This window comes from Ursus arctos, unplaced genomic scaffold (assembly GCF_023065955.2).
Source record: "Ursus arctos isolate Adak ecotype North America unplaced genomic scaffold, UrsArc2.0 scaffold_23, whole genome shotgun sequence".
Classification (NCBI taxonomy): domain Eukaryota; kingdom Metazoa; phylum Chordata; class Mammalia; order Carnivora; family Ursidae; genus Ursus; species Ursus arctos.
This window is the reverse complement of record NW_026622908.1, coordinates 8969446-9078209: the sequence shown is the minus strand read 5'-3', so window position 1 is coordinate 9078209 and position 108764 is coordinate 8969446. Positions and strand designations below refer to the sequence as shown.

General features: G+C 42.3%; 2 protein-coding genes and 1 pseudogene across 3 annotated transcripts; 1 reads left to right on the top strand and 2 right to left on the bottom strand.

The window, feature by feature from the left end:
* The first annotated feature begins 16142 nt into the window (after window positions 1-16142).
* CSRP3 (cysteine and glycine rich protein 3) lies at window positions 16143-37756 on the top strand. The gene is made up of 6 exons (XM_026511872.4): window positions 16143-16526; window positions 27683-27822; window positions 32545-32713; window positions 34450-34582; window positions 35749-35842; window positions 37435-37756. Exons 2-6 carry the CDS (start codon window positions 27711-27713, stop codon window positions 37509-37511), a joined length of 585 nt encoding a protein of 194 aa, XP_026367657.2. The 5' UTR covers window positions 16143-16526; window positions 27683-27710; the 3' UTR covers window positions 37512-37756.
* A 6341-nt stretch (window positions 37757-44097) lies between these two features.
* On the bottom strand, window positions 44098-91717 carry ZDHHC13 (zinc finger DHHC-type palmitoyltransferase 13). 2 transcript variants are annotated; one of them, XM_057317405.1, is made up of 17 exons: window positions 91597-91717; window positions 78105-78250; window positions 75368-75490; window positions 73658-73735; window positions 72154-72298; window positions 70476-70540; window positions 68924-69086; window positions 68558-68683; window positions 65223-65356; window positions 61994-62093; window positions 56792-56917; window positions 55876-55938; window positions 55087-55180; window positions 53363-53446; window positions 49596-49753; window positions 47112-47209; window positions 44098-44682 (listed from the first exon to the last, which is right to left on the bottom strand). In XM_057317405.1, exons 1-17 carry the CDS (start codon window positions 91621-91623, stop codon window positions 44544-44546), a joined length of 1869 nt encoding a protein of 622 aa, XP_057173388.1. In that variant the 5' UTR covers window positions 91624-91717; the 3' UTR covers window positions 44098-44543. The 2 variants fall into 2 exon arrangements, with proteins under 2 accessions (XP_057173388.1, XP_057173389.1); XM_057317406.1 differs by having other exon boundaries at window positions 44193-44682; window positions 78105-78245; window positions 91597-91689.
* On the bottom strand, window positions 44691-47101 carry LOC113265115 (60S ribosomal protein L21-like; annotated as a pseudogene).
* Window positions 91718-108764: the final 17047 nt, after the last annotated feature.

The following is a 108764-nucleotide window of genomic DNA, read 5'->3' as shown; positions in this document are numbered from 1 at the left end:
TCTAACTACTTAAGGAATGCTCTATCTTTCTCCTGGGGGGCGAAGGCCATGAGCTTCATCTCGGGTGTCCCCCTTGCCAATCCATTGTCTTTCTCACTGTCCACACAAATCCAAACTGGTTGCTACTGAGAATCTGGGACCATGAGGGAATGTCAGGAATGTTGAATATAAATTATCTATATTCATTATCAAAATCCAGCACTTAGACAATAAGGGCATTTCTGCAGGAAGATATTCTTAAGAAATAGGACATGTCCTAGATGCACTAGGGGAAGGAGTGGGACTCAAGAGTTCAGAGGAATCATTTTTATTGAGTATCTACTATTATACCTACTTCAGAACAATACCATCATGTGGTTACTACTGGTCCCCTTTTACAAATGAGGAAGCTAATTGCAGAAAGCAGGAAGAACGCGTTCCAGTCACAGCCTAAGGGTGCAGAGCCAGTATGGACATGCCAATCTGCCTGGCAACAGCACTGCATTGATTCCAGAATACCACACTCCTGAATGCCACCATACTACAGCTGTCACGCATTTCCAGACTGTGGTAAGACGGCTGGTTCCAGAATATTCACTGGCCAATGAGAACAAAGCTTCAAGAGCATTACTCCTGAGGTGTCTCTATTTTTCAGGCTTCCACCTGTAAGGATTTATACTGTCCTGAGTTATGTAAGCCAGAAGAGCATTTCCCAAAACCCCTTCATGTTCTGGTTGTGCTTTTGAGTTGGCCAACAGAGGAATGCATGGTTTCTCCAACTTGCCCTTTCAAACCTTTACTTCCCAGCTCCTCCTACAATTGCGCACGGTCTAGTTCTGATAAGACACCCCTTACATCATAACTCATCATGGTTCTGCTTCCCCGATTAAACCCTGCCTACGCAGGTGGCACTTTGGGGGAGGAAACGGGATGGGGGATATTCCAGAGGTGGCCAGGGGCTGTCTGTTTCCCAGTGCCCAGAGAACAGGCTAGCCCGGCAAGTTGGCACTTTACAAGCTGTGGATCATTTTGGTTGCCCATAATTTCACAGCCACAGATCTAGGAGCTGAACCATTTTAAGGTCATAGTGCCCTTTACAAATGCATTGCATGGAACTCAGCCACTGCTCAGTACAGCTGACTGACTCAGCTCAGTGATGATGCCAGGACACTCTGCATCCAAGGACTCACCTGACTCAGCTCAGTCAGACAGAAAATGCATGGCTGGGGAGCCAAAGGCTGGCTTCTAGTCCCAGCTCTGAGCCCCCGAACAAGACACTTCACTTCTCAGGTCTGGTTTCTTCTTTCATAGATGGGAGCCCAAGGAAACAACTTCTGAGGTCCTTTAGAAATAAATTTGCATGAAAAGCAAATTTAAACTCACCAGTGATTCCTAGCACATAAGAAGAAACTGCACTCGACCGAAAGAATTTTGTCAAATATATGGGAAAGGATTAATCCTAGGGAGGAAAAGAGTCTCTAATCTAAACCACTAATCCTCAGACTTGAGTATATCCTGTATTCTTCCTGGCTAAAATCAAATAAAGCAGACTTTGAATTTATTGCTGCTATTATTCCAAGAAGTTGTAATTTCCACAAATTTCCACAAAAGACTAATCTTACAGGTTGGGAGTCCATTTGGTCTGTTGTTTTAATATCTGGATTTTGCCTATATATATATATATATATATATATCTGCTCTGTGACATTATTTGAGATGTCCTGTGTCATCTATAGTTTCAGTTAAGAACTTGAGGGAAGTGAACAGATGGGCAACTCACTTAACAAGCAGTTTCATGAATGGAATATTCTGAATATAGAGCTTGGGCGTGTCCGGGCTGGAAAGAAACTTGGAGATCATCTCATCCAGAAGTTCCCAAACTTCCAGCGTGGACCCCCACTTCAGGCCCCTAAACAGGTGCCAAGTTGGCTATATCAGAAACCCAGAAGCATCTTCTACAGATTCTTGGGTTTCCTATCCTCAGAGATGAGTCTGGGGTAGGGCCCTGGCATCATTGGGTTTTTTAAGTTTCCCAGTTAATTCAAATTGGTTGCTAGGGTTGAGAATAACAATCTGGAAGAATCTTCAGCCGATATTTAAATTGTCATTACAGAACTTCTGGTACGAATCAAGACAGAGTAAACCCATGACAAGCTATTTCTCCCATTGATTATAAATAAAACCTCTGGACAGAATACAAAAGCAACTAGCTGAGGACTCTGAAAAGTAAACAGTAGAAAATAGATTGAGAGAGGAAGTCAAAACTTGAAGAACAACTCATATGGTAATGAACTTACTCGATTTTTCTTTCCTTCTTTATTTCTTGGCTTTAGTCAGAGGGTGGGCTGAGGCCTGGAACTGAGCCACAGTATGACAGCAAAAAATCTGAGAGGTGCCCCTTTTTCTAGCCACAGGATCAGGAAAAGGGGTCCCTTAATCTAAAGATGGGGAGAATCCCTTTAATTTTTCAATTTTTATTCTTCTTTTCCCCCTCCCAGTCCTAGTCCTAAAGTGGCGTTGTCATGGCAACGGCCTCACTAGCATGGGTACCTAAAACCCTGTGACACCCATCCCTCAGTGCACAGGGATTGGAAAAAGGAGTCTCAAGGGTCCAGAGAGTATGGGATTCTGATGACTTTCTTCTCTTTTTTCTCTTCAGGTTGTCCTGAGGCACCTCAGGTGCTCCAAATTGTGTCCAAGGGCATGAGCTCAAATTCTGAGAGAAATGCTGGCTTTCTAGCCGTAGGACTAGGAAAAAGGACCCCTGGGAGCCAGAGAGTGTCAGGGAAATTCCCAGGATGAGAAACGTAGAGAAGGAAATCCCTTAATTTTGTAGATGAACAACCATTAGTCTCAGATTCACCCCTAAATTATGCGTGCACAAAACAGACTTAAACAAGAATAGGGAAGGCTTTGAGAACCAAATGATGATAGAAATCATTGCTCAAGTAACAGATTAACACCTGAATGAGGGATATGTTGGGCAGACACACCCAGCACAGCAGAAGCGTTGAAAACTGAACAACTGACATTGGAACCACCACTCTCAGAAGGCAAGACACAACTTGAGCTATGCGCCAAACCAGGTACGCTGCCTGCTAAAAAAATAATTAATGTAAAAATTAATGCTCTCCAGAGGATTTTAATAGAACTCAGAGTCTCATGACATAATGTTCAAAATTCCAGGATACAATCCAAAATTACTTGACTTACAAAGAAACAAAAACAAAGAAAAGTGAAAAATCTGCTCAGTTTTCAAAAGAAAAGATAATCGACGTATGCCAAAACCAAGACGATCTCGGAGTTAGAATTATAAAGATTTTAAAGTGACTCTTATAACCATGCTCCATGAGGTAAAGGTAGACACTCTTGAAATGAACAGAAATATAGATGTTCTGACCAGAAGAATAGAAACTATAAGTAAGAACAAAGCAGAAACTTTAGATCTTAAAAATACAGTTTCTGAAATAAAAAGGAATTCATTGGATGGGCTCAACAGCACACACACACACACACACACACACACACACACACACACAAATGAACATTCTCCAGAGAGTTTAGTAAGACCAAGAATCAATAGAGAGTCCAGAAATAGACCCATGCAAATACAGTTAATTGTTGTTGTGGTTGTTGTTGTTTTGACAAAGTGCAAAGGGACTTCGATGGAAAAGGAACAGTCATTTCAGCAAATAGTGCTAATGCAGTTGGACATCCATAGCCACACAAAAGTAAACACCAACATACCCCTCACACCTTATAAAAAATAAACTCAACATGGGTAGTATGCCTGAATGTAAAAGTAAACCGATCAAGCATTTAAAAGAAAACATAGGAGAAAATCTTTGTTACTTTGAGTGAGGCAAAAAGTTATTGGATACAACCCTGAAAGCATGATTCATGAAAAACGAATATTTTTTTTACTTTTATTTATTTATATTTTTAAGTAATCTCTACACTCAACGTGGGGCTCAAACTCACAAACCCAAGATCAGGAGTCACATGTTCTACCAACTGAGCGAGTCAGGCACCCCGAAAGACAAAATTCTAAAATAGGACTCCATCAAAATGAAAAATGTGTACCCATAAAGAGGCTTTAAAAATATTTTTTAAATGAAAAGACCAGTCACAGGCTGGCAAAAATATTTGCAGATTACACATCTAAGAAAGCACTGGTATGCTGGGTATATAAAAAGTTATCAAAAATCAACAATAAAAAAAATCCAGTTCTTTTTTTATTTTTATTTATTTTTTTAAGTAATCTCTACACCCAACATGATGTTTGAACTCATGGCCCTGAGATCAAGAGTCACATGTTCCACTGACTGAGCCAGTGGGCACCCCAGAAAGATCTGATTTTTTTTAAGTGAGCAAAAGATTTGAAAAGTCGGTTTACTATAGAAAATATATGGATGGCACACAAAAAGATTCTCAACATCATTGTTCATTGAAGAAATGCAAATTTAAACCACATTAAAATACCACTATTAGAATGGCTCAAATTTTCAAAGCAAAAAATTGATCATGTCAAATGCTGGTGAGGGTGCAGAGCAACTGGAACTCTCATTCACTGCTGATGGGAATGCAAAATGGTCCACATGCTTTGGAAAACAAATTGATAGTTTCTTATAAAATGAGACATGGACTTACCTTATGATCCACAAGTTCCACTCTGAAGTATTTACTTCAAAAAATGAAGAGTTATGTTCACATAAAAACCTTTATATTAATGGTTGTAGCATATTTATTCCTATTCGCTCAAAACTAGAAACAACCCAAATATTCTTGGCATTTATCCTTCGTGGTGTTCTCCGAGCTTCCTAGATCGGTGGTTTGGTGTCTGACTTTAATTTGGGGGGAATTCTGTCATTATTCTTTCAAATATTTCTTCTGTTCCTTTCTCTCTTCTCCAGGTATTCTCATCATGCATACATTACAGCTTTTGTAGTTGTCCCACAGTTCTTGGGTATTCTGTTCCACTTTTTTCAGTCGTTTTTCTCTTTGCTTTTTAGTTTTGGAGATTTCTATTGATATATCCTCATGCTCACTGAATCCTTCCTCAGTGTGTCCAGCCTACTAATGAACCTACCAAAGGTATTCTTTATTTCTTTACAGTATATTTGATTTCTAGCATTTCGTTGAGTGTGTGTGTGTGTGTGTGTGTGTGTGTGTGTGTATATTACTCAGCCATCAAAGAAAACGAAATCTTGCCATTTGCAATGATGTGGATGGAACTAGTCGGTATTATGCTAAGCAAAATAAGTCAAATGGAGAAAGACAATTATTGTATGATTTCACTCATATGTGGAATTTAGGAGACAAAACAAAGGAGCATAGGGGAAGGGAGGAAAAAATAAAACAAGACAAAATCAGAGAAACAAACCACAAGAGACTCTTAATCACAGGAAACACACTGAGGGTTACTGGAGGGAAGGGGAATAGGGGATGGAGTACCTGGGTGATGGATATTAAGGAGGGCACATGACGTAATGAGCATTGGGTATTACAGAAGACTGATGAATCACCAAACTCTACTCTGGAACTAATAATACTCTATATGTTAATTATCTGAATTTAAATTTTTAAAAATGAAAAAAAAAAGCATTTCCATCTCTCTGCTTGTACTATCTATCTGTTCTTGCATATTGTTTACTTTTTCCATGAAAGCTCTTAGCATATTTACCATAGTTATTTTAAATTCCTGGACAGATAATTCCAACACCCTTGCCATATTTGACTCTTCAAACTCACTTTTTTGCCTATTGAAATGTCTTCTATTTTTTTCTTGAAAGCTGGACATGATATACTGGGTAAAGGAAACCCAGTACTGGTTTACATGGATGTTTCTCTTCCAGTAAATTGTGATTCTCTCTATCCACCTGACTGGGTCTCCAGTTCTGGGCGCAGCAGTTTGTTCTGTGATCTCAATTCTCTAATGGATCTAAGAAAAGTTGTGGATTTTCAGTTTGTTCTTTTTACTTGCTGTTAGAATGAAGTGATGACTTCCAAACTGCTTACATGCTGTGCTAGAAACCAGAAGTCCCTTAAATATTCTTCTATTATGTATGGACACTATGGTAGATCTCTACAATGGAATATTATTCAGCAATAAAAAAGAACAAACCATGGATGAGTCAACCATCAAATGGTTGGATGGATGGATGATTCATCCATCAAATCATGGATGAATCTCAAGTACACTCTGCAAAGTGAAAGAAACTTGACTCAAAAAGCTAGAAACTGTGTAATTCCATTTATATGACATACTCAAATAGGGCAAAACTATAGAGATAGAGAATAGATAGGTGGTTGCCACTGGTTAAGGATGGAGGTGGACCTGACTAGAAAGGGGAAGCACAAAAGAATGGGGTGGGGGGATGGTGGAATTCTTCTGTATCTTCATTGTGGTAGTGGTTATGTGAGTCTGCGCATTTTTCAGAATTCACAAAACTATACAATAAAAAGTATACAAATTTCGAATAATTTTTTTTAATTGCCATTACAACACTCCATCTGAGTTGCTTCCTAACTCTTGTTAAAGATTTCCTGTGATGGGAATTTACTCTTTTCAGAGACCACTGATGCTATTATTACAGAGCCTCCCTATCACTGTGCTGTGAAAGGGTCACAGGTGGCCAAGTTATTAAATATCTCAGTTCTCAGGCATACAGGAGTCCTTGGACTACTCTTATCCATGGCGGGCTGTAAAATTCTTCCATTTTCTATTATTGCCATAAAGTGAAAAAGGATGCACTATGTTACCAGATAACTCAGATTTTCTTTTACATTAAAACAATATGAGCCTATCTGCACGGTATACCCTTATTTGTCCTAATTGTGCCCTTTCTTGGGCAAAATTTCTTCCTTCCTTATAAATCAGCTATGTGAAGATTTACAATCCATTTTCATATTCCCACCATCACCAACTCTCCTCTGAGTAAATGTGTCTGGTTCTTTGAGATGTTCCTCACATGGCATGTTTTCAAGATTCTTTTTGTCCCCTGAAACATGATCTTTATGTTCAATATTTCTTCTCAGTCTCCAGAATAAAAAATGATATTTAATGTTCAGCTATCTCAGGATCTACAAAGAAAACATTCCTACTGAGAATGGTCCCATGATTTCTGCCTTCACACATCCAACAGGGAATGTATAATGCACTCTTTCTTTGAAGACTGAAAATATTACAGGGTCTCGTGCTCACCAAGTGCTGTGGTCTCACTGAACTGCCTCTATACCCTCTGAGAGTTCTTGGAGCTCTTCCAAATCCTAGTGTTTGGGGACAACCCAACAGAAGGAATTCATAGACTTAAAATATCACCAAACAAGTCAACAATAACTACAACACAACCACCCACACCATGTCTCAGCATCTATAAAAGGATCCACACCTATAAAAAGATCCACAGTTGTCACACCATATACTTGGCCCCCTCCAGCAATATGTCATTCTGTGACTAGAGATCCTTATTGCCCTGACCACATTCTCTCAGCTACTCATGAGGCCAAGTCCTCCCATCTTCCAGGAAATAGGAGATGTTTCTTAGGTTCCAGCAAATCTGAGGAAATTGTTTCTCACTTATAAGGCCTCTCACCCTCTACTTTCAGGGGACAGACATTGCTGTAACAGTATGTCTCATCAGTAAGAAATAAATTTTATCTCCTGTGGGTTTACAGAACATTAGTTGAAATCTTTTGGTCAATGACCTCAGATGTGACAAAAACTGGTTTAAGAAATTGGGTTGAAGTCAGTCAACCCCAAGACATCCCCTCAATGGATATTTGAAACACATATTGCAAGTTATATCTCCAATTTGACCAGATGATGCCTTTAAATTCTATTTCTATTAATTCCTAAGTCAAGGAAATACAAGTAAAACAAAGCCTATTTCTATAGGCTAGGAAGAAATTTCTGGTTAAGTGGTATTTCCGCTAAAACAGTTTAAAAGTAGAATTTTGTTTAAGTGTGTCTATGAAAAATGAGAATAACAGCTCTGTGAAAGATGCTGACAAGAGAATGAGAAGACAAACCACAGACTGCGAGAAAATATTTGCAAAAGACATCTGATAAAGGACTGTTATCCAAAATATACAAAGAACTCATAAAACAATAGGAAAATGAATAATTCAATTTGTATTGTTAGATGCTAAAAAGAAATGAGCTCTCAAGCTATGAAAAGAAATGGAGGAAACTTGACTGCATCTTACTAAGTGAAAGAAGCTAATCATGAAAGGCTACATACTGTATGATTCTAACTATATGACGTTCCAGAAAGGCAAAACTATGAAGACAATAAAGGGGCGCCTGGGTGGCTTAGTCAGTTAAGCGTCTGACTTTGGTCAGTGCATCTCGGGGTCCTGGGATCAAGTCCTGCATTGGGCTCTCCCTGCTCAGAGTGGGAAGTCTGCTTGTCCCTCTGTCCCTCCCCCTGCTCATGTTCTCTCTCTCTCTCTCTCTCTCAAATAAATAAAATCTTTAAAACAAACCTATGAAGACAATAGAAAGATCAGTGGTTTCCTGAGGTTAGGGGACAAGGGGGAGATGAATAGACAGAGCACAGAGAATTTTTAGGGCATTGAACCTATTCTGTATGATTCTTTCATGGTGGATACAGGTCATTACATATTTGTCAAAGCTCAGAGAATGTAAAACACCAACAGTGAACCCTAATGTAAACTACGGAATCTTCGTGATAACGATGTGTCAGTGTAGGTTCCACTGTAACAAAGGTACCCCTCTGGTGCAGGATACTGATATTGGGGGAGGCTGTGCATGTGTAGGGGCAGGGGGTATATGGGAACTCTCTGTACCTTTTGCTCAATTTTGCTGTAAACCTAAAATTGATTTTTAAAAAATAAAGCTTATTTTAAAAAAATGGGTAGAACAGCATTTCAGGATATTGGGGGACTTTCAGGTTATACAAAAGGAAATTGTCACAGCATCTAGCAAGAGCCAGTGACACAACTGCACTCCCCATCCTGAAGATTTCCCAATCTCTTTATACCTGTGACCTGTTAAGGAACGCCTTCCCTAAAAACCTGAGTTCTAAACTCAACATCCAAGTATCTTCTCCTTCCTCTGCAAACCAGCTTCATGCATGACTTGACCACTTTATTCTCGCCTGCATCTTTCTGAACCCAAGATTAGGTCAGCTCATCTTTCTGAGGTCTTTTAGCCTGATGCATGGTCTTTCAACTTTAAAGGGACGGAACCCTGATGGTTTAGCAGTAAGGAGTTTTTCATTTGTTGTTTTTGCTTTTATTTTTTATTTTTTAAAACAATTGTTTATTTATTTGAGAGAATGTGTGTGAGTGCAGGGAGGGGCAGAGGAAGATCTTCAAGCAGACACCCTGATACGCGTGGAGCCAGACCTGGGGCTCGATCCCAGAACCCTGAGATCATGACCTGAGCTTAAATCCAGAGGTGGATTCTTGATGGACTGAGCCACCCAGGTGCCCCTATTTTGGATTATTTCTAATATCTAAATTTTATGTAATGGGGCCAGAGTCAGGTAAAAGTGTTTTTATGACAACATAGAATATCTCCTCTTATTGCTAAGGAACCCTCACACTCAAAGGGAAATAAAGACTTGGTTTTCTTTTTTTTTTTTTTTTTTTTTTTTTTTTAGAAATTTTTGTTTTGAAGATTTTATTTATTTATTTGACAGAGACAGCCAGCGAGAGAGGGAACACAAGCAGGGGGAGTGGGAGAGGAAGAAGCAGGCTCCCAGTGGAGGAGCCTGATGTGGGGCTCGATCCCACAACACCGGGATCACGCCCTGAGCCGAAGGCAGATGCTCAACCGCTGTGCCACCCAGGCGCCCCAAGACTTGGTTTTCTTAACTAGAAAATAAGAATCATCAAATTTTAGAATTAGAAGATAGCTTGAAAGTCATTTTGTTCAGCATAAACATTTCACAAATAAAGAAGTCAGAAAGGGGACTGACCTGTGAAAGGGCACACAGCAGTTAACAGCAGAGTTGAGACTAGCAAGAAGCCCACGTCTATCCATTCCAGCCCGTTGCTGTTTCTACTTTAGGCACAGCACAAACGTTTTGGGGAAAGTCAATAAAAAGCTTCCAACTATTCTAAAAATGCCTCCAATCCTTATTTTTAAATTTTAGATGGAGTGGACATAAGTGGAAATAAGTGATTTCTTCTTGCTGAATTTGTGCTTTCTCTTTTGCTGCTTATTCCAGATCTGATAGAAATTTAGCCCTTGTGAGATCTCTCAAAACCATTATATAAATAAATTCAACCCCATATTTTCAAACACCTACTGGGTGCCAACACCGAGGACACAAAAATAAATAAGACACTCTCTGCTCCCTTAAGGAGTCCACCAGCTCATAAGCCAAAAGGACACATGAACAACCGGCCGGAGTTCCTTGTAATGAGAAGCGTGAAGTGTTTGCGGGGCCAGCACAGAGAGTGGAAAGGGGTGGGTGTGGAGGCCTGCACTGAAGAGACAGCATTTGACCTGCTTCTGAAAGAATAAGGAAGATACCCCCCCAGAGGGGGCAGGTTAAGGAGTCGGAGGACATTCCAGGCAGAGGATAGAACATGAGCAAAGCAGAGAGGCATGAAAGTGCTGGCTATTTTTGGAGAACAGTGATTAGATTGGAGAGGCTGGAAGATAGGATAAAGGAAAGTGAGGTGGTGGGAGAAAAAGGTGGAAAGTTACTTGGGGCAAGACGAAGAAACTTGAATGCCATGTCAAAATTGTTTAACATGATCTCATCGTAACGGGACGCTAACGGCAGTCTTCAGGTTCGAGGTGCCATCACCATTGTGCTAGCAGTGTGAGAGATGGAAAAGAGGAGGAGAAATCTATGTGGTTGGAGCCTCCTGAAAAAGTCTAGGCAGGAACATCTGAACCTGGGCAAGAAGAGGAGCAGAGATTTAAAAAGGGGGGGGGGCTGGATTCAAAAGCATTGTTTAAATATCTGTTGTTGACCCAGGTGAACAGTCATAGACTCTACTCAGCCCATGGAAATATCTCCTAAGAAGACAATCCCATTGATCCTCTTCTGAACCTCTGTGAGTTGATTCGCGTTTGTCAATTTGCTGGCCCTGCGATTCCCACTTCGGGAGCTTGTACTGTTTCTGGCTTTGTACTCCCTGAATAACACACATAGGAACAGCGCCGACTGAACCCGAGGGACCACTGGTGTAAAGGCCTGCCAATCTCTCAGTGCGGGATGAAGCTGAGTCAGTACTTGGGCTATGGAGGTGCTCAGACCTGCGGTGATTCTCAGACCTACGGTGTCCTCTCTTCCAACTACACAGAGCCACCCGCATCAGTTAAAATTTCCCTCAGAGCATCGGCTCTAGAGTAGAGAACCTGGTTCAGGTCCTGACTTTGCCATATACTATCTGTGTGACCTAACCCCTCAGGCTGGGGTCTTCATCTGGAAAGTGGGATAATAATACCTCTATCCTCCCACTGTTTGCGAGAGAGACAGAAACAGAGAGAGAGAAAGGGACAGAGAGAGAGGGAGGAAAGAGATCACCCCCAAGAGAATCAAACACATGGTAGTGCTTTTAAGCTGACAAGTATTACGTAGGGAACAGTTACCACTATAATCAGCAAGTGATAAATGGCTATAAAAACAAGAAGACCAATAAAAAAAGTCTGGATGCTGCAAGTAAATCAAGTATTTGTTTCACTAAATCTCACTTCATTTCAGTGAGGTTGGTAATATTTGTTTTTTTTTCCTCTCTCGAGGAAAAAAAGAACCATTTTGACATGCTCAAGTGTTGCTTTGCCCATTTCTTTGCCTTTCGTGGATGGGACACATGGCCAGGAGCAGCCTTTGAATGATAGTTTAAAATTAGTTCTTTGAAATAGGAGCCAACGACAAATGTCAGACCAGTGGTGCATAGAAATAGTGAAAAGCCCTAGTTGCTCCAAGAATGTGGCTGACATTGAATACATTATGGTCCAATTATGTTTCTTTTCAAAGTAGTTTGGGTGAAGCAGATGAAAGCGGAGATTCCCAGGCCCATAATTTCTTCCACAACGCATTCTCTCTTTGTGTGGCATGGTTCAGAGCAGGGGCTCCCGAAGGGGAAGGCGGGCCAGGGGACGTGCAAAATAATACTGGAGTATGAGAAAAAGAATGAGAACTTTCATTACATTTATTATTATCTCTTTTAGTGTGTAGTTGGGAATATGTTTCATAGGTACATATTATTACAGGAATATACATAATAATTTATAAATAAGTATATGCATATGCATACATACACATATTTATTTATTTGTAAGTGTATGTGTGCACGTGGGTGTGTGATCTGTATTTCCCCATGACTTACCAGCTTTTAGTTATTCTAGAGGAAAGAAGAGTAGGAAGCAGTAGATTCTAGTCCCGACATTGCCATTGACTCATTGGTGACTCAACTGTGCAGCGTTGGGGCAGTCACTTAGCTTTCATGAGCCGCATCTCCCTCCGTCCTCACTCAGACGATGGGCATAACAACACCTCCTTTACAAAGTTCTTGAGAGGATTAAATAGGATAATGTTCATTCTGATTGGGGGTATAAAGGTAGTGTTTTAATATTGCCCCCATTGTCTCACCTCACTCTCTTGCCTGGTCTTCTTCATGTCCTATGCTTTGCAATGGCTTACTCATTTATGGTTATTCCGGGGGAACAATGGGGCGGGAACAGTGGGTCCTAGTCCTAATATTACCATACATTTACTGAGGAGTTAACATTCAGCTAGTATTGACTGAGCGCCCTGCTATGTGTCTAACACATACTTAATATTATCTATTCTTCACAGAATCCAAAAGAAATGTGCTTCATTTTTCCGATGAAGAAACTCTAGAGCACTGCTATCCAATAGAACTTCCTTTTTTTTTTTTAAAGATTTTATTAACTTATTTGACAGAGAGAGAGAGCCAGTGAAAGAGGGAACACAAGCAGGGGGAGTGGGAGAGGAAGAAGCAGGCTCATAGCAGAGGAGCCTGATGTGGGGCTCGATCCCATAATGCCGGGATCACGCCCTGAGCCGAAGGCAGATGCTTAACGACTGCGCCACCCAGGCGCCCCTCCAATAGAGCTTCTATAATGATGGAAACATGCTATATCTATGCTGTCGATGTGTAGGCACTAGCCACATATGGGTATTGAACACTTGGAATATGGATACTGTGACTGAGGAATTCAACTGCTAATTTCATTTTAAGTAATTTCAATTTAGGGGTACCTGGATGGCTCAGTCGGTTAAGTGTCTGCCTTCAGCCCAGGTCATGATCCCAGGGTCCTGGGATCAAGCCCCACGTCCGGCTCCCTGCTCGGCAAGAGTCTGCTTCTCCCTCTCAACTTTCCCCTCCACCCCCCACTCATGCTCTCTCTCTCTCAAATGAATAATTTGTTTAAAAATCTTAAAAAAAAAAAGTAATTTCAATTTAAATAGCCACATGTGACTACGGGCTACTATATCATATAGTACAACTCTAGAGATGGCTGAACCTGCATTCAGGCAAAATTAAGATTGTTATGGGATGAATTGTGTCTCTAAATTCCTATGCTGAAGTCCCAACCTCCAGTACCTCAGAATGTGACTATATCTGAAGGTAGAGCCTTTAAAAATAAAACGAGATTATATGAGTGGGCCCTAGTCAAATATGATTGGTGTTCTTATAAGAAGAGGAGATTGGGACAGAGACACACACAGGGTGAGACCATGGGTGCATGTGGAGAAGATGACCATCTACAACCCAAAGGGAGAGATCACAGAAGAATGCAACCTTGCTGATACCTTCATCTTGGACTTCAGGCCTCCAGAACTGTGAAAAAATAAATTTCTGCTGTTTAAGCCACCAAGTGTACGGTATTTGTTAAAGCAGTTCTAGCAATCTAATACAAAGGGCTTTTCAATTATGTGAGAATTTACTTCATTTACAACAGATTTCCTCAATGAATTCATCAAGAATGCATTCTATCACGCACATACTCACAGAATTAAAATGGAAGATACAAAAAATATACAAGAAACAGTAGTTGAATGAAGAAAGCAGTAATATTTATAATTAGGTTTAAACAACTACTGAGGCATAATGAACAAAACTAATTACAACCTGGAAGTAAAATCCCAAATGATTTACACATGGGATGTGGTGAGCAGGTATGTAAGCACAAGGCCAATGTGAAAGGAGAGGGTGAGGTGGTGATAGTGAAAGTGTGCTGAGGTTCTTATAAGTTTCTCACCTCATGGGAAAAAACAGAATACAGCCAGAAAAAAAGAAACATTATAAAAATAAAACATAAAATAAGATCAAGGGGATAAGTTCTTATATACCCAAAATCACAATAAATGTGAATGGGCTAAAATCTCCTTTTAAAAGATGACTCAAATTAGGTAAAACTAAAAATATTATCAGTTATTAACTCTGGGAAAAAAAGTAGGATTGTGGGAGGGCACTTTTACATTTTACCTTAAATATATCTTTCTTATTTAGTGTTTCACAATAAACATGCATTCCTGGATTATTTATGTAATTAAAAAATATTTTCTTTAATGGTTAGAAGCATTAGACTCAACCCCAGATTTTCTGGCTCTAGAAATAATTTGACTACATATACCGCATTTCCCTTCTTTGGACCTTAATATCTGTATCTATAAAATGAAAGTGGTGGGTCACACTTGTGACTTTTAAATTTTGCCCAAAGAAGTATTTAATTTGTATTTATTTATTTATTTTAGATTTTATTTTTAAGTAATCTCTACACCCAAGTGGGGCTTGAACTCACAACCCCAAGATCAAGAGTCTCATGCTCTACTGACTGAGCCAACCAGGCACCCCCCGAAGGAGTCTTTTATTTTATTTTATTAAATTTTTTAAAGATGTATTTATTCACTTGAGAGAAACAGAGCGAGCAGGGGAAGGGGCAGAAGGAGAGGCAAACAAGCAGACTCCCCGGCTAAAGGGGGAGCCCGTCATGGGGTTCAATCCCAGGATCCCAAGATTATGACCTGAGCTGAAATCAAGAGTCAGTTGCCCAACTGACTGAGCCACCCAGGCACCCCACCAAAGAAGTATTTTAGAAGCCCCCTTGGGGAATTCAGGACAAGGTTATGTCAGTGAGACTCTAAGACCACCTACTTATTTCAAGCAATGAAGTTCTTCTTTTATCTGCTTTATATACTGATGTTCCATTTAAGATTATCAATAGAAAAAAGTATTATTATTATTCTAAAAAAAACCCCTGCAAATGTTTGTAAGCTGCTATCTTAGAAGACTTCTAAAGTCCCTTCTAACTTTAACATTCTAGAGTACTTGGTCTTTCTCCATTTCTATGATGAATACTTTTACACATAAATGCAGATCAATGACATCTCATATGAGGTGGTGCTGTGTCCATATTTACGAAATTACCCCAACCTTCTTTACCGTGAAATATTCAATCACGCAACCAACTGCTTTGTGAGCATGTAACTGAAGGGCTAATATGGCGGACTCGAAGGGCTGGATTTCATACACCTCTTGGTTGGATACTACCTACACCTACCTCAACATCCAGGTCAATGCTAGTGTAAAGTGCCTCTGCCTGAGAGATGGATGACCTGAATTTCAATCTGGAAACTGCCAACTGCCTGGAACCCAGCCTGAGTTAGGTGCCTCAGTTTCCTTAGTGACAACATGAAGAATTAGTCTATTAAATCCTGAATTCCTTGTCACCTATCAAATTCTATAATTCATATGTGTCCTTGATGCTTGATCAAAGCTAAAAAGATGAAAAGAAGAAGCCAAAAAGATGTACATATCAGGCAAAGAGAAATTAGGCCTCCAAAGAAAACATGGTTTCATAGAGGCTTTTCAAGATTTGTCATAAATGCGACACACTGCCACGTTAAATTCTTAGGTAGAAAAAGATGATGAACATGGTAATTCAAAACTTTTGAGAGAAAACTCTTCTTTGTAGGATGGCAGGCTGTGGAGTGCCGGGACCCTGATGATTCACTGACCTTTTTCCTTCCAAGCTTCTTTGAAGAGATTATCTGAGTATCATTTCAGACACCCATCACTCTTATTTTTAGCTCTGAGTTCTCTTCACGAGTGTCTGTGACCTGTGTCTCGGAGTTCCAGAGGGCTCCCAGATATGGCTCATGATTCATTTGCAGGTACCTTGCATTGATTTCCAGGAAGGTCAGGGGAGTAGGAGCCTGGAAAAATGATTTTCCATATACAATCCTTCTTTGCTCTTGTTCCTCTTCCGACCATTTGATCAGAAATTCACACTCCACAAATTGATCCCTTAGTGCCACAGGCAATTGGCAATTACAACAGAACCCAAGCCATATTGTTCTCTAAGGGCCTCACAGCTGGCGTGGCGGGGGGGACAAAACTCAGGGCTTTGGTCACAGGCTATTTTCAGCCTCTGATAGCAGTTGTGTTACTCATGTCTCATTCACCCTCTCCCCTCGGCCTCCCTCCCACCCTTCCTTCCACTGGCCAATGCTGGGGACGGCCTCCATGTATTTAAAGAGGACAAGAGCCCCTGTACCCAGTTGAGCCGACAGAGACCACACAGGCAGGTACGTGGAGCAAAGCAGACATCTGGGCTGGGGGTGGGCTAGCTTGGTGGCTGGTTGGGACTCAGAAGGGTCCCTAGAGTAAGGGTGTGCTTCGCGTCCCAGGTGCCAGTGTCCCCGCTGGTTGTGTGTGAGGAGGCTCCCGCTGGTGTGGACCTAGCAGTTGTTTAAAAAAAACTCCTAAAAGGGGGATTAGCATTTGGGGGTTCAAGGGAAACTCACAGAGAAATGAGTAAGGGATAATGTTTGGCCTAAGACTATTTCCATGTTGAAATGTCTCCTAGTGTCTTAGTCAAAAGACACGATACCAGTCCTAGAACTACCACATAATGACTGGATGTGGAACTCAGGAAAACTTTTTGCCCTCAGGTCTCCTCTCTGAGGCTCAGTATGGAAGTGGTGATATTTTTCTAAACACTTACAAAGTGTTTGTTATAGATACAATACAGCTGAAGCCAGCTTTCCAATGCTCAAAATACAAGGCATTGTGCTATTCAAAAGGTGTGGGCAAATGACAGATTTCTATAGTTCCCCATACCCTGCCTTGCACATGGGAAATGCTCAATGAAATTTGCTGGTTTAAAATAGATTTTATATTCCAAGGATGTTCAGCAACAGGCTTGCTTCTAATAATTTAAAATTAATCAAAACCCCCCAAAAAGGACCCCCAAAAGACAGTGCTACACTGAAAAATCCATCAAAAGCTCTATTTAATGGGAGGAGAACTCCTTGCGGAGGGTGAGGGGCGATTCCCAGTGTTCCCTCCCGGTCTCAGTTAAGCATTTGAATGACAGGCATGAGTGTGACGGAGAATGAGAAGTGGTTTTAAGCAACGGTCTGAGTGGAGATGCTGCCCAAATTGCTGTTCCCATCCCTGCGCTGGGCCAGTGACATCCCCAAGAAGGAGGAGTTGGGTGACAGGTCTGAGGAGCTTTGCCTTTCTGCAGTACGATTCAATGCAATTGAATGAGCCTGTGTTGACCAGCTTCTGTGTTGGGGCTGGGCTGGGCTGGGGGGAGAGGCAGCACTGAGTCAGGGAAGGGTGGGGAAATAGGGAGAGCCTGTGTCCTCGGTTTACTTTTGGGGCCAAAATCTCAATGCTGGGTACCTCCAACTCATCACAAAGTAAATAAAACTGCTGTATGACCCAGAAAACATAAGGGATTCCTCTGGCCTGGCTTTGGTTCTGTTCTGAATGAGTTGGTCATTAAAATGAGCCTGAGTATTGGCAGGGAGGGCAGTTTACCTCCAGGGCCCGGTGCTCCCTCTGGCCAGGCAGACAGGTGCTCAGCAGCCCAGGCACACAAGCCATCCATTAGAGATGGGGAGAGAGGCCAGGGGGCAGGGGAAGGAGACAGACAAATAGACAGAGAGACAGAGACAGAGAGAAAGAGAAGGAAAGAGGGAGCGTGATCACTCAGCAGGCAAATAGCCATAATCCTCCTGAAAGAGCTGGAGACAGAGTCTTGGAAGAACACAGACTCAGAAATCCTAGGAATCTGAAGAAGGTAATAGAAGAAAACAGCATCTGTCATTGAGATGGTTCAAACCCTAGCTCTGGACATCACTCAACTTCTCTGAGTTTCCATTTTCTGGACAATCGAATTCAGCTAAGGCCACGTACGCCAAAGGGATTTGTTAAGCATCCAAGGAGATAAAGCACAGGAAGCACTTTGTAAAGCTGCATAAAACCGTACAAATATGCGGGGCCTTTGAGAAAAGGCCCGGGCCGAGCCCGGTGGGCTGCAGGAGGATTTCCTGCTAAGCACAAGTGTAATGAAGAAAGTCCAGAGGTCAGAGTGGATAACAAGGTGCCTGGGGGTTAGAAGATGATTAATTTGCTTGACAAGAGGAGGGGCACAGACAGGGAATATAATACACAGGCAACACAACTCCCGCGGCAGGCAGACTTCCAGGTGTAAGCATGCTGCTCAGATATCTGCACATACCGCGCCGGGCTTGGGCTTCGCGGCCAGAGGGAAGTGTGATGGCTCCAAATGTGAAAAGCTGCAGTTATTCGTTGCAGTGAAGCAAAGCAGGAGGGGAGGCAGTGATGGTCATGAAGGCCACGGGGCACGGGAGCCTTTCTGAGCCTCAGTGTGGACCTCATCGTGGGAAAGGATTGAGCGCAATTTGTGGCTTGTTTACTGCCCTGTGCTGGCGTGGGACAATCTTCGCTTATTTGACTGTCCCATGAGAGGGCATTCTTCAGAGGAAGAAACGAAAGCTCAAGGAAGCAGTGTAATTACTCAGGGTCACGTGGCGAGAAAGTGGCGGAGCCAGGATCTAAACCAGGGCGCAGCGTGCTCTTGAAAAACACATGGTAAGGGCCAACACAGAACAAAGTGAGTTTCTGAAAGTAAAATTCGGCCACACTTCGGAGATAATTTCAGGAAAGGTGCAATGTAACCCGCGTGTCACAGCTGTGGTTTGGCGGGCAGGTATGTCTACCTGGAGTTTTAAGGGACGAGAGCCAACACTCGGGCTTATTTCTGTGCTGGGAATAAGCAACTTCGGCTTCCCAGGCTTTCTGGAAGGGCCTCTGGATAGGGGACTTCGTTCATCTGTTCAGAAGCGCAGGACGAGGCCACTGACCTTGAGTATGCCATGGGGGGAGCTGAAGGGCATGCTCTCCCTGGGCCATGAGGACTCTGCTCAGGCTGGCTGCTTCCCCTTCCACGTCCCCGTCGCCAGCGAGGTCAGCTGGTGTTAGGCACCAGGGCTGCCAAAGCGAGGAAGCAGCTGTCCTGGGGCACAGGCTTAGGACTTTGCGTGACATGCCATCTCTGGCACCAGGCACCCCGATCCCCACCCCGAGGGAGCTCTCTTCCTGACCTGGCTGCATCTGCGCCTCGGTACTACGCGCTCCAAAGGCTGAGACACGGAGCTGGTTCACAGTCTGAGCCACGAGGGCCACGGACAAGAAGCCCGGAAAGATTTGCTTGTTTTGAGAAAATGGATTTAAAAAGCTGAAGATAAAATAATAACAGTAAGAATGGTAATAAGGAAAGCAACAAAATTATTAGACACCTGTGATGTATTACACATTTGTATATTTAGTGCCTTGGCTATTATGATGATCTTATCTAACCTGGAAACAACCTTTGAAGACAAGCCTTCTCATCTGTCTTTCCACGCATGAGGACAGGACACACTGGGCTCAGAGATTTCAAGCGTTTAGCCCAAAGCCCAGCAGAGAGCATTTTTTGAGCCCTGGCCTGGTTCTTTCCAAAGCCCGTGCTGTTGCACTACACTGCGTCATCTCTTCCACCTGGATTAAGGGAGTAGCGAGGAGACAGTGTTTGAGAGGGGGTTGTCACTGGGCAGCATGTCTGCAAGGTGAGGCTCTAGTCACTGTTCAGGTCCCTGCATCTGTCTCAGGGCTTGAAGGATTCTTGAAGGGGCTTCACAACATTGCAGTCACATGGGCAACCATTCCCAGCTGAGCTAAAGTCAACAGTGAAAGGGAACCCTCCAGCCTCAAAAGAGCTCTCTCCGTATACTTACTGAATTAAATTCAGGTTCCCTGATACTCCAACCCATGAGTACTCTCTGTCCCATGCAGAGACAATGGGGTCGATCAGATCCCAGTTCCCATCGACTGGGAGTTTGGTTAATGGAGGTGCTGACCCTATCCTCTCTCCAGCGTGTTGTAAGCAGAGACATGGGATATAGAACGAGCTTCACCTGGGTCTGGATTACAGCTCTGCCACTTACTGTGTGATCTCAGACAAGTCACTCAAGTTCTCTGAGTCTCAGTTTTCTCATCTGCAAAATGGAGATGACAAAATTTGCTCTGTGGGGCTGTTGTATTAAAGACAGTACATACAAAGCAACTAACACAGGGTAAACAGTAAATAGTAGCTAATATTAATATAAGAACACAGCCTTCCAATCGGAGACCTAATTCAATCTAGCCATGTGACCCTGGGCAACATAATTTCCCTAAGACTCCATTTTCCCAAAAGTTACAAAAGGCAACTTTTGTCATAGTGTCTACCTTGAAGGTCTGTGAAGACGGAATGAGATAAACCACAGTGCCTGGCCCAGGGGACTCCACACACTTCAGCTTCAATAACAACATTATTAAGATTGGTAATGACTACCGCTTCCACTCCAGATATATGCTCCTATGATATAAAATCTTGGTCTCAGCCAGTGTAGACAATTTAACTCGCTATGCAGAATCAGGCATCTAAAAGGATGACCACTTGAACCAACATTGAGCTGAAAATGGCATTGTCACTAAAAGTCTCTGCTGCTCAAAGTCATGGCCTAAGGGTCCCCCCCCCCACATTCTTTCATGGACCCCTACGAAGAAGAAACTGAGTCAGTCAGCGCCCATTTTAACTCCCCCAAGGGATCACCCTTCAGCGCCATAGCTGATAAGCAACAGGCAGAGAAACAGTGAGTGTTGGAGTAGGAAGACGGCACCGACACGCACAGCACGGTTATTCTTTTAAAAGTTCAGATTGATCCGTGACAGTTCAGAGTTATTGCAGATCTAACTAGTTCGCACATTCTAGAATACCCAACGGTTTACAAATTTAACTTTGTAATTTGATGTACTTGAACTGTTTCAATCCTCCCAGCAATAGTGGAACAGATGAGACTCTCATGCCCATTCTAGAGAAAGGTTCCTGACGTTCAGAGAGCTTCGCCGGTTTCCCCAGATCACACAGCTTTGAGGAGGCGAGACGGAACTAGAATGCTGGCCTCCTGCGTCTGATCCAGCGCCTTTCCCAGAACCCACTATGGCACATGCCCCGTATAACTGTTCCCACAGTATAATTCGCGAAGAAATTGACACAGGTAGTCTCTCACTGGGATCTGGGTATCCAAAAGTCTGGAGCCCACCCTCTTCCTAGCTGACGTAGTGAAGCCTGCAGTCTTATCTTATCTTCAGGAACCCCAGATTGTCCCTCATTTCTATCCTGACCCTCGACTTCATCAGTGACAACGCAGCCATCTCCAGGACTCGCCCCGGGGAGTAATGCCAGGTGATGTGATGGAGACTGTGACCCAGGTGGCGGATGGGGCTGAGTGACGGGCAGGCCTATATTTGGCATCCTACCTTCAATGACCCTTGCCTGTGCCAGGCAACGCTGATAAACAAATGACCCATCCCTTGGTATCTTGCCAGTATAAACTCACATTCTGCGCCTGGCTAGAGGAGTGTTGAGACACAGGAATTCCAGAGCAATGCCGGAGGTGGAAAAGGTTATGTACGTGAGCCAGGACTTAAATGTGCTTTCAAATCACGGTAATTTAATTAGCAGATTGGTGCTATTTGAATAACCTGAGTAAAGGGGGTAACGATGCCTTGCCTGTGACTAGCTTCTCAATACTGCTTTCAATTCCATCATATTTCACCCGAGTTCAAGGTCTCCAGGTCAAGATCAGAAACCATGTCTTCCAATTCAGGATGTTTTACAACACCCTCTGCCTTTTGGCCCTTGAGCATTGGAAGAAGAAATCAGAGACATCTTCTGTGATTAGCCTCCATAGCTACATTTCCAACTTTAAAAATGGAACTCTCAGCACCTGTTTAATAAAATGCTTACAGATTTCTATTCTGGGTTTCAAGTCCTAATATATGAATGTCAGATATTTTATGATCACTTAAAAAATAACTTGTGCTAGGGTCCATTACCTTGTGAAGAAGGTATTATCTGTAATCTTTTTTTTTTTTTAAGATTTTATTTATTCGACAGAGATAGAGACAGCCAGTGAGAGAGGGAACACAAGCAGGGGGAGTGGGAGAGGAGAAGGCAGGCTCCCAGCAGAGGAGTCTGATGTGGGGCTCGATCCCATAACACCGGGATCACGCCCTGAGCCGAAGGCAGACGCTTAACCGCTGTGCCACCCAGGCGCCCCACCACCTATCTGTAATCTTATCCTCACTTTGAAAAGTATCATTTGTAGGCAATTGCTGAATGCACACGCACACATCCTCCCAAGGGCCATCTCTGGCTACCATTAACTTGCAGAACATGCCAATGAGATCCCCACCAAAGATCTGAGATAAGAAATTTGACCTAGGCTTGTTTTCACTGAGATTTTCCATCTCATTAATTTCACAAGTGTCACTGTCCTATTCCAGATACATATTACATTTCTCTTCTATGTTATGTTACAATCCAGGATCAAAATGAACTTGAACAAAATTATGTTATGCTACTCTTTTCCAAAGAACGTATCATCTTTAATCAGAGAAGGGTGACTCTTAGCAAAAGAAATTAGCTAAGAAAATACTCCCAAACATTTACTTCTTTTGCCTTACTGGTTTGTAAATCGGGGGGGGGGGGGGTGGTGGTCGTCAATCTTGAAAATCTATTCCAACCGTAGAGACCTAAAATTTTCAATGGAGCCAAAAATAAACAATTTGGGCTCTTTTAGGAGATATTAAGATATGCCTTTCTGTGTGCTTTTTTCTCTTCCTGAAACGTCCTTCCTCCTTTTCTCTATCTGGTAAACTCCTATTCACCATGCAAAACCTCATTTGGGTATGCCATCTGTAACCCTCCAGCAACCACTGCTTTCTTCCCCAGTCTAAACGTGGGTAACCATACTCTCCTTTGAGTTTGCACGGTACTCTCATAAGGTTCTTCTTTGGTGTGGAGTATTCTGGTTCCTGCCTCTTCTTCTAGAATGTGGACTTCTCATTCTAGGTGACACAAATTACTTATTTTTATAAGTTTCCTTCCCCTTGATCCATCACCAAGTACCTAGTACAGTGCTTGACACATGATAGGTAGGTAATAAATACATAGTAAATAAATGCATGTAGACTGGATCCTGAGCCTTTCATTTCGAAATCCGTTATTCTTTCTTCCAGACTAAACAACCTGAACTATAGAAATAGATGCACTAAATGTTTCCTTTAAAAAAAAAGTTAAAAGTGTATTTTCTAAAATTTTACTGAATAAAAAGCAGAGCCTGCTTCTATGAGAGGAAGGATAAGATGTTCCTGGCTAATCTCACACTGTTTTTATTAGTGGGAAAGCTCTTTACAGGGACACTGAGGTAGAGATGTTCCCTTCGGTTCTGGTATCAGGTTCAGTGGTCTGTTTGCTATTTACCTTCTGTTTCTTAGCAAAACCTGACTTTGTTATGAGGCTGGAAGGCACAAGCCGGACCAGTTGACCCAGGAGGGCTTAGTGTTAATCGCCAACTATTATAAGAAGGTGACTGGCTTCCCAGAAGGGAAAGAGAAGCTCAGAAGCAGCCACTTGGAAGGGACTGATAGTGCTCAGTGTCAGTGACGAGATGACATACCAGGCTTCTTAGAAACCAAAGGATCTCAGAGAAAATTCGGCCCCCTGGAGCTGGCACGATTTCAGAAATTTCACACAGTATCAATGGCTGATTTTAGTTCTGCTCTGGGAAAACTGACAACTGGATTCATACTTACGCAGAGGCGCAAAAAGAAAGGGAAAGTTGTTTTTTGATGCCCCTACTTGTCTGGTATCTCTCACACAAATGCTATCGTGAGGAGACAATGAGGGCCTGGGGCTGTGACTATTAGCCGCTCCTTGCAGCAGAATGTCCTGGAAGGGCGTGGGAGGACACACAGCATCATCTCCTGGCTCCTATGATCACACCTGGCACTGTGGGCTCTGCCAAGTACCTTCCTGCACATGGAGTCATTTGCTCCTCTATACACACAAGAGAAGGAATGACTCTCTTCACAGTACAGGTGGGAAGACAGACAGAAGAGAAGCCATGCAAGTCCATCTCACTGCCCACGGCCAGAGGCAGTAGTGCTGAGAGCAGGAGGCAGGTTTCCAGACTACTGAGTACTGTAGTGCCATTACAGCTTATTGCCTGGATCTAAGGGATGGGAGGAATACATCCGACCAGGAGATTTTATCTACAGATGTTTTATCAGCAAGATTAACTAAGGCTTTGCTACCTAAAGGGTGGTCCCCTATGAGTAGCATCAGCACTGCCTGGAGACCGTTAGAAATGCAGAATTTCCTGCCTCGCCCACTTCTACCAAACGGCATCTGCAGAAGAGCCGGATCTGATGTGATCTGAGAAGCACTGAGCTAGGTAAGAAGAGATGCCATTTTCATAGATTGTCCCCACTTCTTTTTTTTTTAAATAATAAATGTTTACTATGTTAGTCACCGTACAGTACATCCCAAGTTTTTGATGTAAAGTTCCATGACTCATTACCTGCATATAACACCCAGCACACCATGCAATACGTGCCCTCCTTAATACCCATCACCAGCCTATCCCAATCCCCCACCCCCCTCCCCTCTAAAGCCCTCAGTTTGTTTCCCAGAGTTCATAGTCTCTCATGGTTCATTCCCCCTTCGGTTTACCCCCCCTTTCTTCTTCCCTTTCTTCTCCTACTGATCTTCCTACTTCTTATGTTCCATAAATGACTGAAACCATATGATAATTGTCTTTCTCTGCTTGACTTATTTCGCTTAGCATTATCTCCTCCAGTCCCGTCCATGTTGCTGCAAATGTTGAGAAATCGTTCTTTCTGATGGCTGAGTAATATTCCATTGTATATATGGACCACATCTTCTTAATACAGTCATCTGTTGAAGGGCATCTCGGCTCCTTCCAGAGTTTAGCTATTGTGGACAATGCCGCTATGAACATTGGGGTGCCCTTCTCTTCACTACATCTGTATCTTTGGGATAAATACCCAATAGTGCAATTGCTGGATCATAGTGTAGCTCAATTTTTAACTTTTTAAGGGACCTCCACACTGTTTTCCAAAGTGGCTGTACCAACTTGCATTCCCACCAACAATGTAAGAGGGATCCCCTTTCTCCACATCCTCTCCAACATTTGTTGTTTCCTGCCTTGTCAATTTTTGCCATTCTAACTGGCATAAGGTGGTATCTCAAGGTGGTTTTGATTTGAATTTCCCTGATGGCTAATGATTTTGAACATTTTTTCATGTGTCTGTTAGCCATTTGTATGTCATCTTTGGAAAAGTGTCTGTTCATATCTTCTGCCCATTTTTTGATTTGATTATTTGTTTCCCATGTATTGAGTTTGAGAAGTTCTTTGTAGATCTTGGATACCAGTCTTTTATCTGTAGTGTCATTTATAAATATCTTCTCCCATTCCATGGGCTGCCTCTTAGTTTTTTTGACTGTTTCCTTGGCTGTGCAGAAGGTTTTTATCTTGATGAAGTCCCACAAGTTCATTTTTTCTTTTGTTTCTCTTGCCTTTGGAGATGTGTCATGAAAAAAGTTGCTGTGGCTGATGTCAAAGAGGTTGCTGCCTATGTTCTCCTCTAGGATTTTGATGGATTCCTGTCTCACATCGAGGTCTTTCATCCATTTGGGGTTTATCTTTGTGTATGGTGTGAGAGAGTGGTCAAGTTTCATTCTTTTGCATGTAGCTGTCCAATTTTCCCAGCACCATTTATTGAAGAGACTGTCTTTTTTCCACTGGATGTTTTTTCCTGCTTTATCAAAGATTAGTTGCCCAAAGAGCTGAGGGTCCATTTCTGGGTTCTCTATTCTGTTCCATTGGTCTATGTGTCTGTTTTTGTGCCAGTACCATGCTGTCTTTGTGATCACAGCTTAGTAGTACAGCTCGAAATCCGGCAGTGTGATGCCCCCAGCTTTGTTTTTCTTTTCAACAATTCCTTGGCGATTCGAGGCCTTTTCTGGTTCCACACAAATTTAAGGGCTATTTGTTCCAGTTCTCTGAAAAATGTCATTGGTATTTTGATTGGGATGGCATTGAAAGTGTAGATTGCTCTAGGTAGCATAGACATTTTAACTATGTTTATTCTTCCAATCCATGAGCATGGAATATTTTTCCATCTTTTTGTGTCTTCTTCAATGTCTGCCAAACATTCAAAGAAGAAATAATACCTATTCTCCTGAAGCTGTTTCAAAAAATAGAAACAGAAGGAAAACTACCATACTCATTCTATGAGGCCAGTATTACCTTGATCCCCAAACCAGGCAAAGACCCCATCAAAAAGGAGAATTACAGACCGATATCCCTGATGAGTATGGACATCAAAACTCTCAACAAGATCCTAGCTAATAGGATTCAACAGTACATTAAAAGGATTATCCATCATGACCAAGTGGGATTCATCCCTGGGATGCAAGGGTGGTTCAACATTCACAAATCGATCAGTGTGATAGATCATATCAACAAGAAAAGAGTCAAGAACCATATGATCCTCTCAATTGATGCAGAAAAAGCATTTGACAAAATACAGCATCCTTTCCTGATTAAAACACTTCAGAGTGTACGTATAGAGGGTACGTTCCTCAATTTCATAAAAACCATCTATGAAAAGCCTACAGCGAATATCATTCTCAATGGGGAAAAGCTGGAAGCCTTTCCCTTAAGATCAGGAACTTGACAAGGATGCCCACTCTCGCCACTATTATTCAACATAGTACTAGAAGTCCTTGCAACAGCAATCAGACAACAAAAAGGGATAAAAGGTATTCAAATCGGCAAAGAAGTCAAACTGTCTCTCTTCGCAGATGACATGATTCTCTATACGGAAAACCCAAAAGACTTCACCCCCAAACTACTAGAAGTTATAGAGCAATTCAGTAATGTGGTGGGATACAAAATCGATGCTCAGAAATCAGTTGCATTTCTATACACGAATAATGAGACCGAAGAAGGGGAAATTAGGGAATCCATTCCATTTACAATAGCACCAAAAATCATATGTTATCTCAGAATTAACTTAACCAGAGACGTAAAGGATCTATATTTTAGAAAGGACAAATCTCTCTTGAAAGATTATCCCCACTTGTGATGGAATGTTTAAAACCTTAGATGCAAAAACATATTTAATATTTATATATAATTTTATATACACAAAATTAGATCATCTATTACTTCTAAGAACCTTGTGAGGTACATAAGGGCAGGTGCTACTGAAATTTAACAGAAGAAAGTGAGTCCTAAAGTAGTAAAGTGAATTGCTCAAAGCCATCTGAGTTTCCAAGCTTATTCAGTGATATACACACATTAACTATTTGCTGAACAAATGGATGAATGCATGCATGCATGAATGAATGAATGAACAAGCCACCAAACACACTGGGGCTGGATCCTGGTCTTGAGGCCACAGTATTACCAGGCAGTGGCTCACTCCTGAGATTACCTACATTTAGGGTATTTGCTTTATATCCTGTTAGACTTGACTTTGGTCAGAGGGTCTTCAAGATGCCGAACTGGGGCGGTGGAGCAAAATGTGGCGCCTGCGAAAAGACAGTCTACCACGCAGAAGAAATCCAGTGCAACGGAAGGAGTTTCCACAAGACCTGCTTCCACTGCAGTGAGTTGGGTGAACACCATGCGGGCCCCACCACAGCCAGAGGCCATTTCAAAGTTCACATTTAGCCACAGATACTGTATATCGGTGGTCCTCAGGCTCTGGTCCTGGGACCGACAGCAGCAGCGGCACCTGGGCACTTAATACAAAGACCACTTTGGGGGCACCTGGGTGGCTCAGTCGGTTAAGCATCTGGCTCTTGATGTCAGCTCAGGTCTCGATCTCAGGGTCATGAATTCAAGCCCCACATTGGGCCTGGGGATTGGAGCCTACTTGAAAAAAAAAAAAAAAGAAATATCACTTTAGGGCCCTACCTAAAATGATGGCCTTCTCCTGGGCACCCTCTCGCCAACTGCTTGCCCAACTCAGAGGCCATTACCCTGCGGCTCAAAGTCAGAACAAGATGGCTTGCAGCTGCCACCACGGTGAAAACCTTGACCTCGTGGCAACATTTACAAAGTGTGACTTGGCAGAGAAAGGAAGCCATCGCTTATCTGCAGCCAGCATGGATCTGGCTCTGTGTTGTTCCCACTGGCCAGTGTTACTGAAGCCAGCTGCAACTGGTCCTTCCAAAAGAAAGAATCTGTGTCAGGCAAGGGGCAAATATGCCAATTCTGTAATCGTTCAAAAGGGAAGAGTTTGGGGCCTGGGCACCAGGAGCCTGACAAAGGGAATCTTGACCATCACCTGCTGGACACAGGTGCACAAATGTCAAAACTGAGGGGAATACAAACCCTGGGGTCCACCTGGAAGTCTGGCTTTGCCTGACCCATGACTTTGGACAAATCAGTTCTTATCTCTAAGCACCCATAGCAGAGCCAGGAGTAGAACCTGTACCTTCAGACCCTCAGTCCCACCCCTTCAACATGACTTCGTTCTAGAGTTTTCAATGCCTAGTCCAGTTCTGGGAGAAGAGTCTTTTTTTGGCCACTTACTTTCCTTGCTTCAGTCTAGTAGGTCTGGCTTAAGGGCTAGCTCTGCTGGACATTTGGCAGACCTCCTTCCCACTTGGTCCCCCACGCCACTGCCATGATTTAGCCCAGTGGCCACAAGGCATCATACTGCCCCAAACGGTTTCACACGGAACTTCAAGGGTTGGGCTCCATCTGTTAAAGCATAGAGGCACTTTGTCCTTAAACTGCCAGAAATAATAATGTTTTACCTGTGGCCGGAGTTTCCATGATCTCTTACCTTCCAGGGCAAACAGAATTCTCATCGAAGAGCAGGGAGAAGCACAGCTCTGAGTAACTGGGTTGGTGGATTACTAAGGTTTTGGGTTCTAATGATGGGTAATTTATTTTTTGAGGTGGGGAGGGACAGAGAGAGAGGGAGAGTGCAAATCTTAAGCAAGCTCCATGCCCAGCACGGCAGATCCTGATGCGGGGCTCAATCCCACAACCCTGAGATCATAACCTGAGCCGAAATCAAGAGCTGGACACTTAACCGACTGAACCACCCAGGCACCCCAATGGGTAATTATTTTTAAGTCATCATACACATCCATCAGATTCATCATTATTATTACAATTATCCAGAGTCATTGCTCAAGAGTCCCTTCTATAACCTTCTGGCTTTTGTCCAAAAACAGTTAGTGCTCTTTAAAAGGAGTAGGCGCAAGAAACAATGGAAAGACCACTGGAATTAGAGTACAAATGACTAGGGTTTGAATCTGGGCTCTGCCACATAATAACTGTGTGATCTTAGGCAAGTGATTTCACCATTGTGAGCCTCAATTTCCCCATCTATAAAATGGAGATGACTGTACCCACCACACGGGTTGTCAGAAGATGAAAACTAGGGTTCTCGATCGGGCCTCTATTCTCCTCGGATTAACTTTAATATCTGAGTGAGAGAGCAGGATGTGGTAGGGAACCTTGCCATGGTCGGGGGTGTCTTGTTTTCCTCAGGTAGCAGGAAGATGTCCTGTTCAATGGAGCCATGGTAGAAGAGATGTGAGCATTTGCTGGTACATCCCTTTTAACCCTTTGATATTTTCCTTACAACTCGTGGGTGGGATGAGGATCTGAGCAGCACACATTTCTGTGGTAGTGGACAGAAGGGTCCCAGAGTGGAGCCTGCTTTTCTATTTTATCACCCCAGGACTTGCCTGTCTATAGGCCACCCTGTAGTTGTCATAAATAGGCAAAGCCTACCTTAGCTTGTCCCCCGGCCAGTGTTCTCCGAACTTCTAGACAAATCTTAATCCCCTTTACCAGTGTTGAACAAAAGAAATAGAATGCAAGCTACATATATACATTTAACGTTTCTAGTAGGCATATTTTTAGAAAGGTATAAAGAAGCGACATTAATTTTAAAACATTTAACCTAATATATCCCAAACTATAATTCCCACATGTAATCAACATACACATTATTCATGGGATATTTTATATTCTTTTTTGTTTGTACTTAGTGTTTGAAATCGGTGTGTGTCTTGCACTGACCACACATCACGTACACGACGGTGAGTGGCTAGAGCAGAGCCTGTGTATGAAAGCTGGTCAGGACCCGGGGTGTGGCCATAGGAAGGGCCCAGGAATGAGGGGTCATACACAGTCCTGGAGGGATGGACTGGAGCAGGGGTCAGAGGACTTGAGACCAGTCATGACTCCGCAACTTACTGGGGTAGAATCATGGACGAGTCACTGGCCATTATTGACATGTGCGTGCGTGCATTTATCCACTCACTCATTCATTTATTCAACAAACGTTTACAGAGGACTAACTCTGGGCCAGGCCCCACGCTATGTTCTGAGGATATTAAAATACAAGTGTTGACCTCAAGGAACTCAGAGCCTAGAATATCAATGAATATTGGAGATGTTTTTCTGGAGGCTTGTAGCTGATAGTAACAAGAAGGGTAGAGATAGGTAATATATATGTTCAAATGTAAGGCATTTTTCACCCCAAATTATTCCTCATTAAAAAGGGTTTGCCTTGTGTTCAAAGCCTTATAAAGCATCTCATGCTATAGGAGTCTCTCATTTTTTGTTTTACAGAGAGTTTTTTTAACACATACGACGTTGACATAATTGTTTAATGAGTTCCCATTCGTTTCGCCATCCACACAACCACCAGCCCCTCACCCACGACCTTGTCTTCGCCCGCTCTCACATTCAATTACTTCACATTTTCAAATAAAATACTATTTGAGGAAGACATATTACCCTGCAACAACTTCATTCAAAGCTGGATTGCTTATAAAGGTCACTTGAACTGGTTAAAAACAAAAAAGGAGGCAAATAAATTGAATGCGCGTGTGTTATTCATTCTTGGCGCTACGACCGCACTATTATAAGCAGTGAGTACCACCATAAACAATCTTTAAGAGTCACCGTTACAAAGCAATGCAGCAAGTTATTAAGTTATGGAAATCCTACAAATATATTTTTAAAGATTTTATTTATTTACTTATTTTGAGAGAGAGAGAGAGAGAGAGAGAGAGAGAGCGCGCATGAGTGGGGGGAGGGGCAGAGGGAGAGAGAGACAATCTCCAGCAGACTCCACAGCAAGCGCCAAGCCCAATGTAGGGCTCGATCCCACGACTCTGAGATCATGACCTGAGCCGAAATCAAGAGTCAGACGCTTAACCAACTGCGTCACCCAGGCACCCCTCTATATATTCTTTAAAGCTGCCCAAATATTACGCTAATAGGCAGTTCTGGTTGAGATATAAATTCCAGGTGACAGCCTCTTGCTCCGGTACAAACAGGGCTACCCCTCAAAAACGCAGACAGAAGTGGGGAGCTGGAGAGCTCAGTGCGCTGCCTCCAGAAGACACTGGTGATAGAGAGATGCTGATTGCGAAGATGCAGAGAAAGAATTTGGATACAGTCGTTCCCTGAATTTGTATGAGGTTAGAGAAAGGAAACTCTCCAAATCGACATATCATTGACCTCTATAATTAAATCAAATATCATAAGTAGGTTTTTAATAATTTCATTTACATCCTTAAAAGTTTATTTTCTTTTATTTGAATTTGATTAGCCAACATATAGTACATGATTAGTTTTAGATGTAAAAAGTGTATTTTTTCAAATTGGCACACACACAAAAAACCCTTTTCTATATGTCTTCTTTTTGGAAAATGGAGGCTTGTCTTATATACTTTGTATTATGGGGGATACTTTATATTGGGTAATATACAGTGACCGGGGGCTTAAGCCAACATAAGCCGAAGGTCTACCCCTTCACCACCTCCCACTCCCAAAACTGGATCAAAAGTAGCTTCAGTGGTAACCGTCTCCTTGCATATCACGGTGTTCTTCAGAGGCCATGGTAAGTAGAGAAACTGTTCACCCCTGATTCTGATACGATTAAGGAAAATAAACTCATCCCCAGCCTCAGTGCCTTATCCCCTACCCACCCCCGCACACACACAGACAAACAATTTCCTGGTGTCATGTGGGCTGAGACACTCAGGGATTCAGGTTGTTGGGATTCAGGGACAATATTCTTAGCTGGTCCAAGACCACACAGCTGGTTCTGCTCCTGGCCTCCGCCTCTTTCTAGCTGTCCCTTTCCTGCTTCCTAGTTTCCTCACCTGTGAAATCCGGGGTGGGTGCCGTGGAATCCACACCTCAGAATGCTCTGGTCAGGAGTCAAAGTTGTGCTCTTGGCCAGAGAACCCCTCTTGCTGGGTGTCTTGGCTCTGAGCATGGCATCCGGGCTTCGGATGGGGGAGGAACCATGGCCCCAGCCCCCTGACCCTCCCTTCCTCGGCAGTGGCCTGCAGGAAGGCTCTGGACAGCACCACGGTTGCAGCTCACGAGTCGGAGATCTACTGTAAGACCTGCTATGGGCGCAGGTATGGCCCCAAGGGGATCGGGTACGGACAAGGCGCCGGCTGCCTCAGCACGGACACAGGCGAACATCTGGGCCTCCAGTTCCAACAGTGAGTTACTGCCCCGCTTCTCCCAGCCCAGTAGAGCCCCAGCTATCGGGACAGTTCATTCTGTTCCCATAGCAACGTTTTCTGGAAGTGGGAGAATGGACTCTATTGTTGACTTGCCAACAATAGGAATCCTCAGTCTGACCAAGTTTTAACAATGTGTCATCTCTTCCAAGACTGTCTTCAAATTATCTGCCTTTCTAAAGGGCAATTACTTTTACACCATGGCTCTTGGTTTGCACATCAAGAGAAAACCCAGAAAGTACAGATTTTCCATTGTTTAACCTTTGCTAAAACTGCATGGAGTCTCTTTTCTCCCCCTTTGAGCGCTTCTGTGTAAATCACATAAATATGGCAGGGAAGCAGTGGCTATTTGCTGTGGGCTTGTCACTAAAAGATTTCTTCCCTCGGGTTGTGAGATGACTCATGTCCACATCACAGGGAGGGTGGGTCTGCAGGGAGGGCCATGGGCCTCAGGAGTAAACAATCAATGATGACTGTTCTGTGGGCTTCCCTAGCTGCCCCCTGACAACACCATGCTGACGTTCCCCGAGCACGATCAAGGAAGCTGGGCTAGAACGCCGTACAACCTCCATCCACCAGGCTGGGCTACTGTCTTGATGATCGCGCTGACTTCCAGCCTGGAACTGAGTACAGACTGACAGCCACTTGCCCCCAGTGCTGTCTGGCCAGCTGGTATCCGGGCTCAGCTCCACAGTGGGGCTAGACAGAAAGGCCCACACGAGGCAGTGGCCCATGGAGGGCCTCCCCCAGAGAGCAGCAGTTAAACCATCTAACGAGTCATCTGGCCCCTTCCAAAGAGAGTAGCCCATGGTAGAGCCCGGGAAAATGATGCAAGGATGTATGATAAGTCATTTGAATTTTTCTCATTACTCAATCCCAACCAGACACTGTTTAGTGAAGAAAGATACCGACCGTGTTCTTGGCCACGCATTGCCCGAAGCCCACTCTTCTCTTTTAGGGCTTCCTTGTGACACTGAGCCAAGAGGGACAAGAGTCCACAGACCTGGGGTTTGGTCCCAGCTCCACCAGCCATGAGCTGCCTGACCGTGGGCAGGTTCCCCTCCAACCCTTGCTCTCCTCCAACTAGCCCTGCCTATCTTAGAGGTTATGATGAGATGCGAGCGGTAAACGTACAAGGAAACACCAACAGAGATGGACACGAGGGGGGGATTCCTGTGCTTCTGTCTTAGATGTTGCTCACACGGGGACAAGCGACCTTTTGAGGCAGGAGGACAACCTGAACTGTGACAAGAATGCGTCAGTCTATTGGACTGTGGTTTACTATCAGCTATTGAGATCCCATCTTGCTCTATGGTATCTTCACAACTCACTCCGCAGAGCAGACTGGTAGGCTTGGAGATGGTACAGAAAATCTAAACACTAGCCACAATACTAACACGACAACAACACAAGCCAACACACATAGAACACTTGCTAAAGGCTTTGCGACAGAAAGGAAAGATTTAAGCCAATGACAGCTAGGTTTGTTAGCTCTTACTCCATGCCAGGAGACACTCAGACTTCTAAGTGCTTTCCTCATGTCCCCTCATCAACCCCTCTCAACAATTCCGTGAGGGAGGCACCATGATTAGCCCCCTCTTCCAGATGAGGAGTCTGAAGCTCAGAGAAGTTAAATAACTCGCTCAAGGTCACACAGCTAAGTCCTCTTGGCCAACAAGGTCTATAAGTTTCACTCATTTGTCTGTTCCCACCAGGTCCCCAAAGGCTGCACGCTCAGCCACCACCAGCAACCCTTCCAAGTTCACTGCGAAGTTCGGAGAGTCGGAGAAGTGCCCCCGGTGCGGAAAGTCAGTCTATGCTGCCGAGAAGGTGATGGGAGGTGGCAAGGTAAGGGCTGCCATGTAAGCCAAATGGGCCTTGCTCATCTGCACAGGATCAGTCCGGAGGAAATGAGAGAGGAGAGTAGGAACTGCGGGCAGGTGGGAGCCAGGCCCCTTATCCTCCTTTGCTCCCAAGACCCACGTGAGGAGCCACCCAACCTCACCCACTTTCCTGGGCTGTGGCTGCCACTCGGCAGAGCCCTTGGAAGCTAGAACTGGTGCAATTCAATGCAACAAGCCTCAGTCCACTAGGCGGGAGGCACCTAGCTAGAAGCTCAGAGATACAAAGGTTCACGAGCCTCTCTTCCTTCAGTGTCCAAAATCCTTCTAGAAAGGTGTCAGCCCTGTGAGCCTGTCACCACTGCATAACTCGATCACCAGTGATGGGTAGAGCAGACACCTCACAGCAGCGAGAAGCATCCTTGCTCACAAGCCTCTTGGCAATTGGGGGTCACCCAATGCCCGAGACAGTACCGCACACTTGCTCTACAAGCTCTGGTTTCAGGGTATTCACCAAAGGGTTTGGGTCCAACGAAGGAAAAGAAAAGTCTGCTTATACTGAAGTGGAGTGGGGTGGAAATAAGAGCCGTGGACAGTGCCTGACTTCAAATATGAGGGCAGTCTCCAGCCTATGACCGGCTACATGAAGATGTATGAGAACCCCCAGGCCATGCCTGGTGGACAGGCCGGCGTACGGAAGGAGACCATCTTGTGACAATCCAAGCCATGCGACTCTCTTCCGTGAGAAATACACAGAGTTCTAGCAAAGCTGAATTACCTGGCTAATTGCCTTCTTTCTTCACTTCTTTTCTTCTTTAACTTTATATTCAGTATAAATGAATATATTCAGTGCCCCAAGTCCGAGTTCCTTTCTCTCTACCTTATTCCTTGATTTTCTAGAAGGGGGAAGCCCTTTTCTATTTAGTCTGTTCTGAAGGAATACATATGGTGATCACTTTGACCAATTTATTTGTAGGGATTCTGAGAATTGCTGGCCAAATCCATAGCATCTCATTTTGTCCGGTCTCCTGGAAAAATTATTCTGGGGTCAATTAGATACGTGAGTGGTTAAGACAGTGGCACTCCTTCATACGCTGCTGGTGAGATTTACCATGGAAACAGAAACGCTGCCCCCATACTAATGCAGCTCTCCCGCTCTCCTGCACCCCTCAGCCTTGGCACAAGACCTGTTTTCGTTGCGCCATCTGTGGGAAGAGTCTAGAGTCCACGAACGTCACTGACAAAGATGGGGAACTGTACTGCAAAGGTGAGTGGTTTTGGGGACTCTCTTGAGATGTTTTCCCAGGGAGGGTACCCTTAGAGTTTGGTAAGTTGCGTCCAGCCAAGAGGCCTGTGCTTGCCAGGAGGCATGGCTGCTCAGGCCGAGCAGAGTTTGGGCTCTCAGGATGGAGAGCAAAACCACCCCCCGACCCAGCTTTGGTCCTCTCCATTGCAGCATGTTGGAGGGGGGACCAGATGCTTGCAGATGCTCAGTGGTTCAAGGCAGCTGGGTGCTTGAGGGCAGAGAGGACGAGAAGGAAGCAGTGTCCTGACTCCGGTCCTGGAAGAGGCCACAGGCCACAATAAACAGCACCACATTCCCTTCTGAAAACTCAAATGCCCTCTGTCTACCTGAGTGGTAGTCACGGGTGACTGGGGCAGGATGAACTCTTTAGTTCATTAGACTACACAATAGTCATTAGTTTAGAGAGTCTGACCTCTCTTTAGTTTATCGAGACGTATCTATATCTTTCGCTCCCTCACTCCCACTCGTGCTCTCTCCCTCCTCCCTTCCTGACGTTTCTGTTTCTAATGTTGTGTATCACTTAGTGATTGCAGGGACAGGACTGAGAAACTGGCGTTTCCTTCTGGTCCTCACAGCTCTACCCCCAGATGCCTCCACGATCCCTTGGTCTTGTGGAGAGATGGGCGAGGTTAGCTCTCCTCTGAAGCTACGGAAAGGAGGGGATGCACTGGGGCCAAGGCAATGTGTCCTCAACCTCAGAGCCTCTCCGGGGCCTATTGTTTCTCGGTGGGGTCCTCCTACCCTTGCACGTAATGATGGGTCCCAAGGTGTCCAAGTGTGTGTGTTGGAATGGGGTGAGAGGAGCCATGGGAGAGGGGAAGAGGGAGGCCATTCCCAATCAAGACCGCAGGGTGCCAGAGCTTTGCCCACGGTGAGACACAGTGCGAAGGAACACACTGTCCCACAGGAGGTACCTTCTCCCAACAGCGGAGGACACGGAGGGTCCTCAGCATTCACAGGCCAAAAACCCTAAAATGCTGCTGCAGCCAGCGGAGGCCGACACGTAGACAGATAACTGCATTGCCAGGGGGAAAGCTCTAGTAGCACCCAGTGCGGTAGCACACCGAGGCAAGTGAGCAGCGTGGGGTCTTACCAAGGCTTCTTAGAAGACAAGCCTCCTCTGGTCTTGAAGGGTGAATGCGGGCTTTGGCGGGGGGGACATTCCAGGCACGGGGAGCAGGGCGTGCAATGGCACCCCAGCCAGGGCACCGCGGTTCGTTTCAGGGACTGCGGGTAGTTCCATGTGCCTAGGGTGTGGGGAAGGAGGCAGAGGTAGGAGGGGACGAGGCTGGGCAGGCAAGCAGGGCCCATTTTATGTTGACTCAAATGAGTCATGCCTGCGAACACTTAGTCCTAAGTGCCCAGAAGTGTGAACAGTTTTTATCAGCAGATCAAGAGTCAATGTAGTTCAATGTACTTCCAAGTTGCCTTATGAATACATGTATCGCTAGGATGCCCCTCACAGGTGAAAGGGCGGTGTCCAGACCCCAGGAAGTGCAACGATGGTCTAACCAACCCATTCTCTCTCCCTTTCACCCCCCTCTCGTTCACAGTTTGCTATGCCAAAAATTTTGGCCCTACAGGTATTGGGTTTGGAGGCCTAACACAACAAGTGGAGAAGAAAGAGTGAAAAGTGCGCCATATACTTCCACCAGCCCCGAGCATTTGCCACGTCCTCCTGCTCGACGGAAACCCTTGCCCGATCATCCCCTCGCTGGGGTCGGGCAGTATTTCTCTTCAGAAGTGATCATAGTTTTTACCCAAAGTTAGAAAACACTTTTGGAAGAAAAGTATTAAAAGTCTAACCTGTAACAAATGCCTTATTATTTCTGATACGTGGGGTGGGAGAGGCAATAAATACGTGTTTTAGTGGCACCTTGTGTATTTCTGGATATTTTCTTTAGAATAGAGGGAGTTTTCAAAAAAAAAAAATACAGAGCGGTTTTGAAAAACTCACTGCAAATGATGTCATGAATCTTGCTGTCAACTGGGGAAGGCGTGAGGAGGAGGAACAAGAGGCAAAGGAGAGCGGGCTTCCAGAATCAGTCTGCTGAGCTGCTTTCTCCCTGCTAACGGAGAAGGAAACGAGGTTCCAGAGGAAGCAGACAACAGGAGAGCAAATTCTGGAAGGAACATCAAAACCCATGAAACTGCTGAAGAGTCAGTCCTTTTGTGCTACGATGGGCTTTGCAATCTTCACACATTTCATGAAAACCCGGAAATGGCAACAAAATGTGGAGTTTGCTTCTGTGTTATAAACAGGAGGATGATTTTCTTTTATTCTGGGACAATTCCCTAGGGTTTAGCAATTTTCTGAAAACCTCTCCTATGTCAAATTGCCAGCCTCACCGTGAGATGCAGCCAATTAAAAATGTCTCTCTGCCTCTTCAGCAAGTTCTCGGCAGCCCAGGCGTGTGGATTTTCTCGGGGCTCTGCTTTGAACAACGATCACATCTCTCCCGCCCCCATGCAATTCGGAATTATGGGAGGGAATGAAAGCAAGTGAGTACCTAGACTAAACCATGGGTTTTTCTCTGCTCCAAGTCTCAAGAAGGCTTTCTTTAAAACGAGCACTTACTCGAGACTGCTTCCACACGCTGTCATTGACAAAGCCCCACACTGACTTTATCATGTATTTACCTACTAGGTTCTTGACGCTCAAATGCAATTACATTTTATCATTTTCTCTATTGGATTGGCATGAATAGAATGGCTCAGAGAAAAACAAAGAGCTGGCAGAGGTTACGTCCCAGTCTACTTTCAAAGAGATAATGCAGAAGTATGCTTTGTTTGTCCAGAGACCCCTGCTGGGGTAATTCGGCCATCGGGTTCCACCAAAATGACCTGAGGGTGGAAATACTACACATTTTATATTCTCTGGGGAACGTAGCACAGGGCAATTATTTTTCATTTGTAAGCTTTTGGCCAGAGTTGTCTGGGATACTGTGAATGTCAATCAAATAATTAATAACACCAGTGATAAAACGAAATAAGTCAATCAAGTCCCCTTTAACCCACACAGATTTTAAAAGCAATATAGTACCTTGGCCTTCACTATGAAGTCCCCTGCCCTAGAGACTTCCAGGCGTGCAGAGGGGTAAGATACACATGTGAGATGATCACCGGGCAGTGCAGCCTTCTCCTCCTCTACCACATCTCACAGTTACCAGCCCCACCATCCACCCACCCAGGAGACGGAGCTCAAAACTTGAGTCTTCCTTGGCTTTGTCCTCTCCCTCACCCTCCCTTGCCTCACTCCCCAAGCCTCCTGGATTCTGACTCCAAAATGTCTTTAGAATCCATCCCTTCCATTCCTACCCTTTGGTATACGTAGTTGTCAGCTAAGGCTTTCGTAACGAAGGACCATGGACGGGGTGGCTCAAACAACAGAAATCACATTTGCACGCTTCCAGCGGCTAGAAGTCCGAGATTAAGGTCTCAGCAGAGTTGGTTTCTTCTGAGGACCTCTATCCTCATCTTGTAGATAGCCACTTCTCCCTGTGTCATCACATGGCCTTCTCTCTGTGCATGTCTGTGTCCTAATTTCCTCCTCTTATAAGGACACCAGTCCTATTGCATTAGGGACCTTGAAAGGCCTTATTTTAACTTAATTACCTCTGTTAAGATCCTATCTTCAAATACTATCACATGCTGAGGTTCTGGGGGTTAGGATTTCAACATATAGGTGTAGGGCCGGGGGAGGGACAGAATTTGGCCCATAACAGTATGTCATATAAGGACTTTCACAAGTTGACCTTGGACTTACACTTCAACTTAGCTTTAGACCTTCCAGAGGAGCTCCAGCTACAAAGACTTGAAGCTTTCCAAATAAGTCAAGTATCCTCACTCCGTCATGCTTTTGCTAATGCTGCTCTTTTTTGCCTGAAACGTCTAGAACACAGAGCCCCTTCCACCTTCACCACCTCACCCAACTTCTCAGTCTGGAGAACTCCTATAATCAAGTCATGGGTCAAATGCCATCTCCTCTGCAAAATCTTTCCTGAACTTCCTGAGCGGAATCCACCTCTGTGTTTCCACTGCCAGCATATAAGTGATACAGCACTGCTCTCTTTACATTGCAATTTTGAATTCCCATCTGCTTCCTTGTTAGAATGTGATATGTATGTTTTCATAGTGCTCTAGGAACCATAGGCATTTTGTAAGCATCCATTGAGCGAGTGAAGTGGGAGAGAGTGTAGGCTGGAATACAAGCACATTCTCCTAGGATGTAAAAGAAGAGATTATTATATGCTGAGTGAAGGAGTTTGGAAAGGAAAAAAAAAAAAAAAAACAAAGCAAAACAAAGAAACTTATTGTGGTTTAGTGGTCTTTGTGTTCTTTGTTTCCCCTCGACTTCCTGAGCAATGTTCTACATTTTCTGGGCTCACCTACCGTCAACTGGGACACGGGACTGAGATTGGTCAACGGAGTCTCCGTTCTCTTTCCACATCTGTGGATGCAGAAGGGCCAGCGGGCACCGAGGCTCTAGGAAACGGCAGAAGCACTAGCTGGAAGGGAGCTTGGGTCCCCGCAGGGAAGGGTGTCCGCAAACAGCTAAAAGGGCGGTAACAAAGGGGGAAATAAGCCTTACGTTAAGCAGTGAGATTGGGGGGGGCAGTTATTACTGCACGAACTCCCTACACCGAACTACTCCCAGCTGCAATACCAAACGTGCTATAGATATTCCACTTCTCACTGTTCGGTGTCCAGCCAGTCTGCTAACCACAGGCAGGATCCTCAGGATTCTGCCTGATAGTCGTGGAAGGGATTCAAATGCAGTCTCTGATGTGACTACACAGATATTTGGGGAAAAGAATGAAGTTCTGGCATCTCAGCCAGCGTAAGAGTCCCACCCCCCTGGCCTCGACAAACAAAACAAGCCCAGATGTGGCCACTTCGCCCCCAGGCTACTGCCTTCTCCCAGCTCCTCTCAGAGCCACCTAGTCCCACTGCCTGTGCGGCAGCCTTCTGCGCGCTCTCCTTGCTGCCCACCCCACTCCCAGCCGCCGCGGCTCCACCGAGCCCGCCAATCACCTTCTAGCCACAAACCCCAAGCTTTCCTCAGCTCCTGATGAGTGGCTCCTTCCTCCTTGAATTCTTTGCCACTGCGTTCTCGTGACTATCCTCCCATCCAACCCCCTCCCTGGCCCCTCCTCCTCTCCTGCTTGCTAAATCCATATTCTGTAAGGCCCTGTTCCTGCCCCCCCGCCCCCACCAACCCCTCACATTTTCTTTGTTTGCCTGGGTTGTCATCTTTGGTCTCTTTCTAGAATTGATCTTCCCATTTCAGGTGGGCAACTCCCTGTTTCATTTGCATCTCATTTTTCTACCTTCTTCTTGTGACAACCTCATCCATCTCTGTTCATGACTCCCATCCATGCCCTGGCCTCTTTAAGCTGCCTTCCAGACTTTTCCACTGCACAGCCTGCAATACTTCAAACTCAGTAGCCCCCAACCACCAAACTCATCCCCTAGTCTCTCCACGGTTGTCTTTGCTTCTCTGAAGAGCACTGCCACCCTCTCATTCACTGGGTTCAAAGTCATCTTTGACTCTCCCTTCTTCCCCCCGACATTCAATCAGTAATCTGGGCCTTCATTATTCTTGCCTAGAACATTATTAAAAGCTTATCTCTAACATTCTGTATCTGTCAGGGTCCAGTCAGAAGACAGAAACCACACTAGGTTTTTTGGTTTTATTTTTGTTGTTGTTGTTGTTGTTGTTTAACAGAGAAAATAATAGAAGGAATTGACTAAGCAGGTGCTAATAGTTTTCAAAAAGTAAAGAGGAGCACACTGATTTAGCAAAGAGATGGGAACTGCGGGAAGCAGCCATGATGCTCGGGGCTGGGGAAACAAAGAGAAGAGATGGGGGCACCCTTATTCAGATGCCCCCAGGACAGGTTTCCGAGGGCTAGGAGTCAGACCTCCCAGCAGAGAGCGCTGTCTGGTTCCTGCTGGGGCTTCTAAGGGAGCATGATGTACGTGGTTTGGGGAACACGGGAGAAAAGCTAGACACTGATTCCAACTGTCACCAGCAGGTCTTGTTCTTTACAAAGAAGTTTTTGGTTTCAGTGATTTTCTACATTGTTTTTCTTATATTTAATGGATTTCTTCTATATTTACTGCTTTCTTCATTCTGTCTACATTGACTTTAATTTTCTTTCTCCAGATTTTTTTTTTAAAGACTTACTTATTTTCAGAGAGAGAATGTGTGAGCACACATACAAGCAGGGGTGGGGGTGCAGAGGGGGAGGGAGAGAGGGAGAACATCTCCAGCAGACTCTGCACTGAGCACGGAGCCTGACGTGGGGCTTGATATCATGACCCTGAGATCATGACCTGAGCCAAAACCAAGAGTCTGATGCTTAATCAACTAAGCCACCCAGGTGCCCCTCTTTCTCTAGATTCTTTTTTTTTTCCTTTTAAGATTTTATTTATTTATTTGACAGAGAGCGAGCACAAGCAGGGGGAGTGGCAGGTAGAAGGAGAAACAGGCTTCCTGCTGAGCAAGGAGCCAGATGCGGGATTCAATCCCAGGGTCCCAGGATCATGACCTGAGCCGAAGGCAGACACTTAACCCACTGAGCCACCCAGGAGTCCCAGGAATTTGAATTTTAAACAAGTGATCCCCAGACACCACCCCATCCCTATCGTAGGCCTGTTATTCTGATGTAAATGTTCTATGGACCCCAATTTGAGAGTAATTACTTGCCAGGGGTTGGTGAGAGCAGACAAGAGGATGTAAGAGGACTTTTCACTGACAAGTGAATAAAGAAATTGCTCCTTATTGACCCACTTAAACACAGCTCCTTAGCTTAACATTCAAGGCCCCTGGAGATCTGGTCCCAATCAATAAGTCCAATTTACGGACCAAGCTCCCCACTTTAAACACCCTATAGACCCAGCCTGTCATGGTTCTAACTATACATCAGACTCTCCCATTGTCTCACTTGTAGAGTTCTCTCCATGAGAATGCCTTTCACTTCCAACTCTATATTTCCAAACTAAATATCATTGAAAGACCCTTTCTAATGCCTTATTGTCCATAAATATTCGATCACATCTACTAAGGCTCTCTCCAACCTCTAAACTCTAACAATATCTTACTTGTACCCCTCTTATGGCTTTTAATATTTTCTACATTATACTACAGGCTCATTTATCTTAGCTTTTCCTCTAGACTGCAAGCTCTGTGATTAGTATGCCCAATTAAATGTTTTATGGCCTGAAAGACCTACCATGGTGCTCAAGAAATATCTACAGAATAATTTAAATCAATGAAATGTGCTTTCCTTATTACATATCAATTAGAAGTGCTGGAGTATAGTAGTTTGGAAGGTGTGAGGCAGGGTATTTGAATTTTAAACAAGTGAGCCCCTGCCCCGTCCCTGTAATTCTGATTAAATGGTGTATGGACCACAATTTGAGAATACTTGGTAGAGTTTGAAGAGAGAGAAAGGGAAAGGATATAGCTTGAGAAAGTCCTTCTCTCCCCCCAGTTGAGAATCAGTCTTCAACAATTATGATCACACCACATCCTGCTTTAAAACCATTCATTCATGCATTCAATGAATTTAAATGTTTATTGAACACATACAATGTGTCAGACAGTATTCGTGGTGACTGGCACTCTAGAGTGGCGACCCCATTTAGTATCTAAGTGACCTTGGAGAAGACAGGAACTCCTTTAGGCTTTAGTTTTCTTATCTGCAAAGGCTCTATAGAGGAAAGAACAGATCCTTGAAAAACTGAAAGGTCAATGTGCTTAGAGTACAAAGCATGGTCCAGAGTAAAACTGGTAAACCAAATAAGGTTATATTATTCAAGGCCTTGGAGGTCATGGTGAGAATTTTAGCCTTTACCCCAAGGGCAACGGAGCCTTAAGAAATGGTTTTCAGCAGGAGGGGCCCACGCCCAGGGGCATTGATATACAATACCATGAGTTTCATTTTTCCTCCAGAATAAGGGAAATTAGCAATTACAATCACATTAGTTTAATATTTTGAGGGTACTAAGTAAAAACAGTAATTAATCTTTAAGACTTCCTCTGTTCAATTTTCTAAGTAAGATGGAAAACTAAATTAAATCTTGCTTACTGGTATTAACAGTGAGCTCAACCTATTCCTGGAATCGTGAATCAGTTTATGTCCTATATACACCTTTTCGCAATTTAAGATTCTAAAAGTGTTAAGTGTCAGAAATGAAATCTCAACTACAAAAAAAAAATTTATTAAATGTGAAAGTAAAACAGGTACATCTATTTAAATATTTTTTACATATTTATAGATAAAACAAACACAAATAACTTATCAAAAATTACAAGTTTAAAGAATAGTACTATTTTGAAACAACCAATTTGAAAATATCACATTTTCTCCATAATTAGTGAATATTATCTCCAAAAAAATGTAACTTGTATTTTCTTGTGAAAAATATAAGCTTTTTTAGATGTCTGCCAAGATTGTTCAGGAACAGTCCATCTTGCTAAATCTTAAAGTACAATGCCTTTATTGAGAACTTCTGTTTTTACCAAATAGCTTTAAAAACCACCTGCGTTTTCCTCTGGGCTTAGGTGAACTCTGAATCTTCACTTCACTTGCAGACCACAGGGCATCAACATAAACACAAGGAGGTCAGAGGGAGAGTCTGGGGTTGCTTTTCTTCATACAGAGCGAAGGACCTTCTCCTTCGCTGGGTGGAAGACCATGGTGTATTGTGATGTCCAGTCCACAGCACAGGGTCTCACCAAGCCAAAGCAGCCACACTGAAAGAAATCTGCGAGGTTCTGTGTGAACCCAAGGCTGCCAAGGAAGGAAGAGAACGCATCTTACTACGTTTCCTGTTTGTACATTCATTCAGACCAGAAACATTCCCTGAGAATTTATAACACACAAATGAACGTCCTTTGAAGGTCCTGTAGCAGGAATCCAGAGGTGAATCAGACAGTTCCCTAGCTTAGAGGACATTAAAACTGAGCCCAGTTCCATTTCTGGACCTGAATCCCTATTTTGAGATTCCCAGGCTTCTGCCCAGCAACTTAATTTCCTTCTGGGTCCCCCACTCACTGGAATGGTGGCTGCCATCAGTAAGTGTCCTTCTTTCCTTTCCCATTGCCCTGATTTGCATTTTGATGATCTCAAAGGCCAGATAGGTCAGAAACAATATAGTCAACAAAGTGGTTTTTTTCCGAAACTTTCTAAGTAAAGCATGGCCCTGCCTCAATTCCTTCCAATACTTTTTTTTTTTAAGTAGTCCAGAGGTCTTTTGTCCTTTTTTTAGACCTATCATACCACGAATTCAGAGGGAATGGCTTCCAGCAGCTCAGGCTCCTTTCCACTGGTTCTCGCGAAGGGCAGCACTTCTCTGGGTGGAGTAGGCTGGCCCTTCAGTTGAACGCAAGTCCCTTTCTCCTTGGCTTCCTTTTTTTCCTCATCATTTTCCTTCACATGCTTTAGAAAGCTGTTTCAGCTCCTTGAGTGCTTAATAAGCTCAATATGTACATGAGCTCTCCTGGCAAGAGTCTTGCCCTTGTGTGTTTACGCCAACAGCATGCTGGGTGACACCGCAGCCTCCTGCAGTTCTGCTGTGGTAACATTTGTGGGGCGTTGCTTTCTGAATGGTGTCCATTCCCTCGATGTCTACAATATCACCTTTCTTGTAGATTCACATGTATGTGGCCAAAGGAACAACTCTGCTTTCTAAAAGGTCTAAAGAACACACAGTGGGTGCCTCTCCTCTTTCCCTTGGTGCTGGTCATTTTGGTGAATTACTGGAACATGGTGGTTCCAGCCACAAGGAAGAAGCTCCTTCCAATTAATCTTACCTATTGGACACTGTCTGGTCCTCCCAGAACCTTATCAAAACCCAACCCCCTATACACATTAGAACATATCTGTGCACAAGGAGGACTGTGCCATTGCTGCTGCTGGGAGAGTTGTCAGGAAAGTACCACCACTACTCCTAGGAAGAGCGGCTCCAAAGCGATTTAGTGAGTAAAAGTAACTTAGGGTAAGACAAACAAGACAAGTCTTTAATTTGGGCAGGTTTTTGGAAGCGAGATGCAGAGCAGCTCTAAGGCTTTCCCGTCAGTGCCGCCAGCGTATGTTGCTATTACTCGATAATTCCCAAGCATGCCCCAGTTCTCTCATCTCAGGCCCTGCACTCAGGCTCCTTAGAGCTTGAAATTCCCTTCTGTCCTTCTCCATCAGGCCCCACCCCACATCTTTCAAGGCTCAGCTGAAAAGTCCACCTCAGTCACAAAGGCTTTCATCCTTTAGTGGAGTAAATATTTATTCCTCTGGTTAAACTACTGAGAAAGGGACTTTATTATCATTGCAAGTCTGAAGCAATCATCACAAGCTTAGCACCACCGGCCACCCTCCATCACCTTAGCCATCTCTTCCCAATTAAGTCAATTCCTCTCCTCTCTAAATACAGATCATAGTCCTAGCCCAGGCTCTGATTTCCTTGTCTAACAGCCTAACAGTTTCATCTTGTACCACGAGTGTGCTTTAAAATAGACTGCGCATGAGATATGCAAGTGAGCGTTAAATCCCCTGAGGGCTCAGGGTCACCTCTGCAGCACTCCGAGCCTCCAAGACCCCGAGATATATGACAGGGAGATAAGCTTCAAAGCCTGATTGTTCATATCATAAGATGACAGCCTTCGTACAAACACTCTCATTTTCAATGGAGGACAGGTTTTTTACAACCGATGCTGTGCAGAAAACACACGCCAAACCTTGAAGCACTGGCTTCTCCCTGACACAGATGGGCACATTAAACACAGGGCTCAAAGAATTACTGGTGATAGAAAGGCAGGTGGAAAATCCTGGCAAAGCTCACCATCTAATGCTTTCCGCAGAGAGCCTTGTGGCTGGAATTCTCAGCCACATGCTTGGTTATCTCACCTTGACTTCACGCCAGCAACATGCAATCTTGTGACCATGTGGCTTGACTAGAGAGATTTCCCATCTTGGCAAAACTTCCAAGTCACTTAACTATTTGTGCTGAGTCCAGCAGACTAAGTCCCAAACTCTTACCACCTTGGGGCTCATGACCTTACCACTCACCTCCTGTCACTGAGGCTTCTAAGTAGGAGAGGTTCAACTCCACCAGACAGCAAGTTAGAGGAGAACAGCACAGCCTGGGTGGTGGCAGTAGGCTGGGAAACCAATGGCCAGACTAGCATTCTCCACAGGACACAGTGGCCAAAACAGAGCTGACTTACTTGTACGGGGTCCTCCTGAGGGACAATGTCTGTTTCATATGCCTGCTCTGCTTCAGTAGGCTGGTTCTCTCGTGGGAGGTCAGGCCCAGGAAAGCAATCTGCAAAACAAGGTTGGAAGGTACATGAAAAATACCATTATGCTGAGGTTCTGTCACTCTTAGTGCATCACAGGACAGTGGTAAACATTCAGTACCCCCCGAAGACAGTATAACCTAGCCTTCTAACCAAGGATCATGGTGAGGACGACGACTCAACAGCTCTAAATGAGACAAAGTAAATCTAGTAGCTGAGCACTTTTTTTTTTTAAGTTTATTTATTTTTCAGTAATCTCTACACCCAATGTGGGGCTTGAACTCACAGCCCTGAGATTAAGAGTCCCATGCTCTTCCGACTGAGCCAGCCAGGCATCCCGAGCACTTATTTTTTTGAGTCTCTATATTAACCTTCAACAAAGCACAGTCATGAAATAATTGTTTCAGTAATTCAAGCCATGGCTTACAAGCCTGTTTAGATTCTCAACACGTTCAGCATGTAAGTTTTAGATGAATAAAACTACATAAGGTCAATATTACTGTAAGTATCTCACCTTGTGTGTGCTTCTTAGTGTCTCTTTAGAAAGGGCCAACCGAAAAATTAATCTGAAGTAAAGGACATTTAAATCCATAATTTGGGGAAGGGTAAGAGTTAAGGTGACTTAAAAACCCCCAAATCATTAAAACCCTACTATTCACTGAGTTACTCCATTTAATCCTCACAGCAACTCAAACATCAAGGTCCTTATCTGTAAAACACAGATGATCATACCATCCTCCCTCATCAGCTTGTTGAAGGATTTGACATAATATATTTAAAATACACAGTGCAAAGGCTTCCAGAGGTGAAGTAACGGGTCCAAATTCACACAGCTTGGAAAGTGGCAGAACTGAGATGGACATCTCAGTCAGTGTGAGAATAAAGTTCATGGTTCTTACTATATTCTATGCTCCGTTTGACCTACTACAGTCAAACCCCATGACTCACTAGAATAGTCAGCAAATGGAAGGCTTCAAACAACTGAATTGTTCTATTAAGAAAACCACTTTACCCTGAATTCCTATATTTGAAAACTATCCAAAACTTTGAGTCCATTTTCCTGCCTTAGAAAGTATAAGAAACATTAAGCTTTCTTTAAAAAAATTCATATTATAGTCTCACATATATCTGTACTTGTCCTAAGAGTCCAGAAAACAAGAAAGAGAATTAGAATTGAGGTCTCAAATCTTCGGTTCTACTTCTCATTCCACCTCTCACCAGCTGCGTGGCCGAAACAAGGCACTCAACCTCTCAAAGGCTTAGTTTTCTCATCTGTAAAATGGAGACATGGCTTTGGCAGTCTACCCCTCAACTGTTTGTCAGGAAATAAATAGGAACGTGCTTTGGAATATGTAAAGCATATATAAATATAAGTTATTATAAGATATTAACAATCAATGATGCTAATATTCATTCTTCCTGAGTCTGTGGATACCAGAGGGACAGGAGCTGAAGATGAACATTCCAAAGCCTCAGTTCAGTGTTATCAGCTTCATTTCTTTCCTTAGCATTTTTTTCTTTTGTCTGTCGTCTTTATTTCTTTATTATTATTATTGTAGAATTGGTTACTTCCCTGTAAAAGTGAAATGCATTTTGCTTTCGATGAGTAATGCTCTAATTATCTGAGGTCTTACAGTAATTGGCTCAGACTGATCACGGCTGTCCATTCCACGAGGGCAGGCCATAGCAACAACAAGAATTAGGTTACGCTTAGAGGGGAAGGCAGGCAGCAGGAAAAGGACAGTAGCTTCATAGGAAGCTGAATGTGACTACCACCCTGGAGCGTGAACTTTCTAATGGCCGTGACCTTCCCTGGAAGTGTAATTACCACGTCCACAGGTTGGTGATGGATCTGGCATTTCTTCCCCCTTCTATCCACTTAAGCACTGCATAATAAACAGGATAACAAACAGGGTTGGAAAAAATGAGGGAAGACAATCATCTCACAAATGTTTCTGAAAGCATCTCACGATGCTTTTTATATTTTATATCATGTTTTCACACACCTTATGATTTAATTGTATGATGAAAAAAGCCTTTGACTAGGCTGTCAGAAGACCTAAGTTTCCAGTTCTGATTTCGCTACTGAGGAACCCTGAGCAATTCAATTCACCTCTCTGTAACTCTACCCGTAAAATAAAAAGGTCAGATTAGATCATTCCTAGGGACAAGCTAACAACTTATTATTCTAACCTTTACACGATCCTGCGAGGAGAGTAACATTATCAACTCCATTTTACAGACAAGGAAATTGAAATTCAAGAGTCAAATGACATGCCTACATCCAGAGAGTAAGCGAAAGAGGTGGAACTAAGACCCCAAAGCCTTCTGATTTAAAATTCAAGGCTTTCTACCTTATTACAGGCTACTGGAAATTTTATTCAAAGGCATCATAAGAAGCGAAATAAATACCTGAAAGAGTTGATTTAATAATAAAAATGTTGACCATGAGAAATGGAAAGTTGCTAGCATGAAGATATATAAAACCCAAGGGGAACAGGCCACAATCTGATTGAGGTAGGTCCACAGTCCATCTTCTCTGAATGTTGTGGCACAATGATTTGACCAATCTGTGAATTCACCAAAAAAAAAAAAAAAAAAAAGAACTCATTATTTAAAAAGGCAACAAACCAGTGATCATTCTTCAAGAAGATAAAATCACTACACTTCTACTCAGGGAGAAGAGAAATTAAGACATGGTAACACGGACTAGAACCCAACTTTAAGAATGCTATCTTCCAAATGCCAGCTTAACCAACAAAGATGAAAAAATGGTACCTCACTGCTCATGAAGGCTATGACAGCATTGCATTGATGGCTGGCAGTAAAGGAATAAAAGCAAAACAGGTCCGTAAGACCACCACGAAAACCATCCTATTCAGCATAAAATAAACTGGCCCCAAGTTAACTGTTCAAGGACTTGATAATGGAGAACAGCTGTATTTAATAAATATCTGCTTAGAAAACTCTTTATCTTATCCAGGATATACAGCAAGATATGAGTCTGCTATAGCACTGAATAAACTCTTATGAAGGGTTCAGATCAACAGGCCACTGCTATAGGCACAAGAAATCCCATAAGCACCCAGACACCATCGGAACACAACCTAACAGCATGCGGTTACTGGGGGCACTTCTGCACCGGCACCATGATTTATCCTGTAGAGGGAGAAAGTTCAAGTAAAGGAATCATGAGAGAGACACCCCAGGAAAAGAGAGGATTTCGCTATGGACTTCGTGACCCCCTAAGCCATGCAGCTGAGAGCAGCAGTAAGGAGAATGCAGGTAGGCAGCAGCAGGAATAAGGGAACCAATCTTCAAGGTTTTGTGAAGCCAACAACTTATGAGGGCACCATGACCATATATAAAGGGCAAATTATTTTTGAAATAAGAACTCTGTAAATTTGCACCTTCGAGGTTTCATAAATGCATCTGACAATTTGATAAGTAGTTTCAGACATTTTCCCAAAGCAGCACTTAAGAGCGCCTAGGATAGAAAGAAAATGAGTCCCTGACTTTTACTATCACCTGTCTGTCCATTTTAGTCTTAAAAATCTATTTTTTCCCCTTTTTGAGTCTCCTTTGGTTCCCAACCATCTTTCATGACTATATGTCAGAAGCATTCTAAAAGCAATCATCACAGAGTAGCAATCAAGGCAACAAGTTAAGGCAAATTACACTCTCTTTAGAGCTCCTCATTATGACAGCAGACAAGATGCATCCCATGCACCTGATAGGACCAAAAAAGTATGTAATTTCCAATAGCAGGTAGAGGAAACAGCTGCTGCATGGGAAAGAATGCCTACTTTTTTCCAGCTTATAGATTTCTACTGCTCTTTTCTGGGAATTTTTTTGATAATATAGCAGGACCTCAAACTGAAATTTTCATAGGACCGATTTTAGATTTAATGTCAAAGATATGGCGACAAATGGCCACATACGTTATCTTATGCAATATAAAAAACTTTCATATGTACGAATGATACGTTCATATCAGGTGGTCATTGGCTAATGACAGGGGTTCCTACTGTTCCAAGACGATCGTTTTCATCTTTAGATGGCTCTGACAGTTACAATGTTCTTTCTAACAGTGATCTAAAATCTTTCTCCCTGTAACTTGTAAGAGGCTGACACTTTCTTTTTTTTTTTTTTTTTTTTTTTAAGATTTTATTTATTTATTTGACAGAGATAGAGACAGCCAGCGAGAGAGGGAACACAAGCAGGGGGAGTGAGAGACGAAGAAGCAGGCTCACAGCGGAGGAACCTGATGTGGGGCTCGATCTCATAACACTGGGATCACGCCCTGAGCCGAAGGCAGACGCTTAACCTCTGTGCCACCCAGGCGCCCCGAGGCTGACACTTTCTAACTGTCCACCCTGCAAGCAGACCTCACAGCAGATGAAACGGATAGATGCCACACGGAGCCAGAAGTAGCTGCCACTGGCTCACACAAGGAGTGTGCACGTCAGGGCTCCAGCAACAGGAATGTCCACGGTAAACCACGAGGGTGGGATGACAGTGAGACCTCCTTAGAAAAATGAGGCACAAGTTCACTTTTATCCATCTGTGAGATGATGATAAATGACACAATGTCCTCATTCAGTGTAAAGAAATATTGTCGGAATACAGATGGGATAAAAGTAACCAAATACATTCAGCTAGTCTACACGGTTGCAAGTGACTATAAAGTGGGACCATTCCTAAGAAACAAAATATAAAAAACTGGATCAGAGCCAGAGAATAAAGACAAAGAAGAGGGAAGAACCGATGCATGTAATAAGAAAGCAACTTGGAAAGAATGAAAGTGATGGAAAATTACTTCTGTCCTTATCAATACAGTCTTATGTTGGACACAGACACCAAACAAAGGTGACTATTTTTAGAGAAGAGAGAAGCGGGAGAGACAAGAGTGGTGTAAAATCTGGCTCCTCTCCCTTAGGATCAAGTCCAAGGGACAAGTTGGTCCAAAGGCCAGCTTAAAAAGGTTTTCCAGGAATATGTTTTATTGTTAGGCCTTAAAAGGGCAGTTCTTTCAATAGAACTGTCAAGAAATCTTTTACTTCTTACACCACAGGACATAATTTAAGAGGTTTCTGAATTCCAATGCTCAGGATTACTAATGGCCTTTGACAAGAAATGAGATCAGGGACCACAACCTTCTGACTATTAGATCCATTTGAGATGGTGATGGTCACAGAGCTACAAAAGCATTCCCTACTGATCACAGACACCCAAGGTGTCAGATGGGAAAGGGGCTGACAAGGTAACTGAAGCCCTCTCCATGCCTATAGCAGGGCAAAAAAAAAAAAAAAAACCATTTCACATAGATATTAAGAATCTCTAAAAATGAAACCCCAAACAAACCAAAACTTGTAATACTGGATGTTGCTGGGGAGGGGAACTGGGAGGCTTAGGGACAGAGTAGGAGGATTTATTTTTCAAAAACTAAACGAAATTTAAGCTAAAGAATGCTGGAGAGGGGAAAGGGGGAAGGTAGGGAGGGGTGGTACTTAGGATGCTAAGGGAAAAAGAAAATAAAGAAGAAAAAAACGTTCCTAACATCTTCCCGAATCATTCCACATTTTAGCTCAGGAAATAAACTAGTATTCTACTGGCAAACTCAAAGGCCTGAGCATGAATACAACAGGAGGGTGGGTGGAAACAGATTGTGAGGCCAGAGTCTCCCAAAGCCTTCAAAATAAATAAATAAATAATAAACAGTTAAGGGCAAAATAAACTACAAGCGCTATAGGTTTTCCCAGTTAGATAACGTACTCCAAGGTTTGCAAAGCGTAGCCATGCAATGGTTAGGAGCTAACGCAAATCCTTCCTGCTTCAATTTAAACCCAGGTCTTCTTGGTCAATCACTTCGGAACAGCCGGATGTCACTCCCTGCTGAGCCCCCTACATGCCTGCTCACACTGCTACTGAGAAGTTATTCTCCCTTCTCAGGGATGCAGAATAAATGGTCTAAGGTTTTCTTCCAAGTCATTATTTCCAAACTTTCAATGACTAATAGTTGTCCCAGCAGCTCTGTGACTTGACATTTACCAAGTGGCACGGACGTTCAGGGGTATGGTTTATCGACCCCCGTCAGAATGTGATATACAAGAATTTACCAAGAAAAGTGTGTGTGGGTATGGGTTCATGAGCTTGCTGTAAGAAAAATTTATACTTACAGATGAAAGATTCATATATAATCCAATCACAAACGATGGAGAGGAAAAATAAGAAGAATATGTAATAGCGATGGTTGCCAAAACCTACATCAAAAAGAAAAAACATATTTAATACTTTCTTACAATGATTTTCCAGACCAAGACCTTATTAACCACTTTCCTGTCAAAAGGCTTCACCAAAGTAAAAAGTAAATAAGCTTATGCTTTGATTTTAAATAGCATTAAACCAAACCAAACAGCTCTGATATGTCATGGTCAACTGTCCATGTTAACGGAACTAATATTTATTTGTTGCTTACCTGGAAGACTTCATTTTTGGACAGAATAAGATTTACTAAACACATGCAGCTCTAGGATGGCCTATAACTGCACTGGAGAAAGGGGAAAAGGCAGGACTTTGGGCAAATCATATCCTCTCTCTTCCTTCCTTCCATGTAACGAGTTTAAGAAGTACAATTTTGGGACATCAAGGATCCACTTGATCAGGAGAACAGAGAAAGTGAATCTGAAGAGCAGCAAATAGATACGCTGCAGGAGACCAAACACAGGAAAACAGGGGCAACCTGCAGCCTGAGAAAGGTCTATAGAAGTGAAGCAGGGGGGAGGGTGCCAAGCAACCGAGCCCCACTCTTGTGTACGTTGCTCTGTTGATGCTGGAGTTGGAAGCACGTAGAAGCTAATGACACAAAGTACCACCATGCCCCCACTTTCTCCTACGGCAGCAGCACAGCAGAAGGAGCAACGCCCACGGCAATGGGGAGACCTAGGTTCACGGATGAGTAGTTGTGTGAATGTAGGTAGATCACTGAACCTCTCTGATCCAGTGTTCTTGCTTCTAATATGGGGATAAGATCTCCTCTGTCTGCTTCAGAGGCCTATGGCAACCAAACACGAGGATGCACGTGAGACCACTATGTTAAATGCAGCGTAATGAAAATATATGGGCTCATTACTGTTGCTTTTTCACTTCCATCCAAAGCTGCCTGCTGTAATGCTAACCAGCCTATCTTTACGGTGGGATGGGGTCCATGAAGCTTGGGGTCCTAAGAATGACCTCGTCACCTATTCTCTAGGAATAGCAAAGAACATCAAAATGCCCCAAAGAAACCTGACTGTGAAGCAGCCTTTTGTTCAAGATTTTAAAAGCATATTTTCAGTTGAAGACAAATGACCATAGTTCCTCTGAAGTTCCTCATAATAAATCTCTGGTTTTTACAGTGACCGCTCAGAGGAAACTCGGGGCTACAGGCCAGGACAAGGAATACTCCCCATCATCTCTGGTTCTGGCTCCTACCTGAGCTTTGAAGGAGGCAAATGGAGAAGTAAAGGAGAAAATCAAGTCACAAAACATGGTGAGAACCTGGCAATTTGGTACAGAGGACTGGTATTACTAAAATAATCTCAGGCAAATAATTTACCTTTTATATTTTTTCACTTCTAAAATGGAGATAGCAATACCAACCTCATAGGGGTGCCCTGATGATCAAATAGGATGCTAAATTTAAAAGTGCTCTATAAACTCTAAAGTACTGTACAAATGATATTAATTATTATTATCAACATTGACAGTTTTCCGAAAGTGTTATACCGTGAAAGGATTCTCTGGTAAGAAGAGCTACAAAATGGACCCCTCAGACGCCCTTCCATTTTTTTCTATGAATCACACACATAGCTAAATATATGCTTAACTTCATAGTGTTAACTACAAAAATGCAATCTCTCACCTACGCACCGTCCAGTCCACAGACAATGTTGATCATACCGAGCGACACAGGAGTTACACACGTGGCAATGAAGTGACCTTAATGGCTTCCTTATCTAAGTGAGCAATTAAGACAGGTCTAAGCAAAAATCAGTGTCTTAAAATGGTAACAAATGACAAGGAAAATCTTACTCCTAAGTCATAAAGACATGGGCACAAATAATCCTAAACAGATCATCAGTTCACATAGAGGCTCTGGAATGCCTTATTAATATCTACCTCCAAATATCTGTTTTGATTAGGCCATCACTAAAAGGGATTTGACTTCCAGAGCCTATTCACGCTGACGAAGGGGAAGTGAGGCAGTACCAGGCAGCAGAATGAGCGGCGGATTAAGAAAAAGGAAACCCGAGTTACATTTCCGGTTCTGTCAATACTTTGGGGGAAGTTGTTACCTCCTCCCTCTAGGCCTTGACTCCTCAATTGCAAAATGAGAGGTTTCACTAAGTGGTTTCTAGGGTCATCGTGAGCCTCTGACTTGAAGCTAGTTCTAATATATGCTTCATGGCAGGAAAAAGCAATCAAAACACACTGTGGATCATTCAGAGAGATTTAACCACAGGCAACTTCAAGAAACTATAAACATCATTCCCTCATACGCTCAAGGCAGAAAACTATTCTGAGAGTAATACAAAATTAGAACCTGGTAAAAACATAGGTGTACAAATACACCATGAAGATTTAACAAAGGCTTACATGAGAAATGTTACCAAGAATTTGCTTTCTTACTACGGGGGAAAAAAAGACTCACAAGACATGATGTACAAAATGTTCTGAAGTCCAGACAGCCAGTCTCTGCAAGGGTGATGATATTCTGAAAGGCATGAAATTTGACCTTATGGTTACGTTTTACTAGGGTATGTATAATGCATGGTTATATGCCATTCTCACAGCTCTCTCTCCAAACTGAGGCAGCCAGAAAAGCAATTTGGAATACTTATCACCAAATCATCCTATACCTGAAAATAATGTGACTTTTCAAGGCTGCATTTTCAACCACAGCCAATAAATTAGAATGCACAAAAATTACACCTCCCCTTCTCTCCACGAATGGCAAGCATCTCCCAATTATAATGTGCTAGAGAAAAATACACACACACACACACACACACACACACACACACACTCTCTCTCTCATAAAAAAGAAACCAAACCCATCAGTAGACACCAGAACTGATGGTTCTAAGCACCATGCACTCGTCTTTCAGGAACATGGCTAGAGGTCACACAGACAATACTCTCCCTGACTTGTACACATTCGAAAGCAAAGGAAGCCATGCATGTCAACTGACAGTGTCACATCTGAGAAGAGAAGGGCATCTATTGTCAATAAGGACTCCCCCCTTGCCCCTGACTGGTTACTCTCCACGTATTCAATTGGGGAAGTTAAGCTAAATGATCATTATCTAAGTGTTACTATAAAGAAATCGAGATTATGTTTGCTAACAAAATTATATTCGAAAAAGTCTTGGTGGGTATGACTTAGAAAAGAAAAATATATATTTTTTAACTTTTACATAAACAAATAAAAGAGCATGACAGTGAAGAAATCTCAACGTTGTTGATTTATGTTGCATCTATTACATGCCAGGCACTAGAGATACAAACATTGCCATGACCTTCTTATTTAAAAAAAAAAAAAAGGTAACATTACAAAGAAAGCTCACCGTTTTCCTTTCTTCTTCAGAAGCTTTAGTGAAGCCTGGATCAGTTGCCCAAGTCTTGTAGAAAAAGTAGAAGAAGCCTATTATGCTGAGAAGGAAAGCAAAATAGAACGGGGTGCCTGCTAGATGTGAGAGCCATGTTAAGGAATGTATCAATTCCACTAAGAACAGCATAATTATGACATAAGCAAATTTCATCATTGGTACCTGAGAATCTCTCCGCATTCTATCCTCACTTTCCGTTATGTATACACATCCCTGCCCCTGAACCTGGCCCCATCCTATGTTCTAATCCTACAGCAATTTGCTCATAGTTGCTAATAATTAATCCCTCCCGATTAATTGAAACTCACGAAATATTGATAGGATAGTTACAATGTATGAGGAAACATCCTGAGGACTGAAAAACATTCCAGATCCAAATAAATTAATCTCTCTTGGTATAACTAGAGCTCTCTTGAAAGCATCTAAAAGAATATTTATTGATAATTTTAACAAAATCATTCAAAGAAACAAACCACTTGATTCAGAGATTCCAATTAAAAATATTTCTTTATACATCAGATAAACGCTTGCAAAAATTTCCTAATGGAAAGTTGAATAACGAATCCTTGTCATGTATTAGGCTGTATTAATTAAGAAATACACAAAAAAAACTGCTCTCTTTGCAAAGTAATTACAAATCAAATACTATTTTGGGAAAGAAACATATTAAGGACACATTAAGATAAAAAGTATTTCAAGGATAAATATTACCCATTTTGAAATGGTAGAAATTCTTTGTATAAAAAGTAAAATTTTGCTCTAGGGAAAGACAAATGAAGGTGCCCTAAGTAATAAGCCAATACCAATTCTCCTTGCCCAATTTACATCATTATTGACACAGTAACTGTATCTGCCTTCCAAGGTATTATCAAGCTGTCTTTTTTTTTTTTTTTAAGATTTTACTTTTTTATTTAAGGGGAAAGAGAAAAAGCGAGTGAGCCTAGGTGGGCGTGGGGGTGGAGGGCAGAGGGAGAGGGAGAAGCAGACTCCCTGCTGAGCAGGGAGGCTGACACGGGGCTCAACCACAGGACCCTGAGATCATGACCTGAGCTGAAGGCAGACACTTAGCTCACTGAGCCACCTAGGTGCCCCTCAAGCTGTCTTGTGCCAAACTTTGGAGTGGAAAAGACGGCCATAAAATAAACTCTAAACCCTTGCTCTTTAAAGTGTGGTCCATGGACCCACAGCAATGGCTTTACTTGCTTGTTAGAGCTTGTTAGAAAGGCAGAACTTCAGACCTCACCCCGATCTGCAGAACGAGACTCTGGATTTTAACAAGATCCTTAGGGGATCTACGTGCACGTAACAGTTCGAGAAGCACTGCTCCAACCCACAAAGAGCAGCAGCAACCACATCCAGTTCAGGTAGGCAGGAGCAAACCTCGCTGGTTAAATGTATCAGTTTGTCTGCAGAGGCCCTGGCTTTAAGAAAGAGAGGATCTAGAAGAGTTATGTGAAATGGAATTCCAACAAATAAAGATTTGTTAAAAATCTTCTTTGATTTGAAAAAGTTCATTACTTAGAATGAACTAAGAACACTGTTAATGAGCATATAACTCAAGACCTTTAGTTAAAGAAACACATCCTGCTTTCCTCCCATAGAATCTTGACCAACACACGTGACACATCCTCAAAAATACATTCAGTTGAATAATGATTCTGCACATTGAGGTGACTCAATGACCTCCTGTCCTAACTTTCAAAACAAATCCCAAAAGAATCACCGAAGCCTCTCTCTCCAAGTAAAATGAATGCATTCTATCCCCTCACATAAAAGCCAAACGTTCCTTGCTTCCATGCCCTTGCTTTGTGCGGTCCATCAACCTCAAATGCTCCCCACTGCCCCTACCTACTTCCAGAAGAACACTGAGGATGTCCAAGCCCTAAATGCCTTCAAGACCTACATATTCTCCTTCCCCTTGGAGGTCTTTCTTGATTGCCTATAGAGAAGAATTCTTTCCCTTCCCTGAACCTAAAGATGCCTGTTCTGTGGTACTTAGACCTTATACGCACCTCAGCCTCCCCAGTTAGCTTGTGACTCTGTAGTTAAGAAGTCTCTCAACATGGAACTGAAGTTTGCCTTTCTGTAACTTGGACTGTTTTTCATTCCTTAGATCCTGTAGCTCTACACTAAAGATCTACACTATAGCTGTCCTTAGATCTACAGAAGCTATTCCTCATTTGTTCAATACATTTTTATTGAGTGTCCATTCCATACAACGCACTGGCTTCCAAATGACAGACTTTGGAACACCTGACACTGGAAGGCAATGCTCACACCTCCGGGATAAGCAGCAGCCTTGTTCCTTATACAGCACAGTCTCCTGGTCATGTCCTGCTTACGCTCCTGTTTGCCCATGTCTCTCTTAAACAGAATTCAAAACAGCGCAAATACACGTCAGGGTTGTCCTGACCAGTGCTGGGGACAGTGCAACTGCTGTTGTCCTTTCAAGGGACACCCACATCCTTGTACTACTACTGGAGAATACAGCGGCTTCCTTGGCAGGCTCCCTACACGAGGCTTTTAGTCAAAGCTCTTAACTCTTTCACCTGATCTGAAGCTGTGTCACTCCCATGGCAACAAGCCAGAACCACAGACAGAATATTCTGTGCGTCACCATTTCTGAGTCTTAATCTTACCTCTAAACGCATCAGTAAGGTCCCATCTTTTCCATTTGATCCTGCCTCATAAAAGCCAAATACATTAACGCTGAACATATAAAAGGCACCAAAAGGAAGTGATTTTCTGAGGAACCAACCTAGAGCTTCCCTTAAAATTAATTCCAACATTCAGTCTTCCACACAGATTTCATTCCTAAGCGTAATTAATAATGAAACAGGTATTATTTAGAAAATGCCAATTATGCAATGGGGTCAGCATTTTACAGACATCATAGCATCGTAATCTTTGCAGCCATCCCATGAACTTGGTACTGTTATCCCTCAGGGTGTTTTGTTTTTTTTTTAATAGCAAAACTGAGACTCAGTGAAATTAAATAATGTGCCCAATGGTATGTGACGAATAAGAAAAAGAACCAAACTCAAACTCGTTCTGTCTGATTCCAGTACTCTTTCCACAGAGCCCCAGACACTCTTCCCATGATGAACTGGGAGAGGGGAAGCTCCCACATGATCCAGACTTGGCAACCAGAGACAAGATTAGTCTAAATACTCAGGATGGGTCTTTAAAGGGCAGCAGCTCAGTTCATACTCAGGGCAGTTCAGACAGCATTTAACATTCAGCTCTCAAAACACTGATCTGACGGCGAAGTGTGCCACCTACTGACTGACGTGCACTCAGCAGTAGCAGGTTCGTATGAGCACCCGGATCGAAGGGCTTTCTGCGGTACGCGCAAGGAAGACACCCCATCCTGTCAACTCTGACATCGTAAGAATCTGTCTAGCTTTGGAAATCAGTTCTTCTGATGTAATAGCGTCTTCACAGATGGTGAACTGCTTGTAATGAAGCTCTCCTGAATACTAAGTTCTGTAGTTGAGGCTCTCAAACTACAGTGGAGCTACATTCTTGTTGATATTGCTTCTGCGAAGTTGAAATAATTCAATATAAAATTACCTCACTTTTTGCGCAAAAAGCAAAATAATATGAATTGCTCAAATTTTAAAAATTCATCAAGAAACACAATTTTAATGGGTTGATAAACAAAAATATCAGCCATCCCTTAGAATCATGTCAATTATCCTAGAATTTACCAGTCTTGAGATTTCTCCAAGTGATTGGGTGTACATCGTGCTGTTGTTTTATACACTCATGGTTACTTATAAAGTATTTTCATATCACATTATATCATCCAAGCCTTCATTAAGCAGTGATCGTAAGGCCAGTGCTTAAAAAGCTGCCCCCAAATCAGTAACCATGAGATAAAGGCTATATGTAATAACATCTTTGATAAAAGTTAAATGAACTCCATGGTATGCTGCACCCTTCATTTACATTAAAGGAATCTGAAAAATATTAGAGATAACTATGCTCAGAAACAAAAAGCATCATTGAAGTATAAACATGCTATGATGAAAGGAAATGTATGCACTCTGAGAACTCATCTGCCTCTCTCACTATACGTTGATTCCTGTGAAAAAAAATATTTCTGAATTGAGTATATATATATATATCTCCCACAAACTCCATTCTTTCTTTTCAAAAATGCCATTACTGGAAAGAGACATAATATAGAAGTTACAGGAGTATGTTTACAGGTATATTTCTATCCACCACATTCCTTCTTCCCCTACGCTATAAAGAAAGCAAGGTTATAATGGTTTCCTAGAGTCTAGGGGAGAAAGGAACCTGGAAAGAGGCAGGAAGATAAAAATCAGACAAAATGCCTCCCTCTTAATGGGAGCTGTAAATAGCTGTAAACCAAGAAGTATGCCTTACCCCCACTTCTACGTGACTAAGGTTGGCTGACCCTAAAAGCACAACACACCCCTAAGCTGCCCTTGGCCTGAGCCCAACTGCTCAAGTGATAAACCCATTTCTTAGAGGAGTTTTTTTGTTTGAAACCATGGGCTGACGTCCATTAGTAGGCCATGAAAGAATCAAGTGGTCTGTGACCAGCATTTCTAAAAAAGGAAACAGAATAGCATAAAACAACACCACCACAGAGTAAGGCACACATCAGGAATATCATTTTCTGTTTCACATATGTTTTGGATGGCAATGTACATGTATTTTTACTGTGGATTGAGAATCACCACTGTAGACACCAACACGGCGCTGACCACTGCTGAGGAGGCCATGTTTCCCCGAACACCCCTCCCATACAGGCCATCTCGGTACCCAGAAGATTAATCACCTCTAACTGCCAACCAAGTTAAAAGAACCATGTGACCTTGAAGAGAGTATCTCAAGGCAATACAACACATTTTTATGGGCCCAAGTAAAATAATAATTCATTCTACTATTTCTTTCCTGTGAGTAATAAATACTAGACCCCTACCGCTTCCATGGTGTGCTCTGAGATTATTTCCAGAATTGAGAAGATTTTCAACACTAAACATCATCAACCAGAGTAATTAAAATGAATACAAATAGGAGTTGCATTTCCTGGATCTCTTGTAATATCTAAATTTCTAACGCTGGCATTACTACTGTTTAAACGCAAAATGAGATGCACGTTTAAATTTCAGCTTGAAGGATATGAGGAAAGAACACGATGAACCAAGTCACAAATATCCAAAAAATGGAACTTAGCAGGAAGACCGTTGGTAAGTATACGAGGCTCCTATACCCGACCAAGAACCTAAAAGAAAAAAGGATAAACAAATGGTATTAATGAAAACAAGTACGGTCCATATTAGTTTTAGTTCTAAATCCCCTTAAATAATAACAGTAATAATAACAATCCCCTTAAGTAATGACAGCAGCAATGGCTTTCAGTACCGAGTGCTTCCTGTGTGCCACTTTGCACATGGTAACCGAGAGTTCATCACCACCTCGCCCCATATTACACGAGAAAAGTAAAGCACTCAGAGATACACGTTCAGTTCTTATAACTAACTTCTATGTTATTTCATTCCCCATAACTTTCTATTTGCAATGAATCTTTATTTCTGTTGAGACGTAGCACGTGTGTATTTCTCTTTTTGGCATACCATATTTTCAAATATTCCAAAATGCAAAAATTGTAAATACTTGGGAGATTCACCTTCACATTTAACATGCTTCCTTCTGGAGGCTAGCAGCATATTTTTAAAAACAAAACAGATGCACACAACCTTAAGCAGTTTCATCCCACAACCAGCTCAAGAAGCAGACAGGCGAAGTAAAAAGATCTATAAAGGCTCAAAGTGGCACTAGTCGTCAGAACGCGAACCCTCTCGCTTGGATAACAAGCAAAGTGGAAGGCTACATATCACTTACTCAAATGTTACTATTGGAGTTTCGAGAGGAAAAAAAATCTGTCTTTCATGTTAAATACTCAATATAGGAAACTCATGCATGAATAGAGTTTACCTGGATCTGTTTTAAAATTTATACCAGGAAAAAACCATGGTTGATGGGTAGGAAAAGGATTTTTTAAAAGCTATCAAGATCATAAGCATAATTAGGATAAAATATTTCAGAAAAACTAAAGATCCCAAACTTCAGGCACAAAAAAATGCTGCCAGAGCAGGCGAAATGGAGCCCAGGTAACCTCCACAGCATGACCTGTCTGAGATTTTGCAGCACAAATGTGTCTGACCTAATTAAGTAGTGCAGTGAACTACCTAATTTGTAAGCGTCTGCTACCAGGACCTGTCTACTTCTAACACGCATCACACAGCAGCCTGGATCAATAAGCAACTGCCCCTGGAGCCTAAATAACAGAAGTTTGCAGCTGCCTAGCTCCATGAAACTGGTCTCTACAGAAGGGTATGAGAGAAGTAAAAGCAGTATGGATAAGGCTGCCATATGCATTTGTCTCCCATTTGAATTGTGTCCATATGCCAAGCCTACCACATGAAGCCCTTGACTCCCTGTCGGCAAAAACAAAAGTTTCGTATAATTTTTGTATAATGTTGGTTTCTACTAAAACAAACATAATCTCAAATGCTCCTATCCTAGGTGAGTAGATACTGCCAGCCCTTGTTTTCTCTCTGAAAAAGCAAAAACAAAAACCCCGAAGTGATGATTGAGATTCCTGATGATTTGGCTTAAAATTTCTTTGGCAACTGAGTCAATCTAATTAGTGGAAAATGAATAAATATGTCTAAGTTACAATTTTCCTGAATAGCAATTTTAGGCATTTTGTTATTTTTGGGAAATGTAAGTTTTTGCTTTACATTTATATTCCAATTCATTTCCAACCAACTGTCCTACTCTTGAGTGACCAAGTAAGATTCCTCTAATACTTTTTTTTTCTTCTTATGATTCAAGCAGCTCAATGCTTATTCCAGAAAATGCTGGCAAGCAAAAAAAGGGCATAGGAATACTCAGTGTCACACCCTGAAGAGAGCAAAACTGTATTTCCTTCTAGGTCCTTTTCTATGGATCATTACATTTTTCTTTCATTCAATAAATGAAAATATTGAATAGGAGAAACAAGTTTCCTGCTTATATGGGCCTTAACACCCAAGGAAATGGTGATTAAGTGCTCTGAAGGAAATCAAACAGGATGATGCAGAGAGTTAGGGACAGCCTAAGGAGGTAACACTGGACCTGAGGCCTGAATGGTTAGGTCTCCTGCCATACAATAACATGGTATTGGAACACTTCAGACAAAGACATAAGCAAGAGCCAAGGCCCTGGGGTGGGGAGCATGAGCTCAATGTGTTCTAGAAACAGAAAGAAGGTAGAAGAACAGAGAAGGGAAGAGAGGAAAGAGATGAAATCAGAGGGGAGATCAAATCACATGACACCTCACAGGCAAGGAATTTGGATTTTATTTTGAAGACACAGAAAAAGAACCGGAGGGCTTTAAGCAGGGAGAAAAGACAGAAATTGGTTTATTTGCGTTTTTAAAAGACCGCACTGATTGCTAAGTGGAGATGAACTACAAAGGGGTAAGAGCTGAAGTCAGGAGACCAGTTAGGAACCCCGGTCTAGGGTGCCAGCTGTGGAGATGGGAGAGAGCAGAATGACCGGACAAAGAGCAGGAAGGACTTGGTGATGAGGTGGGTGTGGGAAGGGAAGAATCAAAGATGAAAGTAATCCAAGGATGACACTCATTATTCACACAGGGAACTGGATGCCATTTTACTGAAAGAGGGAAGCGAGAAGAGATCGGGGTGTGATATGATTAGTGAGTACTGTGTGTCAGCCATGGTTCTAACCTCCGTATATGCATTAACCATGAAACAGGCATTGTCACAGTTATTATCCGCATTTTATAGATGAACAAAGTGAGGCACAGAGAGGTAAAGCCACTTGTTCAAGGTCAGACTGCTGTGTGGTAAAGCCGGACTTGAACCCAGGCAACCTGACTCTTAACCATGACTCTCTATAATCATGTATAATATTTTCCTAAAAACAGAACCATACCACAGCTATTTTACAATTTCCTACAATTTAATTAGGTTGTTTCAACTATAAAGCACTAACAGCAAAAATAATGAGCTTAAAATGAGTTTAGATTAAGGAAAAAACAAAATTTCTGAAAAATGGGCACAAATGCTTCAAGATGCAACACAGTTACAAAAATCTTCTCATTAATTTACCAAAATCAACAATTCAAAAAGTGAGCTAATTCAAATTACTGGGTTGACCAATTTGCTTTTAGCTAAATCATATGCTACCAAAGCCCTTCCCTCCCTCCACTCCTGAAGAAGTTTCTATGTGGTAAGTAACATTCATAGCTCAATAAAAACCTATGATTCCAGCTAATCAACAACAGAAATAAGCAATCAAATGGAAATGCAATTACCAGCCTTGCAAAGACTAATATACACACCTTGGAAGCAAAGATGTCAGAAAAAACAATGTTAATAGAAGACATCCTTTTAAAAGCCAAGAATCTGAATTGAAGTCCAGTATGTATCCAACAGCCCACATGGTAATCACAGAAAGCATCAGCAGCAGGAAGAGCTATTAAGAGATTGAGAATTTTAGAACCTTATCGATTTTACGTCCTAAGTTTCTAACAATGATTACTACGACAAAAGAACTACTTCCTAAATATATAACAATTAATACAACAGCAGAATACAGTTTTTTCTTTGAAATTGCTGATTGATAAATTTGAAGTCTGAGAAATCACAAATCTTGGAAACAAACTTTTAAAAGCCTTAGATTTTATAAAATATTGCTTAAACATGTTTCCTTTTGCTTTCTTCCCCTCCAAGGAATGGTGGTCTTTTAGAAAAGGGATAATGAGAGCTGACATTTTTAAAAATAATTACTTTCAAACAGTAACATAAGGCAAAACAAAGGAATCACACAAAAATCAATACACCCAAGACTCTATGAGGAGAGTATAGTAGTTCCAGCCTGGACACCAGATGGTGCCATCCCCTAATAAAGAAGGTCAGAGGGGACAAGTCTGCAGAAAAGATGACAGTTTAGGGCATGTGGAATTTCAGATGCCTATGAGCATCTAGGAGATACCCAAGAAGCAGCCAGAAAAAGCAGGTCTACCACCCAGGAGAAAATTCTGTACTCTTCACTAGATAGGCTGGAAAGCCATGAATGAGCAACATCCCAAAGACTGTGTTCAGGTGGAAAGGGGCAGAATCTCGGCCAACACAAACATTTAAGGGGAAAAAAGCTAAGTCGTCAAAGGTAACCAAGAAAGAGTGACCGGTGTGACCAGAAAGGCAGGATGAGAACCAAGAGAAAGGTCCCAGTGGAGCCAGAGAAGAGAGTTTCAAGAACGGAGTAGTTCTCAGTTGTCAAATGTCACATGGAGGCCAAAGACTGAAATAAATCCTCAGGATGCTAATCATTCAGGTTTACTCTGGCAAAATTAAGAATGAAGTGTCTATGAACCAACAGTGTGACTGTCTGCACTGACACCGGGCACCACACTGCTGCAATGCAGTCCCTTAACTGCAATATACGTGACCTCGGAAGCCAGCAGGGCTTTTGTAACAGCAAAGGGAGAAAATACATTCTGCCCTATTTTCTTCGATTTTTACGTCTTTAAGTATTCTGAGGATGAATACTTTCAAATGCTATCAAATCTTTAAAATCCTAAATCTAATTTGCATGGCAATATAAAATTAGCAAGTTTAGATTTTTAAAGGTAGTATACTTAGAATCTACAAGCAACATAATCTCAGGACAGAATATGAATTAAATGTGGATGTCAAATTTTAACCCCAGACATTAACACTCATAGATGAGCCATAGTATGTATTCACTCAATAAATATCCCAGTGCATTCTGTATGCTGGGCACTGTTCTAGGTACTGGGGACACATCGTGATTTAAGGTCTTTCTCTCATGGAGCTTAAATTCTAGCAGAAGATGACAGATAAATGTACTAAGTGACTTAATAGTGTATAAATAGCTGGATCACACAGAGCCTTATAAGTCACTGTAAGGACTCTGGCTTTTATTCTGGGACAAAGAGGGAGATATCATAGGATGAATGAGCAGATGAATGACAGGACCTGCCCTACATTTCAAAAGATTCATCTGGCTGCTCTGTTGAGAATGGACTAGAGGTGAGTGGGGGCAAGGAGATGTCAGACAATGCAGTAATCTGCATGAAAGATAATGGTGGCTGGACCAAAATGTCATTGCTGGAACAGTGAGAAGGGGTCAGACTCTGGATATATACTGAGGGCAGAATTAGCATGTATGTTTTCCTAATGGACAGGATGCATGGTGTGACAGAGAAAAGGCAAAAATGGCTGGGAAGCCGGAGTTGCCACCTATTGAGAAGGGAAAGGCAGTGGATGGAATAGTTGGGGAGGAGTGGGGCAAAGATCAGGAATTCAGATTTGGATGTTATGCTGGAGATGCCTATCAGACACTGAACTGGGTAAGTCAAGTAGGTAATTGGATGTATGAGTCTGGAAAGATCTGAACTAGAGATAACTTTAGAAGCTGTCTACATATACATGGCATTTAAAGCCATGGAAGTGCACTGGGGTGCCTGGGTGGCTCAGTTGGTTAGGGTTTACCTCTGGCTCACGTCATGATCCCGGGGTCCTGGGACTGAGTCCCACATCGGGCTCCCTGCTCAGTGGGGAGTTTGCTTCTCCCTCTCCCTTGGCCCCTCCCCCTATTCATGCTCTTTCTCTCCCTCTCTCAAATATATAAATAAAACCTTTTTAAAAAAAGAATAAAGCCATGGAAATATATGAAATCACCAAGGGAATGAATGGATTAAAAAAGAGGTCCAAGAACAAAATCCTGGAGCACCCTACCAATATGGGGTAGGAGACAAGCAGAGAAACTGGCATAGGATACCGAGGAATGACAGTTACTTCCTCCTCTCTCCCTCCATACATCTAAATGCAAAATAGGTGCAGCATTTGTGATGACCCTCTGCATAGAAACCTGGTGTCTATGAATTTAGAATTGTTCTGAGGATATAATTACTAATCATTATTAGATAAGATGATGCCACCTGTCATATTTGAAAACATTAAAAATAGCAGAATCAACCCAATACCTCATTTTAACAATTTGAATTATATTCACTAATATGACTTAGATTTTTGGGGCTATTTACAAGAACAAGCTGAACTTCCTAACTTTCTCTGTCAATTCACTTTTAAGTTTAGGAGAACATCACTCAGAAGAATTGCCAAGTTAAAGGGTAAACTTGGGGTACATCCCTTGAAATTCCAGATGTTTTAATTTTGTGAAGAGCCATCACATGCTTCAAGTCGGCAACACTTATTTTTAAAGTCTAACTCCTCCATGGTGAATGTCCCTATTTTCCTCTTGAAAAAAATTTCAGTAAAAACAAGTTAAGAAAATCTATAAATTTCCTCGCAACAAGGTATTTTTCCTTTTGCTTTTTAAAGAATCCAAACCAGCTGTTTTCAAATCATTCATTAAATAAACGTGCAAGTATGCTATGACATTCACAGGATAACATGTAGCTTTAGAGCCATCTAGCTGAGGACCAATAGTAAATTGCTAATGAAAGTGGCAAATTTCCAACTCAAGGACTATGGGATGCGTGGGAAAGATGCAATTAGCAGATGTAATGCAGCACTAAGCCAATTTCCTGGTTTCACCCTGGTTTCCTCCCTGATTTGCTTTAAAAAACAAACACAAATGAATAAAACAGTTCTTATGGCCCACAGAACAGGACCCATATGCAAATACCTCACATTTCTGCAGCCACCTCCAAAGTCTGAACTTCTTGTTGGCTCTCATTTTGGCTTCTGTTTTTAGCATGTGAATAATGAGGCGATTTTTGTTTTGTAGAGCCATATCAAGAGGTGTTTCACCCTTAAAAGAGAGGGAGAGAGAGAGAAAATTCAATTGTATTTTCTAAAGAGTGTGGGTGCTAAACATTTTATAAGAAATCAGCAGAATCACAGACTCTTTCATTCTGAGTAGCCAGCTACTGTGGATGGTTATTTATCTTGTGGTTAGCTGAAAATATATGTATAGCTTATGTTTATGTTGATATACTAATTTTCTAACTGAAGACATAATAAACTAAGGGAGATAAATACCTGGTCATACCTTAACATTTCGGATATCCAGGCTAGAACCAGCTTCCAAAAGTTTATCGACTGCATTAACATTTCCTGCTGCAACTGCCCAGTGGAGTGGAGTGTTTTGGTGTATTTTATCAACCACATTGAGAGAAGGATTAAACTTTAAAAGAAATCCAGTTGGTTCTGGCCTGTCTCAAAACAAAATACCCAGGAGTATTAGAGAGATGAATGATTTCAAGGGTAAATGCAAAATAATGAATCTAAGGTATAAACTGACCAATCAGTTAAGTATTCTGAAAACCAAGAAACTTCTTCGTGCAGAGTTCTGCTCCAGGGGCTAATAGGAGAGACGCACCCTCAAAAAAGACATCTCTTAAGGGACGGTCTGCTATACAGATAATATAATCTCAACGTCAATACAGTGGAATAACTGCTCTTGTTTTCTAAACTTCTACTTTCACTTGTTGTTCTATTGGTTAACATTTTTTTTTATTGTGAATTTAACTTTGGCCAATGCTATGTTATTCACTTAATTAAAAACTGAATGTACAACATTATTTTTGAGGAGATAAACCAAAAGCTGACTTTCCATGTTCCCTTTAACCAATTATTAAATAAAGCAGGTATAAATAATGTCCAAAAGTACTTATTTATCTTAGAAACCTATGAACTAGAAGCCGGAATTCAGTATTTTTACTTTTCCATCAATACCTTCCCTTCCTTCATGACTACTCAAGAGATTCTTTTAAAAAAGCAGTATTCTGCTTATTCTATCAACATCTTTAAACACTATTATCTGACTTCAGAGTTATCAGCAAAAAAGATGAAATGCTTTTTAACAAAATTCAACCCCCAGCCCCAACCCTCCAGGAACAAAAAAGAAATGGCATCACAACTAACTCAGTTCCTAGGAGAGAGGTCTTAAGTAAAAGCAGAATGAGAAATTAAGTATAACAATGGAAACAAATTCATAAAAGTAAAACTGTAGCAAGTATTTGGACAGAAAGAATACCAGAAGTTGGACTGTATGGTGGTCATTAATCACATATGTTCACATAGAAAAACTTTAAAATGTAAATACTTGATATAAACATATCAACGGACTATATTCAAAGATCAGTTACAATTAATATTTTCAGAGCCATCAACAATGTCAGAGAACCTCAAAATGTACTGTTTTCTGAAGATTTTACCATCTAGATTTCAAATTATGAGAACGTTTAAACTTGTAGCCATTTTTTAAAAAACGCAAACTGAGAAATGTAAGTCACATTAATAAGTATACGCTATGGAATCTCCACCTGTTCGGAAAGGAAACTTTTTTCTTATTTGTAGCTTTCAAACTTTTCCCCAAAGCTATCAGGAAAAAGAAAATTTATTTCAGTGGTGCCTTTCTAACCACAACTACATTAAAGTTCCGATCAGTCACAGGGTAGAAAATCTTACTTTCTTCTTCAGAAGGTAGTATCATCTCAACATAGACTAAGAAACTTAAAACTATATACACAGAAATTAGAAGCAAGAATCAAAATAAGACAATTCAGTCTTATTCAGTCAATTCAGTTAAATGTACTTACCCAAGTACTTTGTGAGCTGATAACATGAGAGGTGTCTGCCCATTTAAATCTGTCATATTCACACTCTGTTCAAAAAGAGGAGTCAATCAGACTTACTGTAAACACAGTCAAAATTCTCTCTTCTCTAATGGAAGTAGCTCTCTAATACACTCAACATTACCACTGTGTCTACAAGAAGGGTTCAAATATCATTTGAACAAAACAATGTTCTGCTTCACATCCACAGGGTAAAAATCCATTGATCTCTACAAAATATTCTTTTTTTTTTTAAGATTTTATTTATTTATTCGACAGAGATAGAGACAGCCAGTGAGAGAGGGAACAAAGCAGGGGAAGTGGGAGAGGAAGAAGCAGGCTCATAGCGGAGGAGTCTGATGTGGGGCTCGATCCCATAACGCCGGGATCACGCCCTGAGCCGAAGACAGACGCTTAACCGCTGTGCCACCCAGGTGCCCCTCTACAAAATATTCTTAACGGGAAAATCTGAATATATGGTTTCAAGTGTATGATGTGAATGGAAGAGAGCTAAGGGAAGGGGGAGAATACTGATAATCGCCATCAAATATAAGAGATGACAGAGACCTCAGGAGTCATCTAGTTTACACCTTAACTGACACAATATTTCGAACTATCGTGTCTTACACAACGGCATCGAGTCTTTATGTAAACACACTTCAAGCAATAGTGACACGGCCATCTTTTCTGAGGCAACTCACCGTATTTTTGGACTTCCGTTTCAAAGAGTAAAACGTGAAAAATTCTTTCCTATTTTCTAGAATATAGAAGGAAAAAAAGGAAACCCTATCTCCACGAGGATATGCTCCTTTTAATAAAAGGGGCCCAGGTTTGAGGCACACAATAATGATTCCATCCAAATCAAAGAAAGAGTTTCAGTTACCGAAGAGGCTTTTGGGCCTTGAAGGAATACAACTCAGGAAAGAGCCCACAGAGAAGCAGACAGGGCTCCTCCTCATATGTCTTCCCAAAATGAGACCCAAGAGGTTATAATTATTCTACTTCAGTTGGCTAAGTCTGAGAGAAAGCGCTTATTTAAAAAGAACACAATCATTCCAAGAGCATTTGTGCAAACATGTTTCCACGCCTGTTACAGGCGAGTCTGCTGATATATAAACTACTTCGCTACCAGAAAGCACATCCCAGACAAGTACAGCTGACACTGAAACTCCCACCGCCGATACCCTATAATTTAACCTGTGCCATAAATGGATGCCTCTTAAGGCAAGTCATTTTTCATGGAATTACTTTAGAGAACAATAAGAAGTACACATTCAAATTGGTCTCCCATTTGGACTCAAATAATGAAAGCAAATGATGGGTTAATTTAGTGATCTGACTACCATTTGTACATTCAACCAGAAGAAAAATACAGGCTTTTGAAGTCGCGTTTTTGAGAAACTCTGCAAATTACTGGGATCATAAGGAAAACTATTATAGGCTTACAAGTTTCAAAAATATCTATTATATGCTACTGTGCTAAATGACCTACCCTTTTTGCTCCGATGAAGCTAGAAAAGCAGCATTCAATAGCTAGACTTACTGAGGCTAATATTTGAGTATTTGGATATCTATAACTTCTACTTTAAAAATGAGGACAGACTATTACTAATCATCCTCCCAATCTCTTCAGATTCAATATAAGATTGGTTTCAAAACATACCTGTCCTTTTGAGATGAGATATGCTATAATGGGCATGTGCTGAAATAATACTGCCAGGTGGATGCTGCTGAAGCCCTCCCCGTCAATGAGAGTAGGGTCTGCTCCATACTGTAGTAGTAATATGACCATAGGCAAATGTCCTTGTCTGTAAATAGACGATAAAACTTATACTGTTTTCTGTAGCATGGAGAAAAAATTTCAGGGAGAAACTGATATCCCTAAGACATTGAGAGATTTGGGTTCAATATAATGAGTATTCCCTAACAGACTTTTAAAACATTGGAGATTCTCTAATTATATTTCACTTTAATGCTCCAAACTCAGAGCTATCTGGAAAGTCCTTCTTGAGTGCTGCTAATACACTTAATAACCCCCCAATCTACTATAAACCTTATGCTGCTACCACATACAATAACATTTTACATGACTAATGCCCAAAATGAAAACTTTAAAACCACTTAGACTTCACTGTTGCTATTTTAAAAACAAGGAATAATCATGAGCCAGATACACTGAAGTACAACATTCACAGACTACACATATACGGTGATAATATTATTTATTCTTAGGAACTACATACTTTTACACTTGAATATGGCTCCTTTTCCATGTAAAGCAGTGTACCTGGCTAGCTTAAAAGGGATGGGTTAACCTAGATTCTTCAAAATCCTTGGCTATGGAAAAAAGATTCCACTCCTTTTCTTAAATCAACAATTACTCATTTTAGTTTTGGGTTCATGCCAACCCCACCAACCAGAGACTGGGATTAAGATAACAGATGAAGAAATTGTTAAATATAAAGACAGGCACATATTAACTTCAGCTTCAAATAGCCAGTATATGCCAGAGAAAAGAACTGAGTGAGATGGGTATTAAGGAGGGCACTTGTTATGATGAGTACCTGGGGTTTTATGTAAGAGATGAACCACGAATTCTACTCCTGAAACCAATATTGCACTGTACATTTACTAACTAAAATTTAAATAAAAATTTGGAAAAAAAGGACTGAGTTTACAGTTCTATGAACTATCACTTTATCCATGTGATCAGATATAAAAGATACTTATTTTGATCAAAAGAAAGTATAATACACATATTTGAGTTTTAGCATCACAATGGAACCCTAAATTAAACACAAAAAAACACTGTCTCTAGAAACTCTTTAAAACTATAATTTTTTTTTTTTTAAATGAAGGGGGAAAAAAAGGGAAAGAAAGCCTTTCGAATGGTCTGTAACAGCAGTTTCCAATGTGGTAGTTACTAGCCACATGTGGCTATTTAAATTTAAATTAGTTAAAATTAAATAAAATTAAAAATTCATTTCCTTCGTTGCATTTGCCACGTTTCACACGTGGCTAGTGGCCACCACATTGGATAGCACAAAACAGAACACTTCCATCATCACAGAAAATTCTGTAAATAAGTGCTGGTCTACAAGATTCAGAAAATGAACTTAAGTCACTTTGACTCTAAATAGCAATTTCAGTGTTCAAGAAATCTTTACCTGATGGCCCAGTGAAGAGGAGTAGAATTTAAATCTCCACCCAACTGATCTACTACAGCACCTTTTGAAATATAAAACCTATTAAAAGCAGACATAAATGAAAATAAGATTTAAAACTTAAAATTCATGCTGAGAAAGAAAACATTAATTCTTCTTAGTAATAAATACATGAAAACAGAAATTATAATAACCCTCTCTAAAAGCACTCAGACCTACAGAAGTCTGAGATTCACACAACAGCATCAAACAGATCCCTGGTGAAATATTCTCAGCATATCAGTAATTACTCCTGCTGTCAGGAGCATTCCATTATAACTGACTTGCCAAACGCACGATAACTACTTTCCACATACTCTAAGTACCCAGCACTCTTAAAATGGTTTATATTCAAAACATTTAGGATCACACAGGCATTCTACTTAACCTGCAAGAAGAAAGGTGGAATTACGTCACTTTTAACAGTTTAGAATTAGAATTGCTAGGTGGGATTGAATTCTAAAAGTAAGTGGTAAAAAATCAATTCAAAATCTTTTCAGAAAAGTATTTGGCATTCTATTTCGGGGTCACAGGTGTGATACAGTGTATCAAGTATACCTATAAGGTAGAGAGACATTTTCTTCTGTGGTTTATAGGAATTAGTCTCACTATTTTAAAGTTGTGCTTCATATATCATATTATACAAATAATATTCTAGTTTATTTCCACAGAAAAATACTGTGAGTATAAAGTCTGTTTATTTCAGTATATTTTAAACATTAGCACATTTTTATTTTCTTAAACTCCAGGGTTTTTAAATATTATATAATACAAAATATATACACATTCACATGCACACATATATTTTACATGCTAAGGTATAAAGAAACAAACCAAAAAAACCCTGGGTGGGCGGCACTGCTTTATGAAGGGGAAATACTTCACACAATACATATAGACTAAAAAGTGTATTCCGTATGTAGTTTAAAAAACGCTTAAATCATTCCCCTACCAATCCATTCCTACTGGGATTATTACAAAGTAAAATATTTCAATGTTTCTTCTAAACTAGATGAAACTTTCTGTTCTAGTTTGAGACAGTTTATGTTACGCTTTTCCTTTTCAAAAAATGATCGGGGTGGGGCACCTGGTGGCTTAGTCAGTTGACCACCCAACTCTTGATTTTGGCTCAGGTTGTGATCTCAGGGTCATGAGACTGAGCCCCGCGCATCAGGCTCTGCACTCAGTGTGGAGTCTGCTTGAGACTCTTTCCCCCTCTGCCCCTCTCCCTCCCTCTAAAATAAATAAATCTTAAAAAAAAAAAAAAAAAAAGTTCAGGGTGCCTGGCTGGTTCAGTCAATAGAGCATGCAACTCTTGATCTTGGGGTTGTGACTTCAAGCCCCACACCGGGCCTAGAGCTCACGTGAAAAGAAAAACAAACAAACAAAAATGTTCAATTTCATTGCCTGAACTTTATCTTTACAATGGGTCTCCAGGGCTTTATCTTTAATTTTTCTTTTTAGGCCAGTGAGAGTCCTGGAATAGATGATCACTAAGGTTCTTTTCAACACTATGATAACCAATGTGTGCGGCACAGAGTTTCAGGTATTCATTCACGATAAAAGATGACAGATGGTACAACATTCATACTTGTACTTGAAGAAAAAGACAAATAAGGAGAGATCCAGAATAACAAATACGCACTTAATTAATACACATATATCCCATCTTACCTAACAAGATCCAGCCTGTTGTTAATAGCAGCCCAATGAAGAAGCGACACATTTTCTTTGTCTGGTTGCCTGACATCATATCCTGCTTCTACCAACTCTTTACAACGTTCAAAAATCCCATATCTGAAATAAGAATTTTTTTGAAAAAAAGCATAATTGATACCATTAAAATAATTTCAGATACCAAAATTTCTTCCTTTTACCATGTCTTTATCCAATCTGTCTTTCAGCTGACACAGAACTACAGTAATTAACAAAAATACACACAGAGGCATACTGCTAAGCCAAACAACAAAAGTAAACCTTATTTACTAACTCATCGGATCAACCCACTTGGAGTTGAACGTGATTTTCTTAACTTCAACATTCACAATTCCCCTACCTTCAATAAATTTCATTTTATCCTCTACTATATGCCGGAAATGCATAGTGCTGATCCCTGAGCGCAATCCTATCCCTTAATAAGGGAGACAGACTAAGAGCAAACTTGGAATGGGATAATTCAACAATACAACGTGGACATGGTATAGTTACAGCAAAGAAAGGAGAGATTAGCCCTTTCTGAAGGAGATGAAGCATGATATACGTGAGCTGTTTTACAGGTTAAAGGAAGGGTATTTGAGGCCAAGGACGTAGCATGGACAAAAAATCAGAGATGTGAAACTCCATGATGTTCAGAGAAATCTAAGCAAGTTAACACGGCAGAAACATAAAGCATAAAAAAAAAGAAATGGCAAGAGAAGGCTAGAAGAGATAGGCAAAGACTGTATGGGCCTTCTAGGCCATGCTATGCAGTTTAGACTTGTTAGCTCAAAGGGAAGCCACTGAAGGTTTTAAAGAAGAAAGCACACACACTTTGAGTTTTAAGAAAGATCACAGTAGTGGTGGTATGGAAGCTAATTAGAAGAAGGTGACTCTTGTATAGAAATACAGGTGAGAGGCAACGAGAACCTAAACTAAGAGATGGAAAAGGAGGGATGGACTTGAGGAATATTTAAGAGGGTGACTTAACTGACTATCAGAATGAGAAATGTCTCTTTTCAATGCTAGAGTAATTTTTAAAATCATTCATTAGCTTTATTTCTTTCTAACAGCAACTATTAAGTACCCAACAGGCCATTTAGCACTTTCTTTGAGACTTATTTCTATTTAGAGGGACCCGAAAGTTTCAATAGGTCCTCAAGGGTCAATGTCACATTTTAGATTAAATAATTTCTGCCTTACGAAAACGTGTGCTTCCTTACCAAAACGTGTGCTTCTCAGTCTGACTTTATGGCACTTTTTAAAAGACAGAGATACCTGTTAGACAATGCTAAGTGAAAATAGTAATAAGTGAGGGAACTGTTGATGATGATACGTATATTCACATTCTCCAAGTTTTAAATGTTAACTTTAACATTTTACTGAAAAAGAAATACTCCCTTTATGTGAGAAATATAAGAGTACACACTAATAAGGATTTTAGTGATTTAGAGAATGTACATATCCTAGTTCTCTTCTGCCCTTTCCAAACACTACCTAATGATATTCCCACAACCACTGAAGAAGGTCCAAGACCTGAAGGAAATTTTAGGAAAGACATAAAATGTGAGTTTTTTACTGAGATTCCCTGTGAATGTAGCCTAACTTCTTACATTTATCATAACAGAGGCTTTACTGGCAGCAGAGAAACATTTAAATGCTTCTATGCTAATTAAAGCAAACATTTACCTTAAGAACACTCTTACTTTCATATAAAAATAAGAATATAAATAATATCAAATAATATTCACCTCAAGTAGCAGTTCCAAGGGCCTCTAGAGTTCATATAAATTAGTAATCAGAATACTCAAATAATCGTTAATTATTTTTTAACATAAATAACACATTAGTCTTTGTTAAGACTTAACAGGCTAATTAATCACAAAACATCTTTGCTTTTGACAGAAATTATATCAAGTTAGTGTGGTAACAATTAGTTCCTTACATGTTGATTAGAAGCTCTGATGGGCAGATTTGTATTTGATTATTAAGAAAATGTAGTAGTCAATTAATGAAGTCTGATAGACAAAATATTTCAAAACATGTTCAGTGGCAAGAGGTGGGGTGGATGTTAATGAACAGTGAGATCCGCGAGGGTGAAAATGTTAGAAATGATTTAATGCAAATACCCACATATGGAGATCTTAAGGGGAAACTTTCAAAACATACTTTCATTTTCAGTGCAAGCAAATAACTTGCTCGATGTTTCAAGTGGTCAGAAAACCTATTTTACTTTACTGACGTTCTTCCAGTGCATCCAGCACAATAGGTACATAGAAAGTACTCAATAAATAATTGTTTAAAATATCCATAAATGTGTGAGCTGATATTTTTCCATCCCATTGACCTAGTAGTACATTTTTAAAAACTCAGATTTGTGTTTCAAACTCATAGTTTTAGTATCATTTATAATCATTCATTCACTCAACAAAGAATTATTCAGCACCTGATACAAGACAAAAACTATGCAAAAGCACTGGGATGACAAGGATGAAAACTACATGCATTTGCTAAGAAGCTGCTCGTGACTTAATGGGCGACACTGGTAATCAACAGCTAATAAAGTGCACTGCATTTAGTGCTCTGATATTGGTAGGACAAACATGCTAGCTAAAGCATAAAGTGAGGAAGGTATGCACTGGGGTGCCGTGAAACGCACAAATGTTAGTATAATTCAACAGAACCCAGGATAAAATGAAACACTGGGGAGACTTACTGAGTAGCTTTTACAATGTCACAGTTACTAGAGTCCTCTATAAGAGGAAGAGCTTCTCTCGCTTTGGCAAGTTCTTTGCTTTCAGATGCACAGAGTCCATGTCGACCAACTCCTGGAAGGTGGGGGCCATGGCTGTGATTCCTGCACTGAAGAATAAGAGTAATTTGACAAAGCATAGTAGGAAAATTAATGTCGCCATTTAATTACATAATGAAGCATCTGCTACTGTCAACGGTATCTATATCATCAAATTAGAATTTCTTTCAGTCTTACAGGTATATCCTAGGGAAGATTTTCATCTTAATTCTATTCACTAAGATGAGATGCTTATTACGAGAAAATTTCAAATTATATATTTTGTCATAAAACAAAGGTCATCTGCAAAGGCACAAATGGACCTTATTACATGTAGCAGGTGGAGGGTTATAGCTACTGACACAGTAGGAAGGTCGCCAAGCCTCTGCTTTGGGGAGTTGTGGCAGACACACCCTAAGGATACCCCTAACCTTCCAATAAATCAAGTTTTTGACTATGTGTAACTGGAGTCTCAGGAAAGGAGGAGGAAATGTTTTTAAATATTTGACTGGGGTGCCTGGGTGTCTCAGTCAGTTAAGCGTCCAACTCTTGATTTGCACTCGGGTCATGATCTCAGGGTCATGAGATCAAGCCCCACATTGGGCTCCGTGCTGAGCATGGAACCTCTCCCTCTGCCCCTCCCACCCCTGGCTCACGCGTGCAAGCTTCCTCTAATATATTTGGACCAAATAATAGCCAAAATCTTCCAAATTTGGTGAAAATTATAAACCCACAGCTCCTAAGAAACTCAACAAACTCAAGAAGGATAAACCTCAAAACGTACATGAGGGCACGTTATAATCAAATCCCTAAAAGCCAACGTTAAAGAGATAATCTTAAGAGCAGCCTAACGAAAAAGACAAATTATGTTCAAAAAAGCAAAGATAAGAATGAATTAAGACTTCTTATCAGTAAGTGCAAGCCAGAATACAAAACACAGTTTTAAAGAGCTGACAGAACTGCAAACCTGAAACCTCAGCAAAACTATTCTTCAAAAATGGGGGTGAAATACACACTTTTTCAGACAAACAAAAGATGAGAAAATTACAAACAAACTTATACTAAAAGAAATGATAAAAGAAGTTCTTCAGGCTTAAATGAAAATAATCCAGCTGGAAATCTAAAACAATACAAAGGAACAGAGTACCAGACCACACGAGTAAATATGTATAATTACGTGGGTAAACATAACAGACTTTTTCTCATTTTTTAATTTCTTAATGATAGTAGAGAAATGGAAGTATACTTGCAAGTATACTTGTAAAAGATGCTATAATAGTTACAAGAGATACTATAATAGTATTTGCAGGTAGGCAGTGATAAAGTGTATAATGTCAACCCAAGGGCAACCTCTAAATAAAAAGGTATAAGTAATAAGCCAAGAGCAGAGACAAACGAAATATGCTAAAGACACCCAATTAATATTTTTTAAAAAGAAAAGAAAAGGGGCGCCTGGGTGGCTCAGTCAGTTAAGCCTCTGCCTTTGGCTCAGGTCATGATCCCAGGGTCCTGGGAGGGAGCCCCACATTGGGCCCCCTGCTCAGTGGGAGTCTGCTTCTCCCTCTCCCCCCGCCCTCCTTATTTGTGCTCTCTATCAAATAAATACATAAAATCTTTTTTAAACACAAAAATAAAATAAAAAGGCAAGAAAAGTAGGAAACAAGAATAAAGAACAGAGAAGAAAAAGAAAAACATACAAAGTGATATATTTTCACCTAACCACCATATTGATAATCACATTAAATGCAAATGGTCAAAAAAAAAAAAAAAAGAGATTGTTAGATTGGATTTTAAAAAACAAAACAAAAATACTACAACTATATGTTGCCTACAAGGAAGCTGCTTTAAATATAAAAGCATACATAGGGGCGCCTGGGTGGCTCAGTTGGTTAAGCGTCTGCCTTCGGCTCAAGTCATGATCCCAGGGTCCTGGGATGCAGCCCTGCATAGGGCTCCTTGCTCAGCGGGGAGCCTGCTTCTCCCTCTCCCTCTACCTGCCACTCCCCCTGCTTGTGCTCTCTCTGTCAAATAAATAAATTAAATTAAATTAAATTAAATAAAAAAAAGAATCTAGAGAAAGAGAGGCACGTGGGTGGGTCAGTTGGTTAAGCATCAGACTCTTGGTTTTGGCTCAGGTCATGATCTCAGGGTCGTAATATCAAGCCCCACGTCAGGCTCCATGCTCAGTGCAGAGTCCGCTGGAGATACTCTCTCCCTCTCTCCCTCCCCCTCTGCATCCCCACCCCTGCTTGTGCGTGTGCTCACACACACTCTCTCTCTCTCTGAAAATAAATAAGTCTTTAAAAAAAAAAAGGCTCTAGAGAAAGAAAATTAAAATCAACGTAGACAGAATGAAGAAAGCAGTAAATATAGAAGAAATACACGAAATATAAGAAAAACAATGTAGAAAATCACTGAAACCAAAAACTTGTTCTTTGTAAAGAATAAGTCAATAAAATTGATAAACCTCTAGTTAAACTGATCAAGAAAGAGGTCGATGACAAATAGCAAGTTTAAAAAGAGGCTATCACTACAAGAGCCTATGAAAATTAAAAGGGTAATAAGGCACTACTGTGAATATCTTTATGTCAATAAATTCAACCTAGAGGGAATGAATGCACAAATACCTCAGAACACACAAGTTATCAAAACCAGCTTAAAAAGAAATGAATAGCACTCTAGCTATTAAAGAAATTGAATTCATAATTTTAAAACTTCCCATTAAAAAAACAAAACAAAATAACCCCAAGCCCATATAACCTTTAACTGCCGAACTCTATAAAATACTTAAGGAAGAACGGATCCCAACTCCTTCAGAAATTACTGGAAATGCTTCTCCGCTCATTTTAGGAGGCAGCATTATCCTGATACTAAAATCAACAGACATTACAAGTAAAAAAACAAAACAAAAAAGTAACTATAGATTCAATATCCTTCATAAACATAGATACAGATATCCTTAAACAAAATATTAACAAAGTGTATCCAGTAATATGAAAAAAGAATAATATATATTATGACCAAGCTTAAACACTTTAAATCAAGGGACTCCCCATATTAACAAAATAAAGGGAGAAAAAAACATACACTCATTTCAGTAGAATAAAGCAGCTGACAAAATTCAACACGCAAGCATTATAAAAACTCTTGGATAAAGATTCTTGACACACCAGAGAAAGAAGGAACTTCTTCAACCTGATAAAGAGGTACACTGTAAGAAATCTACAGCTACCACACACTTCGTGGCAAAAGACTGCATGCTTTAACTCTAAAGACTGAAAACAAGGCAAGGATGCTCACTATCGCCACATTTTTTTTTTCTAAGTAGGCTCTATGCCCAACGTGGGGGTCAAACCCACAGCCCTGAGATCAAGGGTCCCATATTCCACGGACCAAGCCAGCCAGGAACCCAACTTCTAATCAACACAGCACTGAAGTTCTCTAGACAGAATAACAGAGTAAGGAATAGAAGTAAAATGCACATGGATTAGAAAAGAAGCAAGTCCATCTTTATTTGTAGACAACATGATCACATATAGAAGATCTAAGGAATCTTTGATAAAATTTACAATAGCATCAAAAATATAAAATATAAAATACTGGGGCACCTGGGTGTCTCAGTCTGTTAAGCATCCAACTCTTGATTTCGGCTTAGGTCAGGATCTCAGGGTTTTGAGATGGAGCCCTTTGTAAGGCTCCACACTCAGCAGGGAGTCTGCTTGGGATTCTCACTCTCCCTCTCCCTCTGACCCTCCCCCTACTCATGCACATGCAGGCACACTCGTGCTCTCTCTCAAATAAATAAAATCCTTAAAAAAAAACAAACAAAAAAAAGAATAAAATACCACATCCAGCATTTTTAGTTCAAGGGGGAAGTTCACATCAAATATCTAGCACACCATTCCTAGAAATTGAAACTGGCTAATTAATTCATTTCCTCTTGTTCTTTACCATGAAGTTGTTACCCAGCCTTCACCCACCTTATTCATCAGACCTGTCACTCTGAACAGCTTTTCACTGTTTACAAACAGACAGAACAAAAACAAAAACACCATCCTCAAAGGATACATTAGCGATAGAAAAGCTGAAGATATTTGATATCATGTGCCTAAGTCAATTCCCCAGGAGTTCGAAAAAAGGTTTAAGAAATGATAGTTTTACTGAAAGAAGTCTATAACCCCTCAATGGTTTACTGAAGGGGCAAATGCTTTTTCTTTTTTTAAGTTAACTTACAATAAAATTGACTTTTTGATATGTAGTTCTATGAATTTGAATACATTGCGTATAGAGTTGTGTAAGGACCACCAAAAGCAAGATACGGGACAGCTCCAACACCTCAAGAAACTGCGCTGGGATACTGCTTTGTGGCACACCCTCCCCCTACCTCAACTGCTGGCAATCACTGATGTGTTCTTCATCACGAGTTTAATCTTTCCCAGAATGTCATATAATGAAATTATACAGCATATAATCTTCTAAGACTGGCTTCTTCCATTTAACATAATGCTTTCTGAGACTCATTCAAGTGGTTCTGTGTTTCTAATAGCTCTTTCCTGCTGTATAGTATTCCATTGTATGAATACATCACAGTTTATCCATTCAAACAACCCAGGTAAGTTGTTTCCGGCTTTTGGCGATTTTTTTTTTTTAATTTTTTTTTTTTTTTTAAAGATTTTATTTATTTGAGAGAGAGAGAGACAGCCAGCGAGAGAGGGAGCACAAGCAGGGGGAGTGGGAGAGGAAGAAGCAGGCCCACAGCGGAGGAGCCTGATGTGGGGCTCGATCCCATAACGCCGGGATCACGCCCTGAGCCGAAGGCAGACGCTCAATGACTGAGCCACCCAGGCGCCCCGGCTTTTGGCGATTTTAAGTAGAGCTGCTATAAACATTCATGTACAAAGCTTTTGTATGAACGTATGTTTTTGCTTCTCTAAGAGTGAGATTGCTTGGCCATCTGTTGAGTATATGTTGAATCTATAAGAAATCGCCAAACTATTTTCCAGACTGGCTGTACCACTTTGCATTGCCACTAGCAACATATGACAGTTCCAACTGCTCTCCATGCTCACTGGCATCTGGTATGGTCAGTACATAGACAGGTAGCAGTATATCATCATGGTCTTAATTTGCATATCCCTAAGAGCTGAAGTTGAGTATCTTTTCACGTGCTTATTTGTCATCTGTGTATCTTCTCTGGTGAGCTGTCTTTTACCCATTTTTTAATCGGGCTGATTTCTTCTTATTGTTAAGTTTTGAGAGTTCTTAACATTATACGTTCCAAGCACAAGTCCTTTGTGTCTAGATTTGCAAATATTTTCTCCCAGGCTATAGTTTATCTGCCCATTTCTTAAAAGTGTCTTTCATGTGGCAAAAATTTTTAATTTTGATGAAGTCCAATTTATCAATTTTTTCTTTTATGTATCATGCTTTTGGTGTCACTTCTAAGAACAGCTGTCTTGGCACCACAACTCCTCTGTTCAAAGAGGAAGTTCTCCTTCCACAGAGTTTCAGGCACCTGTGCTGCCAGGAGACCTCCTTGTTCCTTGAACTTGAACTAGAGGGTTCTCCTGGAGCGCTCTGTCTGCACTGATGCTCACCTCCATAGTTCAAGTTCAGGCATGCCGGGGAACAGGGAGGGGGACCCAGTGGGGGGAAAAATGTAAATTAGCTCCTGGTTCAGTGGTTTCTTGAATTCTGGTCTTTCCCCCCAATCTCCCTGCTACAATTTACTTTCCAAAATCCTTAAATAGCTGCTACTTACATTCTGCTCAGTGTCTTCAGTGGGATAGGCAGGGTGGTGTATGACTTACTCCATCTTACTCAGAACTAGAACCACAAATGCTCTTTTGAATAGGTAAATTCTGCTTTATCTGGAGAATTCGACCTCCCTACTTGACACTCTTTACACACAAGCACACTCACACACAGCTAAAAATAAACATATAGGTAGTTAGATTAAAACATAAATAAGAACATTACTTTAGGATTCTTTTCATCATATCACAGCAATTATAATTATGTCCAATTGGAAGAAGACGAGCTGTCGAGGAAGAGTTGAACTGCACTCAGAATTACTACAATTTAGAGTCATTCCCCCCACATCTTGTGACAATTCAACTTTTTTTTTTAATTATTAAATTTCTAGCTTGAGGGTCAAGGACAACCTATTTTTTAATAAAGATCTGGGTAGTCTTAAATCGGAGTGTCAGTAAATAGCAGATGTAGTTAAAACTGACAGAGTGATCAGTCTACTTTTTACATCAGCATTAATTTTTTTAATTATAAAGTAATTCACATCCACTTTAAAGATCTAGCAGTATGAAAGCGAACAAAGGGTAAGCAAATCTGGACTATTTTCCGTCTAATCTTGCAGCAACAAAGATACTATTATTAGGAGTTTGGTGTATCCTACCTCACTGTGTGTATAGTTGACCCTTGAACAACATGGGTTTGAATTACACGGGCCCTCGCACACACAGATGTTTGCTGATAAATACAATATAGTACTGAAATGTATTTTCTCTTCCTTAGGATTTTCTTAACATTTTCTTTTCTCTAACTTACTTTATTGTAAGAATACAGAATATATATAACATACAAAATATATGTTCATCAACTGTTCACATTATCAGTAAGGCTTCTGGTCAAAAGCAGGCTATTAGCAGTTGAGTTTTTAGGGAACAAAAGTTACACATGGATTTTTTCACTGCGTAGGGGGTCAGTGCCTCTACACCTGGTGCTGTTCAGAGATGCAGGCTGATTTCAGCCTTCATTCTATAAAGAATGCTACAATGAACACCCTGTCCGTTCTACAGCACTGATTGCCCGAAGGAGGACTGCTGGGTCAGAAAATATATAAACATAAATAGATACTGAGCTACTTTCCCCATTTCACACACCGAACAGCAAGGATGTAAATGTTCTTTCAACTACCTTCCCCATTTCACACACCAAACAGCAAGGATGTAAACATTCTTTTTTCTCTGTAACCAAACATTCTCAATCACGTTACAGTCTTGCCAATCCAATGGCTGAAAAATGGCATCTCGGTTTTCATCTGCAGGCCCCTAGCTGCTAATGAATCTGAGCATACTTTTTGTGTTTACTGGCTCTCGTATTTTTCTTTCGTGGACTCCTTTTACATAGTCTACTGGTTTTCTAGTTGGATGGTATATCTTTTCCCATTTGTTATGTTAGGAAGATTAACCCTTTGTTTATACACAGATTTTTTCATCACAGAAAATTGACGCATTCCACAGATACCAATTTGCTGCTTCTCATAATGCCTTAAAGCATTAAGGACATCAGCTTCATTTTTCATGTTGAAAGTTGAAGATTACGTCTTTCAATGTAAAGAATATCCACAATTAAGAGCGTTTGTTTTTTCAGCAATTAACTATTGTGTATTTACGGCATACAAAGTGTTATGCTAGAGGCAGGAAAGTCATGGGTGTCTATCCGCCAGGAGTCTGAGTCTAAAAGAACCTAACAGAGACAAACAGAATAAAATGATAATGGAAGGCAATATGTGGTTAAGTGGCAGAAATGGGTGGTAAAGACTAAAGAACAGGAGGTACCTTCTGTTCACATCATCATTTTTTGCCAAAATCCAAATCAGAGTAAAACCTAAAAAATGATTATATAAACTCAAAGCCTGTTTTGGACGTCAGTGGCCTCGAAAGCCAGGCAAGGCCACTCAAGGCCATATATGCAGTGACCCACTGGGTAATGGGAGAACAACTTAAAGCTTCTACTATAATGATTTTTATGTTTTTCTAAAGAAAGGGAACATCGGGAAAATTTACAAATCCGGTTCTTTAAGCTTTACCAATTTTAGCACTGCCAGCCTCCTTTGATTGTATGTCAAGCAAGTCACTCCTAACGGTCTGTTTACAAGGTGACCTGGGGGCAGAGTCAAGTTCTACCACCCAAAGGGCTTGACAGGGGGACCTTCAGCATACTGCAGTATACAGGAGGGTAAGTTAATTTTCAAGTGAAATTCTCTAATTTTAACTAAGTTACACCTCCCAAAATAAGCAAGTGGCTTAAACTGATTCCTACAAAGAAGTCGTAAAATGGAACAATAATAATAAGTCCAAGCAAACAAGAAAATGGCAAAGCTGACAATTCTATGCATAGCAGCTTCAGTATCACTTGAAGTAAAAACAAAGACAATCTAATGTGATCTAACAAAAAGCCAGCCTCCCTCCAAAAAAAAAAATTAAAATTATCAAAAAGGCTAATTTGAAACAGGTTTCTATTTATTATCTTTAACTCAAAACCTTACCACAAGTATATATTGAGCTATCGGTCAATGAATATAATTTAGAAACATATTGCCAAATCTTACAATAACATGCCCTGTGATGACACAAATTCGGCAAGTGGCTCCTGTCCTCAGGCCCCATGTACCTCAAACAGACGGAAGCTGACCTTTCTCAGTCCCAGCCGACCACATGACACAAAATCAGCGTGTAAGTTAGAGTGAGCAACTGCCAACAAGTGATGACAAACTGCAGTCAGTACCTGGGTGATTGGGGCTGTGTCAGGAGCCAAGCTCCCGGGCAGCTTGTAGCGCAGGCTTCGTTTAGCATTCTGTTAATCTCACAATACACGATGTGTTACAAAAATGAAAATTTGGGATCCCACTTTTCACATTGTGGTAGGGTTTTACTCTAGGGGTGCAAGCTCAAAACTGTTCCTGATAGGAATGCGTGATCAAAACAGCTTAGAGACCACAGCTCTAAGCTATCTCCTTTGCTCTAGATAGCACACCCTCCCGAAATTTTACAAGACCTATAGGTGAGAAAAGGAATGGCCCGCTTTGGGAAGGTCAACTGGAGACAAGTCACATAAAGATGTTTAAGGAAAACAACCATGCGTTCCCATCGCCAAGACTGAAGCAAAGTTTACGTCAAGATGCTAAATCCTTCTTAGAAATCAATCTCCAGTTACAAAAAAAAAAAAAAATTTTTTTTTTTTTTTAAGTATTCTCTAGTTTCATTTTTACATGTTGAAATGCAAATCCCTTGAGAACAAGGCCAAAGTCTCAGATTTCATGCTGGCTGAAGGATGGCGGATAATCATCTACCCTATTTTTGGCTTCAGTTTTTACATTTGTAAAATGGAAGAGCAGGTCAATATAACTGTAAAGTTCCTTCCACATTAAAGCTGTATGGGTCGAAGAGGAGCTGTTACAACAGTCATTATTAAAATGTGCACTGACAAAGACTTCACATAAACAAACACCCTTCATGGAGGTAGAAGCTCAATGTTAAGGTAACAGAAGAGAGGGGCACCTGGGTGGCTCAGTCAGTTAAGCCTCTGACTTCAGCTCAGGTCATGATCTCAGGGTCCTGGGATCGAGCCCCATACCAGGCTCCATACTCAGTAGGGAGGGGAAGCCAACTCTGCTTCCCCTCTCTCTCTTTCTCTGTCCCGCTCCCCACTCATCTCCTTGTCTCTGACTCTCTCAAGGGAATAAATAAAATCTTAAAAAAAAAAAAAAAGTATCAGAAGAGACTAAGCAAATTCTCAAATTCTCATGATGCCAGCAAACTCATTAAGAGTTTTCACCAACCATTCATTCAGAGAAATGTAAAGAACACCTGCTATATGCCAATCACAATACAACCCAACTTAAAATAGTTCAACTTAGGATTTTTCAACTTGATGATGGTGTGAAAAATAATATGCATTCTGTAAAAACCATACTTTGAATTTTAACCTTTTCCAGGTCTGGTGATATGTTCTATGACACTCAGCCATGCACTCACAAGGGGTGAATAACCAATACACTTCCAAGGATTGTATACCCAATGCAACCATTCTTTCACTTTCAACACTGTATTCAATAAATTACATGAGATATTCAACCCTTTATTATAAAACAGGCTTTGTGTTGGATGATTTTGCCCAACTGTAGGCTCACGTAAGTGTTCTGAACACGTTTAAGGTGGGCTAGGCTAAGCTATGATGTTCTGGAGGTTAAGAGTATTAAATGCATTCTCTACTTATGATGGGTTTATTGGATGTAACCCCTTTGTAACTCGATGAAGGTCTGTACGAGGTAATTAGGGAATAAGACACAATTCCTGCTGCAATCCATTCATTCATTCATTCTTTCTTTCATTCATGAGGTATTTACTGTATGCACTCTACGTGCCTGGCACTGCTCTAGACACAGGGATATGGTAGTGAACACAACAGGCAAGAGTCAAAAAAAAAATAGGAAGGATGTCAAGAAAGAAACATGTAGCTAACACGCACCCTCCTTCACAGGGGAGAACAAGATACTATGAAAATTATGTAAGAGAGATACCAATACACCTGTGGTGATTTTTACAACACAGTCCCTAAATTCTTTGATACTTCTCCATCAAGAGGAGAGGGTCTGTGTCCCTTCCTCTCAAATCTGAGTTCTGTGACTCACTAATAAATACCACAAAAGTGATATTCCACCAGTTTGCAGGCTCAGGCCTCAGAAACTGACAGCTTCCTCTTTCTGTCTCTTGAGGTGCTCACACTTGGAACCCCAGCCACCATGCTGTGCAGAGGCCCAGGCCACATGTAGGTGTCCCTGCCAGATATGTGAGTAAAGACATCACCAGATGATACCAACCCCAGCTATTAAGTGTCCCAGCTTAAGAGTTTTTCTAGCAAAGGCTCCAGACACAGTGAAGCGGAAACAAACCATCCATGCTACGCCCTGCCCAAATTCCTGACACACAGTCCATGAGCATGACAATGGCTATTTTACACCACTATGTTTCGGGGTAGTTTTTACACAGCAATAGAAAACCAGAAGGATGAAAGAAAGACAAAGAAAGACAGAAAGAAAAGAAAGAAAAGAAAAACGAAAAAAGAAGAAAGAGAAGAAAAGAAAACTAGAACAATTTTAAGATATAAGGGATCGTACAGTATTTTTCACATGGATATCATGAATCATATTATTTTTCTAAATAGTAAATAAGTGTTGTTAAAGTTACAGTGGGCATTAATTGAAGAGAAACCCAAGATCTAAAAAATCATACTCAGACTCTGATGAGGGTCACTGTCGTGCCAGATTATCAAATAAAACAAAGAGAGATCCAACAGATAACCATTAAAATTTCTCATGACGTTAACAGAAGTACCAGAGTTCCGTTTCCAAGTTCATTCACTGGACAATTGTTTACAGAGCACCCACCAGTGCTAGGCACTGTTCTAGATGCTAGGCACACAGCAGTCAACACAACTGGTAAAAAATCACGCCCGCACAGAACTTACATTCGGTGGAAGGAAAGAGACAACAAACAAAACAGAGAAGTATGTTAAATGGTATTAATTGCTGAGGAGAAATAGAAAACAAGAAAGAAGACTAGGGAATGTTGCTGGTAGTGGTAATGATGGGGAGGGGCTGCCGCACTGAGGTGACATTTGCGTCAAAACCTTAAAGTAGTGGGGGAATAAGCCATGTGGCTATTTGAGGAAAGAGTACTCTAGACAGAGTGAAGAGTAAGTACAAAGGTCTTGAGGCCAGTGTGGCTGGGGTTGATTAAGCAGGCAAGAAAGTAGTAAAAAAAAAAAAAAAAAAAATGAGGCCAGAGAGGAAACTGGGGGCCAGATGGCATAAGCAAATTCCAGCAAAACCCAACAACAATGAAATTGGAATCAGGAGGACCAAATTCAACCAGAACAGGAATGTTTTTGTCTGTTATATTCACTGATTCATCTCCAGCACCTGGAACAGTGCCTAACACCTAGCAGAATGAAGTCTTGCCTCGATCACTTAGCAGCTATTTGACTTTTAACAAATGACTCCGATTTTTTGAGCCTCAGTTCTAATCTTTAAAACTAGAATAACAATCTCTCCCCACCTCATAAGGTCACAGGGATCAAGAATGGGGAAATATTTTGCAAACCGTAGAGCACCATATACAGGTGAAATCTTTATTACTAAAAAACATTATTATTATATTATTATTATTAACAACAATTATTATGAACAATGACTACTCTACTTTGTCCCATTAATTTCAACCTCTGAATCATTCTCTTCCTCCATCTGTCATGAAATTGGGGCAGGGCTATCTTCCCTTCAGCACGAGGGAGTGGACACTAAGTACTTGAAGGCTTTTGTAAATAAGTGGCAGTAATTAAGATATGATTGTTAACTCCTATCAACTTTTCCTTGAGATTCTCTAAGGAAAAAATGAGACATAGTTTCCATGTGAAGATTCTACACCCTTTTGTAAAATTCAGTGAGCTTACAAATTTTTTTTTTTGTCAAAGAGTAAGAACACCTAATACCATAAGAACAACTTAAATTCTCCACGTTTTATTCTTTCTCTTAACCCTACATCACCGTTGAAAGAAGGACAGGAATGGGGGAGCATAAGAAACACCCTAAGAGCTGGAAAGACTATTGTTTTTAGAAGCCAACTCATCCAGTCATCTCAAACTGCTTGGATCCCATTAGGGACAGAAAATCTACTACATAACTCACTCCAACTGGAGACGGCTTCAGTTTCCCCATCAGTAAAAAGGAGATCATATTATCTTCTTAAGGATGCTTCAATTCCATAATAAAATAATGCATATAAAAGCATGTGGCATAAGCTAAGCACTCACTACATATTGGCAGAATCTGGATATTCTTCATTTATTCAACAAATATTAAGTGAACAGCTACAATATGCCTGCCAGCACTGTAGGAACTGGAAAAGGGCCAAAAGCAAAAAGGACAAAAATCTTTTTCTCTTGGAACGTCCTCCTGTTATCTCCTGTAACGTCCCCCACCGGCCCGTTCTTTCTCTGGAACTACCTCGGGCTTCTGGTAGTATCTCCTCCACAGAACAGCGTCCTTTGGGGCTCTGCAGAGAGCCATCACGCACCTCTCTTTCCACCCACCTTTCCCCAGCCTACACCAAGAGCCTCAGTTCTTTGAAGGAGTACGCAAGGATGTGGGAACAAGAACCAGAACAGGGCTGCGTGGGGCGAAGGCAGGTGTCCAGGCAACTCCACCGAAAAAGAAATCAAGAGAACCGCACGGATTCCAGGCCAAGGTCGAGACAGGCTGGTCCAACTTAGGTGTGTCACCTGACACCTCTCCCAAGAACGGCCACACTCCCTTCCCAGGCCCCTCAGCGGTCCCTGCCGAGTCCCGGGGTACCGGCCCCAGGGGGCGCCCTGGGCCACCGTGGAGGACGGAGCGCCCGTAGGGCACTCACCCGTACGTCCTCGCCTTTTCTTTCCGGTCGCCTCGGAGAGAATTGCCAGCATCATTCCCGGAGTCTCCACGCTTCCTCCTCCCCAGCCCAGGCCCCTCCGCCCCCGGAGGCCCCTCTAGGGAGCCGCCTCACACCTACGCCCTCCCTCCCTCACGGCCGCCGCTGCTCTCCCCGCCCCATGACGGCCAGCGCCCGGCTGCACTCACCTGCGAGCCCAGCCCCGACCCCTCCATCTCGCCACTGGCGGCCGCGACACGGCGAAGTGGCCGCAGCAACCCGCTGACCAGCTCGCCTCGAGCCGTCTTTACTCCCACTTCCTGCTTGCGGCCCCGCCTCCGCCGCGGCCCAGGTCGCGTCCCGCGCCGCCAATCGCCCTCGGGAGAGCCAATCCCTGCGCTTTCGTAGGTTGGGGGCGGGACTTTTCCGCTGAAGTTATTGGGGAACCGCGAGTCGGAGGCCCCGCCCCTGGCCCGCCCCCGCCGTGTGCGTCCAGCCCCAGGCCAAGACCGCGCAGTGCTCGCCCGGGTGGGCGTTCACCTGTCCTTCAGACCTCGTCCTGGTCCCCCCACAGGTCCAGGATCACGCTGTTGTTCCAAAGTCACCCCACCACCTCCTGAGAGCAAATGCAAACTTGGCTACGAGACAGCTAGATAACCTCGTGAAAGTCTCTTATTTTACTTCATTTCCTCATCTGTGAAATGGGGAAAAATAAGGGTACTTCACAGATTGTCAGGAGGATTAAATGAGAGAAAACGCGCAAAGCTCCTCAGTCAATGTTTGACATATAGTAAGGAGTCAATAAATGTTAACTATTAAGACATTTGCCACACTCCACTTTTGTGGTCTTGAGTGAGCCACTGCCACCATCTGGGCCTCTGTTTTCTTCATACAAAAGAGAAAATACGTGAGTTTCACTGCTTGGGCTAGGGGAAGATTGGGCAAGAGCCCCCCACTTGCATTCTCCATGCACTTTTGTGGACTGAAGGAGCTGGCATCTAAACTGTTCGGCTTCCTGCCCTTGGGTAGCTCCAGTGGGGCAATGCGCTCTCCTACCTCAGACCTCAGAAAACACTGGAGTTTTCTAGCCCAGCACTTAACACAGCCTTTGTAATTATTCCTTGATGTATCTGTTGCCAAACCCAACCAGATTAAGACCTTTAAAAGCTTAACTGGAAAGTAATGGCACTCCCTTATTCTATAAAAATAGTCTTAATCATAAAATCAGTGTCTAGAAATCCAACAAAGTGCTGGGTTTTCCCATAATAAATACCATAATACAATAGAATTGTAAAATTTCTTAAAATTCTATTATTATTATTATTGTTGTTGTTGTTGTTGTTCCTGCCTGTTGGGCATAGCAGCCCTGAGTTGCCCCAAAAGCCCGACCTCTTTGAGGCCATAAGCAAAAAAGACAAAAACCTTGTTGTCTTGGAACGTCCTCCTGTTATCTCCTGCAATGTGCCCCCCTAGCCCATTCTGCTCTCTGGAACTACATCCCTCTTCTGGTAGCATCTCCTCCACAGAATAGTGTCCTTTGGGATTTTGCGGAGAACTATCATGTATCTCTCTTTCATCCACCTTTCCCCAACCTAAACTAAAGCTTCAATTCTTTGAAGGAGTAAGAAAGATGTGGTAACAAGAGCTAAGATAGGGTTGGTTAGGGCAAAAGTGGGTGCCCAGGCATCCATCTCTGAACTCTCAGTGCCCAGCATAGCACTGGGACATGGACAATGGTTAGCATAATTTTATTGAGTGGATGGACAGATGGATAGGTATGTCATCAACTCCTATGATACAAGGAAGGACAAATAGAAGTGTAAGCAACTTCCTGTGAGAGCCAGAGCCATGAGCAATTAATTTGGACACACCAGGATGAGACATTGGGCAAGGCTTCATAGAGGAGAAAGCCTTTGGGTATGGTCATTTTGCTTACCTTATAAGAGCTGTGTTTCTGGATCACTTACCATGTATTGGCACCTGTGACAGTGTTTTTGCATATATTATGCCCAATCCATGAGAGGAGTGTTAGTTTCCCCACCTCCCAGAAGAAAAAACTGAGGTTCCAATTGAGTATATAAACCCCAAGTCACACAGCCGGTAAGTACGCTAGAGAAGAGTCAAACCCAGGTCTCTTACTGCAAAGTGCTTTGACTGAAGCAGTTTGGTTGTTTTGCTTTCAAAGACTGAATTTGGGGGGGGTGCCCGGGTGGCTCAGTAGTTGGGCGTCTGCCTTCGGCTCAGGGAGTGGTCCCGGAGTCCTGGGATCAAGCCCCGCATCGGGCTCCTCTGCTGGGAGCCTGCTTCTTCCTCTCCCGCTCTCCCTGCCTGTGTTCCCTCTCTCGCTGGCTGGCTGTATCTCTGTCAAATAAATAAATAAAATCCTTTAAAAAAAAAAAAACAAAGACTGAATTTGGAGATGTTTTTGAACTTGTGGATAGTTGAAGTCTGCTATCTCAGTACTTCTGCATGAATAGCCTAACACATGGGAAGATTCTGGAACAAATAAATGCTAACACTCTACTCTTTAGTAAGTTTCCTGCTCCCCTCTGCTCATTTGTTTGATGCCTGCGCTGAACCACTTTAGATTGGGACCAGTGTAGCCACCACTGATGGCTCTATGAAAGCAAACCCAGCGAGGCCCTAAGTGCTACCATCACCTCCCATCTTTGAAAACGTCTTTGGTGTGTAGACATACCACAGTAGAACATGGGTAGGAGCAGGTCGTGGAGCAGCCTGCCTGGGCCTGAATCCCAGCTCCAGCACTGAGTAGCTGCCTGCTCTTGGGCCAGGTGTTCAATCTTTTCATGCTCCAGTTTCTTCATCTGTACAAGTGGGACAATAATAGTGTCCACTTCCCAAGAGTGTCGAGTGAATTAAATGAGCCTATGTATAGACAGTACGCAGAAGAGTGCCTGGTACGTGATAAGCACTATGCATGGGTTAGCCGTTAACATCATCGGTATCACCCTCCTCAGGAGCAGCTGCAGGGGACACTGACTGGACCAGCCTGGTGGTGCGCGCAGAGGGCTTAGGAGAGAGAATCAGCAGACCTGGCCTCTCATCCTGACTCTGCCATCCCGTACTGGGGTATCAGTTTCCTTAAGCCCGCCATACCAAAGTACCACACACTGGGGGGGGCTTAAACCACAGAAGTGTATTTTCTCACAATTCCAGAAGGCAGAAGTCCAAGATCACCGTGTTATACTACCAGGGCTGTTTCTTCTGAGGCCTGTGTCCTTGGCTGATAGATGGGCATCTTCTCCCTGTGAATTCACAAGTTCTCCCGTCTCTATGTATCTGTGTTCGAATCCCCTCTTCTTATGAGAACACTAGTCACATAGATTAAGGCCCACCCATATGACTGCATTTTAATTTACTTGCCTCTTGAAAGATCGTACTTGCAAATACTGTCACATTCTGAGGTACTGGGTGTTCAGACTTCGACATATGACTAGGGGGGAGGACAACCGTGTGACCCTGAGCAAATCACTTTCTCTCCCTGTGACACTTTCTTCATTTGTAAAATGGGGCTGAGACTGGCTGCAGGAAGCACTAACCTCAATGGTCCCTCTCAGTTTTGATCAGGTGACCTCCCCCGCTGAGACTAAGCTGTGCTGAGTTCCTACTAGGTACCAAGCACCAATCAATATTGAGCAAGACAAAAAAAAATTTTTAGTCCTTGGTTTCCTGGGGCTTAGTGTTGCTTGAGTAGCAAGAGACAGTCTTTAATCCAACGGGCTCACAGATACTGACCTCTTAGATCAGCCTTGCACTTCTTGGGTGGATGCTCTCCCCTCTACTTGGCCAGGGGCTCCTGGCACACATCCTTCCGTATGCCCCTCACATGCTCTGCTCAAGGTCTGGCCCAGGGTAGAGCCTACAAAGAAGTGCTGTCCAAACAAGTGAACAAATGAATGAATACAGCGAAAGTCTTGGTTTACAAAAGGAAATCAAAGGTGGTTCAGCTCCATAAATCACTATAAGAAGTGCTGATTTCACAATGTTTAACGACTCTTGGCTTTGAAGAAAAATTCCCCATGAGGGTTTGCTAATTCCCACTGTCACACAATGGGTGGCAGCTGACTTCATTCTAACTGAACTTTTGACTCTGGTCTCATTTCTCCCATGGCCTTGGAAAGTACAGGAGTGTTCTTTGGAACAGGGGCTTGCGTTTGTAAGGATTTCAATGGCACCGTCATGATCTTTTGGAATGTCACGAAGCTCCACACAGCTTTTCACAGACACCAGTTAGAAAACCCCAGTGCTCACTGGTATCAAACTAGCAGGGCTGGGGTGTGGGATGAGGGTTCCCTGGGGACATTCGGGCAATAGATGTTTATTGAGCTCCTACTATGTGCCAGGTACAGGCTAAAACACGTGAGTATAGTGGCGAACAGCAGTGTCTCTGCTGTCCTGAAGGTTAAGTCTTTGGGGGAGAGCAAATTCTACCAGTATTTCCTGTCTCTATCAGTATTTGCTATCTCTATCAGTGATAGATAAATAGATTTTTTTTTAAAGAGAAAAAGTAAAGACAAGAATAAGTGCTAACAAGGAAATAGAACACAACGACCACTTTAGCCTGGGGAGATAAAGTGTCCTTTTCGTAAATTCATAAAACTAGCTCAAAAGGACTTTGCCAACTTCCTTTATTTAGAGATGGGGAAACTGAGGCTTGGGGAGGGAAGTGACTTGTCCAGGACCATTCTACAAGTTAGTGAAGAAGATAGGATTAAGGCAACTCTTCTGGCCCGGCTCTAAGGCTATCTCACCAACCCTCAAGGAGCCTCAGTTTCTAACTGTAACCAACCTCACAGATTCTCAGGGCTGGGAGCTGCAGGATGGGGCAGAGATTACTTAGAAGTCTTGCTTGGTCTCTTGTCTTCTATGCATGGAAAGCTACACAGTTAGAATGTGAAAGTGACTTTTTACCTTTATTTTATACATAAACCTATATAAATCATTGCGATCCGGTAATAAGATACTCTAAGTCAATATGGTCTAGATTAGGAGACCATGGTGTACATCTTACATTTTACTTGCCAGATTAACCAGATGTGTGTGTGCATGTGTGTGTGTGTGTGTGTGTGCGCGTGTGTGTCTGTGTGTGTCTGTGTGTGTGAGAGAGAGAGAGAGGAGGTAAAGCAGAAAGTATTCCTACTATTTTGTTGCTGGTTGCTATTTTGAGTCTTAGTCACCTACTTACAGTCATATATTTAATTATCTATTCCTATGGAAATTTTTCTGGATGTTTCCAAAGTGCGACAGCAACACTCAGGATTGGGTAATAAATTCACCTTGACTTTAATACAGGTGTGGCAAGACTCACCTCTCTACCTTCTTTATCCATCTATCATAGCTCTGCATTTATTCATTTATATACCCTTAGTCTCTGTGCTCCTAGAGGACACTTAAATATCACTTCCTCAGGGAGGCTGGACTCCTAGATCAGGTTAGGACTCCATGTTAAGTGCTCCCATAGCACCTATAGTTCTCCTAATAGCACCTATGGAACATTAATGAATTCACGTTTTGAAAAACTATCTTCTCTGCACACCGTGAATGGTTCTGTGAGCATAGAACCTGGCCCTGATTCAAACACAGATGCATTCCCAACACATAGCATGGTGCCTGGCCCATGGGAACTCAGCTCGATACTGTTGTTGAATAGCAAACCATCCTATATTAATTCCTTTTCATTTCTATCCCTGGCACCTAGCACGTTTCCCAACCCAGGCTAAGTGTTCAGAAAATGTTGAGTTGAAGAATCCCATCTATGGCTTTATACAATTTGCAAAAACATGTTTGCTTTTACTTAGATTGAGACTCATAACACCCCTGTGAAGTGAGCAGAGTGGGGATTAACACTCCACTTTATAGACTGTGATTCGGGAAGCTTCAGCAATTTCCCTGGGGTGTCAGGCCAGAGACTGTGGAAGAGCCCAGGCCCAGAGCTTCAGGTGACAGGGGCAGGGCTGTCTCCTGTGGAACAAGGCTGTGACCTTGGCAATACAGGCCCTGACAAGAAATAAGTTCAGGGCCTAGGAACTATCTACAGGTTCAGGAACTTTCCAAACTTCGTATGGGTATTTTTTCAAAAGTGTTTTCAAACTGCCCACCTACCTGGAGGAATCAAGGTGGGACCTGAGTTTCAGGCTCACTTTTTGTGTGCTGTTAGCAAGAGACCTTACCACTTGGAGCCTACGTGCTCTCATCTATAAAATGGGAATTGTAAGAGAACTTACTTCATAGAGCAGTTGTCTGGATTAAATGAGAGAATGTATATACAATAGGTGCTCTGTCAATGTTGGCCATGATTAGGCACTAAGACAACTGAGAAAAGCTGAGAGGTTAGGAAAACTCAGTCTTAACACTGATTATGATCCAACTCTGACATATTCATGACTTCATAGAAATATAATGACCACAGTTCCACTGATCAAAATTTAGTCCTTGTTTCGACAAAAGACATTAGTTTGTGACATTTTAAAGAAGTAATTACGCTTCTCTTTCCATCACCACTCTGAAGACACCACTCAGAAGACAAGAAACTGGTTAAGTCTGCTGTTAGCCGCTGCCCAGTGGGCTCCAATTATAGCGACAGTGGTGTCCATGGTAACCGGCCAAGCTGGCTTGCTGTGGTGTAAGTTGTTCAAGAATATAGAAGAGACTAGGGGAGGCCTAATTGGTTAACTGACATCTCAGTTTCTGAATGAAAGAATTCCACACTGTGCTCTGGATAGATGGTGAATCCAGACAAAATCTGAATTTCCCAAGCTGAAGGCACTGAGGTCATTCCCAAAGCCACTGAGTTCCTGATGAATCTGACCGCTGGAGGTATGGTTTCTCGGCAAGGGCAGTAGGTGTGATGGCAGGAGAGGCAGAACACGGAATAAAATGATCACATGAAATTCTGCCATTCCCTTGAACCTTCTGTGGCTCCCTATTGCCTGTGGCAAAGTCCCTTGCGGAACCGCAGTTGACCAGTGAGGTGCCCTCAAGAACCAAGGTCTCCATGGTCACTAGTTTCTCTCTCTTGTCTCTATGTGCCTCTGGACAGCTGTCCTGCTCTCACTGTAGAGTGGGGCCCCCTGCATACTCTGTACTCACAACTCCTACTTTCCTACAACTTCTGCTTATATGTGACATTGACTCCAGCCCTGACTCTACAAGCTCTTACAGGCCCAGCACCTGGATCTGCTCGTCACTGACCAGGAAGAGTTCTCAAGGCTGGAATCTACGCAGGCTAGGGAGGGGGGACAGATCAGAAAGGAGAATCAAGATGGGTGACTTGAATACAGGGCACCAGAGGCCAGGCCTCCAGCTATGATCAGAGCTGGGTCACAGACCCACAGAAATCCCGAAGCAAGAGCCTGGCCTTTCCCTAGCTCGGCTTCCTTGTCCCTCCACCATGCCCCTGAGCAGCCTGTGAAGGAGCCAGGCCAGCATTCAGAAGGGCCAGCTTTCAAGTGATCGGTTATTGGCTGCGTGTCCTCTGGCAAGACATCGAACCTCCATAGGTTTCCTCGCCTACAAATGGAACTTGGGCCATAGCACACCTGAGCAGCCCTTAGAAGTACGTGCTATGTTAATATCTGCAAAGCTCGTCGCATGCCGCAGACAAGAAAGAAGGGAGTCCTCAGTTCCAAGACCAAGTTAGTTTGATTCCAGTCCCAAACATGGGACTGTGGACACTGACGGGTGATTCTCCTCGTGGTGAGGGGCAAGCCGGACTCCTGCCTCGGGAAGAGAGAAACAGTACCGCCTCATTGCTTTGGTGCAGAGCCGGGGTAATGGCCCCAGGAAGGAAGCGCGCCGAGATGCCTCCCAGACAAGGCACAGACGAGACACCTCCCACTCTTGTCAGCAAACCCCCCCACCCCGTCTCAGTCTCGTTGGGTCCTTTTCTCCGGCAATTCACGTAGAGTCTGAGGAGAGTATTGAAATCAGTAAAATTTTTGCAAACAAGCTGTCTAGTCTTAACTGGGTAAGCATGGAGTGCTTTTTAAATGATAAAATGAAACCAAGAAGTCTAGAGAAGTCCCAGGCAGACTAAAATGCTTCAAGTTGCATGAAATTTGCAAAACATCCCTGTGGTGTGTCTATAGTACCAATACATGGTTTTGTGTGTGTGTGTTTTAAACAACCAATGTGTCATTTTGAGTTACATGTTTTTTGTTTTTTTTCTAATCCATTTACCATCTGGAGTTGACCCAGAATTTGGGGGGAGGCTTGTGAGAATTGCAGCTTCAGGGAATGGGGTGAGCAGAAAGCAAAGAGCGGTTTCATGGTCTAGGATCTTTAAAAACCCTTCACCTAACCTGCTCCCTGAGTCAGGATTTTCTCACTCTTCCACATCCCTCGAAAGCCGCCCCATCACTATCTCCTTGAACACCCACAGTATCTTCTACCATTTGGGTTACATTGAGCGGAGCCTTATCTCACTCTAACTTACATAGTTGGCTCTGTTTCTGGCTCTTGGGGGCCACAAAAATCCAATGAATTCTCTCTTCCACCTCGTAGCTCATTGGATATTTGGATAAATAATGACACCCCTGTGTGTGCTGTCCCGCTGGTTAAACATCCCCAGTTCTTTCAACTATTCCTCCGTTGGTGTGAAGACAATGTAGGGGAAATGCTGCTGCTGGGGGAGCCAGACCAAGGTAGCTTTATATCCTGACCCTTACAAGGTGGCTACAAACCTGGGCCAAGTCACACAATCCTCCTGGGACGCTAGTGCTGTTTTGTAAGGTTGTGAAGAAGAGTAAACGCGGAAACGTGTATGAAACATCTGGTATGGCGTCTGCTTCACGGTGGGTGCTTTGTACGTGCCATGGTTGTCATGGGACCAGGGAAAACTTGCTTGTAATCACTCCTCCTTTAGGAGAATTTTACATCAAAAAAGAATGGAACTCAGATATTTAGAAGTAGAAAGATAACAAGAGCTGATGTGACCTGGCCAAGGGAGCTGCGCAGCCGGGGCTTTGAGTCAAAAACGAAAGAACAGACCAGTCACAGGAGGCCAAAGAAGATTCTGGAACATGAAGATGAAAATGCCTATTTCACAGTGGCTGGCATCATCAGGAACAAACGATATAGTGCATGTGAAGGTGTTTTGTAGAATAAATGCTTCCCTGTGCTCCCAGAATACCAGTGCTTCACCTCATCATATGATAACCATTTGTCAATATGGCTATTTCCTCTTGAAGATTCTGAAGTTATCATAGTGGGAAAATGTTGGGGTTTTTTTTTTTCTGCCCAGCTCCCTCTTTCCCTGGGGAAGCCCGTCTCCCCCACTCCAAGGGGTTCAGATGGGGCAGTCCACGTCAGTACCCTGCCTGCTGTGAGCTGTAGGCCTGAGTCCGTGAGCCAGGCCTGACCAATCAGGGTGCTCCAGTCCTTTGTCCAGAGAGATTGGTCCAAGGCACGGGGCGGGGGGGCATGTGGCCCAACAGGGGCCAACCGGAGTCCTTCCATGTAATTTGATCTTTGGATGCTGGAAAAGATGTTTCTTTCTTTAGAATTGTGAGCTCTAAGGCATTAGCTGACAATACAATTTATTTGTTCAACAAGTGTCTATTGTGGACCAAAATATCAGTCAGGGTTGAGAGAATTCAGTCATGAGACATAGACCTCTCCGGATATTTTAAACAGAGGGAATTTAATATAGGAAAGTGGCCATATAGTGTTGGAAGGGCTGAGGAGGCAAAAAAAAAAAGGGGGGGGGGACTTCGAGCTAACCCAGAGCTTAGTGATGTGGGAAGAAGCTGCCGTCCCTAAGAGTAGGAGAACAGCATGGGGCGCCTGGGTGGCACAGCGGTTAAGCGTCTGCCTTCGGCTCAGGGCGTGATCCCGGCATTATGGGATCGAGCCCCACATCAGGCTCCTCCGCTATGAGCCTGCTTCTTCCTCTCCCACTCCCCCTGCTTGTGTTCCCTCTCTCACTGGCTGTCTCTATCTCTGTCGAATAAATAAATAAAATCTTAAAAAAAAAAATTAAAAAAAAAAAGAGTAGGAGAACAGCAGGGTAAGGTGGTGTTACCAGAGTCCAGAACCTGGTAGGAGGGGAGGCTGGGCTGGTGCTCTGAGCCATAGAGAGTTTCCAAAGGTAGCCAGAACTGAGACCATGATGGGGCTACACTGCAGGCTGGTGCTAGGACCACACTGGAGAGCTACTCGGACTCTGAGGAGGACGCTTCACAGGCAGGGGCTGGAAGGGCCAAAAATTCCCTATTGCTCTCTGTGCCCGCTGGGGAGACGCCAACCCAAGTCCAAAGCAGGAAAAGAGCCTCCCTGGTCTCCTCCCTCCTGCTAATCTCCCACCATTGCCTCATTGATAGAGCCTATGTGAAAGCTTCTTGGCGAGAAAGTCTGGAACATGCAGTTACAGGGTCCAAGCCTCCCTGGAATATACAGCAGGACAAAGCAGAGTAGAAATGGACACTGAGAGCAACCAGGCAAAACACCAGCCAAGGTGCTCCGTGCTAGGTCTTGTTCTAGAGACTGGGGTTATAGCAGTGAGCAAGACAGAAAACACCCCACTCTCCAGGAGCTTACTTCTGCAGGGGGAGGGTAGACAATACAAAAGCAAGCCGAAGACAAACGAGGGAGTCCGCAGGACACAAACCTTAGTGCAGGTTTCTTAGAAGCTGAGTATGAGATGAGGATAAATATAAAAGTGATGTATTAAGGACGTGGTCTCAGGAACACCTATTAAGGTGAGGAGACGTATTGCTTAATTTTATGTGTCCCCTTGGCTAGACTATGGTTGTCCAGACCATGGTGTTTGATCAAACACTAGTCCAGATATTTCTATAAAGGTATATGTTCAGATGTGATGAACACTTATGATCAGTTGACTTTAAGTAAAGCAGATATCTTATATACTGTGGGTGGGCCTCATCTAATCAGTGGAAGGCCTTAAGAGCAAAAACAGTTTTCCTGAAGAAGGAATTCTGCTTCCAGACAGAAACATAGAAATTCTAATCCTCAGACACAAGAGAGCAACCTCAACTCTTACCTGAATCTCCATGCTGCTGAGTTGCCCTACAGATTTCAGAGTGCCAGCCCTAACAATCACAAGCCAATTCCTTAAACTTTCTCTCTCTCCCTGTCTCTCGGTTTTGTTTCTCTGAAGAACTCTGATTACTACGGCAAGGGAGAGGGGAAGCAGAGCAAGGATGCGATCTCAGCCCGATGCCATGGGGAGCTCTGCAGTGTAAATTGCACCACAGAGTTTGCCCTGCCTCGAGGCAAAGGAGTTGGGCTTGGTACACCTGCGTCAGTCAGTTCCCAGGCAACCCTTCAGAGAAGGTTGTGGGTGCAAGTTATACACATACTTCAACTCTTGGGAATTTCTTTTCTCTATTTGTTGAGGTCATGGAATTTTAATTCCAGAGGGTAACAGAGACTCTTAGGAGGAATACTGTACTGCTTCTCCATTGTCCATTGACACACTGAAAGGGATTTCTTTAATTAGAAAACTACCTTTGGGTTTTGTGGGACATAAGGCTTGGCTTAAGGACTTAGAAGGTCTGCTTTCAGATTCTAGATTGGCTAACTCACTGTGTGATCTTAAAAAAAAAAAAAAGGTGGGGCGCCTGGGTGGCTCAGTCAGTTAAGCATCCGCCTTCGGCTGGGGTTGTGACCCGAGGGTCCTAGGATGGAGCCCTGCTTCGAGCCCTGCATTGGGCTCCCTGCTCAGTGGGGAATCTGCTTCTCCCTCTGCCCCTCTCCCCGCTTGTGCTCTCTCGTTCTCGCTCTCTCTCTCTCAGACAAATAAATAAAATCTTTAAAAAAAAAAAGTTGCTTGTCTTCTTTGAACTTTACCTCTTATATGTACCAGAGAGCTAGCCAAGACAATAAAAATCTCCACTCAACCCTCTTTCCCTACTCACACCCTCCATATCTCTACCGTTTGCCGCTACCAGATAGATAGCACTTCTGGAAGCTTCCCTGATCTCTCCAGGAGGGCGGCTGAAGTGGGGTTCTTTAGGATTTCTGTATATAAAGACAGCACTGATTTGAGGTTACGTTAGGCAGAAGAAGTTTTGGTTCAACTAAAGGGCTACTGAAGTCCTGCTCATTCCCAGCTGTTCTGGTGCCCCAGTACAATTTGGACTTTGTTTCCCAAGGGTAACTGGGGCAGGCCCTTAACGAACCCGATAAGCACACTCGAAACGGTATTTTTTTCTTACCCAATCAAATATAAAGTGGCCAGTTTCTTCATCGTACCCAGCAAATGCCTGTTGCAGATTAACCCGATTCCATAGGCGTATGAGGAAGGCTGGAGCTGAGGCCCTCCTTGGCTCTAAAAAGGCAAGCAGAGTGTGTGTCCCGGAAGGTAGTGCGGTCACTGGGGAGGGGCAGAGGCCTAGGAGGACGGTTTCTACCACACATTAACTCCCCACAGACCACTGAACTTGGGTTCTCCAAGCCTCAGGCTCCTCATCTGTGAAACGGGGTAGGGAGGGATTGGATGAAATATGTTCAGCCCAGGAGAGCACCCAGAACTCCCTTCCAGCCACCAGGATGTCCAGGCTGGTGAAAATCTTCACTGAGGCTCTTTTGGCCATGATTTTCCTGATGGCTCTTCTGTGTCTTCCGGCAGCAGGTGTTTTCTCCTGAGTGCGGTGTGTGTAGAATATTAAAAAAAAAAAAAAAAGTGGCACGGTGGGTGACTCACATTTTAATATTTGCTTTGCGATTATCTATGACAGCCATCTTCTGAATCCTTAGATATTAACACTCCGAACCTCTCCTGAGTCATATTTCATAACCTCCCCAACGCACATCCATCCATGAATAAGATTTCGTTATTAAGAATTTCATTTCTCACAATGAATTTTTTTTTCTTTCTAATTTAGGCGCCAGGATGACATGATTTATTGCTTCCGGTTTGCTGGCCTTGGATACTAATTCTGTCTGTGTACTAATTCTATGGCAGGCTGAACTTCTGCTTCATTACCAGCTTCTTCCCAAGGGAGAAAAACTGCAGCCCCTAATGCCTTCCAAACAAACAAACCAGAAGCACCGCCGAAAGGTAGAGGCGCACGTTTCCCTTAGAACAAAGGCTCCCCATTTGTTCAGGATGCTATTCTCCCATCCATGGCCCCTCGAAGATGTATTGAAAAAACATCAGATAAATATAACTGTTCTGGTAGGAAATGGAGCAGACTGATTACTTCTTAATTAGTATCCATGTAGAGTAAACATCCTTGCGCAGGAAACATCTAAGCATGGTCCTAATGGGCATTAGATTCTGCCTTGACCATATTTACTCATAATGGTGGTCTTTCTTCCCTGCAATGAAATATATATGGAAATACATGTTATTTATTAGATAACACATGTGCATGTGTGTTTTCCAGAGCCCAGAAAGACTTCAAAGAGAGGGAAAATTAATACTTACTGAGTATATTAGTTTCCTGGGGCTGCTATAACGAATTGACCCAAACTTGATGGCTTAAAACAACAGAAATGTATTCTCCCGACAGTTCTAGAGGCCAGGGATTCTAAACCAGTGTCACTGGGCCAAAATCAAGGTGTTGGCAGGGGTGCACGCCCTCCAGAGCCTCTAGGGAAGAATCCATTCCTTGTTGCCTCCACCTGCTGGTGGCTGTCCGTGTTCCCTGGCTTGTGGACACATCTCCAAATCTCTCTAAGCTCTATCTTCACATCACCCTCTCCTCGGTGTGTGAAATCTCTCTCTGCCTCCCTCTTATAAGTACACACATGACTGCATTTAGGGCCCACTTGGATAATGCAGAATCATCCCCCACCTCAAAATCCCTAACTGAATCACATCTACAAAGACCCCCCCCCATTTTTGTTTTGCCATATAAGGTAACATTCACAGATTCTAGGGATGAGGCATGGATATCTTTAGGAGGGCCGTTTGCAGCCACCAACTGAGCATTTACTCTGTACCATTTCCTACCTGTGTCTGGACACCTGCATCTCCTTCCACAAGCCCTCTCTGAGGAGCGTGCTGCAGGGAAAGGACCTGGGTCTGGGAGTCAAGAGAGTTTGTTTGTTTGTTTTTATTTGTTTTTAGGTTTCTTTTTGTTTGTTTGTTTCATTTTTGTTTTTTAGTGAGGGAGAGAGAGAGAGAGTGAGTGCACACTCACATGCACAGGGGTAGAAAGAGGGGCAGAGGGGCGCCTGGGTGGCTCAGTCGTTAAGCTTCTGCCTTCGGCTCAGGGCGTGATCCCAGAGTCCTGGGATCGAGCCCCACATCGGGCTCCTTTGCTGGGAGCCTGCTTCTTCCTCTCCCACTCCCCCTGCCTGTGTTCCTTCTCTCGCTGACTATCTCTCTCTCTCTGTCAAATAAATAAATAAAATCTTTAAAAAAAAAAAGAAAGAAAGAAAGAGGGGCAGACGGAGCAGAGCGGGAGAGAGAATCTTAAACAGGCTCCGTGCCCAGCGTGAAGCCTGATGTGGGGCTCGAGCTCACCACCTGAGATCATGACTGAGCTGAAATCAAAAGTCGGACACTTAACCAGCTGAGCCACCCAGGCACCCCGGGAAATCTGAGTTCTTTAACTCAACCAACACAGGTGCCGTCACCTTCCTTTTTGGTGCCCAGGGCAGACATTGCTCATTGATCACAGCACTAGTTTTTGCCAAACCCCTGGATTTGTTCTCAGAACCCTCAATACGATGTTGCAGACAGTCAGAGTGAATTGAAACCTACTTGCCACCCCTATCTTGAACCCTCGGTTTCCTCATGTGTAAAATGGGAATACTCTCTGCACATCTACTTTCTAAGGACAGTGTAAGGATCCAATGCCATAAGGGATGGGAAAGCACTTATAAATGCTTAAAGTAGGTAACTAAAGAAGATACGTGCCCAACAATTGCTCATGGGGAGACTGTCGAGGACAGCCTTGCCTAGAAAGGTAGAGGGCTGTCAGTGCAAGGAGATTATGAAGGTCAGGTTCAGGGGTAGGGAGGATAGAGGATCATTATTCTGTTTCATCCAATCAAATAACATAAGCAAACACAGCCTATGCATTCAGTAAGGATAGCTTTAAAATGACATCGCTGAGCATAGAAATCTTACACTAGTGTTTGCTTGGCTCACAATAGCCGCGTGGTATGTGTCAGCCTGAAGTCAGGACTATGCACTCACTGGGCGTCCAGTACCACCAACTCTGTTCAGAGTATATCAACCCTTCAGAGACGATTAAAGTGCACCCCTCTAAGGCGTCTTCCCTGATATGGCTGAAGAGGCTCTCTCCCAACTCCATATGCACTTCTGTCACTTTGCGTTTGCATTTCAAGCTTCCCTAGATGGAGAAAGAGACAACTCATTCTTGTCTGCATAGATGTTTCATGGGCTCTTGCCAAAAAGCTTTTAAGTGAAGACCCTAAATCCCCAACCAAGATGTCAAAGTGTCTCTTCTTCCTTTCCACTTTTGGATTCAGGAAATTACCTCTAAACGTTTTGGTGACCCCTTTGGATGCTAGGTCCAGCTGGTCTGCTTTCCCTGGGATCTGGTTCTAGGCTTCATTCTGCTACAGACCAGCTGTGTGATCTTGACAAACTCTGAGCCTCAGCTTGCTCTTCTAGAAAATGAGAAGGGTGTTGAACACTGCCCTCCTTGCCTCTCAGGGTTGTTGGTCATGACTAAGAACCCAGGCTTTGTTGCAGACAGACTAGTTCAAATCCCAGCTCGTTTACATTCCAGCTGTGTGACTTTGGAAAAGTTGCTAAACCTCAATGAGCCAGTTTTTTTCGCCTATAAAATGGGAATGCCTACCTTCTAGGACCATCAGTGAGGATAATACCTGTAAATTGCGTAGTACGGTACTTGACATCTAGTAAGTGCTCAGTGCATGTTAGTAACTGTTGTTATCTTAAAGAAACCGCTTTAGTTGGAAGAAACCGCTCAGTGCATGTTAGTAAGAGTTGTTATCTTAAAGAAACCGCTTTAGTTGGAAGAAATGGTATCAAACTAGAGGTACAGTTAGGCAGAACAGAGGCATCTGGGACTAGACAGGGAGCTCAGGAGGAGGCAGGTCTAGGAAGGGGGATCTTCAGTCTGAAGCTCAAGATCAGGCAGGTTGTGCTGAAGTTATCGTAATGGTAACAATCGACACACATGGTGGAATTGTCCAAGGCATTGGCAACTCTCTTCCCGTTCCCCTTACCTTCCACTCAAGACTCCAGGTGTTTCTGGACCCAGCCTGATAGGAATTAAGAATATGCACAGAGTGGGTATCAAGTACAAGGTGAGGAACCTCACTGTGATTGTAAGCAAGGAATTGTTCTTAGGAGCTGAACAGGACTCCAGTTATACTCATGGAAGTCCAAGGTCAGCCCCTTCCCCGCACTAAGGCAGCAATCCCCTGGTGAAAGTCAGGTTATAACATGTCTACCTAGATGTTTCCTAGAGATAAATGTTCTAACAGAAGATGATGCTATTTTACAGATGCAGAAATTGAGACTCAGAGAGATTAAATGACTTGCCTAAACGTCACATAACCTATAAGTGACAGAGCCATCCATCATCTCCATGTCTTTTGGGGTCTCATCCTTGGCTCTCTCTGCTACATGACGCAATCCTGAGATTCCAGGAAAGACAGGGGTACACCCACTCCACTTTCTCCCCTCCCCAAGCATTTTCTGTCTCTACTGGATTGACTGCTCTCGTATCACTGGTCAGGAGTATCGCTGTGGGGAACCTTCACCTCACCCTGCACACCTTTTTCTCCTGAGAGTCCTTACTGCTCACCTGGAAGCTGCGTGAGGAGGGGAGCAGTTTGGGGGCCAGTTTGAGGGTTACATTGCTGGAGGTGTATAAATTGGTACATGTTTTCCGGAAAGTAGGTAGCAATATGTACCGAAAGTCTTAATAATATAGATACACTTTGATGCAGCAATTCCACTATTAGAAATAATCTGAGGAAGTAATCCAACAAATATGTAAAAATACAAACAAGTACAAAAAGAAAAAAAAACAAAAACAAAACAACGTCTAAAAGTCTTAGTAAGGGATTAGGCAAAGGTAGTATAGCCGTACAGTGAAATACTATCGATCATTCAAAAGGATGATGTTGGACCATATTTATTGTTATGTAAATAAGCAACATGGTAAACAAAAAAATAGGCCGTATGTGTAGTATGATCTCATCTTTTGTAAATAAATTATATTCGTGTGTGTATACAGTGTGATCTCTTCTGATTGGCATCCAACCACTTAGCTGACCCCAGTTGAGTCAACCCGCCCCTTCCACCTGAAAACCCGCAGGAATGACTCTCAGATCCATGGAAGGCTCTGGAAGGAAGGCTGTGCCTTTTTATCCCCCACTTCTGCTCCCACCAGACAGCTCACATGGTCAGTTTTAAGGTTCTCTAGCCTCTTTATTCCAA

Coding starts and splice junctions, on each gene's coding strand:
- ZDHHC13 (XM_057317405.1), bottom strand. CDS start 91,623: ATGGAGGGGTCGGGGCTGGGCTCGCAG. Junction 56,918..61,993: donor GGTTCATCGTGTTCTTTCCT/CATATCCTTCAA, acceptor ACATGGCTCTCA/CATCTAGCAGGCACCCCGTT. Junction 44,683..47,111: donor CTCAGGAGGACCCCGTACAA/GTAAGTCAGCTC, acceptor CTTCCTTGGCAG/CCTTGGGTTCACACAGAACC.
- CSRP3 (XM_026511872.4), top strand. CDS start 27,711: ATGCCGAACTGGGGCGGTGGAGCAAAATGTGGCGCCTGCGAAAAGACA. Junction 27,823..32,544: donor CAAGACCTGCTTCCACTGCA/GTGAGTTGGGTG, acceptor CTTCCTCGGCAG/TGGCCTGCAGGAAGGCTCTG. Junction 34,583..35,748: donor AGGTGATGGGAGGTGGCAAG/GTAAGGGCTGCC, acceptor TGCACCCCTCAG/CCTTGGCACAAGACCTGTTT.